At 45.3% G+C, this 108454-nt stretch overlaps 1 protein-coding gene across 1 annotated transcript; it reads right to left on the bottom strand.

Moving 5' to 3' along the window:
• Positions 1-4123: 4123 nt before the first annotated feature.
• Positions 4124-86243, bottom strand: PLPP3 (phospholipid phosphatase 3). Its single transcript, XM_032428150.1, has 6 exons — positions 85476-86243; positions 45141-45298; positions 30548-30828; positions 30062-30119; positions 19339-19515; positions 4124-6042 (listed from the first exon to the last, which is right to left on the bottom strand). Exons 1-6 carry the CDS (start codon positions 85612-85614, stop codon positions 5917-5919), a joined length of 939 nt encoding a protein of 312 aa, XP_032284041.1. The 5' UTR covers positions 85615-86243; the 3' UTR covers positions 4124-5916.
• Between the last annotated feature and the right edge of the window lie 22211 nt (positions 86244-108454).

Genomic DNA, 108454 nt, shown 5'->3' with positions numbered 1-108454 from the left:
CTCATGGTTCGTCTCCCCCTCTGATTCCCCCCCCCTTCATTTTTCCCTTCCTACTTTTTTTTTTTTTTTAACAAGCTGGGTTATTTGGATTTTTACTGTTGACTTGTGTGAGTTCTTTATATATTTTAAATATTAACCCCTTATCAGATATAGGATTTGCAAATATTTCTTCCCATTCCATTGGTTGTTTTTTCATTTTGTTGATCATTTCTTTCACTGTGAGTTTTGCCTATTTTGAACTTCATAAAAATGAACTCACACAGTGCATACTCTGATGGGCTTGGTTTCATTCACTCTATAGTCTTTCTGTGAAATTCACCCATATTGCTGTTCATAATGGGGGGTTGTTCATTTTCATTGTTAAGTAGTGTTCCTCATGTGACTATTTAATTATCTACTTGATTGTTGATGAGAATTTGAGTTGTCTCCAGTCTTAGATCGTGCATCTGTAAGCATTTTTGTACATGTCTTTTGGTGAGCATACATACATCCTTCTGTTGGGTATATATTTAGGAGAGGAATTTCTGGGGGATAGGGTATGTGTTTTACTGGCTTTAGTAGATACTGCCAACATTTTCTAAAATGGTTGTGCCAATTTACCTCCACACTTGCAGTGCATGAGAGTTCTAGTTTTCATGTCTTCACCACGTTGTACTATCAGGTTGCTTTTTTTTTTTTTAAGTTAGAAAAGGAGGTCACAAGTATGTAGTGATATCTCATTGTGATTTTAATGTACCTTTCCCCATGACTAACAGAGTTCAGCATGCTTTTATGTTTATCTCCCATTTGCATATCCTCCGTTATGAAGTTTTAAAAATGGGTTGTCTCTTTTTCTTTTTTTTTTTAAAGATTTATTTTTAGAGAGAGTGTGTGTGTGTATGCTTTTGTGCGCATGAGCACAAGTGTGGGGAGAGGGGGTAGGGGCAAAGGGAGAGGGAGAGAGAATCTTAAGCAGACTCCTTGCTAAGCACAGAGCCTGACACAGGGCTCGATCCACAACCCTGAGATCATGACCTGAGCCAAAGCCAAGAGTTAGATGCCCAACTGACTGAGCCACCCAGGCGCCCCTCTTTTTCTTCTTATTATCTACAAATTGTTTTGGTGTCAAAAGAAAACTACCAGGGCCTCCCTGTTACTAACATTCATCTGTCATTTCTGGGGCCATTCCTTCCACGTCTTCATTTAAAAAGAGATGTGGGGAATCCAATTGTGATTGTGTGCACTCAAGTGTTTTTGAACACTTTGCAAAGGGCTGTTAAAGGCCTGATTATCATCATTGGAAGGGTTCTCACAGAAGCTGTTTTTTTTTTGTTTTTTTTTTTTTAGGATTGGATGTTTTAGAAGGGATGCTTATACGAGGTGGGGAGAGGGTCCACATGAAGGGCCTCAAAGTCTTTCTGACTCATTCATGTTCCCAGAACACTTTATACAGGTCCCTCCGTCCCCTATCACACCACCATCATTATTTGCTACTCATTTGTCTCTTCTAGACCTGCATTTGGCAGGGCTCTTCATTTTGTTGAGGCAGGGAGTGATGCAAACAGGCTTTGGCCCAGGGGAGCTTCCTACCCTCAGGACAGGTCCTCCTGCTGACACCTCTCATAGCTTCCTCTACTTTCTTCATAACACTCACTCATCTTGGGGTATATGGATGTCTCTGTCGTTTGAGCGTCCGATTCTTGATTTCGGCTCAGGTCATGATATCAAGGGCGTGAGATCGAGTCCCGCTCAGGCTTCATGCTGGGCGTGGAGCCTGCTTAAAATTCTCTCTCTTCCCCTCCCTCTGCCCCCCACCCCACTCTCTCTCTCTAAAAAACAAAAACAAAAACAAAAGCACTCACTTGTCTTAGTTCTTAATTACAAATGTGTCTGATTATTTGATTTTATAAATTCTCCTCTAGCCTATAAACCTCTTAAACCTGAGATCCTGTTCCTTTAATCCACTACCCTACCTTCTGCGTTTGCTAGTGCTCAGCACACAGTAGGTAATGAATACTAGTCGGTAAGTAATTGAGATGGTTTGGATCTGAATTCGAGTTGCCTGTACGATGGCACGGCTCCATCTTTCCTTAAGTTTCCAGGAAATGGGGTTATTTCTTATTGAGACCAGTTTAGTCTGTCAAGAGCTACTGGAAAGTTGTGATGGGAAGACTGGAGGATGAGCAGTATGGGGACACTTGGGTTTTGGTCTCCCAGCCCCTCCCCTAACTTGCTGTGTGTCCCCCTTCACCCTGCCCCCCCCCCCCCAGCAAGTCATTTTGTCTATCTGGACCTTTGTTCCCCTCGATTTGAAGGGGAAATTTGGATTCTGACCTCAAGGATCTTCCTGGCTGCATCCTGGAGCCCAATGAAACATTTCTGCTTACAGGAAAATGCTGGGCAAGTGCTAAGCTAGAATCAGGGCCTGAGCGGGCTTGTCTAGAAGTGAAGAGCAGGCTGACCCAGGTGGCAGGAGCTATGAGCCACACGGGCTTATTCCCATGGCCTGAAACCAAATGGAGTTTGCCTAGCTGGATTTTGAAATTGCTTGTTATCCACGGCTCCTTTTTTTCCTTCCATTTTCTCTTTTGAACAAGAATGTTTGTTATTCTACACCTGTCCCATCACTGAATTTTGGGAACAGCCGACTTGTTTCACAGGCTCACATGGAGAGTAATTATGCCTCAGATCGGATTAAACCCAGAACCTCATCCTTATCCGACTTAGATGATTTCGTTTCGATGATGAGATCTGAGACTCTGAAGTTAAGATTTAGGTAAGATTTTGGATCTGAGTTGATGCTGTAATGTGTTGAAACTCTGTGGGATGTTGGGATCCAGTGAAAATATTCTGCATGTGTGCTGGATGTGAACCTCTGGGGCCTGGAGGGTGAACTGTGGTAGGCTGCAGGATCCGCCCTCCCCACAAGATGTCCATGTTTTGTTTTGTTTTGTTTTTTTATTTTATTTATTTATTTGACAGAGAGACACAGCGAGAAAGGGAACACAAGCAGGGGGAGTGGGAGAGGGAGAAGCAGGCTTCCCACCGAGCAGGGAGCCTGATGCGGGGCTCGATCCCAGGACCCTGGGATCAGGGATCATGACCTGAGCCAAAGGCAGATGCTTAACGACTGAGCCACCCAGGCGCCGCAAGATGTCCATGTTCTAATCCCTGGGGCCTACGCATCTGCTATGCAACATGCCAAGGGGGAATTAAGGAGCAGAGGGAATGAAGGTTGCCAATCAGCTGACCTTAACACAGGTAGAGAATCCTCAGTTATCCAGGTAGGCCCAACGTAATCACCAGGGCCTAAATGGGGGAGAGGTGGCAGAAGCGGAGAGAATCAGAGAGGCAGAGTGAGCGGGACGTGGCCCAATGCTGCTGCCTTTGAAAATGGAGAAAGCAGGCCACAAACCAAGGATGCAGATGGTCTCGAGACGCTGGAAAAGACCAGGAAACAGCCTCTGCCCTAGAGCCTCCCAAACTGTCAGATACTAAAGTCTATGCTGTTTTAAGCTACTACGTTTGTGGTAACTTGTTACAGCAGCAAAAGGAAATGAATACAAGGCCCGGCCAGCAACTGACTCCTCCAGGATCTTAGACAAGTCATTTCATCTTTGCATTGCTGCGTAGTCCTCATTTCTCAAAATAACAACTGCCGATGAAGGGGAGATTTCCAGCTTCCCGGCTTCTCCCAGGCTGGGCCGACACAGGGACAGAAAGCAAGGGCCAACTGCCATCCTCCCTGTAACGCCCTCCACCCTCCTTCCTTTGATGTATAAAGGGCTCCCTTGGGAGCTCCCCAAGCACACCTTATCTGGAGTACTGCTCCTTATCTGCCTTTGGGGGACCCACAGCTCCTCCCTCCTCGACAAAACCCCTTTAGAATACAAAAGCTCTTTAGAACTGCCGGAGACAGAGCAGAGCCAGAGCCTCTCTGGGCAAACAGGCTTTCAGAGATGAAAGAGCCGCCCAGACAGCCATGGCGATCCATGGCCACCATATTTCCCACTGGAAGGATCAGTGGTGCCCTGAGGTAAGGCTGGCCCATTCAAAGACCTCAGATCGCCCGCAGTCCCCCTTCCTCCCACCACACACCTGACACAGCACATCCCTCGAACATTCTAGGATTCCAACTCCTTCATTAGTTGTGTTATGAGCTTTTATTTAAAAAGCACATTTAATACAAGGATAGTTTCGCAGATACAAGTTTTCACTTTGTATTCTACAAAAGTCTTTGAATATTATTCTCTTTACAAAAAATGGGAACCTTACAAAAATACTGACACTTTAATGTTTTCATACAGTTTTCTCTAGTTGCAGTTATTTCTTTCATTGTAAAACAAGGTCTACCACAGAACTACGATATTTTAGTTGATATTAAAAAAAAATTAACTCAATGCTTTTTTAAGCAGCTAATGTAAATAACACAGGTCGAGACACAGTTTATAATCATAGTGGATATAGCTAAAATTGTTTCAGAAATAATATCTTACATAGTTAACTTTTAATGTTTTATACATTATTTATATAATATTTATATATAAAAATCATAGCTTGCTAGGAGTTGAAATGAAAGGACGACTTCTGTAGTGAGGATGTGCATGTGGTTGATCCATGTGGTTACATTTAGCCCTTTGAAAGGTCTGCATCCGCCATCGGAAAGCCTTTCTTCCTTCCTCCTTTCCTCAAAGGTTCAGTAGAAAGGATCCCTGTCTACTGCCTAGAGTGGGGCCTTGCTTAGAAGGACACTTATGGAGAGAGGATGAGAAAAGCTGTACGGAGATTTAACCCATGTGTTCTGCCCAGCAGAACCTACCAAGAACTGCCCTAGAGATCAACCCCAAGACAATAGTGCTTTACACAGCTTAGCAAGAGCAGCCCCACAGAGACCCTCGTCGGCTCCGAGATCTGGAAGGTAGCCTGTCAGGCATGAGACCGTCTGCTACTCTGGCTCATTCTGACTTCGAGGAGCCAAAAGGCTGGTGAGTTTTTCATTTTTGCCCCTTCGCTCCCACGTCTCTTGGGTGTAAGGCTGCTTTCCATCAGCTGGTGGCAGAGCACGCCTTTGCTCTGTCGGGACCCTCCCAGGAAACCCTGGTGGGCACACAGCAAGGGCTTCGAGGGAGCAGCAGTGAGCGAAGCTAACTGTTACCGAAAGTGTGCAGGTGCTGGGTGACTGGTGAACACAACCGCGGTATCCCGCAGCTGACATCCCCCCCATCACCGCGTGATGCGGCCAGAGAAGACCAGTGAGGGCCAGCACCCTCGATCTCTTCTGAAATGGTGCTATTTGTGAAATTCACTCATCCACAAAGAGTCTCCTAATCACTAAAGTGAGGGGCTGTGGTTGCTGGCCTGTGGGCCGCGGGAGTGAGGGCTGAGGCCTCAGGACTAGGAGCTTGCACTCAGGATCGAATCACCTGGCTTAGAAAACTTGCTCCTGCCTTGTATTTAACTTCCTGAACCGAAGTCACAGTACAGAACAGAGTGGGGTGGACAGAGGGACACGAGAGAGGAGCCCCCCAATGGCTATTCTCTTGATTCAGGGCTATTTCTGCCGTTGCGTGCTACGAAGTGAATCTGAGCTTTTCTCACAGGCCTGGGATTCCTCGGGTCACAAGGCTGACTGGCAGACTCTACGCAAATCATTTTAGTGTTTGTTCCAGAACAAGCCCGTGTTCACTAGAACATGAACACTTAAAACCAATTGCACATCCGGGATTTCGGCACTTGGTGTTAGTTTGCTGCTGTTTCCACATAGGTGAACGCTACCTATTTTGGAAGGCCACAAAGTAAGACTTTTTTTTTTTTCCTTTTTAAAATTGGTTGGGCAAAAAGTTTTTCCCTACATTCTACTGTCTGATGAGATTGGAGAGCAGCAAGAACTTGCTGTCAGCAGTCATTTTATAAAACAGCTCAGGAGGTGGGCGGCACCTACACCATGTTGTGGTGATTGTTCCTGTCAATAATGTCCACAGGTGAAAGAATTTCCTTCCGGAGAGCCGGGGGAGGCAGGGACAGTGTCGTCTTGGTCTTGAAGAGGTCGGACACAAAGAAAACCTAGAAGCACAAAATCAGACATCCAAATCAACAGCCGACATCTGGGGTCTGGGGATAGGCAAAGGGAAGGTCATAGGAGCATGGACTTTGGGAAAAGGGGACCCTAAACCATAGATCTTTGAATAGGGAAGGATCACATAAAGATCATGTATATATATATATATGTGTATATATATATATTCCAACTTGTGTTATACAGATAGGGAAACTAGAGCCCAGGGAAGGACGGTGACATGCCCCAGGTTGCACAGCCGTGGTAGGAGTAGAACTCAGTTCTCTGGACTCTCAGTTCAGTGCTCCATATCCGAAACCCTACTTCTTTTATTTCTCAAGGCAAAAGAATAGCGATGAAAAATAAGTTCCTAAACAAGGAAACAAGTCATAATTAGTCACACTCATTAATCCACGAAACTTTCCTTTTCCTCATAAAGAAATCTAGGGTGTGACCACAAGAGATCAGCCGACATGAATTCCTATCAGCAGGACTGGAGAAGGAAGCAGTTGCGACCACGTTTTCCTGAAACCCAGGGAGCTCAACAATTTGATGAGGGTGAAGAAGCCGGGGTTTTGTGGCTGAGAGAGTCAGCAACTAACCCGGAGGAGAGGTCAATGAAAACTCCTATCGCTCCTTCCCAAAGTCCTTCCTCCTTGTGAGCATGAGACCTCACCCAATCTTAGAATCACTGAGGAACATTTACTGAACAGCCGACCTGCAAGGCTACGGGGATGGCTCGCGCGTATAGTTCCCGTCTCAATTAGCTGACGATGACAGATTCAAGAACTTGATGAGTTGGCGGAGTAAGAAAAATTTGTGCTTTGTATTAGATGGCAAAGTAAACATGCAGACATCCATTTGAGCCACTCAGCAACAGGAGTTTGTATTGAGTAAACCATAATAAGAGGCAGCTATCAGTCATGTCTTTTAATAGCAAACACATGGCTGGAATGGAGACTAGAACACAATTCCAAATTTCCTCATGTCTAGCAGCTTTCTGGATTGAAAAGTCCTTGTCCCGCAGTGGGTCATGCGCTCACTAATAATGACGGTACTTTGGCTTCATTCTGGACACAGTATAGGCTAGCAAGTGAAGTTCTTAATTTAGTAAGACTTTGCCAACACCAAGGCTTGGAGCAGCCAAGGCCCAGCTGTAGTAGGGACTTGGATCACCTGTTGAACCAATTTCCAAAATGTCCTTTCTGTAGAAATACAGCAATCAACAAAAGGACCACAAAAATCACAGCAAGAAACTGGCGATGCTGGTTACTCAGGAGCTGCAGTGACTAGAAGACAAACGGGAAACAGAGACTTACCAGCCGCTACGGAACCGTGACACCTTTTGCATTTTGTTCCCGTGCCACAGATCATCTACTCAAACATTTGCAGTCCAAGCTCTACTGAATATGCCATTTTACAAAGGAAAAAAATTAGGCCTTCTGTCCCTTTCTTTTCCAAGGAGGTATAAACAGTGAAAGAACTGAGAGCCAAGGCAAGAAAAGATTTGTTCCCAACCCTGCTGGGGAGTGCCAGGCCCCCTGGCCGGGAATCCTTTATACACGCTGGAGAAGAGGCTTTCAAGTGCTCCCGGGATAAGGAAATACTAATGAACATGATTAAAGTTAAACGTGGAGACAATTAAACTTTCCAAGTCTTGCCCGATAGGTGCAGAGCCAGTGTCCCCACCTCCACCTGGAAAGCACCTTCCCCTTCCCCCTTAACTTTTTATTGGACGAAGGCTTCGATCAAGCCCTCCATGGCTGGCTCTCAGCTGCACTTATTCCTGCCCAGCAGCTGCCCGCACCAAATAAGGGCTCTTACTGCTCTCGTTTCTCAGAGATCTTTCTCCCAGCTTCATCCCATCTGCTGAAGACAAATATAGCAGGGGACAGGCCCCCAGCCCCCAACAAACATCTTCCCTTCAAGATTCTGACACCACCTTAATCTATTGGCTTATTTCCCAGTTTAATTTTCTGAGCTCATATCTACTGCATATTAGGGTTTCCGTTTCCCAGCTGCAAGATAGGGATAATATCGAGGTTCAAGGCAATAATGTACTTGAGGAGACCTAAACCTGCGTCTGGAACATACTTCAATAAAAAATGTTCCTTTCTGTAATGCTCTGGGCCCCGAAGGAATGACCTAATGGGCCTTGAGCAAGCCACACTCCTCATGTGTCCCAAACCTTGCTTGTCAGCTTTTCTTCCTAGATGGGAGGCCTCTTGGGGATGGAATCCGGGCCCTAATGATCCTACATCACCCACAACACTTAGCATTGAGCCTTGCCCACACGAGGGGCTCAGTAAGTGTTTGTTGTTGAATTTCTAAACTCCTCTCTACTGGAAGCAAGCACTCTAGCCTTCGATCTTATCGGCACAGGCAAATCCCCCGGACTTGAGGGGAACCACGTGCTCATACCCTGCGTGCGCGCGACTGGGCGGTGGGATGAAAAGTTGAGTGAGGTCCAGCAGAATCCCCCTTTAAGCTGCATTTCGCTTTCAGCATGAGCTTGAGCTTACACAAACACTTTTTTGGGATCATGAAACCCGATCCTGTCAGGACTCAACAGGGCTCAGTTTTTCTAACGCTTGAACAGCGGAACACAAAAAGGACTAGCAAAAGTGAAAACTTCGCTTGGAGCAGCTCCATTTCCTGCAGAAGGTGATCTCCACCCAAAAAGAAAACCCAGAGGCCCAGGCGGGGAAGGGTCTATACAAATGAGGTAGCTATCTGATGTCTAGGGGACTGCTCCCAGCCTGCAGCCCCGCGTCCACAGATCTGTGTGTAGGAAAGCGCACAGTAGATAATAAACAACAGTGTCGGCAAGCCAGACATCTATACCCTATGCAGCAAGAACAGTTCTTATTTGCACTGCCCGAAGCATTTGCCTTCAATTCCATTTCTCCGGTTCTTTGCATTTTATAAACTGCTTTTTCACAATGAACATCTGCTCTGTGCCAAGCCCTGAGATTATAAAGATTAAGTATATGTAAGAGTCCTTTGCCCTCCAAAAGCTCACAAGGCAATGAGGGAGAGATCCAGGCAAACAGACAGCTACAATGCAGTGTTAAAGATCATGATAGAGGGAAGCCAGGGTGTTCAAGCAGCCCAGAGAACGTGGCACCTAACCCAGACTGAAGGGGACGGGAGGGGCTTTAGAAGGCTTCCCCCAAAGGAGGTCTATTAGATGAGCTCAATAAGGGTAAGTGGGAGTTAGCCAGGTGGTGAATGCCAGGAATGTTGTTCGAGGCAGAGGGCCGCAGGAGTGAGGGAGGACAGCACGTTCAGGAGCTGCGGGAAGGAAGCTCAGTCTGACTTGGGCCAAGCAGTCCATAAGGCTGGAGAGGAGAGCGCCAGATCTTGAGAAGCCTCCCGGGACACGTTAAGGAATTCGGACCTTACCCTCACGGGCCTCAGGAACCACTGTCAAGGTTGTCCCAGGGAAGCAGCCTGTTGAGAAGACCATATCTAAGAGGCAGAAGGAGTCGAAAAGGGAGCGGGGAACCCGAAGGCAAGGGCGCCAGGTAGGACCTGCAGCATTTGGGGAGGGTGAGGCCACCGCATGGCTCTAGCACAAGGGAAGACAACACAGATTTCTGAACCACTGAGAATGGACTGCGGTCGACAGAGGTGCTGTGTATGTGTGTGGGTGGTTATGTGTGCAGGGGAGGCCATGCTTTCCTTTCCAGTTCTGCATTTAACTCTAGAAATCTGTGCACTTGTTCCCACCAAAACTCTTAAGGTTTGGGTAACCACACCAGCGGAAGAAAATTCTAGCTCTGCTTTCCTCTGCCTTCTAATATTTGGGGTCCCTCTAGCAGTACCGAGGACCCAAGCCCTCAGGACAGTGGAATCCTTCGACCGAGAGCAAGACTACGTGCAAACAAGGCAATTCTAGGCGAGAAATCCCGTTCGTATGAGAAGGTACGAAGCATACAGATAGTCCCCTTGCAAATGGTGACTATCCTTACTGGACCACTGTGTACTGGCAACCAGCTTTGCCCACTAGAACAACACAGACTGGTCTTCAAATCCAAGCTTTGCCATCTTTAGTAAAATACCTAAGAGAGGGACACAGTACCCACCTCCGAGCGTTGCTCTAAGGATGTGTTGTAACAAAAGGCACATGCGTGACAACGTGCCTGGGGCCCAGTAAGAGATTAAGAAATGGGATCCACTGTCACTGGCTCGTGTGTTCAGTGCCTACCTATACAAAGTCACTTCTCTTCTCCCGCCCCTTGTGGGGGAAGGCAAGAAACAAGAGAAGGAGCTAGAAAAAAAGAAAAGGACAGAGAAGGGGAAAGAAGAATGATTCAGAATTATAAGCCAACAGGTAGAAGTCAAGCCAGACAGGAAGACCATATGCAGGTGGGAGTTTTCCACAAGACAGATAGAATCTGATCTCGAAGTCCTGTAATTTCTGAGGCTATTTCGGGGAATGAGTCAGCACAATCAAAAAGGAAGACGCCTCTGATATCCTGTCGCCGGCACGCTCTGGCTCGAGACACCAGCCCCCCGGAGCCCACACAGCCCAGCGCTGCTGGGGTGCTGCATGGCTGGGGCTCACCAAGAACCAAGCCAGCCAGGAACAAGCATTCTGGTCTGTCGCCAGGTTTCCACTCCCGTTGCTGGGAATGGCCAACTCAGCGAATTCTGAGGGTCATGTTGTTAAGGGTAGATTATGATGACAAAATTATTCTTTACATGTTTCTGGAGTCCTTGAGTGCGTCAACTTCTGAGAATGTGTAAGTGAACACCTTGAAAAGAGGAATCGCATCCTCATACATTGAGATTTTTATAAGCACCACCCCCCCCCCCCCCAGCCCCGAGCTTAGATGCCAGCACAGGGTGGATAAATACAAAAGGAGAAGAATGTTGGAATCCTACAACCAGAAGAAAACGGCAAGTTGTCCATTCTGGTATTTCTCAGAGTGTCATCCTCAGATCATCTATTTCAGAATGAGCTGGGGGCCTCTTGATAGAGCAGAGGCCTGGGCCCGCCTGAGACCTACTGGAAGTGTGGCCTGGAGTCTGCCTTCAACAGCCCTATAGGTGTCTGCCCTGCAGGCTCAAGTGAGGAGAACCATCAGTGGCCACTGCGTACACATGAACAGATGGGCTCAAATCCTACATCTGCTACTTAATGGCTGAATGTCTTACACATCTTGTCATTGCTTTGAGAGCAGCTCCTTTATCTGTACCCTGGATTTCGTGATACCTTCCTCAAGCTGCCCGTATTTTCTCTTTGCTACCCACACAACTTTCAATGACCTTCCGTCTTAGCCCTAGGCATAGGCTTTCAGGCATAATGCTACACGATATTTCCACTTTAGACTATGACCTACTCAAGCCCATGAACTACTCAGAGCCCAGAAACTGTAGCCCTCAATAAATTCGAATCCACCCCATGTGAGGATAGAGACCATGTGCTGGGTTTTTTTTGTTGTTTTTTTTTTAGGATTTTATTTTTAAGTAATCTCTACCCAACATGGGTCTTGAACCTAAAACCCCGAGATTTAAGAGTCACATGCTCCACCGACTGAGCCAGCCAGGCGCCCCTGTGCTGCTGCTTTTGCAGATATCCCCATGCCTTGGCCCCTGGATTTCCTTTTGGCATCCTGCTCTATCATAATAAACAATCTCATAGATTAAAGGAATCATTTTCTTTGCAGGAGAAAGCCTTGGGACCTGGCTCAACCTCATGCCCTAAGTGTAAGTGCTGTCTAAAGAAAAGCCATCCTTGGCAGCCCTGTCTTTTGACTAAATGAGAGTGACCCAATTGCAATCATCACTTTTTGACCTCAAAAAGGGCCTCCAGTGGCTTTTGGTACTGGGAACTTGCCAGCGTCTCTGTTGAATGATTTCCTGGTCTATATGCGAGGGAACTTGACGGGGTGGAAAGAGTGTCATGCTTGGAGTCAGACAGAAGGATCTGGTCCCCAAACTGCTCCTGCTGTGTCACCCAGGTCAAGCCACACTCTCGTTGGGGCTTGAATTTATCCAAAGCGAAGAGGTTTGTGACTTCAGATGATGGATCTGCCTTGTACTTGTGTGCAAACATTATTTAAAAATTCACCTTCACATAGTTATTGTCAGGCTTCCACGGAAGAATTTATGTGAAAACACTTTCTACCCATAAAGGGTCATTCATATGCTGCCTCAGTTACCATGGTTCACGCCCATCCCTGCTCCTGAGGGATGTGGAGGAAGTTAGTCCCACAAAAATAAGGAGGGCTCGGAGCAGCAGAGGAGAGGCGGTGGGCGCCGTTCTGGAGGAGGAGAGGGATCTGTGGCTGCCCAGGGGCCTTCTAGGAAGACACTTCTAGGTTATGACGAAGGAGGGTTTCCGGGAAGGGGTCGCACCGGGCGGACAGCTCTGCTAGTTGGGCGCTTGATCCAGGAGGAGCCGGGGTTCACGAACACCGTACAGAGACACATGACAGAGGCTGGAAAGAAGCAGGGGCCCTCACTTCCAGAAGTCCTACCTTTTGAAGTTTCCTAGGATCAGAAGACACACTGGATTCTCACTGTTCTCATCCATCCCTGTGTCTCTGCAACATTCCTTCTCCTTTGTAGCTCATAGAAAATGTCCCCTCGTCAAGGTTCCATCTCCTGGAAGAATTCTCTCTAGCCTTCCAACACCCCCAGGAAGAACTAACTATCCCCTCTCTTGTGTGTCCCCACTGTCCCCACTAGGTCAGTGTTTTTCAAACTGCATGTCACAAGTCATTAGTAAGTTACAAAATCCATTGACTGGGTGGTCACTACCAGCATTTTTAAAGGTTCAATAAAAAATATTAGAATGTATCACACACAGTAAGGGTAAGTCTCATCTGGTGAAATGTTTCAGTTATGTGTGGGTGCCTTTATTGGGTTGTGATGGAAAATGTTCTTATCATGGATCATGGTCAACTCTGGGGAAGCTCCTGCATGAAAGCTCTTTAAGGACCAACTCTTCTTAGCTCCAGATCTTTAAGACAAAATATAGTACTTCCCCTTGACACATTCCATCTGTGTTGCACGTGCCAAGCATGAGCATCTTTTATTCATTGAATCCTCAATCCAAAGATTGTGGGAGATATGATTATCCCCACATCACACAATGGGGAAAGGTGGCTGAGAGGAAGTGACATTGCACTCCCCTTTTGGAGTCTCTGCCTCATCATTCATCCCATTCATCTCAGCAGTGCAAAGAGAAAGGAGATTTGAGAAGGACACTGCAGAGGGTGGAGGATACAGTCATCATCTGTTGGGGCCAAAGCTTGTCTCCACTTTAGCTTCCTTCTCTCACCCATATCCACGGTCCTGGCACCCCTACCCACCTGAGAGTGGGTGCCCTGAGGAAGCAAGGTCTCAGCCCCAGGGCCTACTGGGCAAAGAGCTAGACTCTTGCTGGGCCAGAAGAGACCTGCAAGGTCATTTCATCCATTTCCCTTTGCCCAGGCTGCAGTGGGATAAATCCAATGCGAATAGATGGGAATCTTCCATTAGAGAAGGAGATCTCACAGATTCTTGGCATAGACCAAGCATGTTTGGAGTTCACGGTCTTAGTCCTGTGAGAGAGAATTAAGAGGGCCGGGATCTGGTCCCAGCTCTGCACTGTGTGTCCTCGGGCATGTCACACCCTCTCTGTACCCATTTCCTCTCGAGGGGTGTCACCACGGAGCTCTTCTTCACACTCTTGTTCTGCTTGTCTCTTCTCCCAAGGTCACCTCACTGGGGCAGAGACAAAGAACACCCTCGCCCTCGCCTACATCCTGGAGGAAGACAGCAGCACACAGAAGAGCAACTGCTAGCGGAGCTACACCCCCAGGGAAGAGGAAAACCAGGAAAGTTTCTGCTGTGTGTTTATGACATTCGAGCGCAGCTGCTTCCTCTGCCGACCCGACGGCAATGGCGCCCTGGCCCTGCCCTGCCCCGTAATTTGCCATCTGCCAGGGGGTCAGGGAGGAGGTGACCAGATAGGCAAGTTGTCACCAGACAGGAAATGAACTGATGTTTGTTGCCTCATCTGAGTCCCTGGGTTACTCCAGGCGTGGGTCTGGTAAGCTCAGCTGTAGAGCTCCTGTGTTGGTAGGGATGTAGGGATGACTGTGTGTGTGTGGGGGGGGGGGCAGGAGGGGGACCGTTAAGGGTCAGTATGTGCCTGTGTTTGCATTGGCTCGTCTGCCTGTGCGTGTCTGTGGTTCTCAGTGCTGGGGAGAGAAAGAGAGAGGATGGCCGTCTACGAGTCTGGGTGCTACTGGGTCTGTCCATGTGCCTCTGGGTCTCCCTACCTCCATCCACACGTATGAAGAAGTACATCAGTGTGCAGGCCTATCCGACCCTACGTGCCCACGTTTCTGTTCAGTCCCTGACGCCACACAGGCTTTCTGTTTGTGACAAGTGCCATCATCTTTCCTCTCTGGAAAGGGTTCAACGAGAGAGCAATTGGCAGGGAGGAAACTGAATCGGTTCCTGCTTGGCACGTGGTTTTTGTCTAGACACATTTGCTTGCCGGGACAGGACTTACTCTGCACAGACCTAGCTGAAAGTGCTAAGCTGTCATGGCCTGTTGCCCAAGGCTCTGCAGTGACTCAGCCAACATTTTAGGGTGATGCACTGCACCCACCGGGGACTTAGAGACAAGTCCCCATCCCCGTGTAGAGGCCCCCTTCACGGGCACTGCAGGGAGATGGTTCCATCTGAGAAGGGAGGTCGAGCTTAGTCACTACAAAGTCAGCTACACCTTTGAACTTCTGTGGGAGAAGGTCACAGAGCTACAGGGCCTGCAACATCCATTTGCCGGATGAAGAAACTAGGCTCGGAGGGGAAGTGTCTGGCCTGAGGTCACAAGCTCATTCATCACTCGTTCTTTAACCAAGGCTCAGCAAGCGCCTATTGTGCCGGCCGCTGCACTAAGCGTGAGAACGAATCACCAGAAGGTGAAGCCATGGGTTCTGCTATTAAGACGCTGGCCGTCTAGCTGGGGAGATGGACATTTGGGCAGTCAACCACAATAAAACCAGGCTGAAGGCCACTGCAGGAAGACCATGCAAAGGGCCATGGGAGCAGGAGGAGAAAGTCAGACAATTCTGTCTTCAGGGAAGAGGGAGGGGAAGGTGTGGCAGGTGAACAATGGTCCCCCGAAGATGTCTGTGTCCTAATCCCCAGGACCTGCTAATATGTCACCTTCCATGGCCAAACAGACTTTGCAGATGTGATGAAGTTAAAGACCTCAAGATGGGCAGATTCTCCTGGATTCACCAGGCAGACCCAGTGAGTCACCAGAGCCCTAAGAGGGAGGCAGAGAGTCGGAATCTCAGAAGATGTGGTGATGGAAGCAGAGGCCAGAGAAAATGAAAGAAAGATCTGAAAAGGGAGGAAGGTGCCATTGGCTAAAGAATGCAGGCAGCCTCCAGAAGCTGGGAAAGTCAAGGAAACAAATTCTCCCTCGAGCCTCCAGAAGGAACACAGCCTGCCAACACCTTAATCTTAGCCCGGTGAGACCTATTTTGTAATTCCAAACTCAAGAACTGCAAGAAAGTAAATCTGTGTTGTTTTAAGCCACTAGGTTGGAGGTAATTTGTTTCAGCAACAACATGGGAAACACAGAAGGTTCCACCAGCGATGGGGTGAAGCCGAAGCCATGCTCCATCAAAGGGGGACCGCCATCTAAAACAGGAGCTCAGGGTGTGGGAAATGTTGAGAAGTCTGGAGTGCCTGGAGGTGAGGGGTGTCAAGAGGAGGAGACCAGGCCCTTGGGTCTCACAGCACTGGCTCTGTCGACCACCTGCGGACAACCCTGGCTTCTCTACCTTCTCTCTGTGGTATTCGATCCTTCATGTCCCTTCCTCTTTAGAGAGGATGGTCACGGGTACAGGGTAGAGCGGCATTTTCAGGGGACTGCGGATGATCTGTGAAAAGCGCTTATCATCATGGCCGGCACACGGAGCTCTCAATACGTGTTTGCAAATGTTACTTCTCTGTTAAGGTGATGGGGAGTCCAGTGAAGGCCGCTCAGGTGATCGGGCAGAGGGGGAAATGGATTCTGGGGTTCTTGGCACCCGGGCAGTGGCCTTGTACCATCCTGTGCTGCCTCATCCGGCTGCTCCTCACCAACCCCAGGAGACGCCCCTGTGCTCTGTGTTTCAAGATCCATTCCCTACAGCCACATTCAGAGAGGAGTGCTTGGCTTTTCCTGGGATTCGCTGGGACAGCCAGCCCTGGCTCTTGAGGGGGAGTTTCTGCCACAAGACACAAATAGAGGCGAGGCCGCGGGCTCTGGCCTAGGCCACGAACGCCACCACTGCGCAGCTCCAGGAGAGCGCTGAGGCACTGTGCCACCTGTGTGGCCGTGGCCCGCCACCCGGCCCCTCCCCCGGCGACCACAGGGTGCTCACATGGCCTCTGGGCTGCCCAGACCCATCTCCAGCTCAGGCCGGGGTTGAGCTTTGCTGGTCTTCCTCACACTCAAAGCCAGGAGGACACAGCTCTTGTGATGGGCAATCGCCCACTGCCTTCTCTCCTCCACGCTGAGCACTCTTGAGCTCTTGGGCTGACTAGCCACAGCGTCTTGCCCTGGCCTCTCTGATGGCGTCCGTGAAGTGGATCGCTCTGTGTTGGGATGCCAAGCCTGTCAGGACCACGAGCTCCTGAGTACCAGGCCGGGTGTTAGGCATTTGGAGAAAAATAGTAAATAAGACCAAACCCCTGCCCTCATGTGTCCACAGCTAAGTAGGCCAAAAACAGGGAAAGATATTTATCATCCCTTTCCAAACCGTCTTTACATTGTCAAACAGGCTTTTAAACTCGAAGCAATGGGGGCGCCTAGGTGGCTCAGTCAGTTAAGTTTCTGACTTCGGCTCAGGTCATGATCCCAGGATCCTGGTTCACATCAGCCCCACACTGGGCTCCCTGCTCAGCGGGGAATCTGCTTCTCCCTCACCCTCTACCGCTCCCCCGCTTGTGCTCTCTCTCTCTCTCTGTGTCAAATAAATATATAAAATCTTAAAACAAACAAAAACCCCAAAAAACTCAAAGCAATGACCAGATCAGCCCAAAGGGTAGGGAAGGGCCCTGTGACACCCTTAAATGATGCTCCTTAGGCAGTTGTCTATGCTGTTCTGCCTCAGGTTAACCCTGGCTGGCCTTCAGCTCCAGCAACCACCCTTCCTTGCCCAGTGCACAGGGCAAAGCTCCGGAGTCAGGGGGCATGTGGGGACAGCCATCGACCAGTTCTGACCTTGGATGCCTTGGTTCATCTCTCTGGAGTCTCAGTTACCTCATCTATGAAATGGCTCCATGTGTCTAAAAGGAGCCAATGGGTAAACGATCTAGAATGGTGCCAGCACCGAGTCGGGGCTTTACAAACGCTAGTACCAAATTCCTATCCCAAACTACAGTCAGCCAGAGCCAAACAGGATAGAAGTCAGACCCCTCGCTTCCCTCCTTGAAAACAAACCGGGTCCTCCCGGACACCGTCTCGCTACACATGGCGAGTGCTCTAGGATATGCAAGAGGACAGTTACGAAGGACTCCCTGCACCTCTTTAAGTTGGGGGTGCAGGAGACTAATGAAGGCAGCATAGCATGGAGAAGGAAACACAGCAGCGGGCCAGGGGGCCGTCGGCCTGCCGAGAGCACAGCTCAGAAGGGCCCAGTCCGCAAAGGGTGACCTCTGCCTGCAAACACCGGACGCCTGCTGTCACCACGCGTTAAAGGGCCAGTGACAGTTGCCCCCATGAATGGTCTGCTCCCACAATTTCGCTCCCCTCTGGCCTTGACTGGAACAAAAAGAAGAAGAAGAAGAAGAAAGAAAGAAATGAATAAAGCCATCGAAACAGGCAGTGCCTTGGCAAGCAGCTCAGACGCGATTTTCTCCGTGGCGCCCGCTCTGATGGCCCCGGCCCCCCGCCCCCTCCCTTGCCTCCGCAGCCCGCACCCGGCCCCGGCCTGCGGCCGACGTGCGCCGTGTTCCAAGTGCTGTGCTGGCCAGCCGTGCGAGCAACCAGACTGGGATGTCCTCGGGAGCAAGGGCCCTGCCTTACTCATTCCTCTGCCTTCAAGAGAATGTCCCTTGCAGTGTTCTCAAGGAAGGCAGCCACCCACTGATTCTCGATTTTTATTGATTAAAACACACATTTACTTACTCTGAGCTAGATTCCCTGAGAGGCGCTGGTGAGACAGGGAGAGCAACACGTATGTCACCTATGGTCCCTGTCCCCGGGGAACTTTACAGTCTCAAGGGAGACACGCATCTGCAACGTCAGCACAGGGTGACAAATGCCATTAGAAGGAGTGCGAGAGGCTATCGTCGGGAGACACGGGGCCGCAGTTAGGCTTAGAAGGGAGGAAAGGCCGAGGGCACGTCTAGATCTCTGGATTGTTCACGAGTCCTACAGTCGGTGGGACGAGGATTATACAAACAACACAACCCGTGTGTGTGGTGCCTAAACATCCAGCCGTTACTGTGCTCTGGGATTCCCACGGGCCTGGCGTGAGCGCCCTTGAGTGGGGCCCGGGAAGGCACAGGATCAGAGCAGGTGCTCCTCACGGTTGCTGAATAAGCCCCTCAGAACCTTTCACAGGCAAGTAAAACAGAGATTCTTTAGGAGATGGAGGCTCAGGGAGGTGAGATGCCTTACGCCACACTCACTGAGAGTCAGGGATGAAGTGTGAGAAAAGGGTAACCCGGTCACCTGGGGCAAATGAGAACCTGGCATCCCAAGGCCATTCTCTAGGCCCTTCTTTTGATGGACAAGGCCCTTCGGGCTAGCCAGGGTATGGCTTAGCCTTGACCTAACCCCCTCTTTTCTAGCCAACACCAGGTTTAGAGTCTGACCAAGTCACCCTAAAGGTCACAGTGGGAAGGGTAGAAGTTTCCCAAGAAGCTGAGTTCTAGTGAATTTAAGTGTCCGCCAAAGCAGCATGTGAGCACCAGATGAGTCAGGGACCCAGACTCCGCTAGTCACTTGACATGTGACCTGGGGCAAGTTTCTTCCCCTCTCAAACCCTAAATGTCCTCATCAGTAAAATGAGCAAGGTGGACATCTAAGATCTCTTCCAGCTGCAATGTTTTATGAGCCATGATTAGACAGAAGAAGATTTCTCTGCTGAAGGAAAACTCACAGGCTGGAAGGAAACAGAAAGTACTGTCCTTTTACTGAAGGGGTCCTAGGGTGGGGTGACTTTTGATACAGCAGGCAGAGAAAAGGATCGAGAGCTCGCTAGCTTTGGTTGCTGAGCTGGAAACATGGAACAAGCAAGCCACCTGGGGCGTCCGGAGCTTTGCTTATGCACTGAGAACAAGATGCCACTCACTATGCAGCAGGCCACCAGGGCTCCTTGAGCAAATCCTGCCAGCACATCGCTGGGATGGTGCTTGTGGTCGGACACGCGCGACAGTCCCGTGTAGAAGGCCATCATGATCAGGGTGAACTGCAGGAGGGGCCGGAGCAGGCGGGCCCCTCGCCAAGTGAAGCGGGCCTGCAGGTACAGCTGGAGAGAGGAGAGAAAAGGAACAGAAACTAAGTGCATTAGAACACCAGGTCCACCCACACTCCATTTCCACTAAATGGAACCATCTGGACCGTCGGTGGCATGGTGCACAAAGAGCATTCAACCTGGATATGACCTCAACTCAGTTACTTAAACCTGGAGCCTTAGTCCCCATACTAAAAAAAAAAAAAAAAAAAAAAATAAGAAAAACGAGAAGAGCTGAGGAATGCCTTAGAGCCCACTGCCTGGCACATTCTAGACACTTCATAAACGTGCGTTCCCTTTTATCTTCTTCATGATTGAAACAAACGAAAGCGTAGTAACCAGGGGAGTAAAGGTTTCTTTTCTGCACTCCATGACAACTCATGCACTGCATTTGTGTGTTTCCCTGGAGATCAGGGCAGCACCATCCCTACTCTACGTGCTGCTTAGGACCTTCTTAGAAATAAAATGCAGGATCGATAGGAGAGGTTCTCGTGATAGTCACAAGGGGATGTTTCTGCTTCAACAGAAAGCACCTCTACCAAACAACAAGTTTCTAAGTCACCACTCCCAACTATGGATTTTTGCGTTCGAATATAAGGAAACACATAAACCAACCAGACAATGCCGGAGAGCTTTCACACACAGGCTGACAGATACTGGGCTGGGTGGAGTAGAAGAGTAACCTGAAGAAAAATGGAAGAAAAAAAAAAAACCACCTCTGGCCGAAGCAAAGAAGTTGAAATGACGTCAACTGAGCATTGTCCCTCAGAGTTATCTTGCTGCAGTTTCCGTTCTAACCTCTGGGCACAACCTACTTCCCAGGTTCCTGTGGGAACTTGGGAAAGGAGGGGGAAAAGGCAACTGGACAAGGGGAACTTCCGATGACCAATCAAAGGCAGGCACTGGGGGCGACCAGGAGAAAGGGGAAGAGAGCAGAGGGGAGGAGCTGATGGCTCAAAGATAGACCTGGGACAGAGGCAGAGGCAGGCCTCAGCCCTTCCTGAGACAAAGGGACACCTTCCTCTGGCGGACAGGAAGGAGCAAGCCAGTGACTGGTCCTGAGGCGAAAGACAAGTGGAAGTTTCTGGAGCCACCCTTGCTAGTGGGGGAAGACAGCCTAGCACTGACTCCTCAAACTACCCGGAAGACGATTTCCAAACCCAGGCCTACACAACAGCAGACAACTTTATAATCATTATGAAAGTCTATGAATGCATTCTTGGGCAATCTAAGAATAACAAATGAAAAATAATAATAAAGAATGCACTGATGTTGGCTGCTAAACAAGCGATAAAGATCAGCAGTTTCTCCTATGTAAAACAACCAGTTAAAAATCTACAAGAAGAGGTAAAATCCTCACAGCAGCCAACGTGATTCTATAAACAGTAATTAGCTTACCAAGAACTACATAGGACCCTGTATGAAGTAAGGGACATAAAGGACAAGTTGAATAGACAGCTAGAATTTTTATTTATAAACACTCAACTTAAAAGCTCTTAAAGTTGATATGTAAATCCCATCAGATTCCTAGGGACATCCTAAAAAGATCTGGAGGAAAAGACTTGAAAGAAATTATGCTAAAAATAATCTAAAAGGCCAAAACTGTACAACTAGCCAGAAAACCAACCAACCAACAAATAAGCCAGGCACTCCAACAGATGCTAAGGACACAGAAATGGGAAGCTGTAATTCCTGCCCTACAGAGCGTTCGTTCGTTGGGGGAATCCATGAAAACAAGCAAGGGCACTTACTGGTTTCCTAGGAATTACGAAGAAAATTGGGGAACCAAGGTCAGTTACAGGGGAACGGGCACTTGACTTGAGTCCTAAAGATGAATCTGCATTTGCTAGGAGTTGAGGGGACAGCGGTGAGGGGTGTGTATTCCAGGCAGAGCAATGGCCTAGAAAGAAGCCAGAGTTCTGGAGAACCTCACAGCTTTCAGTACAGCTCTTCAGGGTGCGGGTGGAGGTACTGATAACCACAGGGCCACAGAGGCAAAGGGGGGCTCAGGAAGGGTGTGAATATCAAACTAAGGAACCTGGTTTTTACGTAGTAGGTCAGTCTTTCTCAAACCATACTCCGTGGAGTACTAACGGTCTTTTAACCAAAGATGGTAAATGCTCTATAGGAAATCCTTAATTTTACTACTGACAATACTCACTGACGTTTACAGAGTATCTATCTATTGAATCACAATTGGGAAATGTTACTGTAAGCAAATGGTGAAAAATTAAATGATTTTAAGCAAGGCCCTCAGTACCATAAAAAATAACCTGGAGGTCAAAGGCTACCCCTCGTTTGCGCAGAAATGAGCCAGCAGTGCATTCTGCAATCGTGAATCAAAAGATCCTTTCCCTCCAGGAGTGGGGATGGGATGACGCTGGCGTAGCTCCCACTTAACACAAGTCTCGGGGCAAAAGCAACAGTCTGTTTGCATTGTGCCTCCCGTGATCTGGCCTTCCTCCAGCATTTTGGCAGCAGACAAGGGTCAGGTCAGGGACAGAAAGAACACCAGGTGCTCATCAGAAAAATCTCATCGAGCCTTAGGTTTTCTCACAAATAAAATAATCTGCAGATCCTCAGAAAAGGCTTGTTTAAAATCCTCCAACTCCTCCCCGCCCCTCCGCGCAGAGTTTAGGTCATGGGCCTTGGAAATCAGGGTGGGGCAGAGGAAGGGTGGGTTTCCCAACCGGACATGGCACACATCTCCCCTTCCACTGACTCAGATACTAAAGGCTGGAGCTTAAGTAAAGAAAAAATAAATAAATAAATACAGGAGAGGAACTTGAGGAGAGAGGAAGAGACCAGTCACCAGGAGAGCTTCAGGAAGGGAGTGCTTATGAATGAGAACGGAGCAGGGGCCACGGGCAAAGAATGCCCTGCAGAAGCAGTCAGATGTGGAATGACCAGCAGCACGCTGAAGCTTGCTCCTCGCTATCCATCAGTAACCAACACATTGATTCAGGTCAAGGTCTCAGGACTGACCTTGACGTCTGCAGCTGGGGCTTCAGGGGGAAGCAGAGAAGCAAGAGTAGCATGAATTTGGGGGGTGAAGCAGCCCTGACTCTATCACTTCCTAAGTGGGTGGTCCCTCAACTTCTCATCTGGGAAACAGGTACAAGAGTACCTCTTTCTCCCGGTTGCCAGGATCAAATGAGACACACGGGACCGGGCACTCAAGGTGCTCTTCAGAAATCTGTATCACCCTTTGCCTTGGTGAATGAGATTTCCTCATTGACTGTGGTTGATTTCACCAAAACAAGATGACTACTAAAGCAAAAGATTGCACAATGACCTTCCACATCGTGCCTACTTCTGATCTGAGAAGCTGGTCGCAATAGGCTTTGAGGTTGACCAAAGGATCTGGTAAGTCCTTCCGTGCCCCACCAATCCTACTGCTAAATGGATTGGCTTTTGCTGGTTCATAGCCCAGTTCTTGTGAGGCTCTCCGTACCAGAGGCTTGGGCCTCACCGTGACCAGAGAGAACTTTCTGGAGCACCCTGCTCCCTTGGAAACCTGCACCTGGGGACAGGACAAGCGGCAGGAGACTGCATTCATTCCCACTGCACAGGAGGAAGTCACACTCCGGACCACAACGATACTGTGGTCCTTGTCCTGGACCAAATAGCAAGGAGACTTGCACGGAATCGGAATTTCTGCAGGGCCTCAGGAAAAGTCCTAGGCATCCTGCAAAAGGGTGGTTAGGAAAGAGCTAAGCAGAGCTGGACAAAACCAGAAAGGCTGAATTGCCTTGACCTCTCACAGAGGTCAACAGCCCTGAGGTCCTGATTTATCTGTCTTTACTTCCCCATCTGCCTGAAGGTCTCTGGGCTGGCAGAATCCACTTCTAAGCGTCAGTGTGACATTGCAGAAAAGGGTCTGATTTGTAATCAGAGCAAAACCAAATTTGAATCTTTGCTCTGCGCTATGCCATCCGTAGGATGTCACTCTGCTTCTCTGAAGTTCTGCTTTCTCTTATGTAATGAGATTCGTTCATTTAAAAAGTAAACACGGGGGCGCCTGAGTGGCTCAGTCGTTGGGCGTCTGCCTTCGGCTCAGGTCATGATCTCAGGGTCCTGGGATCGAGCCCCACATCGAGCTCCCTGCTCTGCGGGAAGCCTGCTTCTCCCTCTCCCACTCCCCCTGCTTGTGTTCCCTCTTTCACTGTGTCTCCCTGTCAAATAAATAAATAAAATCTTTAAAAAATAATAATAAAAAAAATAAACACCTGTCGCGAGCATCTATTCTGCTCAAAATTGTGAAAGACACACTTATAAAGTTAACTCCCTCCCTGAAAAAAAAAAGAATATCAAAATTAAAAATGAAATCTCGTTCTTATACTAAGATGTTTCTTCCAATTGCTAAAATAGAACGGCTGACTATAGACAGGAATGAAAGCTGCGTGTCCCCCCGCGAGCCCCGATCCCCAAAAGGATATATGTGAAAGTCCCCAGCACACCGAACGCACTCCATAAATGGAGTTCTCTCCTCCTTCCCGGTCCTAGCTTCAAAACTGGGGTCCTGTGGAATTCCAACAAAACCTCTTTGGAGAGGTCTGGCTGAACTCAGGCCAGCTCCTCTGGTCTGAACCGGCAGAGTCAGATGTGGGGTGAGTCACACCGGGTTCTTGCTAAGTCATTTGTGTTTCATTACATGATTTGCATACTGGCGAAACAGGTCCCTACTGTCCTCTTACTGCATTTCCATTGCTCTTGGGACTGCTCTGCTCAGAGTGAAAAGGAGGCTTTTGTCCTTCCTTATGTCCCTGCCTGCTCTCTCCCTGGAAGTCTGTCCAGATCACCGACACCCACAGGGAGAAACTTTCTCCCTTTTCTCATCTCCGCCATGGCTCACGCTTGGCCCTGGTTCATGTGCCTGGTGACTCGTCTACGTGGGGCAGAACTGTGATTTCTCTCTAGGAAGTTATTCAACTGCTTTCAGGACAAAAGAAGAATTTTTAGCAGACTTTTCTCCTCCTTCAGGAGGGAATCGGCTCTTGTTTTCTGTCATGATCAGGGGGAGAAAAAGAAACTCCCCCTCAACAAACCAGTTTGTTGAGCACTGTTCCAGACACTGTTCTAGGCGCTTTACATGACCTTACCTGCAATTACCACAACCATCCTGTTGGGTAGACACCACTGTGCCCATTTTACAGATGAAGAGATCAAGGCCAAAAGGCCATGTCACTTGCTCAAGGTAAGAGAGAGCCATGTTTTACACTGAGTAAGATGTGTCTTTTTCTAAGTCCGAGCTCTAATCACAGAACCTGGCTTCCTTTAGAGGGAATTAGTGCTCTGCACACGAAGTATTGGTCTTACTGGTATTCTGTCTGAGGAGAAAAGCAATGTGAGGGGACTACGGGGCTGTCGTGGACTAAAGGACAGCCTATAGGGGATGTCTGGATGCGCGTGCTCCTGGAATTCATCTGCCACATACTTTTATAAGGCCCACGTCTAAAATGCAAGTGTGTAGCTTTTCTAAGAGCGAGAGCATTAGAATCTCTGCCCTGATTATAAGCTAAGGAGAACCTGTGAACTGTGCAGTCAGTACCCCTCAGGGTGGAGTTAGCAGCCCTCCCCATGGGGCCCTGTGCCTCAGTCCACCTGAGTCGGAGACCTTATCTACCTGTTCTGAGACTATTTACTTTTCAGGCTTTCCACAACAAATAGGAGGTTGTTTGGTGTCCCCAGGTGCTCACACAAGGGCTGGCTCAGAAACTGCCGGATGGACAGACAGATGGGTGGATGGATGATGGATGGATATAGGCGAGGGGAAAGACAAGGGAAAACATCTACATCTGATATGGTGGTTTACTCCCCATAGAAACCACAATCTTGTCCCTGCAGGGTTTCACCAGACACTCCCAGGATCTGTGGGCATGTCTCATGGGCATACCAACCCTACCACTCCAGGATTCTAAACATGCTGAACAAAACCTCAATGACTAACAACCACAGGCCAGGGAACATGGCTGTCAGAGGATAGCCACTTCCCTGTTTCCTTGGTATCCGACAAACCCTTTGACACATAAACAGTTCCCACGGGCACCCCAGTAAAGAGTCAATACGTCAACAGTTCAGCAAAGAGGCGGCAAAGGCCTTCCCTACACCACCCAGGTCCTTTCCCATCGATCAATTCAGGGATGAGGGGATGAACACAATTCTGACTAGAATGGGAAGGAGCATGGCTTGGGGATGTAGAAGGCCTGCGATTGAGTCATTCATTCATTCATTCACTCATCAAATATTCACTGCATACTTAACTAAGTGTCAGACCCTGTTTGGGGCGGCGGGATACAGTGGTGAATCAAGAGACAAAAGCATCCCCCTCATGAAGCTTACAATTTATCTGATAGAGAAATGAATGTAGACATCAGACGGTGAGAAATTGGGTGGGGGGCAGGAATAAGGCTGCAAAGGGAGTTAGGGAGTATCGCAGGAGGGGCCGGGGAAGGCTTCTCTGACAAAGCACCCTGAAGAAGGCAAGGGGGCAAGGTGCTCGTTCGGGTAGGGAGGCATGGTGGCAAAGGAAAGGCCTGGCCACCAACCTGCTGTTGCCTGATCTGAGCTGCAGGAGGAGGGGCTGGGGTGGCTGGTCCTGAAAGTCCTCTCAGCTCTCACTGCACCCTCCATCCCTTGCTTCCTACTGGCCACCACAGCTGGACTAAACTGAAAACCTGCAGCTTGCAAATCACCACCCTCCTTTTCACCTGCACACACCCTACTGGCAGCCTTCCCCAGCTTCCGCCACCCTCCACTCCAGGCTGGCTTAGGTGTCACGACTCTTAAGTTTCCATAAGGACCTACACCTGCCCCCCCCCGCACAGTGTACCAAACTGCTGTCATCGTCTACTTGCTCCCCTAGACTGAGCACCCCAAGGCCTGTGCCCATGACTTCCCAATGTCTACATCCCCACCCCTGGCGTGCTGCTTGGTCTATCACAGGCTCCCATTAAATACATGCTGATATTCCAAGTTTTGAACCGACGTTGAGCTCCTTGAGGGCCAGGCCCAGGTCTGATTCACATTAGTAGCCCTGCGAGGTAGCAGAGCGCCTGGCACAACAGACACCAGGTAGGACCACAGATCGGGGCCTGCTCGGGCGCTGGCATTTTACCCAGAAAGCCAGTCATCCTCCATCCCTGACCGTGGAGGGCCAAGGCCGGTCCAGATGTGGTTCTCTGGGGCTTAGGCCAGGACTCAGGGTTAGAAAAGCATCACGCATGCTTTATCTGCTGTGGGTTTTTCTTATTAGAATCTGCATTAATCGCTAACATGCCTTAGCCTCATCTGTAAGCTTCTATGCCCGGAGAGAATTTGGTGTTTGGGGCATGGTTTTTCCAAGCTAACCATTTTACAAATCAAAACCTAACGTGGAGTGTCCTTCAGAGCCACGGGAGGCCTCAGATGGCAGATGCTGCCGACAGGCCTGGAGTAGAGGGCGCTGGTGCTTCCCGCCCCCCCACCCTGGAACGCCAAGATAATGAGGGCATAAGTTTGTCGCTGACGGCTTCCCATCTTTTCTTGTACCACTTGGGGTAGTTCAAACTTCTTTCAAATAGAACCGCAGAGATTGAGACATAAGTAGATACCATCTAACTCCACTCTTTCATTTGACAGATGAAGAAAGTGGGGTCTAGAGATGAAAAGTAGCAACGATCCTGCAAAAGAGACATGACTGTCTCCACTTTACAAAGGAGTACACTGAGGCGGGAAAGCTAAGTAAGCAACCCCAGGTCCCAGAGCTAGTCATGAGGTGGCGGAATCATCCAGGTCTGCCAGACTGTGGGGGCAAATGCCATCAATGCTACACCCAACTGGTTCAAAGGTGATTTTCCTCAAGGCCCCCAGGGAAGCTGCACTGGGGGAGGCCAGGGTCTCCTCTGCCCACCTCCACTTCCTGAAGCTCCACAGAGAAGCACTGGGGGATGGGCCGGGGGCTGCTCTGAGTGCAGCATTTCCCACGGACCCTGACAGGCAGCAATTGTGCTCTAAAAAAGCTTTGCACATTGGACATTCAGAGGGTTGAGATCTCTGCGTAGCATCAGTAGAAGCAAGCCTGCCGAAGAGCACTGTCCTCCTTGGAATTTAGTCTCAGGGGTTGTTTCTGGGCAATATAACCTGAGAGCTAAAAATAGAGCCCTATGTTTATATGTTGTATATATGGGTATCCGTGAGTTGTGCATGTTAAAATGCGTGCATTTGCAAGGCTTCTCCAGTGTATGGTGTGTGCACGGCTGCGTGTGCGTGTGTAGTAAGATGCTAGGGCCATGGAGGACTAAGGAGGCTCTTCTCTTCCTCCCACCCTCTTCCCCTGCCTCCTTCCCTTCCTTCTTTCCAGAAACATACAGGCACTATAATTTTTTCCTCCCTCAAAGATGCGAACAGACGTTCGGTCCGAATATACCCCTCACTCCTCACCCCTGCAGAGGAGGTCTCTGGCTGTAATCACCGCTGGTAGGAGGTGGTCGTGGGGGTGGGGGCGAGGGGGCAGGTCCTCCATTAAAGCAGATCTGAAGAAAGGCGGGTTGCCGTTAGGGGAAATGGAAATGAGAGTTGGGAACTTATATTCTGTTTTTTTTTTGTTTTTTTTTTTAAGATTTTATTTATTTGACACAGAGAGGGAGAGGGAGAGCGAGCATGAGCAGGGGGAGCGGCAAGCAGAGGGAGAAGCAGGCTCCCCGCTGAACAGGGAGCCTGATGCAAGGGCTCGATCCCAGGACCCCGGCTTGACCAACTGAGCCACCCAGGCACCCTGGGAACTTATATTCTTTAAGTTTATCCTGGTGGGGTTGTTTTTGTGTTTTGAAGAGCAGTACCATGAAAAGAACAGACAGTGATCCTGGTGTCATCAAGACGAGCCTTCAAATCCATTTTCTCCCTTTTACAGGAGATGGAACTTTTATTACTAAAATTCTTAAGATTCGGGTTGGTTGGTTGGTTTCCAGCTGAAAACGAGGTAATCAAGATGCATCTCATCGAGTTACCGAGAGAACCGAAAGCTGTGGTGTGAGCTTGCCCCAGTGCCTGGTACACAGAAGGCACCAGAAACAGGTCAGCACCTTTATCTTTTCGGCGGCTGTAGAGCATACAGTGCAGAGTTGGTTTCAAAATTACCCAGTATTTTTCTCTTGGAAGAAAATGAAGGAATGGGAGAAAAATGAACACAGACCCACTCCTCCAAGCACCTTTGCAAAACACTGAAATTACATTTGTAAAATTGCTTCCAGACCCGGGTAAAGTATAAAAAAATGAAATAGGAAACTAAGTATCTTCGTTAAATTAGCTTTCTAAAAGCAAAGCAAAAGCAAAACAACAACAAATGAAGAAGGGGGAGGGGCACGCGATTCGTGAATAAATAAAATCCCCGCTTGAGGCTTTTCGGGGCCCACCTTTCGGCTCTGGATCCCAGGTAATGGGAAGCCCGGAGGCGTCCGGGCTTGGAAAGGATTGCAAGGGAAAACAAAACAAAACAAAACCCTTCTGCTAGTTTTTCCAAATCCTAATTATGTTTTTTAAGTAAGTCAAAATCAAAACGTTCTCTCTGCAAACAGCTTATGATCCCCTGAGCTACGTCTGACCTCTCAGCGCCTTCTTGCTCTTCATCAAAGGGGCCGAAAGCAGGAAGTGCCTTGGCACAGGGACCTCATTCAAGGGGAGAGGAAAGGCAGGGGACCGTATGTAACTCACAAAGAGAAACAGACCAGCCGCCCTCTGTGCTGCAGCTGGAGAGGTGGATCTGCACTGTCCCAGCGCCTCTAGGAAGTCAGAGCAGACGTGGCCATGGGAGGGGTGACACAGGGGTTCAGATCATGGCCCCACCACTAGCTGAGGAACCCCACCCCCACCCCCATCACACTGCTTAGCCTCCCGGGGCCTTGGTCTCTGGATCCCAGCAGCAGGGATACACATGTCATGCCTCACCATGTTATTATGAGATCACGTGTGCTCACGGAGGCAGAATTATTCTGTCACACTTGAAATCACTCTAAGTCGTCAGATAATGACAATTTTTAAAGCCTTTCCCTCAGCAGGGGATGGAGGAGGGCTGGCATGGCGAACACCACAAGGAATTTGATGACAGGGCTTGGATGTGAGCAATAGTGCTAGTGTCCGTGTAAATTCTGACAGTTCACGTGAACTCTCCGAGCCTTACTCAGTAATCCTTTCCCACAAAAGAGACAATATTACTTATAACCTAGGGTGCCTGGAAGGGTCAACTGAGTTAAATGGATGTTCAGAGAACAGGGCTTGTTACCATAAAGCGTGATATGAGTGTCTTTGTCACTTTTTAACTTCAAAATGGGTGCACAATCCTTATCAAACAGCCACGATAAATATTAATTTTATTTGAAAGATGAGAAACACCTAGAAAATAAAACAACTTCTCACTGATGCTATGGCAGAGCTCAAAACAGAACCTCATTTTTCTAGCTAACTTCCCTTTCAAGGATTTCACAATGAAGTCTATCCCTAACCATCCCAAGGGCTCTCTGCACAGAAGAGATTTAAGCTGGGGCTGGATGCTGCACTCCATTGGAATCAGAAGGAAGGTACTTACCACCAGATACAGCATAGTATACATGGAGAAGGAGGCGTGGCCAGAGAAGAAGGACTTCCTGCAAGAGCAAGAGAGGGCCATGAAAGGGCCATATTCACATGCCTGACACATGTTTGCCTGTCTGTCTTCCCTCCCTGGACTGTGACCTTGAGAGCAGCACCATCTTGTGTGGTTTTGCATCCTTTGTCGTGCTTTGGACACACTGTCTAGAACCTAGCAGGCACCCATGGATGCGTGAGTAAGCAAAAGAATGGATGAATGGATGGATGGATGGATAGATGGATGGACTTACCAGTGTTCTACCATACCTACTTATTTATCTATGTATCTAAATCATTTGACCCTGAGTTCCTTAAGAATGGGGACTATGCCTTATTCACCCCTTGAAACCAAAGCCCAGCACTGAGCTTGGCACCTCATGTAGTGTTCCCTGAACTGCCTGTATCCGGAGCGCGCACACTGTGACCATGGTAGGCGGTGACTCACCTGGCCTCCTGGACTTTGCTGTCATCACCTCTGCATTTGTAGTTTTCAATGTAGCCCTCGGAGCAGTTGATCTGGCTGAAATCGGGGTTGCAGACATTCAGGAAGTGAGGACGCAGGCGCCCTATGGAGACTTTGGCAATGTCTGTGAAGGACTGGCTGATAGCACAGCCGAAGAGGAAGCAGCCCACCTGCTTATAGAGGGCCGCCACGTAGGGGTTCTGAACCGTTGACCGGGACTTCTCCTTCAGGTAGTAGATGCGGTAGAACTCCCCAGTGATGATCTGAAAGGAAACCAACAGGGGAATTAGGCAGAATCGAGGCCTGTCATCAAAGTGGAGGTGGTAAAGGATATTCAGTGACATAAGAGAATGTTCAGTATATAATGGCAGGCTATAATCTAGAAAATCTCAATTTGCAGCACGCCTGGGTGGCTCAGTCGGTTAAGCATCTGCCTTCTTCGGCTCAGGTCATGATTCTGGAGTCCCGGGACTGAGCCCCAAATTGGCTCCCTGCTCAGCGGGGAGCCTGCTTCTCCCTCTCCCTCTGCCCCTCCCCCTCCTCGTGTACACGCTCACTCTGTCTCTCAAATAAATAAATAAAACCTTAAAAAAAAAAGGAAAATCTCAATTTTCTATTTGAGAAATATATGGACAGAAATATGCATGGAATGAAATATAGGAGTGCTAACACAGTCATTTTTCCCTTTTTGAAAAAGTCCCACATGGCCATATGGTACCTTTGTAACAACAAAAATATACAATCAAAAATATTTATACATAAACATATATAATATTAAATATATACATATATATATATAGATGTTGGGGCTCCTGGGTGGCTCAGTTGGTTGTGGCTCAGGTCATGATCTCAGGGTCCTGGGATCGAGTCCCGCGTCAGGCTCCCTGCTCAGGAGCCTGCTTCTCCCTCTCCCACTCTCCCTGCTTGTACTCTCTCTCTCTGTCAAATAAATAAATAAAATCTTTAAAATATATATATATATATATGTATGTTATATCTAACAGTTATATGTATTATTTTTAACAAAGAAAGAGACAAATAAAGACCCAGATATAGAAAAAAAGATTAGATGAACAATCAAGGACATGGTTAAGGCTTGGTGGCCAGAAAGTCAGAGGATCTGAGCCAATCTCAGGATACTGGGCTTCAGAGTCAGGGATCATCAGCCTTGTGTCAACACTGAGCCATGGTAGGGGTTTCTATAGGAAGGTGAATGCCCAAGAACATGTCTTGGGTTTGAGTCCCGGCTCTGCCACCTGCCTGGTGTCGCTTAGCCATGACAACCTCTCCAAGCTTCGGTTTCCTTCTCCATGAAAGGAGGCTGCACACGCCCTTGCCAAGTCGTTGGTTTAAATCTGGTAACATGGATGAGAAATGACCTGGGTCACAGAAAGTGATTCTTTCATTTTCCTTCTGAGAAGAATGCTGTGATGAGAACACTGGCCTACAAACCAAGGAACTTGTAACACCATGCCCTTCGGTGTTTGCAAATTTCCAAGCCTGCAGCCATTGTCTCCCATCTCCTCAATCCTAGAGGACAGCCAGTGAGTCTTGGCTTTCATACCCTTCCTCCATCCCAACGTGTTTACTCCTAACACTTAGGGGAGGCTTCTCAAGCCTGGGAAAAGAAAAGCCACCAGTTACTGATTACCCACTGCATACCAGGGATCACTCCGGTAGGCTTTATTTCATGAAATCCTGACAACAGCCATGAGACCGGTGTGGCTGAAGCTCAGACAGGGGAAGCAGCCCAACCCAAACTGCCCGGTTTTACAGTAAGACCGGGGGTCCAGCTTGTTCTCCGTAAGGCCACTGCCCGTGATGCCTACACAGCAGAGGACTCTGGTCACGCCCAACCACACAGCCTGCTGCTCTTGTCTTAACTCCATCGCACAGCCCCGGCCACTTCCTGATGGCAACCACAGTCCAGGGACAACAGCAGTCAACTCATCATGCACCACAGAGCTCCTTTTACAGTTTCTCACAGGGCAGGGTGATGAGCCACACTTGCTCTTTCAGGGAGCACAGATCATGTTCCCAACCACGAGGGAAGTAATAGACGGACATATCCGGGCACTCCTTTTCAAAGTCTCCCGTTATTGTTTTACAGCTGGGGAAGGGGTCGAGGCATGGGGTCTGGTCCAAGTTCTCAAGGGCTCCCAAGTGCAGCGGGGGGATGGCCAGGTAGAAGGGAGATGCCAGCTGGGCCCAGGGGGCCAGCAGGTGTGGGAGCGAGAACAGCCACCAGCACTGCTAACGTTTGTGCAGCGATTCTGTGTTTATAAATACCTGATTAGTTCTAAGTGCCACACTCTGGCTCCCAGATTGCACTGAGTGTGATCCTACGTTACAGAGAGATGGTCAAAGGCCAGTCCAGCGCAGTCCTGGCTTAGCCATTCTCTGGGAGAGCACCTGATCTCACAGATGTGCTCAGGCATTACTGGTTGAATGAATGAATGAATGAATGAATGAAAGCAGGACCGTAGTCTTCATAGTTGTTTTATTACAAAACTGGAAATATCCTCTAAATGTTACCAAAAGTCCTTTGATAACATGTTGCAGAGATTAAAACCTGAGAAGCATAGCACGTCAGAAATGAAAGGGTCCATTATACATGGAAGAAACTGAGGTCCAAATTAACTCGCAAGGAAAGATTGGACCCAGGTGTTCCAGCTCCCCACCCAGCATTCTTTCCTACCATTGCTGGTCTAATTCCCCTTTGAACCTGTTTATACTTTTACCCTGTGTAACCTTGCAGGCTAACAGGTTCCAGATGTTCACTACCACCATCATGCTCTTTCTTCTTTATTTATAAATCATGCTCACATGACTTTGGAGGCAGGGAGATGGCCACTCAACTAGAAGGCAGTGGCCAGAGTTCAAGTCCCTACTCACTGAGTGAATCTGAGATAAGCCAGTGTCTCCATTTGCAAAATGAGGGCGCTTGACTCTGTAATTTATCACTTCATAATTGCAATGACATTCATTTTCAACTCTCCTGTGCTACGTCCACCACTGGCCTCCCCACCAAGCAAAGGTAATAAGCAACAGCAGAGGACAGTACTTTCTCAGAGACGATGCCACGGCTACGGGACACAACCAAGGCCCCACGCACAAGGCCCTCCCTGCCCTTGGATGGTTCCTGAGTCCCTTGATGTGTCACAGCTGCAAATTAAGAAACTCTAAACTGACTTGGCTTGAGCCTGACTTCCTATTTGATGCTGAAAAAGAACACGTGGCATTTCACTGCCAACCAGCATCTCGTACGTGAATTTACTGATTAATCTCAGGTGAGTCACCTTTCTGCTTCGGCCACTTCAGGGAGAAAGGTTTGGATTACAACTCAAGGACACCTTTCAGCTCTAACATCCCTTCATTCTAAAACTTTGGTTTCAGTGTCACAGGCCTGCACCCGGCAAACCACCAGTTAAAATGCTTCCTGCTCTCACGGGAGGAGAAAGAGGTAAAGAAGGCATTTCATGGCATCTCAAATTCCTAATAACAAAGCTATTAACAGCAGTAACCTTGTACATTTCTTTTGTACTTTACAGTTTCATTTGATCTGTGATTCTGTGAAGAACTTATACCCATTGTATAGCTGAGGATGGTAAGGCACTGAGGGACAGGCACTTAGCTGAAGGAATTGAGGCTTCTAAGTGACAGAGCTGAAGTAGAGCCCAGATAGTTCAAAGACACACAACAGACTATATCGACAGAATTTTTTGTTACAGATCTTCCTCGACTTACGGTGGGGTTACGTCCTGATAAACGCATCCTAAGTGGAAAATATCCTAAGTCAAAGATGCACTGAATACGCCTAACCTCCTGAACATCATAGCTTCGCCTAGCCTACCTTAAACATGCTCAGAACACTGACATTAGTCTACAGTTGGGCACAATCAACACCATAAAGCCTTTTTTATAATTAAGTGTACAATAGCGCATGTAATTTATTGGATACTGCACTGAAGGTGAAAAAGAGAATGGTTGCATGGGTACAGAAAGGCTGTTTACCCTCGCGATCGCAGGGCTTGACTGGGAGGTGAGGCTCACTGCTGCTGCCCAGCATCACGAGAAAGCACCGTACCATGGATCCTTAGCCCATGAAAAAAAAAATCAAAATGGAAAATCAAAGTATGGCTTCTACTGAATGCATATTGCTTGCACACCATCGTAAAGTCGAAAAATCGTAACTCAAACCACCATAAATCGGGGATCAGCTGTATTTCTATCGTTTATTAAAAACGATTTCCACTGCAGAACAGCAATTGCGTATTTTCAAGGACAGGGCCAGGCTGAAGCCATTTAGCAGACACATGACTCCAGGACCACATGGCTTCTGGGGCAGCCCTGACAGATCTCGCAGTTAATGAGCAACAAATTATGTATTTTCTCTATCCCCTTGTACAGAAGGGTCGGGGAGTCGACAACACAGCCATAAATCATCATTATGAACCAGCCGGACTTGGCTTCTTGTAATCCTAACCCTTAAAAGACCATTGAATGAGATTCAGGCTGTGAGAGGCGGCCCAAATACCTCACCTCTGCAGAAGAGGCAAAGGTTTAAATTGTTCTCTGACACGTTACACACCTAACGCCGGAGTTCCAGATTTACTGCTTTCGGACCTTATTCATTACTCACAATGTTTTTATTCCTGGGTAATAAAATCAGCTCTTCCCTCCCCCTACAAAGGCTCAGGCCCCACCCGGGACTCCCGCCCCTCCCTCCCCCCCAGCCCTCATTTCTGCTACAGTCAGCAAGGTTGTGATATGTAAATTTCACTACCCAGAAGAATGCCTTCAATGTTGATCCCTTTCTGAAACAGCGAGCAAGCGAGCAACAGATTCTGGGGCGAATGGCAAGCTGCCAGGCAGCAGAGGAGAATTCTCCCCGACCTGCCTTTTAAAGCACTTGGCACAGAAATCTGGAAACTAATAAAGTGGGAAAGCATTGCAATTAAGCTCCGAGGGGACAGAAAGGGATCGTTCCTTGCCTGAGAACGGTTAATGGTTTGTCCCCATCTCCAAGAGAGCCCTTCTCTACCTATCCTTTCTGGTGTCAAAGAGCTCCACTGCCCACATGTTCACAAATATCAAAGTGTTCTGGGGAGGAAATTTGGAGATCATTGACTTTTTGGAAAGGAGAGAGCACGGGGTGGTCAAAGAGGCACTGATTTTGGAACTAGAAAAACCTGTCTGAATCCCATCTCTTACCTTAGGCAAGTGGCTTCACCTCTCTGGGCTTAGGTCTCCTCATCGATAAAAATAAAATGAATACCATCCACCTGGTGGGATTGCCAAGGGATGCAAGGAGGTGATGTGCCAAATGCCTGGCCCCCAGCAGAAGACCCCTCCAAAAGTTAATTTTTTTCTCTTTCCCTTAGAGAAGAGGAAACAAAAAATGAACACACACTTGTAGAATTTATCTTTTCTAAGATCCTTCCAAAAGTTCCTTGGAAAAGAACATTCCAAATTGAACAGTTTGGAAGTACCGCCCCTCCAGAGTAGGACCAGAAAATATGTGTATGGATACATTGGTTTTGACCATTGTATCTACAGGATGTCTTTCTTAGGGGAACAAAGCAGAAGAGAAGTCTAAACCCCAGGCAGCAAGAGAAGGCCTACGGTACTGTTTATGTCATTTGTCACATTCCCCTCTATAAATGATCCCAAGAAAAGTTAAGACTTTTGCACAGCATCCCAACAATCCCTCTTCGAGAGATTGCTGAGCTCGAAAGACAAACTTCCCTATTTTCTGATCTGCTTGAATAATAATATTTGCGCAGCACTTTACAACTTACAAAGCATTTTCACATCCATTGCATTATCTGCTTCTCACAACACCCTAGGAATTACTAAATTATTGTCACCACTTTATAAGTGAGTATGGGGAAGGCCAGAGAGGCCGGTGAATCAGGCTTTATCAGAAATTCGGCGATGACAGGGCTGTTACTGCAGTGTGGACCCCACTCCAGTCCTTGTGCCTTGTCCCACGGCATGAAGCCGGCTTTCTCTGCCAAGTCCTGGCAAGCAGCAGGATCTGTGTTTCCAGGGAGATGGATGCTCCTAGAGCACCTGGTAAGGTCACATACTCGTCATGCACTTGCATACCTCAGTCCCTGCTAGCCACAGAGCGCCAAGCTGTTCTTTTACATCTCAGTTATGCATATTAATGAACTTCTTTCCGCCCAGAACAGACTCATTCATTCAACAAACCCTGGATGATGGACAACAAAGAAGGGAGAATCATTTTTCTCAGTCCCAAGCGAAAGGAAAAATATATTTGGGTCCTGCTTCTAAGGATGGAGCCAGGAGTGTAACTGTATTTTCTCTGAAGCTGGATGCTCCATCTAGTACAACAAGATGCAGTATCTTTAGTGACTAGAAAGAATTGATGAGAAATTTAATCTTCGTTTCTTCTCCCACTTGGTTGTCTTCAGCCTCTTGGCAGGGGATCAGTGCCCTGCAGACGGGGGCACACGGGGAAAGGCGAGGACAGAGCTCTGTGCAAGGCCACCAGTGGAGTTTCTGGGCCCTGTGGGTCAGTCAAAACTCCAATATCTAGAATATAGACAGCAAAGAGGCCAGAGAGAGGCCACAGAAGCTAATTAGGACTGAAATCAGTGGTGGTTGCCCGAAGCTCATACGCTTTATGAAGAAGGCAGTCTGGAGCATGAAGCATCATTTTCCTAAAGGTCGGGGACTCAGAACCACGGGTCTCCTAGATGACAGCCCTGCCTGCCCTTGCAAAGGGGTCCTGAATGGGTTTTCTGTAGCACTGCCTGCTGCCCATCTCTTACTCTGTTTTGACACCAAATTCCCTAAACTTTCTGAGTATCGCACCACGGTGCTTTTCTTCCTATTTCTCAAACACCTTTCTCCTTCCAGTGGCTCCCCCCTTCAGGGTTCTATCAGATAAATGTGGGTCTTCCTGGGGCTGAAGCCTGGCCTTTCTGCTGTGATCTCTGCTGCTTCAACAGTTTGAATTATTACCTCTGGGAAGATGACCACCCAAAGGACATCTCTCTCTCTCTTTCTCTCTCTCGTTTCAGCTCACCCCTTATTCCAATCAGTCCTCTTCCAATCTTCTGCCACATCTCCCAACTAGCTATCACCGGTAACATCAGCATGCCAACCTATATGATCACACTCATTCCAACTTCCATCCCAAACCTCACTGCTCTTCCCTTCATCTCTGTTCCAGTCACCACCATACAGGTGGTGCAAAGACATGACCCTGCAGACCTCACCTCCTTATCCCACTGTCATCCAATTCTGGTCATCCTACTTCTGCAAGCTGTCTCCCATCCATCTCTTCCTCTCTCTTCCCCTTGCATTGTCTCTACCATGGTCCAGGCCTCATCCTCACCTTGGCTGCAAAACTGACAAAGCTAGCTTCAAACACTTTCATCAGTCTCTAGCTCATTAATTCGGGTAGAAACTCCTTGACATTCAAGGCATTTCACAATCTCACTGTGCTCTTTTTCTACCCTATCTCTATCTACTCCCTGATGCTCTATTTCTCCAGCCAAACAGGTTTGTTTTACATTTCCTGAAAACACTCCATTGTTTGAGCTTCTCATCCCTGAAGCAATCCCTTCTGCCTGGAAGGCCAGGCTCTCTGATGAAAGTCCCACCTGCCCTTCAAAGTAGAGCTCCAGTGTCAACTCGCAGATGGGGTTAGAGTTCTGGCTCTTCTAACTCAGGGGTCTTGGACGACTGAGCGCTCTAACTCTCAGTTTCCTTATGTGTAAAATGGGGACGATGCCAGTACAAAGAGCTCCAGGGCCACTGTGATAATTAAGTGGGACTAGTGCTCCATGGACGATGATAATGGCAATGATGATGGAGTCTTCAGCAATGAAAGTAAGTGATCTTCCTCTGAATTCCCATAGCAGCACTTTACTTAGCCCTCACACCATCTACTGCCTTTGGCCTCTTTTGTCCTTGAAGCTCTCAGCTCCGGGGCCCACCACCAGCAGAGAGTGCTCTGGCTCCCCTCATGTTCTCTGACCAGCTCCTCAGTCTCCCTGAGAGTAACAGTGCAGTTGGTCTTCTCCTTGCCCGGCTTCCCCTTTGGACCATCGGCTCCTGGGGGTAGTATCTGTGTCTCGTACACCAGCTGCAGGCAGAGGTGTCTCCCACAATGCCTGCTTGTTCTAAGGGAGGTCTCACCAAGCATCCACCTACAGCAGGCTACTGCCTCCTGCAAAAACCACTTCATACAGAACACTACTGCACACCGTCGGTCTTAGGATCTTACGCAGTCATCTGCCCAGTGGTCTACATGTGTTGCCTTCCTCCATATATTGAGCTCTCCAAGCAAGCCCAGAAACTACACGTTTTTATAGCTCATGGAATAAAGAGCACTCTGCATAGCACCTAGCACAGAGTAGGCATTCCATAAATGTCAGTTCAAGCACTGGGCTTTGAAGCCAGAGAGACTTGGGTTTTAATTCCTGCTCCCTCATTCACTAAACAGAGAGTAACCATGCACTAGCAGCCTCTCCCTCTTAAGCCTCATACCCTGCCCTATTTGTAAAAGAGGGTAATTAATACCTACCTCATCTAACTGTTGAAGAGGATTTAAGATAAGGCATTAGTCCCCCCACCATTGGATAGCTTGTAAATGTTATCAGATTCTCCACCCCATTCCCTAACATACACCCACTGACTCACAGAATGGATTTCTCAGCCTTCAGAGCATTATCACTTAAAATGGATAAATTAAAAACCACTTTCATACTGGATACATTTTCCAAGTAGTCATTAACCCCTAAGAGCTACAGAGAACGAAGGAAGAACTGCTGCAACTCTCACTTCTGCCAGGGGCTGGATGTGTGTGTGGTGTGTGTGTGTGTGTGTGTATGTATGTGTGTACAAACTAAATTCTAATCCCAATGCCTGTGTCTGTTAAATGGCAAATAGATGCCCCATCCCACCAGCCCCTCAGGGATAAGAAGGTCTCAGAAGAACTCTGTAGCCATCTGATCAGGGAACGAACCAGTTGAAGGATTCATGTGGCCACTCTCCGTGGGTGGTCCTGGTAATTGCACAGATGTAGTGGATTGTAAACTGGGGGACCGGGTCTCCTACCAAGGCACCACTGGGCCAGCCCGACTTCACTGTTTTCAGAGTTGAAAACTTGCCCTAACCTTTAATGAGAAGGCAATCTTGGGGAACCTTGTTTTCTTGGCACTGGTCTCTCAGATAAAGGGGGCTGGGGGGTGGGGAGGAAGTAATGAAGTCCAGATGTGGGCACACTGAAGCCCGATCCTGAATAAACAAGTCTTGGAGGTATTAAGCTCTTCTTCTTGTCTCTCCAGCGAGAAATCTGCGTGTCCTACAGAGCCTGTTCCCATGCGCATCATGGGCCGTATTTAAGATTTTAGGGAAGCAGATGGGATACTTTTCCCTTCTGCATAGGTCCTCTGACATCTCCTGGCCTAATGCTTTTGATTTTCTGCCCAAAATATATGGCTTGTGATTTCTACAAACACATACTGAGCACCGCAGTCTGTGCCCTGCACGAGCAGTTCAAAACCAGACCAGGCCGGTCCCTGTATTGCAGCTCACAGGGTAACCGAAAAATAAATAAGTAAACACACAGGACAGTTCCACACAGTAACTGCAAAGTCAGAGGCTGGCCCAGGGAATCTCTGGGACCTTTGGAAGGTGGGGGAGGAGGCAATCAAGGAATGTTTCTTGGAGAGAGAGATGTCTGCCTGGAGTTTATTTAGTACCTACATGGGCAAGAGGGAAAGCCTGGTCTCGGCCTTCTAGGAACCTGTTATCTAGCTGGGGAGACAAGACCCGGACACAGATCATACTAGTAGGACAGAAGTATGGAAGGTGCTATTTGTCTGTCTGAGATGCAACTAGGGCAGAGGTGTACCACTGGGCCCCCAGCACCTGCTACCTTGGGGGTGCCTGAGAAGTAGCTGTGGAGGGCAGGCAGGCAGGCTTTACAAAGCAGCAGTGGTGCCATTATTTAGGGAAAAAAGAAAAAAAGAAAAGAAAGAAAAAGGTGCCTTTGAATCAGAGGACCCCTGGTCTGGCCCTGCCACTAATTAGTTATGGGAAAGTCACTTAATATCCTTGATCCCCAGTTGCCTTAGCTGTAACAATCCACCTCCCAGGACCACCACCAGGTGCAAATCAGGGAATGTGCACATAATGTGCACTTGGTTAACTGTAGGACACTACGGAAATGAAAAGGATGATTCTCGCTGAAGACACACATAATGTCACTTGATTTGACCTCCAGAAAAACCCTACGGAGTTGGTGAACTACCGTTACCAATTTACAGAAAAGGAAGGTATAGTTCTTTTCCAAAGGGGTCTGATAATGAATAAGCACAAAAGTTAGGACGCGAACCTAAACCAGATGATGCCAAAGTCTGAGCTTCTTCTCCAGTGAGGAATATTACAGAAGTCACATTCAACAGGATCTTTGAGGAAAAGTAGAATTTATACGGCCAGAGGGAGAAGGGGATGCACCCATGACTCATCCATGCTTCAACTCCTAGATATTAAGAATCTATACAAACCACTTTCAGGGTCTGACCAAGGCACGCACTGAGCCCATGTTTATTTAAAATGAATCCTGAGCATTTTTTCCATATTAAAATCTTCGCCCGTAATACTCTTCACAGTGTAGAGCAAGGCAAACTGAGAGGAGGCTAGGTAGGGGGTGATACTTCACTGGTTTTGCTCCTAATCTCACGGCCGCTGGAGTCATTAAACCTTTACAAGGCAGGGACAAGAACCACTGCTTTGTGGATTTGGAAAGAATTCCTATTATGCTATAATTCCAGAATCTGAGATATGTCTGAAAAAGAAGTCAAAACGACTAGATTTTTCCATATCTCCTGCCATAAAAAGGTGTCTGCTTTCTCTATAACTGCTGATGATCTGCATGCCCACATCACACTAAACTGCACCGGCCCCCCACTCCTTTGTTGTGGGGACACTCAAACTGGAGCAAGGGCATCCAAATCAGTCAAGGCTTCTCTTGTTGTTTTAAACAAACTCGAGGTCAGCAGGAGAAGGCCCCGGGCAGCAAGTTGCAGGATGATTAGATTTCCAGCCCTGGGTCCCCCTCCACCCTCCCCAACTGTCATTCACGCCCCCTGATCAGAAGCAGATCCTGGATGGAGCCAGCCAGGCTCTATGACCAGTCATAATGGGAAAGGGGGAAATGTGTTGTTGTTGTTTAATTTAGGCCGTATATAGCTTTTCCAGAATTGAGTATACTAAAGTGAATTACTCATTTTTCCTCTGAGGTCTCTGCTTCAGCTTGTTTCCATGAGGACTCTAGTACCTAATGGCAGGTTAAGTGGGTAAGCAGACCTCATGATGAGCCCACATCTCACACGTGCGTCCAGCTGAAGTGCAGGGGAAGCTGGACCCGGAGGTAAAGTCCTCCTGCAAAGAGCACTGGAGGGCGAGTCCAGAGATCTGTGTTTTAGTGAATTAACTACAAGGGAAGAGCGGGAGACAGGATGGGTTCAAGGCTGGAGCTCCTTCCCTGATTCGATGTTTATTAGGCATGAGGTCTTGGCAAAGTCACTTCACCACTTTTTGACTGTTTACTCATCTACAAAGAAAACAGTTAACATTTATTGAGTATACTATAGGTGCCAGGCACTGAGTTACTTTACATACATCATCTCCATTTAATAGATGAGCCTACTGAAGCTCACCGGGGTTAAGTAGCTTGCTGCACATTCCACAGCAGGAGTTCAGATATGCTCGTACGTTCAACCCCTATGCTAAACGGAGGGAGACCTTTAAGATTACCTAGCTGTTGGGGCTTCTGCAAGGGTGGAATGCTTAAACATGGTTCACAGGTTTCTACGGCACATAACAGCCCCTAACAAAGGCTCATCCTATGTCCAAGGCCGTGGCACGTGACTGCCTGTTTCAAGGAAACCTGAGAGGTCAAGGAGCACTTTAATTAAAACACCAACATGACATGAGGAGAGAAGCAAGCCAAACTAAACTCCTTGAAGCAGATCTTTCTCAGAAATGCTAGCATTTCAAGAGGAAGAAGGGGCTGGTCTTGGCCAACAGCAGGGAAAGAGCTGCTGAGCAGGAGTTTTGCTTGAAGAAGGAAGCACCGGAGAGAGGGGCAGCCCTCAGCGAAGCTTCTTTGGCACCCTGTGTCCATATAACCCAGCACAACAAAGTCCGTTCCCACAAACAATGGCGTTGGAGTCTCAAAGCCGACCCCATGAGTGAATGCGAACACAGATGAGGAAAATGAGGGCTGCAGAGAGCGGCGGTTCGCCAGGTTCACGTGCCTCTGAGGAGTGCCACTGCCCACTGCACGGGGCCTGGGAGCTGTCCCACCAGGCAAGCCCATGTTAACTGCATGCAGAGAGGGCAAAGGGCACGTGACACCCCGTCCCCATGCTATTCTTATCTTAACCACTCCTGGGTTATAGTCGGCTTCCTAGAAGCACTCAATTAACTGATCCTCCAAGTGTCAAAAACACCTGTTCAAACCTTAGTACAAGATATTGTACAATTATTTGCCTTCCGTGACAAACTTCTTTTCCACGAAAAGCCATTCTTCCTACAGAACTCACCCCCACACTGTCAATTTGGAGCAAATAGTAAAATTAGATTTTATATCTTCAGTTTCTGAACACAAAGATCCTCAGTCCACCTTTAAGAAACTACTAGAGTTGCCAAATGGACTGTTTTTATTTTAAAGGTTGGAAAGAATTCTACTAGTCCCCATCCCCCTTCCCAATTTCAAACTGTTGATTGTGTGCCTGGTTTACGATGTTATTAAAAAACAAAGAGGGGTCTCAAAGTTTACAACCAACCCCCAGAGTGGGGAAGTCAAAAGAAAAACTTCATGAAGTGTGGTTCAGTACCATCAGCAGCTTGCATTTGATCCAGAATAGGCAAGAGTAGCCAACTGCCTATCTCTTGAGCAGTTAATTTGGATAGGACAGCCACTCTCAGTTTGAAATCAAGTCTGCAAAATGGAAAGAGGGCTATCAAATAAGCTAGGGATAGGCTTGAGCCCCAATTTTTATTTGCTGTAGACTTTGAGCATATCATTTAACCCCTTTTGAGCTTCTGGTTTTCCAGTTGTATAATGGGGATATTAGCACTTAACTTGCATGTAGTATTCTTAACTTTAGCTTCCTTCCTTCTTGGCTTCTAAGACAGGTCAAAGATAAGCTTCCAGGTTCTGGCTAATATAAACATGACTCAAGGATCTGAGAGGAAGAATTTATGACCTTGGTGGACAGGACGCCCGTCCCTTATGCCCACACGGCTGGGGTTCAAGGGCAGAGAACAAACAGAAAATTCTGGAGGTGGAGCATGGACAGCTGTGAAAATGTAGGACTCACAAATTACAAGACCGGATCACCATCGGATTACCACCGGATTACTCTCCCCACCCCTGCCCCAAATGGGCACATCTAAAACAGGGTGGCCATACCCCAATTGCCACGAGGTGACCATTGCTCAAAATAATTCTGGAGTTGGTCCCAAAGTCTGTGGTACATTTTTGCATCCTCAATGAGGACTTCACCCTTTAAGGGAAGATCTATATATTTACACTTGCACGTGAGTAACCTGTTTGGCAATTGAGAGTTTGCAAAGTATTTCAATATTCATGACCTCTCTTACTCTTCATCGTAATAGTATGAAGCAAGATGGTCATTCCTGGTTTTAAGAATGTACAGCCTGTCAGTGGAGTGCCAGGTCTAGAACCTCGGTCTCTCGATTTCAAGTCCCATTTTATCTTCACTTTGCCACCTGGATGTGAGAAGGGAACGATATGCCAGAGAACACCAGTGGGATGACCACTGTTCCAGCAGCATAGCCATGGTGTGAAGACAGCCCAGAAAATGCCTGTGACATCTGATGGCATCTCCTCCCCCTCTTCTGGGGCTCAGCGTCATGGCTCAGAGCTCAGACTCTGAGCTAAGGGGTACCTGGGTTCAAATCATAACTCTGCCATTCCAAGTGAACTTGAGCAAATTATTTTTACTCCTGCAGACCTCAGTTTCTTAACTTGTAGAATAAAGATAAGAACAGTATCTAGACTTCACCAGATGGTTGTGAGGATCATGCAGGCCAAGTATTTTAAGGGGGACTTTGCGTACTTTCATGATACTTTTAGTATATACGTGCATATATAGATTATACTCCTGGTGTATACATATATACATATATATTTAGTATTTGAAAATACTTTTTTTTTTTAAAGATTTTATATGTTTGTCAGAGAGAAAGAGCACGAGCTGGGGGAGGGGCAGGCAGAGGGAGAAGCAGGCTCCCTGCTGAGCAAGGACCACACACCCCCCCCATTTGGGACTTGATCCCAGGACCCCGGGATCATGACCTGAGCCAAAGGCAGATGCTTAACCAACTGAGCCACCCAGGTGCCCTGGAAAATACTTTTACTAATAGCATTAACCACATGAAATAAACAGTATTAATCAAATCAAATTCTACTTCATCTGCCAACTGTGCTGGCTCAGATATTCTGAAATGGGATCCAGGGGCGGTGAGCAGGGTTGAGGACGGTGGCCCGGACGCTTACCGCGAGGATGGCGATGACAATCCCCACGGCGCAGAGCACGGCATCGTTTATCGTCTCACCGGTTTTCGGGGGATACTTGATGCTCTCGTCATTGCAGTAAAACCCTCGGTGGTAAGGCTTGATGGTGCTTGTCTCAATGATGAGGAAGGGCAGGCCAGCTGCTCAAGATGGAGCCACCACAGGGACCAGGAAAAAAAAAGAGAGAAAGAGAGAGAAAGGGAAAACATCAATAAAAGGAGGCCAGAGAAGCACTGACCGACAGCAAAGACCACCCTGAACAAGAGCATTGACAGGGATAGTAATTCCTTGCATTTGTAGCGACGTCGGGACCACAGAGAGCACTCAGGACATGCATGCCCTTCCTTCCTGGTCACCCCCAACAGGAGCACAGAATGACCCTCTTGTCTTGTCCAAGAGCGTGTGCTGTGGGAGGCAGAAGAGCTGGGGCAGGAGCTTTGCCCCTGCACACAACACCCTGCTAAAGTTAGACCCAATTTGTAATAATGACCAACAGAGCCTCAAGTCTAATGACGTCTTGTTCTCCAGGTGCGCCAGCCGTCACCATTCCCCCTTGGAGAAGCTCATCCCAAGGCTCTGCTGCTTGGAGCAGGGAAGGCCTTGGAGTCACAGAACCTGAATTTGAATCTCAGATCCACCACTCCCTAGCAACGTGGCCTTTGGTTCTAATTCTGTCTTCCTGCGCCTCAGTTTCCTCACAAATGAGTTGTGGGGACGAGGAGGGGAGAATGAAGCCCATAGGACTTCTAGTGTGGTGCCTGGTACATAGTAGCTGCTCAGTGGTGCCCTTTTCAACCTCTTTCTTCCACTGAAGAATCACTAACAAGACTATGCGAGCTGAGTGGGGCCCTGCCGCACCAGGTCGCCCTCGCAGCTGCTGCCAGTTTATCAGTGTTAGCTCAGATGCCGTTCTCTTAAAGGTCATGGCAAATGGATTCCATCACCTGCCAGGAAAAGCTCCTCATAACACTGAAGCAAAAAGCGAAGGCCTACAGTATCTCTTGTCTGATCATTGCAACGGCCTCCACATCGGTCTCCTGGCCTTCACTGTCTCTCACACGTATCTACCAGTTCACTTTCCTGACCACGAGCATGTCACTGCCTTGCTTAAGTCTCTTCAATGGCTCCCCATTGCACAGGACGAGATAAAGTCCCCAAGTCTGACCTCTGGGGTTCCCTGTGACCTGGACCTCCTCTCTCTTGACTCATGGTCTGCTGCCCTCCTGGACACGGCCTCCATGGAGACAGTACACAGAGACTGTGTTTTGGTTCATACTCTTCTCTCAGACTGGAAGACCTCTTCTTCCCCTACCACCCAAGTTCAACACCAAGCTGCCATGCCACTTCACAAAGTCAAAGGTGAGCCGCTGTTAGGACTGGGGAAGACCAAGAAAAATATCTTGTTAACAGCCAGCACTGACGGAACAGCTAACGCCAGCAATGTGGAAGGTACTTTATACCCATTTTTGCATTGAACCTTCCAACAACCTGAAGCGGTCACATTAAATCATCATGTAAGCACCCGTCGTTCATCTTCAAGCGAAGAGAACAGAGACTAAGAATATTTTGCCCATTCAGAGTCTCTCAGTCTACCCCCAAATGCCCGAATCCCCTAATTTAACTTTGCAAATTGGTTTCATCCAACTGTGAATTTCATTAGCTGAAAAATCCCAAGATAAGCGGTTGTTTAAAAGATAAAATTCCATTTTCATGTTTCTCAAAAAGGAATTAAATTCACGTCACATTGCTCGCAGCCCCAGACCGCCTCTTAAAAAAAAAATGTACCATGAACTCCACAATTTTTCAATTACTTTGGTCCAGACCAGCAGCGATAAAAATGCTCACTTTCTAAAAAGTGTATTTAGGTATCACTGTGCGTACACACATGGATTTATTTGGTTTTATTCTTTGGATTTATTTGAATTCTACGGCTATTTATTTTGTGACCCCTAACTGCTTCCTGCTAGAACAACAATTTACTTTATCAAATTCATACTGGTGCTTTGAAAAGAAAGAAACAGCAACACACCACAGCATTGTGCCTGACCTTCTCAAAGTAAACACAGAGGGGCCCTGGAAGGCAGTAACCATTAGCTCTTGAGACTCTGTCTCTGCGAAGGAGTGAAGCGGGCAAGGGGGGGCACTGGGTAAGCATGGTGGCATAGAAATGACAAGAGTAGGCAGCCAATCTTCGGGGGTAGGGGGGCTGGGAGAGAAAAAATATCATATGGGCCTGAACCATCTTCATTCTACTACTCAACGTTTTGAAATGTGGCCAAGTTGGCTATGAAAAGTAGCTGAGAAGCCAGCAGTATGATATTAATAGTCCGCTTTTAAAGTTCCACACATTGTGATAAAACGTCGAGCTCCACGTCTGAGCCTGGCCATAGCCTCTGCGGTGCCTGGGAGCCAAAGCGTGGCTAATAAACTCAGGAAGGGAAAAGACCCTGAGTGCCTTACATTTGTGCTACGCTCTTAGGCCCCAGCTTCTATTTTTAATAGTGTTCACATGATAGGCCTGTAAAACATATGTTTCTAAGGACAATAAAACACATATAAAAGAGCTGTGGAGTTAGACAGAACTGGGTTAATGATCTCAACTCTGCTCCCTGCTACTTGAGCAAGTTAGTTCACATCTCCCCAACACCCTTCTCATCTGTGCAATGGGAAGAATGAGATCTAGTCTGGGGATTGCCAGGATGATGTAATATGCCACTACCCTGACCCATTCATTTATTCAACAAATATTTATTCAGTCTTCACTATGTGCATGGAAGTACAAGCAATACAAAGACGGCAAACCCTGCCCTCAGGGAGCTTACCATCTAGTACGGGAAGACGTGATGGAATAAAATCAGCACAGGAAGTCGCTTTAGTTAAAAGAAATCAAGCAACAGCACTGGGTAACATCAGCATGGCATCTGGCGCACACTATGGACACTCAATAGATGTTAAAAGGATGAAGTGGTGGGGGGCAATCCCACAGAGAAGGCTAGTAAAGAAAATCTGTTTATTCCGTTCCTTTGCCCTCTCTTAACCTGGGAACAATCCAAATCCTTTCTCTTCCTCCTTTGCCTAAGGCTCGGGGAGTTTCCGGTTCTGATTATATGGATGATGACCACAAACAGACAAGAAGTTGGCTCTGAATTGTGTTCTGTTTAGTTTCTTGAAAAGCATGGAGATAGCATTTAGAAAACCCAATGGCTTTTTCTGTCTCCCCTACAAACTTGTGGTATGATTGGGGGGGGATGCCAGTCAAGTGTTGACTTTGCTCCAGAAGAGAGTAACCTCAGATTCCCTTCAGTTGATGGGAAAAGCAGAAACATTTTCTCAACGGGGCAGCTAGTCCTCAAAAGACAGAGCATCATGCCTTGCCTCTCCAGGACACAGGGAAGAGGCTGTTCTTTTCCATAGCAGGATCTCCATTTCCAACGCTGGCACCATCTTTATTACCAACCACTATAGTCCCCGATCCCTTCATTTCAAAAAAATTCCCAGTGCTGGTGCCTGGGAATCTTGAGGTGAACACATCATACATAGTACCTACCCTCAATAGGCTCATGGTATTTTAAGAAAATTACAAAAACAAGTGCATTAAAATATTTCTAAATGTGAGGACTGACATATAGAGTACAGGGAGGGCCCAGCAAGACTACTCTACCAGGAACACCAAAGATGGCTCATTGAGGATGGGAGGCTTGAGGGAATCCTTATGTGAGTAGGAGGTGTTTTGGATCCAGAGACTAAGTACACTCAAGAAACTCAATGTAGTTTAGGGATTTCAGTAAAGCAGTCATTAAAACTGATGGCCATTATAAGAATACGATTTTAAACTTGGCTACAGAGCTGGAAGAGACACACAAGTAGACAATGAAAGGAAGAAAGGGAAAGCTGGCACAGACACAACGATAGTAGCTAATATTTACTGAACGACTATTATGTGCCCAAACCGTGCTGAGGAACCCCACATGAACGTCTGCCATTTGACAAACCTGGATGCCTACTATGTTCTCAGCACTGACCGGGCCACTGTGCTGACGGAAGTCCCAACCTTCAAGTGGCCCAAGGGCTAATGGGAGAACAGTCATAAAAATGAACACATTCAGTCACCCTAAGATTCAAGGGGATTAAAGTGACTTACCAGAGACACGAGGACTTTTGAGTGCTTTCTAAAGTCAGTGAGTCACTTAAAACAGAGAAGGAAGCCCCTATGAGTATTGATAAATTAGCTACAGCTCAGCAAATTTCATGGCCTTTGAAGAAAAAGATGCTTTCTATGGAACAGTCAAGGCAATAGCATGGGTGATTATTCACTGAATATTTACCATGTACCAAACATGGGCTCAGTATCTAATTTAACCAACACTCTGAAGCCAATATCCTGGACTTTAGATTTATCTGTTAATGAAAGGTAATTACAAGTTTCTGCAAAGCAAAACCAAAAAATGTGTGTGTGTGTGTGTGTGTGTGTGTACATACCATCTGGTGATTCTAGACCCCAACTCAAAGCACTTCTCCTCCTTTTAATCAAGGATCAATTAACTTCCTATACCTCCAGGGACCTCTTGGCTTATGTAGGCTGCAGAGGAGGCGAAATACGAACTCACTGACAAACACTTAATGGGCAGAAAATCAAAGCATGAAGAAAGGCCCCTGTGTTGGGTTCGGGCCTTTGAAACTTCTTGGGCTTTGAAAAACTAACACTTGAGCAGGTTGGGTGGTTTGGGGGGTGGGGTGTAAAAAAACACAGGGTAAGTTTTTGTGGCCCACCCATTGATAAAGTCATGTGGGAAGTGTTACCAAAGTGACCCAGCCCCAGAACCCTGCTCCCTTCAGCCCCAGCTTCACGTTTGCACAAAATTAAACACAGCCTCCTGCTCTCAAAGTGCTTTTTAGAAAGCCCGTGGTGTGCGTCAGGGAAAGAGTGGGGGTGAGAGAGTGAATAAGAAATCTCCACGCTTTGGCAGGACCCAACTCAGAGCATCAAGGAGGGGCTGCCCATGGCTCCAATAGACCAAGGCCTTCGAGTGCTTTCTCAGAGTTGTCCGGCTTTCTACTTCATCCAATCTGTAGTTACCTTAAAATAAGCAGAATCCAGGATCTGTAATAATTAAACAATAATTAAACAAACACCTACCCACAGAAGAGTCGGTGCAGAATCCTTATGTGGGTATCAAGCGCAGACTCACTGCTCCAATCAGTGAACTCCACGACAGCACTTTAGACATCAGTACAGTATAGATTCTACTGTTCTGCTCGTTTTACAAATGATAGACTGAGGCTCCGAAAATTTAAGCAGCTCATCCAAAGTGCAAAGCTAGCAAAGGGTGCCAATACGGACCAGGTGGTAGAAATACAAATGGAAGGCATGGGGCTTCTGATTTCAAACTTAGAGTCCAATTAGGAATTAATGTATCTGAACTTCCCCAAGAGCTGTGAAAAGGTACGTTATTATTTTCATTTGTAGCCAACAGAAAGCTGAGGCCAGAAGTTTTGTAACGTGGCCAGGGTTCCCACATGAGTCAGGTGGTCACTGGGATTTGAACCCAGGTCTGTCTGTCTTTTGGTTCATGTTTTCTTACTCCATGACCTGACCCTCCCTTTCTTTATAAATGTATTCCCTGTTAAAATATGACCAACTGCTTTTTTTTTTAATCACTTAAGGCCAGAATGGTCAACCCAACTACTACTTAGAGGTTCAAAATACAAATATTTATGTTGCTTGTAAGTGACAGGGTTTCTATTTAAAGTAATTAATTGCTACTGGTCTTAGAAGTGTGCAAACTTTCTTTGGTTTACGATATTTGTCCAGATTTTTACACTGGACACAATCCAGATGAGACAAAACTAAGTTTACTATGAAGGCGTTTCCCACCTTTGAAACGGGCTGCCATGAAAAACACTTGCTGTTGGTTGGTGTGAACAGGCAATATTCTAGGTCTAGGGGTTTTCTCTGACAAATGCTCATTCTTCAAAACTGCAAAGTCCAGTCCCTTTCTTCACAAAAAGAAGATTGTCAGAACCAAAAGCAACCCCGTGGTAGAAGTGAAGAAATTAGTGGCTGATCTAGTCCTGGTGCCTGGGTTTCCCGAGCCCAGGTCCAGGGCCCTCAGTGTAATTCCACAAACATGTAGGACAGTTCCTGAGTATGGGGCACTATTAGGTGCTGGGGACACACAATGTCAAGATCCTGCACCGTTTCTGAGTTTCTCAACTTTGGAAAGTCTCAGGTTCCATGACAAAGGGACACCTGTCTTTAGTCTAATCATAGGTGTCAAAAAGAACTTTGGATGGCCTTTCTTATTGGAAAGTGCTTAAGGAGAAAACATTTTATTCTCCAAAATAATATGGGCCACCTTAAAACTCTTAGCTCTGTTTTGGGCCTTTTCAGTTGGATTTTGAAAGGGTTGTCAGATCCACTAGGGACTTAAAAAACAAACTCACCAACAGCGCATGATTCAGACCTTTTCACGAAGAGAGCCCCAGCCCTCTTCTGTAGACCTGATAATACACAACTACCAGAGCTAACAGACTTACAATTCCTCTATCCCAGGTCAAACTGGGTTACCTCCTTCCTCTTTGGACCCCTCTTTTAAATAAGGATTAGAGTAAATTTGCATTCATTGGGTACCTACTATGTGCCAGGAGCTCTGGATACATCAACTGATGTAACTCAAAACAATCCTCTAAAATAATTATTAGCATACAGCCAAAGAATTGAGAATCAGAGAGATTATATTTCACCACTGTTGATAAGAGCAGTGTAACCAGGATATATAATAGAATATTGAGACCTTTGAAGTTCACTCAGAGATGGGGCCAGTTAGCCTTTCTTGCTAAGTACACATAGGAACTAGGTCTATATACAGACATTGGCAAAGCTACAAAGCTCTGGAAAAGTGTATGCTGACCTTGAGCAGGGATAAAAAGCAAGGCTCTTCCTTAGATGATGCTGAGGTGGATTTATATAGATCCAGCTACTCTCCTGCCTCATCTCCCTGATGACCCAAATGTGTTTATTTCCAATATGGCTGCCCAGAGCTAGGACATAAGAAGAATCCCGATGTGTGCATGGGGTTTAATGGCTCTTACATAAATAATCACATTTGATTTTCCTAACAACCCCATGAAATAATGTCTTAACATCTAGATTAAAGTACCCCTGGAAAACTCCTATATGTCTTTCAAGACTTAAATATCTCTTCTACAAAGGATTCACTGAGCCATGTTAGCCACTCTGGCAGAGTTACTTTATCCAATTTATCCATGAACTTCAGAGTCAGGCAGACAGGATTTTACATCCTACTTCTATTACCTGCTGTGCTTACCGTATGACCTTGGGCAAGTCACTTTACCTCTCTGGGCTTCATCAATGTACAATAGGACTTTGTACAATAATTCCCAATGTACAGAGTTGATTGTGAGGACTGAGATGACACAGCTTATAAAATATCCAATTGCCTGGCTCCATAAATGTTAGTTTCTGCTCCTGCATGTGACAGGAAGCCCCTGAAAGCTTTTAAGCAGGTATAAGATGTGATCAGAGTTCAGTCAAAAGCTCCCTCAAGCAGCTGGGGTCTGCCAACTCCTTCCCAAATGCAATCTGATCCCACGGGAAAAGCACGCTCATAAAATCCTCTAATTCCAGGGACTTCTTGGGATTGTACATAGAAGGGGCTTCGACAGTGGTTGGCAGGACCTGGCACCCTGATGCAGAGGAGAAGTATCGCGGCAGGAACCCTGCCACGCGCTGTCAAAAGATCATACAAGGCTGAATGGGAGGTAAGTCTATAAAGGTGAAAAAAATTCTCTTTTCATTTTCCCAAAGAGTTAAACACACATTCGTCAGCATGCACACTCCCACCCAAGCTCTGCTGCCCAGGTGTACACAAAGCACCAGGTTCACGTGGAAGTAAGATAAACAACACGTGGACTGGCAGGACATCAGACACCTGGGAGGGCCAAAGTTCAAGATAGTCCAAAGGCAAGGCTGGAGCCAGACGCAGTGCCAAAAGTGAGGAGTTGGAGCACTATTGGAGACGCTGTGAGAACCAAATTATGCTGGTGGGCAATCCAAGGCCATCAGGGCACCGAGCTGCATGGGCCAATCTAGGTCAAAGGTCACATGCTGGCAGCCCAGCACCGAGTCTGACCGCAGAGATGTTCTGTTTGGTCACCCACGGCTTAAATTTCTGAACATCAGTTGTTACCATTTCATGACAGCAGGTCTCACACGACATCCAGAGTTCCAGCTATCACCGTGGCTGTATGTGCCCTCTGCCATTCCTACCGTCTCCCTGACATCCAGGCTGCCGGTCAGTCGTCACTGTCCCTGAGCGTGAACTGTCGATTCTCCTACGCCTGGTCTGCGTCCGTCATTTATGTTACCCACCCGGCCCCTGTAGACATTTTGCTTTTTCCACCACTGCTCTTGAAAATATGAAGTTCTTGGATGAACCCATAAAAATACAAGTAACTAACTCTTGGTTCAACCATGCCCTCCATGGTAGGTAATGGCCTCATGAGACAAGTGTGTATGTGTAGGAATATATGTATCTGTTTTATATATGATATAAACTCATATGCATGAGTTTATATATCTGTTTTAACCTGAAGCCTATCTGTGTTCAATTAGAAACCCAGTATGATTTATCCAGCATACTCTAGCATGGCAATTATTCCTTTTTCTGTAAGTCCCCTGCACTAGCTGAGAGTTTCTTCAGAAAAGGGTCCATATTTTATTCATCTCTATATGCCCAGCACAAAGAGTAATTCCTAGTATTAAGTGGGTGCTTCACAGATGGATATTGGATAAATGTATATAGGACACAAACTAAAATCCAGACGATGTGGCTCTGCCCCAAATACAGTGTATAGCTTATAGATCCCTTTTTCCCCCACCTTTCTGAATTTTCATCTGAACTCTCTCACATCTCAACTCCTGTTTTTCTAACACGATCCCCCAAAACAACACACCACCAGACGTCCTCATGAAGAGCAGAGAAATCGTGAAGAATTATTTACGGGGCACCTGACCAGTTTCAAGTCTCAGATGTGTGGCTATTGGGCTGGATGACTGCTAAGACCCTGAATTTTCGCTTTCGCAGTCTGTCATGTAGTGAAACTATCAGGAAATACTTTGTAGGGTACCCCCAGGTAAGCTGAGCAGGCTGCTCAGTGGCCCCACTCCACCCTGCCCAGTTGTCCCAGGGGCCTAGAGATCCATTTCGGCACACCCCTGGCCCACTTCCTGTGATCCTCCTGGGAATGGCTGCCCAGGAGAAAGCTCCCAGTAGAGGAAGAGCACAAATCTCAAGAAAGCAGCTCCGATCTGGGTTTGAAAACCCAGTTTTGCCACTTAAAAACATTTATGCAACCATCAGCAAGCTACTTCACTTCCTCAGAGCCCCCACTGTAAAAAGAGGACGCCGATACCCATTTTAAAGAGCTATGAGGATGACCCATCCCAGGGCAGGGATTTAACGAAGGTGAGTTCTCTGCCCTCCCAGCCTGAAAATCTACTCTCCAGCTGTTTACATGATGCCAATCAGCCTGCCTGACCGGTTTCCTCTGGTTTCCTCAAGAAGGTGGCCAGACTAAGCTGGACAAGGCTGTATCAGCTCCGACAAGGACTGTCACTCCAGTCAAGTGATGCTGGAGCCATTCCAGGGTGCCAGGGATAAGACAACCCTCGCGCCAGGAGCACACTCCCCACTCCCAGCCTGTCAACGTCCCTTCTGTAGAACCCAGAAAACTTCTTCCAATCTGACAGCTCCCACCTGCACAAGTAATTCCCCGATGCAATTTTGTAACTGAATACAGGCCCTGAAAGCTGGAAAGTTTGAAGTCCAAAATAATCTCTCTGACCTTCTGCCTAAACACTCACTAATCACTTTTTAATTTGTCGTTTATTTCCTCTCTCGGTGCTGTATTCACGGGCTACATTTCTGTTTTAGAAGTATCCGGGGAGGGAATGGCGTTACAGGACACCTGATTGAAGTACCAGTCAAACTTCTCTTCTCCACATCCGAGGCCTGGTGTATGCCCCACCAGGATTTCCAGAATGCACTGGGTGGCCAGAAAGTGAAGGAGAAAAAAGGTGCTTTGAAGCAGAGTCCTCACTGGGAGAATTATGGGCTACAGGAATTAATAGGATGTGGTCCCTGCCCTCTAAAAATGCAGACTCTCGGGACAGCTACCCATGATGCAGTGGGACAGGACCCGCCAGGGAGGCCTTTCTAAATTGCCCAGGGAGCAAGGAGGCATGACTGGGCCGCCAGCAGGGATGTAATACCAGTTTATTGACTAACCCAGTAAATGCATTTCAAAGATTCCTTGCCGTCATTTGAATGCCAACAACAGAGTTAAGGCTATACAAAAATTTTTTTAAATAAAAGTAATTAAAAAAAAAAAATCCAGAACTGGAAAGATTCCCCCCCAAAACAGTTAACAAAACTGCTGTCGTAACCCACCCTCATCCCCTACCCAACTTTTAACCCCGAGGAAAAATAAGAAAAGGAGTTTGAGGGAAGCCATCTAATTCCTAAAACACAGATGCTGAAAAGATGCTAAAAAGGAAACACTGGCAGCTAAAAATGTTGTTCACTCCAGAAGAAATGTCTTACTTGGAGACAAAGGTTTCTAGTTTAATCATCACTAGGATTACTACAAACTGAAATAAGTTGAATCCAAATAGATGGACTAGGGTCATTCCACATTGTATGTTTATCCTAGAGAATTAGGCAACCTTTCACCGACTGAATAATGAAGTCTCAAGTAGTCAGAGCTGGGTCAGCTCAGCCAATGTCTTGGAGAAGAAAATGATTTCCACACTAGTTTCTGATTCAGTGAAGAGATGCCTGCTATCCATAAGAAGAAAACACAAGTGAGTTTGGGAGTATTAGTTAAGTTTCTCTTGGCAAGGCGACCTCAAAAAACAAATACCAACCCACACTAACTGATGATCCTAATGACTCGTCTTCATCAGTGTTAGTGAGGCTATCTATATAGTCACACTTCTGTTCTCTCAGGCTCTGTTTCTTCATGTGCAAAACAAAAGGGACGATTTTATCAGGTGCCTTAGGGACATTTCTAATTCAGGAGTTTTCGCCTTTAGCCTAGATGTTTTATAAACAAACTGCAGGTTTCCTTCCCGTGGCATCCTTACGGGGCAGATGGATGGGCATCGCCACCTGCCCGCTATGCCCGCTGGGGTAACAGGGGCACACTACGTTCTTTTAAGTCTGGGAAGAGACACTGGCTGAGCAGCGCCCTCCAGAATTCAAAGGTGCTCATTTATAAAAGAACAGCTCCAGCAAACATCCCCGAATCTGCAGACCTTCAGATGCAAACTGAATTCATGACTGGCAGCTCTTGGCTCTGTCAAAGGAGGAGGTTAAGAGCAAAAATGCCCTGTGGGTTGGAGGCAGATGGGAATGAGCATCAGCTCCTGCAGCAGACTGGGTACTATTGTAGGCGCTTGAGAGTGGGGCCTCCTTCATTCCTCCTAGTCATCCTTTCCAGGGAAGCAGCACCAGCTTGGTTTTGCAAAGGCCCAGACTGAAGATCAGAAACAAGGTCGTGGAGCAGCGGGGCAGAAATGCCACTGGGCCAGGCTGGCTCTCCACAGCTCTGGGCAGCCAGCGCTTGTCCTATCTGTAGGTGCTCTTGCCCAGACCAAGAAGGGGTGCCTCTGGCAAACTGGCTGGTTCCCGGGAGTTAGAAATCCCTGTGCTCTGGGGCCACCCTCAGCTGCTCCGGCAGCCCTCCCCTTCCCCCCCACCAGGATGGGGATAACAAAATGTGGGCATTCAGATACAGGAGAACGGGCTGCAGTAAAAAACCCCTGTGGTTTGCTATAGGAACCCTATTGTTCCAGAGGGAAGCTCTTTTGCCAAAACTCTCCAGGAAGCCACGCTCTGTGATGCATTTTTCAGCTGTTGAGAGAAAAGGGTAGTTCCTGGGATGTTTCTTCAATGGTCCTGGAAGCCAGGCCCTTAATCCTTGAAAAGCAGCAAGGAGCCAGCTTCCCTCAGAGGGACAGAATGTCTAGTGTCCTTCTTCCAAATAAAAACATAAAAACTCCTCATCTTCCCCCTTACAACCTCCCCAAATGTGTGAATCAGGCAGAGGGAGAGAAGAAGGTAGTGAAGCCCAAGGGGGGGTGGTGGTTCAGGCCTTCTCTGCACCCCTCCTCCCCTCATGGCCCTGCCCACCTGACCTCTCTATAGCAGTAAATTACAAAGCCCCCACTGTTCTCTCTGCCCATCCTCCCCATACCTCCCTAACCCCCCCCCCCCACACACACATACATTTTTTTTAAGGGCGAAATGCCAAATAACATTATTCCCCTTCACCATGGTATTGCCATGAGAGCTGCCTGGTATGTTTGCCTGAAAATTGGAAGGTTTTCATGGAAATCTCGGCCTCCACTACAGCTCTCCCTTTGTGGAAGTGGACTTGGAAAGAAATGGAAGGCCCCTAACTGGAACCTAATTGGGCAGAGAAGAGCAGAGAACAAGGCCCCTGGGATTGCTGAGAGGCCGGAGGGGTACCCGACCGTGCCTTTGGCAGCCTGGGACGGTCCCCTTCTGCCACGGCTCGTCTCTCTGCACAATGTGGCTCTCTGTACTGGGCAGCCTCCCCTCAGACCAGGGACCCTATTATGCAATTGCAGGGGGCGGGGGAGCACAGGCAGCGCATATATTACCACCCAAGGGTGCAACACAGGTATCCCCGGCACATGGAGGTCAACGGCAGGAAACGGTTTCACAGCCCATCTGAATCAGCGGAGCGCCAAGAAAAATCGAAAATGGTTTTCTGAGTTTGGTCAGGTTTTGTGACCCTCTGGAAGGAGCAGACCTCGCACGAGTCCCTCCCTTCTCTGGTTGTGGCAGTGTGACCCCGGACCAGAGAATTCTCAGGACCTCCGCGTCAGGCCGCAGGGAAGAGCTGCCGTGAGGATCTCCCCAGCTGGGGTGTATGGGGGGGTCACACAGCTGGGCACGCACACAGCGCACGCACTCGGGTTCTCCCTCCCCCGCCACAACACGAGGCGGGGGGGGGGGGCAGGCTGCCGGGCGCAGGACCGGATCCGTGAGAAATCATCTCTCCTATCCTGCTCCCTGTACCACTGAGAGCAAAACTGTGGATGTGGGCTCCTGCTTGTCCATCAAGATGACAGAATGGGTCTCGGGCAATTCATTATTCAACAAACTGGCCCTTCACAAATCCCATCCAAAGGAATGGTTTGATGCCTTTCAGTACACTGACTATACAAAATACTGAAAGAGCAGCGCACTTCAAAAGCCTCACAAAAACCCAGGCCTGGGTTTGGCAGGAGTTCCTCAGCCACTGGGTTTTTCTGTGTGTGGTTTATAATAACATGCAAGCCTGATGCCAACTCCTAATCTATTAAGGGACTGCCAATTAGCAGGGGGCTTAGAGCTGCAGGTTTGAGAACTGGGGAGCAGGTCTAATTAGGGTTCCAAGTCATTTCTCTCTATCACCCCCTCTCAATCTGACACCAGGTATACTGGCCTATTGTTCTGCCTAGAACCTTTCTGTATTTCTCAGCACGCTTTGTTTGTTTCAAGGTTCCAGGCCTGAAGGCTAGTGCTGATTTTCACATCTGTCTTGCAGGGTAAAATTGGGCATTGAACGAGGTTATTCTCTGGATAGTGACTTTCAGATTTGGCCAATCATCAAAATCATCAGGGACACTCATTAAAAAACACATTCCAGGCACTACCCAGACCTGCTTAATAACTCAATCAGAATTCCCAGGACAAGGGCCTGAGAAGTTGAGCTTAATAACTCAATCAGAATTCCCAGGACAAGGGCCTGAGGAGTCTCAATTGTCACAAGCCTTTGAAATGATTCTATTCCCAGGTGATTTGGGAGTCATTGCTCTAAAAAGTAAAAACAATTTCATTTTTGAATTCAAGGGCTTTTAAAAAAATGGATGCATAATATACATAAAATGAAACTTTTATATGCATACACCAAATAAACACAATTTTAAACCACAATGAATATCAAATGTTTGGAGCGCCTGTGGGGGGGCTCAGTCCATTAAGTGTCTGCCTTCTGCTCAGGTCTTGATCCCAGCGTCCTGGGATCAAGCCCCGCATCAGGCTCCCTGCTCAGTGGGGAGCCTGCTTCTCCCTCTCTCTCTGCTGCTCCCCCTGCTTGTGCTCTCTTTCTGTCAAATAAATAAATAAAACCTTTAAAAATATATATCAAATGTCTGCCATTGCACCTATGTGTGCTGGAGACAGGAAATACTGAGATGAATAAAACAGGGTTCCCACCCTCAGAAGAGCTCCCTGTCTAGGGATGCAGCAACATCCTAGCAGAAGAACCAGTCTTTCTTACCTAGGGATCCTGTGAGATTGCAAACCTGCAGCTCTTCTTTCCTCCTTTCTCTTCTGCCTCATGGTGGACTTCGCTTTCCAGTATCTTTGCCAAGATGGCACCAAAAAGGAAACAGAATGATTTCAGACACCCAACTTCAGAGGCCTATCTTAGAAGGGCAGAAAAAGCCGGAGAAACATATGGCTTCAAGAGACAGGAGAAATATGGGCCTTACGACTGCCTAGGCTGAAGACAGAAACAGAGTGGGTCCCTGCCAGCAGACAAAGCCCTGGGCTGGGTTTTGGAGCCCAAGCCTGGATAACTTTCTCCACTGAGAGTCCCTGTTCTTCACTGAGCCTCCTTAGCTATAAAAGAGAGGAAATTGGGACTGGGTGGTCATATCCCAAAGCATGTGCAGCATGAGCCTTTTCCCTGGAGTCTTCACGAAAGTTCACTGCTGAGTCTCAAAGGGAGATGTACAAACTCGAAGAACCGGAACTCTCCAGAACACTCTCTCAAGAAAAGTGAGCCTAACCGATCTCTCACTGGCTCTAAAATCAATGTTTCATGTATATGGCTTTCAAACGAGACGCGCTTCTCAGCTGGCAGAGAGTGTTTTGTATTTACCCTCTGCAGTGCTGGATGCGCAGCAGAGACTCGACAGTAATCCGTCTAGGCTGGACAGTGTCACGGCCAGACCGCTTTACAAAGATGACTCTGGCAGCCGTGTGGAGGACGGGGTCCTCAGAACTCAAGCTCCCTGCTAACTGAGGCGTGACCAACCACCTTCCCGAGGAAAAGCCTTCTGCATTTTGTAGACACATCCCCATCAACCCCGAATGCGATGTATGAAGGCCTCCCACAGCCTTGACGCCACGCTAGGTCCTGGCCAGCACAACTCAAATAAACACTGCCTGCTCTCCAGGAGAGTCTGAGGCTACTTCCCTTCTTGCTTTAAACACCTCTCTGGAACCAACTGCTACAGCCGCCCTGTTCAGACTCTCGGGTTATCTTAATACACAGCACTGTTCGGGAGCATACCTCGGTGTAGGCTGGAAGCAAACGGCTTGAGAGGGCAACCCATCTATTGGCAACTGAAGTACAACAGCTTGGTGTGGCTCTAAGCACGGGGATTTTGGAGTCAGACACTCCTGGGTCTCGTCTCCACCTTCACCACGTCGGTTCCCCTCAGAGGGATGTGAGAGGAATGAGAGCCTAGGAGCAAAGATGCTAAGACAATGCCTGGCACCCAGAAATGCTCGGTAACTGTTACTATGACAACGATGGGATGGTGTGTCTTCTGCAGCAAGGACAGAGAGAGGTGTTATCTTGGCCCACAAAGAAACCCATTGTTTACCTCATGCGCAGTTACTGAATAGGTACCATGAAAGTCACCAAGCCTTTGGCTTTTTTATGAGACACGAGTGAGTGACACTATGGATTATCAGGAAAAAAACACAGGCTTGGGGGTCGATTCCATTTGCATTTGAAGCTCGGATCTGTCTCTTTTTAGTCCTGTGACGTCGCACGAGCTGCTAGCATCTTGAAGGCCATCTGCGGAATGGGGCTAGCTGAGCCCATCTTGAGGGGTTTCTGTGAAATTGAGAGATACAGTACGACATATAAAGTGCACTCAATTCATGGGAGTGGTTGCTGTTGCTCATGGTCTTCCCCACAAAAGACATCAGCATGAAGGAAGGCGATTAGGGCAGCCCTTTGCCCCCACGTGGGAGCTCTTCACTTCCTTTAAAGCAGCCAAGGGCAACAATAAATGTAGAGTTTTCTAAAATACCAGTGTCTTTTCAATGTTTGATTATTTCCAGCTAAAGGAAAATAACTGGGGATTTTCGTAGCATTTCTTGCTGGTCTGAATGGAATGTCCCTCGGGACTTCCTTGGACCTTCACTTCATATTGATAAGTCTCCATCTCCATGGAGACTATTTGTTCACTTTCTCTTCATTCACTTTTTTCCAATAAATATTTATGATGCGCCCACAATGAACAAAGGACAGACGTGAGAGCAACTGGGGAATATGCAGCGATTATAGGTCAAACCCTTTTTTTAAATTGCTGCGAGGGGGCACCTGGGTGGCTCAGTCACTGGGCGTCTGCCTTCAGCTCAGGTCATGATCCCAGGGTCCTGGGATCGAGCCCCGCATCAGGCTCCCTGCTCGGTGGGAAGCCTGCTTCTCCCTCTCCCACTCCCCCTGCTTGTGTTCCCTCTCTCGCTGTCTCTGTCATATAAATAAATAAAAAATCTTAAAAAAATAAATAAATTCCTGTGAGGAAGTTAAGAAAAACAGTAGGAGGCGGTGGGGCACCTGGGTGGCTCAGTTGCTTAAGCGACTGCCTTCGGCTCAGGTCATGATCCTGGAGTCCCGGGATCTAGTCCCGCATCGGGCTTCCTGCTTGACAGGAAGTCTGCTTCTCCCTCTGACCCTCCCCCCTCTCATGCTTTCTCTCATTCTCTCTAATAAATAAATAAAATCCTAAAAAAAAAAAAAAAAAAAGAGTAGGGGTCAGCCCGAGTGCACTCAGTGAAAAAGAGACACAGGGATCTACGTACTGCACAACGCCAGAGGTCACTACTTCCAGGCTTCGGTTCCAGCCAGGACTGAAACTCAGTGCCATTCCCACTCCTGCTTCACAGAGAAGGCTGAGCAGGCCCCATACAACCTCCTCTGCTCAAGAGCTGCACCGGGGACCTTGTATTTCTTGTGAACATCCCACCCTACGCACCACGGCCCGGCTGACTGCGTTAGCTGGGTATTGTTACACTGTTCTGGCCTCCCCTGGGGTCTACTGGTGTGTATGTGCCATCCACGCCGAACTTATCTCACTGAATTAGTAATAAGGAAGCAGAAACACCCGAAGTGTGGGACATACTGTAAAATAATTGGCCAGAACACTTCAATAAATGCAATGTTATATATATATACATAAAAGATGAGAATCTGTTGCAGATAAAGGAGACTAAAGACACTGTATCAAATATGAGTGAAACTTGATTAGATCTTGGATCCAAAAAAACTCTATAAAAGAGATATTGGGACAACTGTACAATTTTGCATATGAACCTTATATTAGATATTACTGAATAAATGTTACTTTTCTTGTAAAAAAACGTGCATGGGGGGGTGTAGTTGGCACACGTGTGTGTATACGTAGCTTGCCATAATCCCTCAGGAGAATAACAAAAAACTAAAGGGAATCTACATAAAGGATAAGGAAACAAGATGAAAACTGATGAGCCATATGCAATATTGGCTGGTTTTACAATGAAACGTGATCCAACTGCCAGAGAATCATTGGGATGCCCCAGAGCCTATGGGGTGCTGTATTCCCTCGTACTTCCAATAAGAATGGGACAATCTGTGCAACAGGCTTAGCAAACACTTTAGAACAATGAGAAGTTTTAACAAAGCATAGTGTACTGTACTTAACGTCATTTTTAAGTAACATGATTACTCTGGTTTCAGCTGGTCAAACAGTTAAATTTAGCAATTAATAACCATCATCAAACATTGTCTCACACTAATCAAATTCAAATCAAGGAAGTAATTTTTTTTCTTTGTTCACGGTATTTTCAATTCATGGGTAGAAAACAGGATGTGATGATAATGCACATTTCAGAGTCACAGAAGCCTAAATTTAAATCTCAAACTACCTGCCTGGGGCCTCATTTTCCTTGCATATAAATGGAGGGGTGCTATGGCTTGGAGTGTCCCCTCCCCCCAAAAAAAATTCATAGTCAAAGTTCTAGCCCCAGGACCTCAAGGGTGTGACCTGATTTGGAGATGGGGTCTTTACAGAGGTAATTAAGTTACAATGATGTCATTAGAGTAGATCCTAATCCAATATGACAAGTGACTTGCAAAAATGGGGATATTTGGATGTAGAGATGCCTAGATAGGGCCTACAGGGAGGATGCCATATTCACATGAAGACCACCATCTTCGGCCAAGAAGAGAGACATGGAACACCTCTTCCCTCACAACCTTCAGAAGGAACCACTTTGCATCACTTTGATCTTGAACTCGTAGCCACCAGAGTTGTAAGATAATAATTTCTGCCATTTCAGCCACTCAGTTCATGGTACTTTGTTACAGTAGCCCTAGCAAGCAGGGGCAATAGGACCTACCCCAGAGAGTTTTAATTTGGGGGAGTAAGGCAAAGAAAGCAAAAGGGAATGAAGAGAAATCTGTGTGATTAAAGGGTAATCCTTAATTCTGAATGACTGTAAAGAGAAATAACTTTAATTATGGCATTTAGTAGCAACACAGAAAATCGTATGAATATATATGTATGTATATATACCTACTAAATAACTGAAAGAAAATCAAATAAAAATGACTAAAAGGAAATATGCCAAATGGTAATAACATTTGCATTAGGTAGTAGATTATGGGTGATTTTCTCCCTTTTCCCAAATTTTGGGTAATTTAAAACATCAGTGATGAAAAACAAAGTCATAGATTTTAAAAAAAAAAGGCTAAAAATGTATGCTAGTGTCAAAATACTTGGGTTTTTCCATTTTTTCAATTTTTACTGAACAACTTCTAATATGTATCAGGCCCCGAGTTAGGCACCAGGAATATGGAAGTAAAAAGAAGAACATCCCTGCCTCAGATTTCACTGTCAGGGTTCTACATAAACCAATATTTATCCTTTACACCTCTCCAAATACGTATAGGCATGCAATATTTCCTCCAAATTTCAATCTCCTGTGCAAAATGCTCTAATTCAAAGAGGGAAAGAAAAGTTGCCTGTGTGGTCCAGATACCGATAAACACATCAGAAACTTTTCTTCTAAATGTCGTTGTTCAATAAACCAATCAGCTGTTATCACTTCTCTGATTAAGCCCAGTTGTCAAAAACACCACCTGCAAGTGGGAATCTAAAGAGGGAGACAGCTGTCCCTGCATCTCATGACAACATCTAATTGATGTTAGGGTAACCTAACCTGTCTGCAGATTCAAGGCCCTGGCCCCTCTGAATTCAAGTGTGCTTGCATTTGCTGGTTGAGCAGCACATCCGTAAAACTATGTAGGAACAATAGCAGTTAACTGCCGCATAAACAATGCTAACAGGTAGAGGCTGGATACCCTTAGATCAAGAGACTCTCAAAAGCCACCCAGCATGGGCTACATTCTTGATGCACATGGGGGGCAAAGAGTACGCATTTAAGATCACTCATCTATGACAAACTGTCCCTTCTTGCTCACAGCTCGGAGCCCCATCTGTTCCAGAAAACTCAAGTTTTCCAAATGTGTGCCCCAAAGTCACTGCAACTCTTCTAGGTGATGGTCCCAGCTGACCCAGGCCCTCCCAGGCTCAGTTCTGTGGTCAGTGGTTCTGCCAAACCCTCTCATTTCCTTCTGTTGTCCCCATTGTTCTATTTCACCCCCCGCCCCCTCCCCCAATCTTACCCAGCAGTTGACAGGAAGGGGGTCTTTACTGCTCATGGAAGTGTTTGCTTAGCAGGTACAGTTTAGATACATAAAAATGAAGAACAGGGAAAAAAAATGGAGAATAGAACCTGCTAGAACTTATTTTCTCCTCCTTGAGTTATATCCCTGAATCTTCTCCATGTTTATCACTCTTCTCTAACCGACCTGTGCCCGCAGGGCTCCATCTATTGGGTCGGTTTGCTGCTGTTAATCTGTGAAGATGAGTATTAGAAGCGTGACTTCAGGGAAGGTCAAATTTAAGAACCTGTTTGGGGGGGTTGGTGCGGGGAGGAGGGTCACGTGTACGTGAACACAGCGGTGGGTACTTATGAAGAAGGGCAGTCTCCTTCCCTTCAAACCTTCAAGTTTGAGCTCCTTGAACAGGAACCATACCCTTTCAACTCCACAGCTCCTAGCAGAGAGCAGGTGATCAGTAAATGTTGCACGAATACACGGGTGAATAAGTGAATTCGTGAGCATAGCTGCTTTGGGTCTTGAAAGAAAACCTTTGGTCTCCGGTCAGACAGCCTTGCTAGAATGGTCACGTCTGTGTGTACCTTCATGGATCATTTCCCTCTTCTGCGAAAAGACATACAAAGAGTAAGTCCATATTCTACAGGCATGCTGATTAAGTGGACAGAGGAAAGATAACAGCTTCTGAAACCAACTTTCGAGGGTTTTGGAATAAACTCTCGCTGTATGGAGAAAGTTTATACTTCCTCCATCGATCTCATAGTCCCTCTCCTCCTCGGCAAGTCCCGGGGCGCTGTTCCAATCCCACACTGCTCTGTGCTGAGGCCAAAGCCCCGTTTCCTGCCTCAAAAGGCCCTTTGTTTGGGCTCTCTTTCCAAATCAGCGTATCCTGAGCTTGAACCCTCCTGCTTTTGAGAACTCAGATGCTTTGGCAGCAGAAGGCCTTGCCAGCAGGTTTGTAGTCCTAACAGCTTTCAAAAACCTCAATGTGAAGGCATGTCCAAAGCTAAGAAACTCTTTTCATGGAGGGGGGGAGACAGAGTATTATTTTAAGAGTTGCAAAAACAACTTCAAATTGACTCTTTAGTCTTTAATTGCTACCAGAAGACTGAGAACTTCTTGTTCTCTTGTATTTAATTAAGATGATAGTTTTAATCAACTTTAAATGATATTGGTTAATATGCTCGGCTTAATCTCTCAGGCAAGTTTTGCCTCAGGACACTGGAATGCATTAAAGATGAACTCCCAGCGTGCACTCTCCCAACTGGAAAACATCTTCCTTCAGCGAGAGCCGATGGAAAGGTAGCTGCATGGTGCAGCTGCTATAGGATTCTCTGGAAGGACTCCAGAGCTACTTTTCAAAGATCAGGTAAGTTATGTCTAATCCATGCTTTGTACACTACACATGCTGTAAATCCAGGTAGCACTCTCTTACACGCTTATTTGTTCTGAAGCTTGCCAATTATCTCGGACAGATAACAGTTCCTGAACAAAAAGTTTTGAGGGAGCAGGGCAGAGATTAATGCAGAAGAGCCTATGGTCTGCCAGGCATCTTCCAATCTTGGGACAACCTCTAAGATAGGAATTATTGTCCCCATTTGCCAGATGAGGAAACTGAATTTCAGAGAGATTATGACCCTTGCCTTGGGTTGTGAGCTAGCAAAATGGTGGAACCAAGATTTGAGCCCAGAACTGCCCCAAGACACATCCTTTTTCCATTCTTAGAGTGGAACACTTTAGGCAAGACTTAAGTTGGGGGAACTTGGTAGGTGAACCTCTTCATCTCTCCTCTTATGTTGAAATCCTGTGACAGGATTCAGGCATTCAATACAGCCAAGACTCCCAACTAAGCACTGTGCTAGGTGCAGCCTTTTGTATTTTATGGCCATAAGCAGATCTTAAAGACCATCTAATTAAACGGCCCCATTATTTAGGTGAGGAGTATTAGACCAACAGAGCATAAGTGATCTGCTTAAGGTCACTAACTAGTGCCAGAGCGGAGATGACTTGAGATGGGCGGGGGGATGGAAGTACCCCAAGGCAGACATAGTGAGGGAGTAGGATGAGCAGAAACCAGCCATAATGGATTCTCTCTCCCACAGGCAGAGAGGAAGAGGAGGGTGCTCTGAAGAGGGAAGACATGATCAAAGGCCAGAAGGCAGACATCTGTGGGGTGTGTCTAGGAAACAATGAGAGCAACATGGCTGAAGGTGGATGTCAATGAGAATACCTGTGCCTTCAGAATAAGGCTGGCAGGAACTCGAAACTGTTAACAGTAGATGCCTCCGGGGATTAGAATTTAGAGGGCTGGCGGGTGAGAGGGTTATTCCCTTTAAGCATAATCGTATTTTTGGAATTTTTTTACTATTTTATTACTATAAGAATATATTACTACACTTTGGGATGTTGTGTTAAGGTTTAAAAGGCTTTGTAGATTACTGACACATGGGGCCAATATCTGGTTTGCAGAATAACCAAATCCATAGTATACAGGGATGCTTTAAAATATGGTACTTACTGGATTTAAACTTGAACTTGCACAAGATAAGGGTTTCATTTCTTCTGGATTTTACCCATTTTCCAAGATAGTTAACTTCTCTGAGCCTAGTTTTCCCATCCATAAAATAGGGGTAGGCAGGGGAAAAACTTGATGGTCAGGTCCCCCCACCTCCTGCATTCTAAGATGTTTCTAAAGCGTGGTCGTCAGTACTGGTCAGAGCTGAGACAGAAGAACCACTCTGCTGGTGGAATGCCTTATTGGACAACAGTACCAAACGGCATTCTCCCGATTCGCCATCCAAACGACTGTGATATTACTACCCTCAGCCCCCAAAATCAATTCTGCTACCTCTGTACGATGTCCGTGCTGTAGTTCTAGAGTTGGATCTACCAATGTCTACTCTAGAATACTCACGGGCAGGGACCACATCCAATTCATCATTAGATCCCGACACCAAGCACAGTACCTGGTACATTAAAGATGCTCAAGGAATATTTGTTGAAATGACACATCACGACCACTTATTCTGGGGCTTTTAATGATAAAACTAATTAATATTATTAATAATGATAATAATTACTTGAAGACACAGTACCAAACATAATTGATGCTGCGTTATAATTATAGGAAGACAGATTTCATATTAATATACTCTTTTGAGGCCAATAGTCACAGGCAGGGAAAGCTACCTGGCTAAGGTGACCCAGTAAGTTAGAGAGTAAGGCAGAGAAAGTTAGGACAGAAACCCAGATTTCTTATTCCCAGTTTGGGCAACTTTCTTCTGCAGAAGGCTTCTGCTCTCTCCCTGAAGAACCTCACCTAAGGCAGGACCAGATGAGAAAAACCTCTCACTCTAAAAACAGCCCTAGCTTTTAAGGTAAGTTAAACTTTTTTTTTTTTTCCTGAATGGCAGCTATCATCCTTAGTACAAATTCAGTCTGCTGACCAAGTTCAAAACACTGTACGAATACAAAGTTGAACTCAAAATATCTAACTGCATTTCATTTTGTTACATAACCAAGTCTCTCAAGTTAGTTAGTACTTGATGGGCTGATACAAACTCTAGCAGCAAAGGGTTTTTTGTTTTTTTTTTTCCATTTCATCACACTGTCTCGCAGGAAGTATGTGTTAAGTATCCACTGTTTAGCTTTATAATTATACTTAATAATAATGTAGCTATTTATAGAAAGAAGACATACTGTGCCAGGCTACCTTACCATTGTGGTTGTAGAGGTAGCAAAAGTGTTGTTTTTCTTCTTGCTTCTTGTCTCTATTTTCTAAAGTAACTTTTTCTTGACATTTTCTTTAATTAAAAAAATTTTTTGAAAGCATCTTTCTTTTTTTAAAAAAATGTTTTATTTCAATTTGATTTGGTTAACGGATAGTATACTATTAGTTTCAGAGGTAGAATTTAGTGATTCATCAGTTGCATATAACACCCAGTGCTCATCACATCAAGTGCCCTCCTTAATGCCCATCACCCAGTTACCCCATCCCCCCACCTCTCCCATTTTCTTTAATACAAATTTTTAAGCATCTATTATATACCAGGAAGTCATACCCTATTAAGATGGAACTGTATAAAACAGAAAACAAACCGAAGTCTCCACCTAAGAAAGATCAATACAAAGGGCCCAAAGAAGGTCTAATTCTGCCCAGAGGAAATCAGGAAAGGCTCCACAGAAGGGGCTGCACTTGAACTGACTGAGTATCATGAGGTAAGTAGCACATATCGAATGAAGAGAAATGACAGTGGGAAAGCACGTGGATTGGCCACAAGATGGAGATGTCTGGGACAAGAGTATGGAGCAGCGGAGTGGGGGGGATGGGAAGCAAGGGAATGAGGAGCAGGAAAGGTTGGTTGGGGTCTGATTCTGAAGGGTCTCAAATATATTTAAAGGTTTATTTTGTAGTCAATGGGAGGTCATAAAAGTCCTGGTCTTAAGAGAAGGACCTATGTGATCAGAATTGCAGTTTTAAGAAACGACTCTGTATGCTTAATGCATAAAGTATATATGGGGGAGAGCAGACACTATCACTCTAGAAATAAACCTCTAAAGAAATATTTTCAGCCACAGGTATGTGACAGCATGCACCTAAAATGAGAAACAGAGAGAATGCAGAGAACAAATTCAGAAGATAAAATATATATATTCATTGCACAACACAGATACGGCTTTACAGCCTAAAGCATTTTCCTGTATATTTGTGACACCACACCCTTGGGTCTCAATAGCTGTATAAGGCAGGGACGGAATGAATCGTCACCCCCACTGTATCATTCCTAAAGTAGCAATAATTTGCCAGGGGTCCCCCAGCCAATACAGCAAAGCAGGGAACAGAGCCCAAGATCAGCACAGAGCTGCCTCCTAGACTCCATACTGGAAGTTTTTCATTTAATTTTCCACTACCTGGCTTTGTTTTCTCCAACAACTGACTGTGTGTCTTATCTCCTCATCTTCTCACCTGCCCCTTAAGGGCAGGATCCACCTCTTCAAAAAAAATAAAAATAAAAAAGCCTTTGCATTTATCTCAATAAATACTGAAGGATAGATCAGATAGACAACAGGGTCCCAGGAATGTTCTCATCTGCAGTTTTGGTCAACAGCCAAGAATGCACTTTGCCATTGGTCTTGTGGGCATCTCCCATCCATCACTGACTGGTCCACAGTAGAGAAGCAGCCCTCGCTATGACTCTATGATCCGAGGGGCCTCTTGCCAGATGCTTTGCCTCTCTGCACTCTGAGTGCGAAGGAGCTGTACAAAATGGGTCTGCTCTGAGTCCTAGCTAACTTTTCCATGGGTCTGTGTTTGTCAAAGCTTCATGCCAACTCTGTCAGAAAAAGAAACGCCACAAAACTTCTTTTAGGAAAAGGAGAAAAAGACCTACTTTATGCACTTGCTCTCATGCTAATCACACCACCATTCAAATCCCAGATGAATAGGACACCTACAATAGCCTGGGAAATACACAGAGCCTGTAACCAAAGCATAGGCTACTTCACTCAAAATGTTGCATTTCCCCGCCTTTTTAACTCCTTTGGAGAAGACCGATAAGAGGAAGGGTCAACAGAATGTGAAGCTGCCATCCCTCCCCAGAAAAAGTCGATCCATTTCTGTATGAAATCGGCAAAATATTCTCCTGCCCTGGCCTGTCCTTCTCTAATGCTCTACGGAAGCGGAGCTTCTCCCACGTATTTTCAATAAAAGTGGCTGCATGGCATGAGTGACCAGCTCCAAGCAGATTCCAGCAAAGCACTTCCCCCGGAATCTTAGTAAATGATCTCTGCTAGTGATTAACTAGTTGAATTATTAATACAGCGTGTCACCACCCACCAAAAGGAGTTGAGACAGGCATTGCTGACTAGGTTCAGAGAAAACTAAAATGAACTCCAACCTCCTCCTTCATAGGGTTGTTGTGAAATTCAAGTCAGTTAATAATGCCTGTAAAGTCCCTTGCATTACTGCCTGCCAGAGAAGGATTCGCGAAGTGCATGCCCTCCCCCTTTCAGCCTGAAGGTTGTCAGTCTAATCTCCGTCCTCCAGGAATTTTACAAACAGGCAAAACTAAAATGGGCAAAAGGCTTTAAATCCCAAATCACACTTGGAACACTTTACAAGGCCTGATAATTTCATTTCAAAACTTTCTGGCTGACTTGCTTGCTTCATAAGCTTATTATTGAAAATAGAAGTCAGTGCAAATTCCAACACCAGTCTTCACTGCTGGAGGAAAGAGCAAAGGTGTTGACTGGTTCTTATCCCAGGCACTCGACCACTTTTCCAGTTGCAGGATCCCCAGCAAGCCACTCGACCTCTCCAAAGGGCAACTGCTTCATCTGTAAAAATCAGCTCTAGCAGTATCTCCCCTTTGGCATTATACTATTTGGTGGCACTCAAAAGCATTCTTTTCCTAGCCTTTTTCCAGTTGGCATTTGGAGAACGACATCCTGGGCGTAGTGTGGTATTTGTGTTTTGTTAGCTTTCAGGGTTTAGGCAGCTAGAGATCTAGAATGAGAGAAATTGAGGCAAAAAAGGATATTTACATTCTAATTCTCAGATGCATACTTTATCATTGGATGGAACTATTCACTGAAAGAGATTATTAATTAATAATTACTGGATTTCACAGCTGAGGCCAGCAGAACTGCAAACATCCAATTTAAGGCAAAATCATAACTAAAGGTTCTTCAACCATCAATGGCCCTAGGAAAATTAAACCAAAAATCAAGATGGCTTATTTCCCTCCATGGGATTGAAAGCACCCAGTATTTTTAATGTTTTGACCCAAGAAGTATATTTTAATTTCCCAGCGAGCCCCTGGGAGTCATGCATTCACCCAATGCCTATGATGCAGATCTTCCAAAGCAATGATTTACTAGGATGAGTGGAGTCCATCATCCCTCCTGCCTAGGCATTGGAGTTACTCTCTCCAAAGAGATTTAAGCAAGAAGCCCACTAAACAAAAGACTCAGGTAAGGTGGTTAACACCCTTGGAAATATTTTTAAAAATCTCAGCCTGCTAGAAGTTTTTTCCTATAATCACAGTATGTGCAGTTGCTTCAAAAGACAACACTCCATATTTAATCAAAATGTCCATCAAGGCCAAGATGACAGCAAGACAAATGCAATGATGAGAACTAACGTATTTGGCCATTCTTCCCCAGAAACCTATGGAGGCCAAATTGACCAAAACAGCTACTTTGGGCAAGTGTCTAATGAAATCCACCGTGTGGCTGACAAGCATTTCTGCCACTTCCTGTTAGCGGTTGCAAACTCCACAACAATGTGGGTCATTTGTGGGGAAGAGGCTACTAGCAGAAGTTCTATTCACCACATTTAATGAAGGTGCTGCACCCACAGCCACTAACCAGAGAAGCTCACAATTTCTCAATGTGACTCAAAGGTTACAACAAACCACAAGGACAGCAGATCAAGCCCACGGTACAAAAAAGGTCACTAACAGAACAACCCATTACTGCTGCCTGATGTGAGTGACAAAGGCCTAGTTCAAGCCCCTCTTCCCATGACACGGTGTCTTCCTCTCCTCTAAATTCACAGAGCGGCGTATCTATTCTAGGATGTCCAACCTTTTCACCAAAGATACCTGCCACTTCCTTCTTGACCCTCTGTGACGTCAGGAAGATGTCTTCATTTACCAAGGAAAATGTATTTTAAATCACTTCTCTCCTTTTGTTAATCAAAGCATAGAAAGTGGTAAGCCCACCTCCTGATTAGTGGAAATAACCAGCAAGACCAGAGTGAGTGGACAGGTGTCCTTCCACATTCAAATCATAGCACAGAATGCCAGTGCTTGGACTAGTCGAGGCAGAGGCTGATGCTCTGAGTTAGTCTAGACTAGCTGCACACTGGTAAATGTGTTACAGTACGGGTTAGCTATTTTTGAAGTGCTGAAAATAGCATAAGATGCCCCATAATTGCCCTAATACACCTTTACAGGTCCAGAGAGCCCAGGGTGAGAATCCCAAGTCTAACTCAATTTGGACAAATCATCACGTGTCACCAATGTGAGAGCCAGCACGGAGGGGTGCAGACAAAGGGGGCTTCAGAAGCCCTGGAGAACAAAAGCAGTAGAGCCCAGTGGTGAAGGATGGCCCAAAGGGTCAGACGGCTTAGGTCTGACCCCAATATTGCAAAAGTCACTTGCCACAGAACCTCTCTGAGAAGTGATTTTTTAACTCTCTGAACCTTATTTCTATAAAACGGAGATAAGAGTAATAAGGACTCCACAGACTCAGTGGGGGGATTAAATGAGAGAATGAGTGCACCCTGCTCCAACCAGGGAGAGGCATAGAGTGGGTACTTGACAAATGTCAGCAATTGCCATTATTTTGGCAGGCCTGAGTCCCAGCCCAGCCCCACACACATTACCTGTGTGAACCTGGGCAAATCATTTACCCTCTCTGAGTTGCAAAACCAGGTGACTGACATCTACCTTATTCTGTTATTGGAAAGATGAAGCAAGACAGTGTCTAATGCTCCTGATAATAAAGGTGTCTTTTCCTCACCCTTTTGTCATATTGGTGGTTTCATTTTTTAAGCACTTACAGTTTAATTTTTAGAGTAACATCCAATGTGACGCTTCTACTAATCCCTAAAGATGTGTGTCTGGGTCTTAACAGTCTTTACAATCTCCAGCATCTAGCACGTGAGTCCAAAAGATACATGGTAATTCTGACTTCTGAGTTGATCATTATGTACACAGCCATACATCTAGCAGGGAAAAGAGTGAATGATCAACCTCATCAGAAACTACAGTTCTACTTCATGGTCTTAAAAAATACTGTAAAACAGATCCAAGGAACATGAAGGTCTTAACATTAGGATCTGTACTTTTAACTGTTTTTGAGAGACTCTGAAGAGCTGAGGCTTGTTTTCATTTTGCTGAGGCAGGAATCTGCTTGTGACATCCCCAGGTCTGTGGAAGTATGTTACTCAGCGGGTGAGCGGGTCTAGCTGACCACCCAGCATCTTTTTCTCAGTCAGCTTCATTGTTCTCTGCTCACTCATCTTAAACCCAGTGACAGTAGTGAACTGATTAAAAACTTTGCTTCTTTGTGGAAAATGGCTCAAAGAACAAAGTGACACTAGAGTGGTTTCATGAATATGTTAATTCCAAAGGTCTTTGGTAAAACTTTTGTGTTTTCTCTTTACATATTTTAATTAATCTTAGGCTATTTCTAAAATGGCGCAGCCACTATGCAGAACAGTTTGGCAGTTTCCTCAAGAAGTTAAACACAGAGTTACCACGTAATCTGGCAATTCCACTCCTAGGCATAGATACCCAAGAGAACTGAAAATATGTGCACTCATAAAAAACCTGTACATGGATGTTCATAGCAGCATTATTCATAATGGCCAGAAAGTGGAAAACACTAGATGTCTGTCAACTGATAAGTGTATAAAATAAATGTGGTATGCCCATACAAGGGAATATTATTTGGCAATAAAAGTCAATGAAGTACTAATACATGCTCAAAAAACATGCTGTACATAACGTGATACAGTATGGATGAACCTCACAAACATTATCTCGAGTGAAAGAAGCCATTCACAAGGACCACATATTATATGATTTCATTCACATGAAATGTGGAGAACAGGCAAATGTACAGACCCGAAGAGTTGATCAGTGGTTGCCATGGGATGGCGGGACCAGAGGGTAAATGGAGACTGACTGCTAACAGGTTCGAGTTTCTTTTTGCAGTGATGAAAATGTTCTAAAATTGATAATGGTGATGGATGCCCAACTCTGTAGAATATACCGAAAGCCTGTGAACTGTACATTTTATATATATAATATATATAGATATAATTTTTATATAATTCAGGTATTATATCTCAACAACACTGTTTTAAAAACACCATTACAACCCAAGAAAAACTGTTTCTCTAAACCAGGAGGATTTCCAATGGCCCATTTATTTTAAGATTTTAAGGGGCGTTTGAGGAACTAAGAAATTCCAGAGTGGGGGTAGAAAGAGAACTTATAGCCTCATCTGCCTAGTAAGGCTATGACCATGAAGCATTTCAGTAATCCTACAAGATGGATTTCATTAAGCCTTCTATAAACACTGCATTGAAAGTGTTTGTGAAGGGAATGGCAGCACCACCGTTCAGAGGCTCCCACCTAGGAGATCAGGAGCTACCTGTCATCCTTCTTACTCACCCTTCTCTTCTCTGTCTCCAGTGCTTATGGTCCAGCTCTGCCTCCCTGTTACTGGTCCCCCTCCTCTCTCTCCCATTTCCCTCTCCTCAAACCCTGCAGATCTCAAACACAACTCAGAGCAGATTAATCCTCTCTTCAAAACTATTCATGAATATGTTAATTCCAAATGTTGTCTATAAAACTTTTCATTTTTTTCCTTACATATTTTAACTAATGTCATGCTATTTCTAAAATATGGTGCAGCCGCTATGGAAAAACCGTTTGGCAGTTCCTCAAAAAGTGAAACACAAGAGTTACCATATGACCTAGCAAATCCACGCCTAGGTATATGCAGTGTTTGGTTTCTATATGACATTTTCCGTAATAAAAAGGAAAACGAAAACAAAAATAAAATTTCATTGGCTCGGCTGGTCCTCCAAAATAAAGTTCAAGTTCCTCGGCTGCCTGCCTTTTACAGCCCCCCTTCATAATCTGGCTCCAACTATATCTCTCCAGCCTCATCTCCAACATCCTCCTTCCGTCGCGCAATACGAACACACAATGCTGTACTACACTGCAGCCTCCCATACTCACCCTTCCCAGACTCATTCACGTGTGCCCTGCTCAGCACCTGTTGCCCCCTTTGCTGGATTACCCTCTCCCCTCTCTTGGCACATGAGCTAGGATTTCTCTTGTAGGACCCAGCGCCATGCCCTCAGGCAAAGTTCCCCACTCTTCACTCGGCTGCTAAAGCTTCTCCTCCACCACCCCACATCAGCAACTTAGTGTGTTTAATTCCCAAGTCTGTTTCCCACTCGCCAGCCTGAGAATTCGTAAATGTCAAGGAACCCTGCGGGCCCAGCACACAGTAGGTGCTCAAGAAACAACCACGGAAAACAGGATGGATACTTGAAAGATAGGTACAAACCTAGACTTAATTAAATAGGCTCTCCAGAAATTACACTGATTGATACCGCAAACTAATTTGGGGGCCAGATATAAAGAAACCATCAATGAGAACTGCTTCCTTCGCTTCATTATAATTATGTGTATTATGTGCTTTGGGGGTACATAAACAGGAACCAAAGCATACTGCTTATTATGACAAGGCGCTTATACTGATTTGCATTTCTCTGCGAAACTCTAGAGGCATATAATTTTGTTAATTTGTGACAAACCTCAAAAACACACTTACCACCAATATTCTGATTGCAATGTATACTTTCAAAGCACGCAGAAATCAACAAGTTCCTTTCAAAAGTTTCCAACTGGATCCTATGTGTGTTGTTTGGTTTGGTTTTAAATTGGGGAATTTCAATGCAGATTCTGATTTATATCTAAAAGGATGGTTCCACAAGGATGTTTGAGAACCTGACCTAGCTTTCTTTTGAATGTTGGCCCCACCAATTAATGCCTGACCTTGAGAAAATTATTTAATCTGAGACTCCGTTTCCTCCTTGGTCAAATGAGAATAGTTTCTACCTCAAGAGGCTTTTGAAAAGCAAAAACTTCGAAAACTTGGGTTTCTCTTTCTTCTCTCCTGTGATACATCATTTGCAAAAGCGGGCGCCTATTCAAGCTCAAATCAGTCAGCAGTGATCTTGGGTAATAAGCACTTTCTAGAACAAGCGCCAGTTGGAAGAACAGTGGTATCCCAAAACTGCCCCGTCCTTCAGATTTGCCTCATGTCTCTCTGGCCTCACTCGACTATTACCCGACGAATCGGGATTAAAAGTTAACCTGTTTGTCTTGTTCCCCGCCCCCCTTTTTTTTTTTAAGATTTATTTATTTTTTTGTCAGAGAGAGCAGGGAGCCCGATGCAGGGCTCGATCCCAGGACCCCGGGATCATGACCCGAGCCGAAGGCAAACGTTTAACTGACTGAGCCACCCAGGTGTCCCATCTTGTTCCTTTTTTTAAGGGACACAGGCAAGAGAAAGAAGACAGGACCTTCTCCGGCTGGAGAACCGGACCTCCCGGACAATACCAATCTCAAACTGATAGTAAACACCAACAGAAAAGCAAAATGGTATAAAGGCAAGACATGGGTTGTAGGCCCTGATCTTTCAGCATCACCGGACCACTGCAGCCTCTCATACTCACCCTTCCCAGACTCGTTCACGTGCACCCCGACTCCCACCTCCTGCCCTGGCCTGCCCCAAGAGGCCTGTGTTTCTGAAATAAAAAATGACCTTGATGTTGTTGATAATGACAACTCTAAGAGCTACTGTCAAATTTTGAAGATTCCATGAACCTAGGCAGTAAAGAACTGTTCCAACAGCATTTTCGTTATTTACGCTGTCCACAGCAACACACTCTGAGCTGTTTTGCAATTATTTATCTATACCTAGCTTCTCACTGCCCAATGAGATCCTCAAGACTCATATTTGTGTCAGGGCGCCTGGGTGGCTCAGTGGGTTCAGTGTCCAACTCTTGATTTCGACTCATGTCGCGATCTCAGGGTCATGAGGTCAAGCCCCGCACTTGGTGCGAAGTCCGCTTGAGATTCTCTCTCTCCCTCTCCCTCTGCCACTCCCCACCCCCATGCTTATGCACTTGCTTGCTCTCTCTCAAATAAATAAATCTTTTTAAAAAAAAGACTCCTATTTGTGTCCTAGATTGGGCCCTGTAAAACATCGTACACATTCCAACTCAATAAAATTGAAATTAATAAAAAGGAAGGAACTAGAAAAGCGCAAGTCTTCGCTGCATTAACTACATTGAAAAGTGGGCAGCAAGACAGATTAAAGGTGACAAGAGCCCTGGAAAACCGAATGACTACTGACCAGCTGGGGCCCGTGGGCAAGTCACTGAACCTCCCTGAGCTATGAAAGGAGTCTGGAACCGATACCACATGGCTGGCCTGAATAATCAATATGATAACAAACACAGCTACTCCCTCCCTTTCTCCAGAAATGTGGACAGGGCCCTAGATGACGAGCATTTTCGTCACTTTCAATCCTGACTGTTCTCTTCAGTTAGATTTTTCCCGGGGCTGTCAAAAGACACAGAGAAGAGTTGACCCGAAGACAGACCATTTGTCCCAATTCCCTCCCAGCTCTCCTAAGGTGCGTCTGTCCTTCTCTTAAGATGATATGGCCATGTCCCTTCCAAAGGGGAAGAAGAAAGCAACCACCGAAGACTACCGAGGTCCCTGCATTGTGACTTTCCCAGATGGGGTCATCTCTCCTCCACTACTTTTCTTCAGCTAACCAAAAACATTTGTGTTCCCTCTGCCTGGTTTTTGCTTAGGATTCTCTTCACAATTTTCCCCCCTTAATATATTTCAGGAAACTTTGCTGCCAAATAAATGAGCAGATTTCACAGCACCACTGAGGAGTAAGAACACTGGGAAGGAAGGGAAAATACTACAATTACTATGAGTAATAATAGCAACATGAGACTGATAATCATGATAAAGTGCTTTTCTAACTTCCTAAAGTGCTTTCAGAGTCACGACTTCATCAGAGCTTCACCGTATCAGGGTGTCACTGGGTCTCTTGCTTCTTTTCCAGATGAGGACACCTTTCCACCTGGAAAGGTGAAATACTTTTTGCCCAAGTCGCACCCAGATTGGAGGGAATCCAAAGCTGGTATTGTTTCCACAATACTTTGCCAAGCTAACTTTGATCTTTTTAAGGGCTCTATTCCGAATCTCGTTTATTCATTTCACTTTTCACTCAGACACAAACTTCAGTATCTCAAAAGAAAATATTTACAGAGTTAACACCTCATTTTTCCAAAGTGGTCACTAGCCGGCAACTTCCACTACACAGAGCTCAGTTTAGGACCCAGAAACAAGTAAAAATCCCAGCCTCTCAACAATTAGGAGACACCACCAAGTCCCTACACTAAAAAAATCACCGGAGACCTTCAGGCCTGCACCCAGAGGTAATTTTTCCTTTTGAACGAATTTTAACAAGTTTCATTATCTTTGCTGTAAAGATAGGTGTGCTGGCCACAAATGAAAAAAACCTAACAATGTGAAAAGTGCCAGAACATTCAGTCCAGGGACAAAAAGCCCCGGACGTAGCCAATTGCCCTAAGACACCAGCTGTTAAACAACACAGTGATTCTCTGATTGGCCTGATGAGAATCACCAGAAGCTTTTAAAAAATACAGACTCCCAGGCCTTGGTCCAAAGCCTGCTGAATTTGAATCTTCTGAGAAGGAGCCTGAGAATCTCTATTTCGCACCAGATGGGTTTCCTTATTAGGTGAGTCTGTGAGATGTTGATGTCGTAGACATCCCCCAAATGAGTGATTACTCCTCCAATAATATATACTGGTTGAACTTACCCACTCGGTAGGGCGTCTCCATAAATATAACTGCCTACACAGGGAAGAAGTCCTTGACTATGACTACGGTCTCATTAGCAACATGCTTTGACCAACCGGGCTTGCCAGCCCAGACAACTGCACAGGAAGGGGAAAGAAAGAATCCAAAACTGACAGGAAATCAAAAAGGGCTCAAAGTGGAAAAGGCCACCAACTCCGGCCTTAACAGTCTCCCACAAAGACAGCTATACCCCCATGGTGTATCTCGTAAGTATGCAAGAAAGCTAGGGAAAAAAACCCAAAAAACCAAAAAGCAAAAACAAAAGACCCTAACCGTTCAGGATAATGAGGAAATAGAGGTTTTCAACCATTCTGGAAAAGGCAGTGTGGCTTACCTACAAAATGGAGGTTCCCTTCTTTATTTCAACCCATGCAAGATGCTTGGCTGGACAGTTGGCCAGTTGATTAATGAAAATCTGTTTCTATATTCTGTGGTTCACATGGTAGATTAAGTTATCAAAACCTATTGAGTTATTAAAAACACATACTTAGTGAATATAATAAGAATAACAAAAAAAAAAAAGGGAAAGTTACCTGTTGTGCTTGTGATTACAGCTGACCCTTGAACACAGATGTGAACCACACGGGTCCACTTACACACAGATTTTTTTCAATACAGGACAGTACTGTAAACACATTCTCTCTTCCTTATGATTTTCCTAAGAACATTTTCTTTTCTCTAGCTCACTTTATTGTAAGGACACAGCTTATAATACATATAACACACAAAATATGTGATAATTGGATGTTTATGTTAATGGGAAGATTTCCGGTCAACTGGAGGCTGTTAGGTTTTTGGGAAGTCAAGTCATATGCATTGTTCAAGGGTCAACTGTCCTATAAATTTCAGGAGGCAGGTTAAAGGACACATCTGGCCAAGGAAAAATCTAGCTGGTTTCTCAGTGTATTGGGTTAACTTTAGTAACAAGTGCCTCCTTTCCCTCCAGAATGGACACCAATATAAGCTAATTGTCAGCATTAAGTCTTTGGTTAAAAAATGTTAACAATTCAATCGATGATGAATACTCTAACAGAAGGAATGACGGAATGACTGGGTTTCTACATCACAGTATGTATCTACCAGTACAGAATCCTAAAATTGTTAGTGCTAGAAGAGGTCTGAGAAGATGATCTAGGCCCTTCCCTCCATTTGCAATAATGAAGAAACTCAGGCCCGGAAAAGTCAAGTGCATTTCTCCGAAATTACATAGCATTGAAGCAGCAGTCCAAGGCCAGAACTCCTATTTCTAGGCTCATCGCTGAGGTAATGTACAATGAAGACCTAAGCAAAATGCATGCATGAGGGAGACATTCAACAAATGGGTCATTCCTCTCAGAGAGAAATCGGTCACAGAACGCTGCATGGCAGCTTTATGCGTTAGATGTGATCCTGCCCGTTTTACCAATGGAAAAAAAAAACAAACCCTGAGATCCACAGAACACCAACTTGTCCACACCACACAACTGGATGGTGGCGTTGGCCAGCCTGGAACCTGAAGCTTCTAGGTCTAAGTCTCTTGTTCCCTTCGCTATACCACACTGCCTCTCTTCTAGGATGAAAAGTGAGTAATTTAATAATAACACAAGATGATGTTACGTAGCCCATATATGGAACCAGTTCTAGGAATTTCATCTCAACTGTTTAACTGAAAATCAAAAAAGGCCAAGAACATTCTGGAACCGCTAAATTACACAGCATGGTTGCTGAGCATCCAAATTCTAAATTTTTACCTGTTTGAGCTTCTTTCCCTTTGCTTCATGATGCTCCACCCTTTGACTGCATTTCCTGGTGGGGACTGGCACAGGAGTCCGGCCTTTCAGACTAAACCTGACCAAGCACCTGCTTCTTCAAACGCCTCCCACCCCTCCTGGTATCAGTTCAGCTCACCTACCTTCTGGTATCAAAAGTCAAATGAGGAACAGTTTTTGTTTGAACAAAAGAACCTTCTCTAAAGAGGGCTCAGGGTACACTGTGAAGATCAGTTGGCTCAAGAGTTCTGCTCAGTTTTAGAGGCTGCCTTCTCAGCTTAAGTTTCGAGTCAAAATGAATGGCAATCATCTGTCGTCAACTTACTGGGCAAATATGACGTTCCCCTATTTGAAGTGCAGCTTTATGATCTTCACTGTAATATTACTGAGTATTTATTTCATGATCTCATCTACCTATGATTCTGAGACATGTATGAAGACAACCACAAAGCCTTCGTCCAGGGCTCCAGGTTACAAATCTGCATTTGCCCTTGCGTTTGCCCAAGTCTTGAGAGATTAAAAAAAAACCTGTCACATTCAAGATTTCTTTACAGCAACATAATTAAGTGGCCATTTTGCTCACCGTTTTGCAGATGAACTAACTGAACTCAAAGGATGAAGGGCCTTGAGCAAAGTCCACGCAGAAAAAGCCGGACCTGTCTAAAACTGCCTAGCCCTCCAAGTGCATGCAGGGTTGGAAGGAGGCACTCAGTAAATAGGTGGGATGAGGGACAGGAGAGAGGGAAAGCGGGGGCACAGACACTCAGCATGGATTTACCAAATCTCTGCATTTTGCTCCAGCCACGTACTGCTGGTGTTCTTTCTGTGGAACCACGGTCTCATGGGGTCAAAAGGTGCCCTCAAAAATCTGTGAACTACTTAGTCTCGGAACCAGCTCCAAATCCAAACAATGCCGTGGAGCAACAAGACAGTATCACTGACCAGAAGAGTTCAACCACCTCTCTCTACTTGCTTTGGTGCAAATGGGTAACTTGGAAATGTGGAGAGCCAGGGCTTTCTGCAAACAGCTTCAGGTTTTTCTGATAAGAACCTTGAGTCTGAAAGGGAGATGGACTCCAGTCATGCTCACTGAAAATTAGGCATCGACCCAAATCGACTTCAGGGTTCATCTCAGAACTTCCACATGGTTTTCTCACCTATGAAATGGAGATAATCTCTTCATGAAGGTTACAGCGAAGAGTACACACATTTATATTGAGAAGAGGCTAACAAAGCTTAGAAAGAAAGATGCTCCTCCCTTCTTGCCTGGGAATGGCCTCCACCGCTCTCCTGTCACCTGGTACACCAGAACCAATGCTCGGACCTGTCACCTGGTACACCAGAACCAATGCTCGGAAAACAGGAGGCGGGACATATTATGTAACTGAAAGGAAAACAAAATCAATTTCAGAAAGACTAGAGCACAAAGATTCTTAACTGTATTTATAAAAGCAATCAGTTGGCAAAGACAGCTGTTCAATGGGAGGTAAACTCCCTTCAGGGTTCTCGGACACCAGATTCTTTTGGCCTTCAAACAAGAGGGGACTTTTGTTTTTTGCTAAGAATTTCACATTCCAAGAAGGTATGTGAAACAAGCTCAACTGCTCACATATTTCCACTCACATAACACTTATGTAGCACATCAGCTTTTATTTTTTCCAGATAAAAGGAGATTAAGCTTGGTATATATTCCTGTGAGAGAATAAACAGAAAACTATGTTTCTCTTTTTTACTATATTAGTGCCCTGTAATCCAGACCATATGATCCATAAACTATATAAAAATTAAACCATACTGACAATCTTAGGCAAAAAGTGAACCAAGAAGAAATAATTTTTTTTAGGGCTGTTGTGTAGGGGATATTAAAATCACATGTTGTGTTATTAATTTTCTTTTGGAAGCCAAACAGAGTTCTCCTGCATAAATTTCTCAAGTATTTACCTTACAGTTTTTCCTATTAAAGGCAGGTGAGGCATTAAATTAGGGATGTTGTATTTTGGTCTATGCATAGGGGAGACATGGATAAGTCACTTTGAAAATGACTTTGTTGGCATGTTTGTTTTTTCTTTTTTTAATAGCAAGGCAAATACTCCTTAAATAGATAGCTATGTGCCTCAGAATAAAATGCAGGCTCCAGTTATCACCTTTTTGAGGTAAACAAAATCATTTACTCAAACAGAGCAACAGTGAGTAAACATAATCAATAGCTAGGTAGAGAATATTAGCTTTCGGGGGACACAGGGAGAGTTGGGGCAGATGAAGTGAAATGTGCAAACATCCACCTTACTTGCACTGTCAATGCACAACACTGTCCCTGGCTAAACTGCAGCTGATAGGTGTGTCTTCCTGCAAATTCCTTCACACTTCTTTCCCCTTTAATAAGAATGCACCATCTATCAGGACTGCCTTCTGAAATCAGAAGACTGGAAGAGGGGACGAGAACAATGAAACTCTACAAAGGCTGTCAGGCATGTTTCTAGCTTTGCTTTTCTAATCACAAAGTAGGAGGTAGGAGGGTACTCAGCACAGGCCGTCTGGGAAGAGTTTACCTTACCACCAAAACACACCAGTAAACACTGGGAAGCCCCAGACAAGTTTACAGCAAACAGTTTCAATGTGTTTAGTGTTCTCCTTGTACTCCCCCAGGACCAGGGAGGGCCTTTTAAAAATTCAATAGCTTGGCAGCGGACTTTAAATACTAATCTTCCCACTGTGCAGGATAATAAGCCCGCGCAGCCCACAGGAAGGCAGGCCCCCCAGTGACAATTCCTTTACACAGCATCTTAACGTCCAATTTCTATGAAGAGGTGGGAAGGGAATTTGCCACCTGAACTAGTCACCTCTCTTGCCTTCCACAGAGCACAATTCTACCCACAGCTGTCTCCCGGTACCCAAAGGGGACAATTCTTATGTTTTAATAATTCTAAGTGTCGCATCTTCCTTTGACTCCCAAACGTACTACGGACAGTCAAGCCAAGCGCAGACCGACCTCAGTGAGGACCTTGCTGCAGAAAAGACTCATGAAACACGAGAGAAGTGTAACTCCAGCCCACTAAGTCTCTGGTTTGCACAGTCTGCACGGACAAATCCATTTCAAAGGGGACTTACGTCTCCGTGCAGGAGTTCTATTTTAAGGGAACTGAATTGGGAACACAGATGTTTCTTCAGTTAGCAGAGTTGGCAGAACAGCTCCTGGACCAAATCCGAGTTCTTAATGCAGGAAGGGGCCTTAGGAGAGCATCTAATTCAACCCACTCACTCAACTGATGAGGAAACCGAGGCCCAGGAGGCAAGGAGGTGGCACGCCCAGCAAGTGGCAGAGTAGCAGTGTTCTGATGACAAGTCCTGTGCGCTTTCCATTACACCACGAATCGCTTTAAAAAAAAATATTCTACTCTGACTTCAACCCTGGAACTCCTGTAGATTCATGTCAATAGCTTTCTCCCCGCCCCCGCCAAGTTCATAAATCCTCCTCACTCCCCGCTCAATTTTTTTTTAGCGCCCACAGCTCTTCGGGCTGGGGCATCCAACTAGTGTGGAAAACAGAAACGGACCATCGCCTTAACTTTCTGAGACCGCAGTTAATCGTGGTCCCCAAACACGATCCTGATCTTGGATTGCTTTCCCGGTGCCTCAGTTTCCTACTCGGTGAAATGGGGCTCCTCACCCAACCCGCACGGAGTCGGGGCGAGGGCTGGTTGAAACTAAGTCGGTGACACCTCCTACCGCCGGCACACAGTAGGCGCCTAACAAGTGGTAGCTGAATGGGTGCCCGCATCAAGCCCGCGGGGCGCAGCTTCCAGCCCTCCCCCCCCCCCCCCCGGGGCGGGGGAACGTGCGGTGTGTGGTGGGGGGAGCCGGGGAAAGGCCAGCTCGAGTCCGGCCGGGCCGAGGCGGCGGGAGCGGAAGGGTTGGGTGTTTACACACAGCCAGCGAGGAGGCTGCGCGGCTGCAGGCAGGGGCCCCGCGCCCCAAGAGATCCATCTTACTCGGATCGGGGGCACCAAGCTCCGCGCGGGCTCGGGGTCACGGTTCCGCCCACCGCCCTGCGCTACGAGGCCGAACCCACACCTTCCGCGGGAGCCTGCCTGCGCCTGCGGCCGGAGGCGGCTTCTAAGGGGCCGGGCTCCAGTGGCCCGGGAGAGCCTGAGCGCGCCCCACGCCCGCTTCCAGGCCGGGAAGTCGGCGGCCCGGGGAAGGGCGGGCGCGGGGGCTCGGGGCGGCGCGAGGGCTCCGGGACAGGGCTGGCGGGGGGTGGGGGGGCGCGGGGCGGGGGGCCAGGCTCACCCATGAAGAGGCAGAAGAGGTCGAGGCAGATGAGCAGCACCCGCTTACTGCCGCCCTTCCTCGGGTTGTTGTTGAGCGCCGGGCTGCCGCCGTTCTTGCTCTCCGGAGCGATCGCCTTGTCGTACTTGTAGTTTTGCATGGCGCTGGCTGCGGCGCGAGCCTCCGGCCCCGCGAAGACGCCCAGCGGCGGCAGCCACACACCCGCGCGCCCGGCCCGCCTCCCGGCCGCGGCTGCTCGGGGACGCGGAGGGTCGGGCCCCGGCTCGCTGCGCGGCGGCGGCGACGGTGCAGCCCGCCGCGCGCTTCCCACTGCAGCCCGGGCTGTTTTCTGCTCCCCGCTGCTCCTCTGCGCTCCTCTCTCAGCCCCAAACCGTCCGCAGGTCCGGGGGGAGGAGAGCCGGCTGCCGAGCAGACCCTGCTGCAGAGCTGTGCTGCTCGGGGCGCGCTGGGCTGGCGCGTGTCCGGCTGCGCGAGCGGGGGAGTGGGCAGCGCGGGCGCCCGGCCACCTTCCTCGGCTGCTGCGTACTTAATGAATGGGAGCCGCTCCGAGCCCCGCAGCTCCGGAGCGCCTGCCCCAACTCCAACTTTTCCTCCTCCTCTTCCTCCTCCTCCTGCTGCCGCCGCGGCTGCTGTTGTGGTCGCCTGGGTTTGTTTCTGCACTTTTATCGCACGAGGTCCTTTTAAAAAAGAGAGAGAGAGACAGAGGGAAAGAGAGGGACCTCCTTACTTGGCTCTGAAGAGATCCCGAAAGCACAGCCCCTTCCTTAAGCTGCCTAAGACGTAGGATAATTAAGGCCACATTTTCCCCCACCCCCTTCAAAAAAAAAAAAAAAAATCCTAAAAGGAAAAGTTACTCTCAAACCAGAGAATCCGGGAGCCCCTAGCGTTCAGAAACACCAAGTTGTCACAAAAAGAAAACTATATAAATAAAAAGAAACATTTTCTTCCTGGCCTTGGGTCGGGCAAAAGTTGAGGCTGTAGAGCGAACATGCATTGCATTTCTCCTCCTTTATAGATTTGGGGCTTTCAAGTATTTGTTTCGCTTTGAATCGTATTATCCTGAAAATACTCAGGGAAAAACGCTCAGCACCCGATACTGGGCTGGAGTCTGAGAATTTGAACTAGAGACACGACTCTGGAGCCAGACCTTGTAGATTTGAATTCTGGCTGTGGCTCTGTGCCTCAGTTTCCCTATATGTAAATGGAGATATTAACTGTTTCTCCCAAATACAGTAATTGTGAAGACTGAATTAGTTAATACATGTAAGCATCTAGAACAGTTCCAGGTACATACAAGTGCTATGTAAGGGTTAGCCGTGACCTTTATACCTGTTTCTGAGGTGAAGGCGTCCCAAGCCCTCAACCCTCTCTGCTGGTTCAGCTGGCCTCAAGCCTGCCCATACCACTATTTTGGGGGTTGAGGGGAGCCCAGGACAGCAGGAGTGCTCTCTGGAGGTATCATCTTTAGCTTGAGTTCTGGGGCAATCTAATGCTTTGCTTTAGAAGCTGTAATATTATTTCACATTATTTTATGTGAGTTCGTCTTTCTTCCAGACAGAATGCTATATAAACATTCCCAGGGCATGGGTCTTTCCCTGTATCTTCCATATACCTAGCAGAGCACTGGGCACCCAATGGACGATAAATGGATATTTATTCCAGGTGTCTCTTTTTGTGCATCCAGAAAGAGAAATAGTTGTAGCTTTTTGATACATTTACACTGACTTGTGATGGGGTTCGGTAACCACTATATCCAGCCGCGATCAACCACTTGTCCTTTCTGGAACACTCCTTTAACACTTCACATCCCTGCCCTCCTACTCCCTCTGCTTATGATGCACCTCTATCCCTTCTCTAGCTAGCAAAATGCTTCTCTTGCTCTAGAGTCCCCTGAAATGTCGTCTTCTCTCTGAGCCCTTTCTTGACCCTCAGACAGAATTAACTTTACCTTCAACACTTTGTTTATAACACTCTTGTGGCACTTATCACAGTCTGATTTGGCGTTATAGTTAGTAAGACCAGTCAGCTCTGTGGATTATCAGCTCCACAGCATCTCCCCAGTACCCAGCACAGGGTTTGCTGTCTGTTGAATTAAGTTCAGGTCCAGACTGGACAACAGATGGGGCTGGCAAAGAAAGGCAAAATCTCTGTCTTCTGGAATCTCCAAGACAGTTCTGGAGGTGGGGCATCAGATGCCTGTCAAACACCGCACTCAATTCAAATAGCGTCAGGTAAAACTAAGCCAGGATAACTAAGAGAACAAATTCCTTAGATAGCTTTTTAGTGACAAACACCTCTTGAAATGTTAAAATGGCAGAAACAATACAATGTGATTATTGACATTTTGAAGGGAATTCAGGGATTCCAGTGTCTTTCCCTTGCCCACCCAACCCTCTTTATAATTATAATCATCCTTGAAGTTCTAAGTCACCAAACCCTATCTTCGGAATTCTAAGCAAAGCTAAAAGCAAATGCAAGCCTTCTTGAAACTGCGGACACCTCTCATCTTCCCCCCTCCTTGGGCACCTGTGCCACTCAGGTGGCTGCTTATATTCCATGATATACTACTCTGTTCTATCATTAGAATTTTAGCATTTCCTCCCTTTACATTTCCTGTCTGCTTTTCCTTATCTGTGAAATGACTTTTATTAATTTAAGAATAAACATTTTTAAAAGCCAGGCTTTTACCCTAGCTAAATGGTATTACAACTCCTCAATCTAGTTGGTCCCTAAAGCCATTGGGTAAGACTGTTAACTTTGGCTGGCACTAGATTGAATGCTAGGAACCTAATATTCAGGTCCTCCGGATTGAACTCAGCCACTTAATAAGAAGGCTAAAGTCTGGTGTTCCAGGAGCAGATAAGGGGGAAAATTAATGGATGTTTAAATAAGTTTTATATTTCCATTCACAGGGCTCTGTGGGCTATTGTTTTTTCAGAACAAAAAGATCATGTTAATTGATGCATGTAGTTGTAGGCAAACAAGTATTATATTTGGATTATTCTTCAAGGGAACAGAATACTACAGATACTCATTAAAATTGACTTGAACAAGTCATAAGCACAGTGTCGATATCATTCTTCAGATAATAGGAAGTTAAACCATCTAACCAGATACGTAAACTGGAAGGCCTCTTTGCTTTAACCCTAAAATGGAACAATCTAAGTTAAATGCAATGGAACAGACTTCCATCATTTAGAATAGTGCCATTTCAAAGTAATTAAGTAATTAAAATTCCTGGTACACATAGTTGACAAAATTCACACCTGAAAATGGCATCCAGTTCACTAAACTAGTCTGTAGAAAAACTGTAACATCAGCGGGGATAAATGCCCTTCTAAGATTAACTTATTATGTGTGGTAACAACAGTGCATCGTTTTTAAACAACTGATGCCTCCCAAGAGATTTAAATGGCTTTCATTTCTCAGATCTCTTGTTACCTCATAATTTTATTTCTCTTCCTCTTTAACCCCTAACATTTAATAATTAATCATTTTTTTATTTTTTGAAAAGGCCTGAATTGGCTCTGGAAATATTTAGGGGAAAGATAACTGAGTGCCTTTCTGGGAGAGTGTATAGTCCAAAGGTCAAAGCAAACCATTGAAATTCACATAAAAAGACAGATAAGTTTTGACTCTGAAGTACCCATTTATCCAGTTACCTTAAAACCCATTCGCTCCACCTCTGGTTATACTAAACAAAAATTGCTAGCTTGCTTTTTTAAGTGCTGGCTGCAGCATCAGGAGTGCTGCATAGGAGTGAAGAGAAGCCTCCACAGTGACGCACCTAAGAAAAGACAGGAAGGAGCAGGGAATTTGAGGTCTGAGCATCTTGGATCATGCTGTTTGACCCCAGGCAAGCTGAGCAACCTCTCTGAATCTCAGTTTTCTCAACTTTTAATTTCAATTTTCATTAAATTTCTATTTAATTTCAATTTCTCTCTGGTTTTGAGGACTAAAACATTAAAAATGAAAGAATACATTTTTAAAATACTTGCTACAAAATAGGCAGTTGACGAGTGTTAGTTGAATGTTAAGATTTTAAGCGAAGACATTTATCTCTACAATACACCTAGTTTAAATGCAGATATTCAAGAAGTGTTTATCAACTAACTCTGCATATTTAATTTTATTTATCCTTCCCTAAATGCAATGATACCTTGAGCTTCTTTATTCCTATCTTTTTTTTAAATGTGCAATTTACTGAGAGTCTGAAGTAAATCAAACATGCTTATTTTTTTAAAAAACTAGTTACATATTGCTTCCTTCAGGATTGTTTGTGAAACTCAAGAAAAGCCATTTGCTTAAACTAATAATCTTGTACAAGTGAGAGTATGTTCATTTTAAATGCTCTTTCACATCTATTATCTTATTTTATCCTTACAACTCACCAAAGTAGGTGGGGTTGCTTTCATTAGCCCATTTTATAGATGAGAAAACTGTGGCAAGCCCATTTAACTGGCTAGAACTGGTTTTCCCCGTTGGTAAAATGGAAATGATTCTAACCTTAGCTCATAAGGTATAAAATAGAGCCCTTTACAGTTTCTAAAGGTATTACATTCACTGATCTCATTTCAAGTAGGTAAGGCAGAGATTGTTATCTTTGTTTTAGAAATAAAGATACTGAATTCTGGAAAGAAAGGTACTTAGCTTAAAGTTGGAAGTAAGGAGATTCCTTGAAGCACCACTGGAATGCCAGGTCTCTTCATTTCTAAACCAAGATTCTTTTCTTTACACCACAAGGTCTCACCCTCAAAGGTGCCCAGAAATTTCTGCTTCTCAACAGTGGTTTCACAGAGTAAGTTAGAAGGACTGCAGAATTAGCCTCTTGTCTTTGTTTAGAAAGCAGAGAAGTTTGATTTTGTTTTGTCTTTTCTTATAGACTTGGAAAGGAACAACATTGTTGCACCTTGTGTAGCAGAAATGGAAGAGGGCTGCTCATTATTTGCCAAGCAGTTATTTGTTACAAAGCCGTAGCTTTAATAACATAAAACAGGGGTGGTACTGTAAGGCAGCCTGGATTAATGTCAGTATTATTATCTATTTAAAAGCAGTCAGCTTTTCTTTAGCTAGAAATTAGGGCAGTTAAGAGCTAACCTTATAATAATTCGGTTAATGTTGTTATTTAAAATAACAGAGTCTAGAATGGATGGAGGAACTTGCAAATGGAGAAGGTGCAGGGTTTGTCTCTAGAACCTGCAAAACTGGTGCCGCTGATGGCTCAAAAGGAGACTGATGCTGCCACCTTGTGTCACTGTCGAAAACTGCTATGATTCCCAAGGAGTGAAAGTGTCACCAATGGGGGATGGGAAATGGCTGGAAAGGGAATGTAGAGATTTTACAGAGCTTTTCCCTGATCCAGGGATTGGTGATTCATGCAACAGATGTGTTTAATGAGTATCTACTATGTACCAAACACTCTTCTAGGAAATAGGGGTACAGCAATGAACAAAGCAGACAAAAATTCCTGTCCTCATTGAGCTTTTTAGACCTCTGATTATTTTATATGTATGCACTCATTTAATATTCTAAACAACTCTACGAGGAAGGCTTTCCCATTTTACGGATGAGGTTACTGGGGCACGGGAAGATGAAGTAACTGGTCTAAGATTACGCAGCTACTGGGTGATAGAGCTTGGATTTGAACAGAGACAGTCTAATACAAGAGTCACCAGGACTTTAATCATGAATCTTTACCATGTAAACTTTTCCTCTGACTAACATACACAGAGATTAGTGGTTGCCCAAGAGGTACTTTAGCTTGTGTGTCTGGGAGGGAGAGGTAGAAGGTTGTATGTGTGTGTGTATGTACACATATGTACATTCATGCATGTTATTCACTGAATTCATATATGTACATATTCTGTATACATAAGCACTGTATGAATATATGTGTATTTGTTTATTGTATATATATGACTATTTATTCACTCATTTAATCACCCATCAAATTTTCATTAGCACCTATTCTATACTAGAGTTCATGTGAGGTGCTAGAGATAACCAAGTTAAAGCCTATGGTTCCTCTCTTCAAATGACTCAATTTTAGTGGGAGAAAAACATAAACAAATACTTGCAATATTATCATGGCACTTACCATTTTATTGTAGGGACTTAGTTGTTTTTCAAAAGACTATAATCTCCTTCAGACAAAAGCCAACCCTTTGTCTAGCATGGTACATAATAAGCCTTTTAAAAGTAGTTGTTGAATGAGTGACTAGCTGATGGGTGTAAGTTCCACATTCGGCCATCAGAGTTTCACGGAGCAGAGAAGTCATAGCTGCATGATAAAGTTGGAAAAGGTCTATGATAACTCAAATACATAGAAACAAAAGCGTAAAGTCTCTACTTCACATCATACACAAAACATAATCTTAGATGGATCATTGACATAAAAGTGAGTGATAAAATGCTGCTTTGGGGATAAAACAAAGGAGAGCATATTCAGGAACTTGGGACAGGCAAAGATTTCTTATATAGGAATAAAAAGCACTAATGACAAAAAAAGGGATATAAATGGAAACTCATGAAAATTAAGAACTTATATGTGTAAAATACATCTGAGGTCACCAAATTATGGCCAACGTACCGAATTTATTCTGCTGCGTGGCTTTGTACAGCCTGTGTGCTCAAAATGGTTTTTACATTTTCACATGGTTGAAAAAAGTCAAAGGAAGACTACTATGTAATGATATGTGAAATGTACATGAAATTCAAAATTTCAGTGTCCATAAATAAAGTTTTATTGGAATACAGCCATGCTTACTCATTTCATGTACGGCTGTCTACAGCTGATTTTGTGCCTCAGTGGCAGAGTTGAGTACTAGCAGCAGACATCACCAAGGCCTGCAAAGTCTAAAATAATTGCCATCTGGCCCTTTATAGAAAAAGTTTGCTGATGGCTAAAATACACAAGTGAGAAAATGAAAAGGCAATTAGGGCAGATTAGGAAAAGACATATATTTACAGAGAACTCATATCCAGGATATATAAAAAACTATAAATCAGTTGGAAAAATACAGACAACCCCAATTTTTTTTTTAAGTGAGGGGGGAGGGGCACCTGGGTGGCTCAGCCGGTTAAGCATCTGACTCTTAATCTCAGCTCAGGTCTTGATATCAGGGTCATGAGTTGAAGCTCCGTGTTGGGCTCCATGCTGCGCATGGAGTCTACTTAAAAAAAAAAAAAAAAGTTGGGGGGAGGAAGAAAAAGCCTTCAATAAGTACTTTGCAAGAGGATATGCAAGTGGCCAATAAGCATAGGACAAAATACTCAATGTCTTTAGTCATTAGGGAAATGCAAATTAAGACCCAATGAAATACCACTATCTACCTATCAGAATAACTACAATGAAAAATCCTGACACTGTCAACTGTTGGTGAGGATGTGGACTAGCTGGAGTGAAAATTGGTATAGCTACTTTGGAAAAGTCTTTGGCAATATCTGCTAACACTAAATATATGCCTATCCTGTGGCCCAGCAATTCTACTCCTAGGGATGTGCCCAACAAAGACAAGGGCATATATCCACCAAAAGACTTGTGCAAGATGATTCCTAGCAGCTTTATTCATGATAACTCACAAATGTCAGTAACACAAGCACCCATCCAAAACAGAATGACTAAATTATACACAGTGGAATACTATGCAGCCGTAAAAAAGAACAAACTGCCTCTACACCGAGAAGCATGGATGAATCTCTCAAACATAATGTTTAAAAAAAGAAATTGACACAAAAATGCCTACTATATTGCTTTATAAGAAGTATGCCAACAGGTAACTAGTCTATGATGATAGAACTCAGAATAGTGGTCACCTTTGGGGATGGGTTATTAACTGGGCAGAGGAATGTGAAAGCTTTCTGGGTGCTTGGTTTGGGTAGTGCTTATATGCATATAAACATATGTAAAATGTAATAGTGTGAAATCAATATGTGGACATAAATTTTTATACTTCATTGCTTGTTTGTTATGCCATAATAGAGACTTAAACTGTAAAAGGGTACCCAAAGTAGGAGTGAAATATGACTAAGGAAGGGAACAGCTCTGTATGGTATGGATGGGAAAAGGGAGAAATGGAAGAATTTCTTCAATTTTCCAGACTTTATCATTGACTAAATTTATCTATTTGATAGTTGGCCAACAGGCAATTAATAATTCTTCTGAAAATTTAACTTACCTAGTCATTCCAACTCCAAAACAGATGCTAGCCCCACCTTGTCCTTGGACCACATTAATGGCTATGGCCATATGAACATCTCTCCCTCTGCTAATTCTTAGTCATCTGCCTCACTTAGTCCTGCATAGGCATTGCCTTCCCAAAACACACACCTACAAAACAACCTTTCAACCTGAAGAAAAAAAGATGGGGAATGTGAGGGAGTCCATAACGAGGGCAAAGTAGAACTAAGACACCTTCACTGAGTATAGTGGACCGAATGGTCACCTCTCAAAAGATATGTTTATGTCCTAATTGTCAGAAACTCTGAATGTGACCTTATTTGGAGGAAGGGTCTTTGCAGATGTAATTAAGGATCTTAAGATGAGGGGCGCCTGGGTGGCTCAGTCGTTGAGCGTCTGCCTTCGGCTCAGGTCATTATCCCAGGGTCTGGGGATCGAGTCCCGCATCGGGCGCCCTGCTGAGCAGGGAGCCTGCTTCTCCCTCTCCCTCTCCCCCTGCTTGTGCATGCGAGCTCTGACAAATAAATAAATAAAATCTTTTTTAAAAAAGGATCTTGAATATGAGATCATCCTGAATTATGCAGGTGGGACCTGAATCCAATGACAAGTGTCCTTATAGGACACCGAAGAGGAGACATGGGCACACACAGGAGAAGACCCCATGACGATGGAGGCAGAGATGGCAAACACGGAGGCAGCCACCGGAAGCTGGAAGAAGCGACAAAGGGACTCTCTTCAGAAGCACCCACAGGGAGCACAGTCTGCTGGATTTTGAATTCCTGGCCTCCAAAACTGTGAGAGAACACATTTTTGTTGTTTTAAGCCACCCAGTTTGTAGTAATTTGTTGAAGTAGCCCTTACAAATTCATACACTGTCGTTCATGTACCCATTTGGTGACATTGGGTTGCTTCCGCTTCTTAGTTGTTACGAATGATGCTGCTATAAACATTTGAAGGGACTTTAACTTTGACAAGAAGGAACATGAAAGTCGATTTTAGAGCTGGGGTCAGAGGAGTGGTGACCTGACTTAAGTGTTAAAAGAACCATTCTGGTTGTTGTGAGAATAGACTGGGCGTGGACACAGGTAGAAGCAATCTGGTTTGGAGACCATTGCAGTAATCTGGGAGAGGGACGGGGTGGACTGATTTAAGGTGGTGGTGCTAGAGAAGGTGGTGAGAGATAGCAGATTCTGGAGATATTTTGAAGGTAAAACCAATCAGATTTGTTGATAAAATGGATATGTGGTGGGAGAAAGACATCAATAATGACTCCAAGGTTTTTAGCCTGAGTAACTGGACAGATAACAGTGCTATCAATAGAAAGAAAAGGGGTGCCTGGGTGGCTCAGTCGGTTAAGTGTCTGTCTGCCTTCGGCTCAGGTCATGATCCCACGGTCCTGGGATCGAGTCCCGCATTGGGCTCCTTATTCGGCGGGGAGCCTGCTTCTCCCTCTCCCTCTGCTGCTCCCCCTGCTTGTGCCCTCTCTCCCCCTCTCTCTCTGACAAATAAATAAATAAAATCTTTAAAAAAATTTTTTTTTTAAAAATGGAAAAGAGAAAGACAGAGTGAAGCATACCTGTGGAGGGAAGATCAGGAGCTCAGTTTTAGACATGTAAAATTCAAAATATCTATTAGTTATTGAGGATGCTAAGTAGACACATAAGCACATATTATAATTTTATTACATCAAATAGCATATTACTAATTTAATTTTTGCATTTATTCAGTAAATAATTAGTGAATGCCTATTATATGTCAGGCACTGTGGAGAGCCAATGAAGATAATCTAACACTGTTTATGTCTCAGACAGTATTCTACATATTGCCAGTCATCAGCGAAAGCAGTGCGGAGTCCAGAGGCATGAATATTAGTTCTGTCTCTGTTCCAACTGGTTACCTGATCTTGGGCAAGTATCTTCACTCATCTGTGCCTCAGTTTCTTCGACTTTGAAGTGGGGGGTTGTGCAAGATGATAGTCAAGATGCCCCCACCCAGCCTTAAAAATTCTTCAGTTCGCTCATCTGAACTGAAGTCTATTTTTCCTCAGGTGATATCATTTCCTTGAAACTTTGCTGGGGAAGGCAGCTATTTTTCCTTCTTCTGGTAATTCACTGGACAAAGAAAAAGTTGGTTTATATACAGACAGTCCCAACTTACAATGGTTCAACTTTACGATTTTCCAACTTCACGCTGGGTTGAGAGTGACAGGCGTTCAGTAGAAACCATAGTTCAAATTTTGAATTTTGACCTTTTCCTGGGCTAGCTGTACGTGGTACGATGCGTACTCGTGGTGCTGGGCAGGAGCGGTGAGCCACAGGTCCCGGTCAGCCCCGGGATCTCGAGGATGAAAGCCCAACACTCTTACAACCATTCCGTACCTATATAACCATGCTATTTTTCCTTTCTGTATGGTATTCAATAAATTACATGAGATAGTCAACACGTTATTTATAAATTAGGCTTCATGTTAGATGATTGTCTAGCTGTAGGCTGGTGTAAGAGTCTGAGCCTGTTGAAGATAGGCAAGGCTAAGCTATGGTGTTCGGTAGGTTAGGTGTATTAAATGCATTTTTAAAAAAGATTTTATTTATTTATTTAAGAGAGAGAGGGAGAGAGAGAGCACAAGCAGGCGGAGTGGCAGGCAGAGGGAAAAGCAGACTCCCTGCTGAGTAGGGACCCGATAGGGGACTCGATCCTGGGACTCTGGGATCATGACCTGAGCCGAAGGCAGACGCTTAACCAACTGAGCCACCCAGGTGCCCCTTAAATGCGTTTTCGACTTGCAATTTTTCATTTTACAAAGAGTGATCAGGGTGTAATCCTGTCGTAAATTGTGGAAGACCTGTATTTCTGACTTACCATGGCCACTTCCATACCTTTGTTTCTCTTCCATAAATGTAATGCTCTCTCTTCTTCAAAAATTAAATGAATCTTTTAAAATTATTATTTTAAGAGTAATATGTATTTAATGTAGACAAAAATGAAAATTATGTTGCCTCTGCTAATTTCTCATAACCCTATACTCACGTGTCAGCGATGGCATTTGTAACATCCTGCCCTTATAATTATTTGTGTCCTTAGAGATGATATATTTTAGGAGGTCAGTAATTGTGTCCTACTCGTTTTTACAGTTCTCATAGTGTTCATTTCAGTGCCTCATCAATAACAGACACCCCAGAAATGTATACTGAATTAATGAGTGAGTCAACAAACCATCTATAATAAATTTTTAAAAATTTATATACTATTATATACTATATTATTATATCATATATATATATTATATATTATATTATATTATAATATATAATATTATATATTATATATAGTATAATACATACTATATATAATATATATATTATATTATATACTATTATATACTATATTATATACTATATAAAAATTTTATACTATTTTGTATATTAGTATACAAAAGAATAAAATAAAATTTCCTTTCTGGTGTCTGTGGGTGATTTTTCTGCTCTTTTGAGCTTTTATGTAATATTGTTTATGCATTGTTTATGTGATACCCCCTTTGATTTTATACACATATATAAGGTCATTGAATTCTCTCTGGCAAGGCAAGATATTTCTGATTTTTTAAAAAAGTAGATAGTGGAAATATTATAGCATTTAGAATCAGAGTTTTGAATCCCGAGTCTGTCACACAATCATGTATGTACTTTTGGTCAAGTTGCTCTGTCTCCCTCAACCTCAGGTCCAAATTTGATACAGTAAGAATTGCAGACCTTATACCCTGGGTTGGTATGGGATAATGAATGTGGAAACTCTTTGTAGATTGAAATGACTCTATTTATTTTATTTTACTTTTATTTTTTTTTAAGATTTTATTTATTTGAGAGAGAGAGTGTGTTCATGAGAGGGGGGAGGATCAGAGGGAGAAGCAGACTCCCCATTGAGCAGGGAGCCTGATGGGGGGGCTTGACCCTGAGACTCTAGGATCATGACCTGAGATAAAGGCAGACACTTAACAGACTGAGCCACTCAGGTGCCCCGAAAGATTTATTTATTTATTTATTTGAGAGAAAGAGAGAGAGAAAGGGGGAGGGGCAGGAGGAAAGGGAGAGAATCAAGTGGACTCAGTGCTGAACGTGGAGCCAACACAAGGCTTGGGGCTCGATACCAGGACCCTGAGATCATAACCTGAGATGAAATCAAGAGTCAGAGGCTCAACCAACTGAGCCACCCAGGCGCCCCTGAAATGACTCTATTAAAAAATCATCTTTAAAAAAAATTCTGAGAAGATATGGGGCACCTGGGTGGCTCAGTCAGTTATGCATCTGCCTTTGGCTCAAGTCATGACCTTGGGGTCATGGGATCAAGCCCTGCATTGGGCTCCCTGCTCACCGGGGAGCCTGTTTCTCCCTCTCCCTCTGCTGCTCCCCCTGCTTGTGCTCTCTCCCCCTCTCTCTCAAATAAATAAATGAAATCTTTTTTTTAAATTCTGAGAAGATATACTATTATTATTACATTATTTTTACTGTTAAAATGATCAAAATTCTTCAGTGGAAGAGTTTAGCAGACTCCTAGTTCAATGCTAAGACTTGATAGGGATTTGACTTGAGAGGCATGCTCTGCCATTTCCAAAGAAGCCAGAGAAATATGCTGGTAAAACTTTTGGAAATGTATGTAATCTTAGGGCCACTATGTGTGGCTACACAATTCCAGGATCTCCATTCACGTGGCTTTCTGTGAAGCCCCTGGCCCTATATAGCAGGGTGGTCGTGGTCCACCATGCAGTTACAAAATGAATGGAAAGCCTAACTATGGAACACCTAATAAGTTCTGTGAGTGTTTTAGGAGAAATATTTATAATAAATTCTTAAGCTGTATATGTCACTCTTTATCATTACTAATAGTAAAAACATGAAGAAAAAGTGTTGAGACAAATACAAGACATTACATTGAGAGGATACAGCCTACCAGAGATAAAGAGTTATGGGTTTAGATACAGATGCATCCCTCCTTGGCCTAAGTGCTTCCCATCATTTTATTAATGTGAGTCTGGATTTCATTCTTCAATAAGAAGTGTTTCAGAACAAAAGTACAGTTATACTTTGTTAAAAATTGTATATCCCCCTGCTGTACTTTTCATCTCCACGACTTACTTATTTTGTAACTGGAAGTTTGTATCTCTTAATCCCCTCTCTATCTATTTCACCCATCTCCCCACCCATCTCCCTTCTGGTAACCACCAGTTTGTTCTCTGTATTTAAGTCTGTTTTTGTTGTTGTCTCTTTTTTCTCTTCGTTTGTTCAGTTGTTTTTTTTCTTAAACTCCATATATGAGTGAAATCATATTGTATTTGTCTTTCTCTGTCTGACTTACTTCACTTAGCATAATGCCCTCTAGGCCCATCCATGTTGTTGCGAATGGCCAGATCTCATTAAGATTGCAATAATGTTGTTTGGTGTCAGACGGTGACTGCACTTATTGTGGTGAGCCCTGAGTAATGCATAGATTTGTTGAATCATTATGTTTATACCTGAAACTAACCTAACATTGTATATTAATTATACTTCAATAAAAATTATATATCCCAATAAAATCATAATATCTAAAAAATGCATGCAAAGAGATTACATAGGTACTTTTAAATACATAAATACTGCATTACACATTTTTTCTTATGTACCATAACTGTTATGCTTACTTAATAGCTTTGTCTCACCAATGTAGCCATTCATGGAAATAAACATCAATTGACTGTTGACTCCTCTTAAGTCCTAAGAAAAAAAACTGTCCTCAAGATGCTCACAGATATTCACTGTGGATCCTAAAGCTCCCAAGAAAGCATGAAGTAAATTGTAAATGGGATTATGTGGAACCCAGCATGTGGGTGTTTAAGCCTCAAGAATAAGAAAAAGGGAGAGAGAAGAAAGAAAAGAAAGAAGAAAGAAGAAAGAAAGAAAGGAAGGAAGAAAGAAAGAAAGAAAGAAAGAAAGAAGAAAGAAAGAAAGAAAGAAAGAAAGAAAGAAAGAAAGAAAGAAAGAAAGAAAGAGAAAGGAAGAAAAGAAAGAAAAGAAAGAAAGAAAGAAAGAAAGAAAAGGAAGGAAGGAAGGAAGGAGAAAGGAAGAAAGATCATCCCTAATTACATGGGATAAAATCATCTTCAGGTAGGAGAAAATTAAGACACATGAGTCAATTTGGGGCTTAAGCTGATCTTTCCACAAGAGGAACTGTTTCAAGTAGGACTTTGACTCACTATCAAATGTGTTTTATTCCAGCCAATAGGGAAGAATTCATAAAGCTCTTTGTGAGCCAAATACAAAGCTATGGCTGCTAGAAAGAGAGACCCATTTCCATTCCCGGGCATAGCCAGTGGTATCAGGAGGGGATGAAGCAGCAGTTTGGGAATGAGCCCAGCAAGGTGCCAAAGCACTGGGGGACACCTGGAGCCACAGTACCACTGAGAAAAAAAACTTCATCCTGGAGCTTATGGAAACAGGTGTACACTTGGGGGCTTGGGATCCTAGTGACTTTACTAGGAAAAGATAATAATATGAAAAGTACTCCCATAGTAACAAGAAGAAACGGTCACACAAAGGGACTTTGTTGTCCCTCAATCTCTTACAAGAATGATAAGCCTATTTGCCTTAATAAAATAAAAAGTCTTCCTTTTTAATATTATTTAATCTCAATTTTTCCACTTTTTTAACCCAGTTGGTATGATAGTAATAAAGAAGGCATTATTTTGTAGTTGAATCTGGGCAAAGTATTTTGTCTGATGCCCTAAACTTTGGGTTGGAGTGGAGATAACTATCCTGAGGTAATCACACATAAAAGTTTATGTATGCCCTTGAGCATTCTTTCTTGGTCATTCTCCTAGGATAATTAGTAGTTATTCAGATTCTAGGATTTGATATAGAAACTCTCTCTTAGAATAGGGAAGGAAACACAGGACAAAATATTAGGGCTAATGTCTGAGGAAGTTTCTTAACCCCTAATAGGCATGTCTCTGAATTTTTAATTTTGGAGGAAAGTGGGTGTCTTCCTTGAATTACATTTGATACTGTGATTGTGGAGTCAGATAGGCTGTACCACTTGCTAGTTCGTGTGATCATTGTCAAATTACCTCAGCTCCCTGTCCTTGAGTTTCCTGATCTGCAAAATAAGGAGAATTAGGTCTGTTTTATAGTGTTATGGCACAGAATAAATAAAGAATGTACACTGAAATAAAATGCTCCATTCATGGTAACTGTTTTACAGTTCAGTGATAGAATGAGACTACTCCTTATAAACTGCATTCTGTTATGGAGGATTCACGTTTCATGTTTGGTAACTAACTGAAATACTCAAATTTCTAAAATGTATAGACAAATGAGGAAAAGACATTTATTATTCTGTATCAGGCAAATAGATACTTCCAAACAAAAAGAGTGAAAGACAAAAACACAACACTCAGCGCTCATGTAAGCCAGTAAAAATCTTCATCTGAAAAAGCTTGGGAGCCTGTCTAAATTCTCCCTAGGCTTTGTCATCTGACCTCTAGATCATTTGATTGCATCTGAACAGGAGGAAAGGTGATAGAATCTAAACCCCTCCCCTTTGTAATGTACAAGTTGCAAAACTGGTCTGAGGCCTGGGATTGGGAGGCCATACACACAAGGACAATGGAATTAGCTATTTGCTATGAAGTTGTATCTTACAGATCCTCTGTCTTACAGAGGGATAATGAAAAACTGAGGGCAATTAACAATAAAAAATTCACTATGAAGACCAGAGAGCCTATTTGGTATCCTAGAGGTCCCTTTTCTCTTGTAGTGAGAAGCAGAAACAAGCTTCAACCAAATTCAGAATTGAATAGAGTTTCTAGCTTCAAAGGCAATTGAACACATAACCCAAGAAGATCTATTACGCCAATGTCAAGGCCCTGGTTAGGAAACCCAGGAATCCTGACACATGGGATAAGGATATCTGCATATTTCTTGAAGATTTTTGTTTCACAGACTTACTTAAATCCTCAGAGCCTGCAAAGGTGATGTACTCCTCCTCACTAAGAGTAATACTGTCTTCATAGAGGAAGATACTCTAGAGACCTCTGCTCCACAGTGCAACTGGGCCCAAACCACCAAGTTAATAGGCATGTGGAATGACAGCCAGGGTCATGTTGAGCCTGATAAGGGAGGACAGGACCTGTACCCCACAGAATCTGTGGGAGTTAGTCAGCATTTTCCACAAGGAACCAGGAGGTACCTGAGGGACTAGATCTTGAGAACATTTTATCAAAGGGGCTGAAACTTAAGACTGAATAAGGTAGAGTTTATTGACTTGGGGGAACTCTCTCTCTCTCTCTCTTTTTAAGATTTTATTTATTTATCTGACAGAGAGAGCGTGCACAAGCAGGGGAAGCGGCAGGCAGAGGGAGAAACAGGCTCTCCGCTGAGCAGAGAGCCCCATGTGGGACTCCATCCCAGGACCCTGTGATCATGACCTGAGCCAAAGGTAGATGCTTAACCAACTGAGCCACTCAGGCGTCCCTTGGAGGAACTCTCTTGAGATACTAGGTTTAGAACCCTTCCAAGAAACTCAGGGAACATAAAAACTCAATGCAAGAGTGGCTGAAGAAAGCAATGGCTATGCTGAGCTAAGTTGAAATGCTCGACTTTTTGTAGCATATGATGAACAGAAAGAATAAAAAGCTCAGGCAATGAGCACACTTGAGTGGACATATCCTGTGAGGCTGAAAACCCCATCAGAGGATTTTGTTCCATGGAAGTCCCATAGATCACGCGATTTACCCTGGCCATCAGGTATATGCCAGTGAGAAGCATCACATCACCAAGAAGTCTAGGGGTGGCTCTCGTCTGACAGTAGTAGAGTAGGAGAACTTGGCCCATTGATAGGAGGGCATGAAGACAAATGGTAGCTCCTAACCAATGGTTCACAATGATCATCATGATGGGCAAAGGTGATGTGGCATCCAAGAGGACTTGACCTGCAGGGTTGTAGAGATGGTTAGTAAAACACAGTGTCCCAAGGGGCAAAATAGATAGGCAAAAAAGAAGTGCTGCTTTATGTCTCTAATCAAAAGAAAGCAAGAATGGATATGGGGCACTGGGGTGGCTCAGTCGATTAAGTATCCAACTCTTGATTTCAGTTCAAGTCATAATCTCAGGGTCATGAGATCGAGCCCCGTGTCAGGCTCTGCACTCAGCACAGAGTCTGCTTGAGATTCTCTCTCTCCCTCTCCCTCTGCCCCTCCCCTGGCTCACACATTCTCCTTCTCCAGATAAATAAATAAATAAATAAATAAATAAATAAATAAATAAATAAACAAATATCTTTAAAAAATAGAAGAAAGCAAGAATGGATAAACAGAGGGCTGCAGAAAGTTGTCTTAATAAAAATTCAGGATTCCTTGCTCAGTTTCTGGACCTGTGCCAGGTACAAAATTTGGAGTCCATTTTAATATAGGTCCAATCAGAAGATAGAAACTCCACTGTGATTTAAACAAGGGAAGGTCAATGTAAAAAATTATCAAGCTATGATAGAAGAGTAACTATAAGATATAAAGAGATCTTGGGGCTGAGGGAGAGTAACCAAGCCAGGACAAACATGGACAGGAATTCAGACCTTACTGGAGAAGGTGTAGCTGTAGTCCACTGGATGGTGAAAAATTCTCTGACTTTCAGACCAAGATGGTCTACAGTCACCAGGAAAGCAGGAAGCAGCCCTTTGGGTCACAAGCAAGCCACAACCAGTAGATGTACGCAGGGTATAAGAGAAAGCTGCTTCCATAATGGAGCTGAAAATTAATGTATCTTTTTTTTTTTCTCTATAAGTGCTGAAGTGCTTTCAAAAGGATCCATCCCATGCCACAGTCCTTATAGACAGCCATAATTGTCAAACACCATAGCCACTTAAGTTCCTAAGGCACTTGCGTCATCTGGTACTTCATCACAATCAGCCACAATTTGATTAATTGTGGTGCCATTGCATGCAATGAGTTACTAGTCTCCTGCTTCCCATTAGCAATGTGCTCAGCATTGCACTGAAGACCAGGGGATGACCAATCTAATTCCCAAATCCTAACCTTCTGGGGCCATTCCCATTCTGTATCAGTCTGGATCCAATCAAGAGACAGAAACCACACCATGATTTTTTTTTTTAATGTTATATTTGCCTCCCACTAATAAACCTTTATTTCACTCAAACTGAGCAATAAATCTTCCACACTGAAGTATCTTCCTTGCCCAATTAATCCAAAGGAAAAAAACTGAAATGATTAGTAAAGAAAAATGTAGGGACTAACACACCCTTTTAATATGTTTTTAAATATTTTTAAGGTTTAAAAAGTGTTTAAAGTTTGTAATTCCTGGTAGGAAAACATTATCTGAATGAATACCCTAATGGCAAGCCACTATAGAATGTTCCACTTGCATGTGGGGCAGAGGAGTAGGGATTCTCTTCACAGCACCCCAGCTTTCTTCATGAGAAGGTCAGAGGTACACTGGTTTGTATTATTGTGACATCCATTAGGTGATCGTTGCTTTTCCTTCAGCAAGGGCTTTATTTATCAGAAGGGCATTATACTTGATCTCCAAATTTGGCTGACAATTTACTGATGAGATTCATAACCTTTGGATTGCTCTGATATTTTGACATATTCGCTGGGTTCTGGGCCACATCCTGGAAGGCCACCATAACTTCTGGATCCTGCATGGCTGCGAGAACCTCTGGATCACTAAGAATTTCATTGAGCCCAGGCATTCCTGCCATTCCAGGCGTCCCCCCTGCCATTCCAGGCATTCCTCCAGGAAAATTACCAGGCATTCCCCCAGAAAAGCCACCGGGGAAAGAGCCATACGAGCTCCGGATTGTTGTCTGGCTTCTTCCTCCCTCTGGGCTCTCTCATGTTCTTCCCGAGCCTTCTTAACGCTTTCTATTCTTTCTTTGATCTCTCGCTCTTCACGTTTTTGCTCATACTTTCTCTGATGTTCAGCAATTTTCTGGGCCCTCGGTTGAACTTCTTTCAGCACTGCACTAGCATCTTCATCGTAATCCAGTTTACAAGCAAGGGCAAGATCATGTGCTGCTTCTTCCCAATGGCCCAGAAGTCTGTGTGCTTTCCCTCGCCACTTATAAGGCTGGGCTGAATCAGGATTTATTTCAAAGCTCTGTCACAGTCTCGAATGGCAGCATTTGGCTTCTGTAATTTGATGAAGACACTGGCTCTCTTGGCATACGGAATGGCCAAGCGACGATTCAGTTTGATGGCATCTGTGAACAAGCCAATGGCTTTCTGTAGTTCACCATCATTTAGGGCATCAATGGCAGCCACTTTTTTTTTAAATTTTTTTATTGTTATGTTAATCCCCATACATTACATCATTAGTTTTAGATGTAGTGTTCCATGATTCATTGTTTGTGCATAACACCCAGTGCTCCATGCAGAATGTGCCCTCTTTAATACCCATCACCAGGCTAACCCATCCTCCCACCCCCCTCCCCTCTAGAACCCTCAGTTTGTTTTTCAGAGTCCATCGTCTCTCGTGGCTCATCTCCCCCTCCGATTTCCCCCCCTTCATTCTTCTCCTCCTGCTATCTTCTTCTTCTTTTTTTTTTTCTTAACATATATTGCATTATTTGTTTCAGAGGTACAGATCTGAGATTCAACAGTCTTGCACAATTCTGGCAGCCACTTTTTTATCATTTGCCTGATCCATCATTTCCTCAGTTATCTCTACATTTTCATCTCCCATTTCTTGAGGGGCATCAGTATCGGGTTCAATCACACCTTCATTGTCAATTTCTAGATCACTTTCCTCACTTGATGGTTCATCTGTCTTTATGTTTTCCTCCGCCTTCTTACTATCTGTTTTTTCTTCCTGATACTGTCCTCTGATTTAGTTTTATGAGTGGCAGGTGGTATTTTACCTCCCATGCTCTCCACCCACTCCCACAGGAAGCGCATTTCCTCGGTGTGCAGAACGCTCGGATCCTGCTTACACATTTTCATGAAGGCCCGAAGCTCATTCACTTTGCGGGGGTCCATGGACCAGAGGCGGTGGCAGGTGGCAAGCACGGCTGAGGTTGCGGCCCAATTCCAGGCCCGGGTACTAGCTCAGTGTGACTGTGTGGAAGGGGGCGGCTGCCGCGAGGCCGAAACCACACCATGATTTAAGAAGAGTAAGTACAGTATTAAGAATAGTTAGGCTAGGGGTGCCTGGGTGGCTCAGTCAGTTAAGCATCTACCTTCAACTCAGGTCATGATCCCAGGGTCCTGGAATCAAGCCCTGCATCGGGCTCCCTGCTCAGTGGGAAGCCTGCTTCTCTCTCTCCCACTCCCCCTGCTTGTGCTCTCTCTCTCTCAGTCAAATAAATAAAGTATTTTTAGAAAAGAATAATTAGGCTATGATAAAAGAGTAAGTTTAAGATATAAAGTTACCCTAGGGCTGAGGGAAAATATCCAAGGAAGGAAGGACAAACTTCTATTGAGGGAGTTCTCCTCCAAGGCTGGAGTTCAGACCTTACTGGAGAAGGTATGGTTGCAACCCACTGAATGACAAAGAAATGTGCTGGTTTTCCCGGCCAGAGCTGCTCTAGTTTCTGAACAAGCAGGGAGACAATCATTGTAGGGGAGGGTTGCCCACAGTGGCCAGTGCAGATGGGACACCTAAAGAGCACAGTGTCTATGTCAGGAAGGCCACGCCATCGTCAGGGATGTAGGAGACAAACCTCTGGGGGAGAGGTAGCGGCCAGCAGAAGGAGGTGGGGTTGTCTTCGACCCCAGCTGCAGCAACTTCTTCCTAGAAACATCACCAAAGGCAAGGGAAGCAAGGGCAAAAATGAACTATTGGGACTTCATCAAGATAAAAAGCTTTTGCACAGCAAAGGAAACAGTCAACAAAACCAAAAGACAACCGACAGAATGGGAGAAGATATTTGCAAATGACATATCAGATAAAGGGCTAGTATCCAAAATCTATAAAGAACTTATCAAACTCAACACCCAAAGAACAAAGAATCCAATCAAGAAATGGGCAGAAGACATGAACAGACATTTTTCCAAAGAAGACATCCAAATGGCCAAGAGACACATGAAAAAGTGCTCAACATCGCTCGGCATCAGGGAAATCCAAATCAAAACCTCAGTGAGATACCACCTCACACCAGTCAGAATGGCTAAAATTAACAAGTCAGGAAACTACAGATGTTGGCGAGGATGCGGAGAAAGGGGAACCCTCCTACACTGTTGGTGGGAATGCAAGCTGGTGCAGCCACTCTGGAAAACAGTATGGAGGTTCCTCAAAAAGTTGAAAATAGAGCTACCATATGATCCAGCAATTGCACTCCTGGGTATTTACCCCAAAGATACAAATGTAGTGATCCAAAGGGGTAGGTGCACCCCAATGTTTATAGCAGCAATGTCCACAATAGCCAAACTATGGAAGGAGCCAAGATGTTCATCAATGGATGAATGGATAAAGAAGATGTGGTATATATAACAATGGAATATTATGCAGCCATCCAAAAAACCACAAAATCTTGCCATTTGCAACGACGTGGATGGAACTAGAGGGTGTTATGCTAAGCGAAATAAGTCAATCAGAGAAAGACATGTATCATATGATCTCACTGATATGAGGAATTCTTAATCTCAGGAAACAAACTGGGTTGCTGGAGTGGTGGGGGGTGGGAGGGATGGGGTGGCTGGGTGATAGACATTGGGGAGGGTATGTGCTATGGTGAGCGCTGTGACTTGTGTAAGACTGATGAATCACAGACCTGTACCCCTGAAGCAAATAATACATTATATGTTAAAAAAAAAAAAAAGATAGTAGGAAGGGAAAAATGAAGAGGGGGATATTGGAGCGGCAGACAAACCATGAGAGGCTATGGACTCTGAGAAACAAACTTAGGGTTCTAGAGGGGAGGGGGTGGGGGGATGGGTTAGCCTGGTGATGGGTATTAAAAAGGGCACGTACTGCATGGAGCACTGGGTGTTATATGCAAACAATGAATCATGGAACACTACATCTAAAACTAATGATGTAATGTATGGTGATTAACATAACATAATAAAATAAAATAAAATACAAAAAGGTGAGATTGTAGGGCTTGGAGGGCACAATATCTGTATTGAGAGGGCTATGGGAAGATTGTTGGGCTAGGCTGGGAGCATTCTGGGAACAAGGCTAGGTCAGCACCACTGACCACATCACTGACTGACAGCACAGCAGCCAGAAGGAGTGGAAGAAGCTCCTTCCTCCTGTAATATTCCTCTAGCACCTGCCATTGAGAGAGCTTAGCATTTTGCTCACTGTAAAGGATAAATCCTTAGAAGAATTTCATCCATTATCATAGAGTAAGTACTGAAGGGTAAATTTGGAGCTGCGAGGTAATAAATTCATAACTAGGGCACCACTGAATAAAGAGGTGGTTTGTCTCCAGGAAGAAGGACCCTGAAATACCCTAGCAAATATATACTCAATTCTCCTTGTTCTTTCCCAAGGGACGAATGGCCATTGGCTTGGGTGACTCTACAATGGGGAAAGAGAAATACCACTACATTTTGAAAACTATTGGAACAGGGTCTAATATTTGACATTGATACTGTGAGGGTTAATTTCATGTGTCAGCTTGGCTAGGCTATGGTGCCCAGATATTTGGTGTAATACCAGTCTAGATGGTATGGTGAAGATATTTTTCAGATGTGGCTAACATTTACATAAGTAGACTTTGAGTCCAGCAGATTACCCTCCATAATTCTGAGTGGGCCGCATCCAGTCAGTCGAAGGGCTTAAGAATGAAGACTGAGGTCCTCTTTAAGGAA

Source organism: Phoca vitulina, unplaced genomic scaffold (assembly GCF_004348235.1).
Source record: "Phoca vitulina isolate PV1807 unplaced genomic scaffold, GSC_HSeal_1.0 scaffold2, whole genome shotgun sequence".
Lineage (NCBI taxonomy): Eukaryota > Metazoa > Chordata > Mammalia > Carnivora > Phocidae > Phoca > Phoca vitulina.
Note: the sequence above shows the minus strand (reverse complement) of the source record. Positions and strands in the feature narration are given on the sequence as shown.

What these genes read in the sequence shown, in the direction of transcription:
- PLPP3 (XM_032428150.1), bottom strand. Translation starts at nt 85,614, where the DNA reads ATGCAAAACTACAAGTACGACAAGGCGATCGCTCCGGAGAGCAAGAAC. An exon ending in ATACTATGCTGTATCTGGTG is followed by an intron (nt 19,516 to 30,061) that starts GTAAGTACCTTC and finishes TCCTCTCTCCAG; the next exon opens with CTGTACCTGCAGGCCCGCTT. An exon ending in CCCTGGTGGCCTGCTGCATA is followed by an intron (nt 6,043 to 19,338) that starts GTGAGTGGCATC and finishes TTGTGCTTCTAG; the next exon opens with GTTTTCTTTGTGTCCGACCT.